Source organism: Eretmochelys imbricata, chromosome 3 (genome assembly GCF_965152235.1).
Source record: "Eretmochelys imbricata isolate rEreImb1 chromosome 3, rEreImb1.hap1, whole genome shotgun sequence".
NCBI classification, from domain to species: Eukaryota; Metazoa; Chordata; order Testudines; family Cheloniidae; genus Eretmochelys; species Eretmochelys imbricata.
This window is the reverse complement of record NC_135574.1, coordinates 106168304-106272217: the sequence shown is the minus strand read 5'-3', so window position 1 is coordinate 106272217 and position 103914 is coordinate 106168304. Positions and strand designations below refer to the sequence as shown.

The 103914-nt window shown below is 43.8% G+C and overlaps 2 protein-coding genes across 3 annotated transcripts; both read right to left on the bottom strand.

The window, feature by feature from the left end:
- Nucleotides 1-20119: 20119 nt before the first annotated feature.
- HECA (hdc homolog, cell cycle regulator) lies at nucleotides 20120-64747 on the bottom strand. Its single transcript, XM_077813139.1, has 4 exons — nucleotides 64252-64747; nucleotides 31838-32878; nucleotides 28599-28753; nucleotides 20120-24418 (listed from the first exon to the last, which is right to left on the bottom strand). Exons 1-4 carry the CDS (start codon nucleotides 64481-64483, stop codon nucleotides 24254-24256), a joined length of 1593 nt encoding a protein of 530 aa, XP_077669265.1. The 5' UTR covers nucleotides 64484-64747; the 3' UTR covers nucleotides 20120-24253.
- A 23681-nt stretch (nucleotides 64748-88428) lies between these two features.
- Nucleotides 88429-103203, bottom strand: ABRACL (ABRA C-terminal like). Of its 2 annotated transcripts, XM_077811775.1 has the most exons (4): nucleotides 102894-103203; nucleotides 99182-99284; nucleotides 94547-94613; nucleotides 88429-88967 (listed from the first exon to the last, which is right to left on the bottom strand). In XM_077811775.1, exons 3-4 carry the CDS (start codon nucleotides 94605-94607, stop codon nucleotides 88783-88785), a joined length of 246 nt encoding a protein of 81 aa, XP_077667901.1. In that variant the 5' UTR covers nucleotides 94608-94613; nucleotides 99182-99284; nucleotides 102894-103203; the 3' UTR covers nucleotides 88429-88782. The 2 variants fall into 2 exon arrangements, with proteins under 2 accessions (XP_077667901.1, XP_077667900.1); XM_077811774.1 differs by lacking the exon at nucleotides 99182-99284.
- Nucleotides 103204-103914: the final 711 nt, after the last annotated feature.

Here is a 103914-nt window from a genome sequence, read left to right as displayed (position 1 = left end):
CCTAAAACGTTATTTTCCTTGGCAATGAGCATGTTTCTTCAGCCACAACACTGAACCAAGTAAAACACAAATCTTTTGACTGGACTGCCCTTTATTTCTTGCTCAAATATTTATAAGTGGCAGTTTATCTGAATTGGTATGAACTGACATAATTATTGATATAGGTCAAAATTGTATTTTCTATTTCAAGTCCAGTGTTTGCTGTGAATTATATATATTGTTATTGGCCCTGTATTGCTTATTCCCTGAGTAAAGTACATTTTTATTTCCCAGTCCGGCATCCTACTCACCACAATCACTCTTGCCGGACACGTCATCATTGTGAATAACAGGTTCAGCAGCCTTTTGGTCAATGTTCTCACACTTCTGACACAAGCCTGGGCAGGAAAGCCCAGCAGCAAAACAGGAACAATGGAATATCACCATGTTTGACATTTTACATGCTTGCAGGCATGAATCACTGCAACATACAATCTGGTGCTGGATTTCTTGCCATCCAGGTCATGACAAGCTCCTTGTTTTCTAAATGCTATCCAGGGCCACCAGGGGAATGAGCATTCATCCTGTCAACAAGAGAGTACCTCATTATAGCAGCCTGGTCATTTGCCTGCTTGCTGCGTTGGTGTAGAGCATTACATGTTGGTGGCACGCTCAGTTCAGGCAGTGAAGATGAAGCTAGGCAGAACACCTTGCATCGGGCATCACTGACATCCTATGGTGAAGCATGGCCATACTGGATGGCACACACATTTCTCAAGCACAAGGAAAGTTGAGTCTTGAAGTGTAAAGTCTTTCCCAAGGTCTGTGAAAGCATCCAGGAACTCTTCACTCTGAGAAGCCACAGCAAATGCCTTTCTCTTTCCTTTTCAATAGAAGGCACTTGCAGAATCACATCCTGTGAACGTGTGGAGTCCAATAAAGGGGATACTTACTTTCGGGCCTAGAGTTGAAGTGACTTTCTCCAAATCAATAGTATGGCTTTGATTGCCATCACAACTGAAGAAATGCGAATTGACTGGCCGTTGTGACTTAAGACTGATGCCTATGACTGTAACATCTGTATCTGGGTTCCTAATGATCACAGTCTGGTAGTCCTTTGCAGCCTGTTTCACGTAGTCACATTCTTCGTGGTCACAACTCAATTCATCAACAGCTGTGACTGTCACTGAACCCTTCTGCACAGCCAGACAGTAACACTCTTCTCCATGAGCTATGTAGAGAATGATGTCCTTTCCTACAGCTTGCAAATCTGCATCCCTTCACATCATGTACAAGAATGTCTGAAGTGCTTCCTTATTGTTGCCATAAGAAAGAATCTTCTTCCACTGACTGGAGGTTTTCTGGTCCTTTCCATAGATTTGTACCACTTGGGAGCCACCTGCTGCTCAGCGTGACTGTTCCACATTTTTGATGTTCACATTGAGTTACTGATCTGTGACAAAGTCCAAAGAAAGTACACTTGTACTTTCTTGCAAGCTTAATTATGTACATTAAAAGGGCATCTGCAAGCTCACCCAATGTTGAAAGAATATCACGTAATGCTTGGATGACAGCCATTCCATCAAAGATTATTGCACTATTCTCTGGAATGTGGTCAGTAAGGCAGTCTCCACCTTTGAATTGAAGATAGAGCAGAGCTGATTTGTTGGTTTTTACCAGAGCATCATCAGCACTAGCAAAAGGGTAGGAAACTGCTGCCAAGGAGTAGGACAAGATTTCCCAGAGACTGAGGCTAGATACATATAACAGTGCAAACCAGTTTTATTAAACTGAATTCTTTGGAATCTTAGATGATTGACAAGGGATTTCCTGGTCTTCGTGACCATCCTTGAGCACGACCATATTGGTTGAATACATGGAACTGGTCAAATTCAAAGCCGCCAAGCTTTACTACTGTCTCTTTTTATGTGGTGCAAGTGGCTCAATACTGGGTTAACTTTCCAACATTTGCACACTGGATGCTAAAAAATGAAGGGGAAAAAAAAACGCAGCATCTAGGAGACAACACAAAGCCACTTTCTGAAAATCTACATGGTTGACAATGTTTATTGCTGTACGTGCAATGTGCCATAAATATTAATTGCTGCTACAAAAATGCAGTGGTGCATTTTACCCTTTGTTGTGTTCCTACACTGTCTTCCTTTTATTTGAAATCAAATGTATCATCATTTGAGACATCAAAATCTCCCCATAAAAGACTGTATGTGCTATTTTTCTATAACACTGCCACTAAGAAAAATATGCTGTTTGCCATGAAAAGACACGTTACTATGAATATTTAGGAAAAAATTAATTTTAAATATCATGCATTTATCATCCAAATTCTTTGCCTGGAGTTAAAATGGAACACATTAATAGCGATACTGAACCATGAGTATTGCTGATGATAAGACAAATTGGGAGCAGGGTAAAGTTTTGCACCACTAATTTTACCAAAATAGAGATATGGCTAATTATTGCACATAATCTGTTTGCATGATAAATGAGAAAAATGTTGGTGTATATTATGCACTAGGCGGACCAGACTTCTGGGCCTTATAAACAATTCCATGCATAATTCAAAGATAAAATACAAACTCTGACCATTTTTTTGAACATTTTGAGCATGTTTTCACCCATGTATCATCTATAAGCTGTATTATGCTTTCACTGATCATTGCAAGACATTTTTGAATATATTTCAATTATTTTGAACATCTTGGGCCAAGATTAGGCAAATATTCAGGAAATTATAGGCAAAAATTCTTTAATCAGCATGGTGTCAAAAACTGTTGCCAGCCAGATAACTTTGGATGTGCCATGACAAAAACTTCAAGGTTTCTTGCAGAGGACTTTTAACATAAAATCTCTCATGTTATTGTCTGAATCAAATTTCACAGACTATATAGTGCCCCTCTTGCTGGAACGGCATGGCACAATAATGGGCCTCACCATATGGCCTACCATAGTTACTCACCTCTCTGTGTTTCAGTCAGTCTGCTTCCTCCTTCTCCTACTCACCTCTCTGTGTTTCAGTCAGTCTGCTTCCTCCTTCTCCTCCACACTGCTTGGGTGCCAGCAGAGAAAGACTGAGAACACAGAAGAGACAGTCTCCCTCTCTTAGTTAAGGCACCCAGCACCACAGTGGCCTGCAGTAAATGGGAGGAGGAGCTGCCATGAAAGTCCTGGCTTAGCCCCTGCAGCTCCAGGATGGAGCATGCTCAGTCACTGTGTGGGGATGGCCACATGCCCAGTCCAGTCTCATGTAGGAACTGTGTGGAGTAGAGCAAGCTCAATGAAGACAAAATCTTCAGCAAATTTAGTTGACAAACTAAGAAGCCTTCCCTGAGCATGTGTAAGCTGAAATTTTTCAGAGGCTTATAACTTGGCCAAATTTGGGCAGATTTTCCACAGGGATGGCAAAAGACACATCCCTGATGCTCACAATATCCCTGCCAAATGTCAAGTCCCTGCTCCCAGAGTTGCTACATCTTCTCAAGGAAACGAGCTGTATGCATTTTTTTAACATTGTCAAGGTTCCTTCCCCACTCTGAACTCTAGGGTACAGATGTGGGGACCTGCATGAAAGACCCCCTAAGCTTATTCTTACCAGCTTAGGTTAAAAACTTCCCCAAGGTACAAACTTTGCCTTGTCCTTGAACCGTATGCTGCCACCACCAAGCATTTTAAACAAAGAAGAGGGAAAGAGCCCCTTGGAGATGTTTTCCCCCAAAATATCCCCCCAATCCCTACATCTCCTTTCCTGGGGAAGTCTTGATAATAATCCTCACCAATTTTTACAGGTGAACACAGACCCAAACCCTTGGATCTTAAGAACAATGAAAAATCAATCAGGTTCTTAAAAGAAGAATTTTAATTAAAGAAAAGGTAAAAGAATCACCTCTGTAAAATCAGGATGGTAAATACCTTACAGGGTAATCAGATTCAAAACATAGAGAATCCCTCTAGGCAAAACCTTAAGTTACAAAAAGACACAAAAACAGGAATATACATTCCATCCAGCAGAGCTTATTTTACCAGCCATTAAACAAAAGGAAATCTAACTCATTTCTAGCTAGATTACTAACTAACTTAACAGGAGTTGGAAGGCTGCATTTCTAATCTGTTCCCGGCAAAAGCATCACACAGACAGATCCTTTGTCCCCCGCATCTCCAGATTTGAAAGTATCTTGTCCCCTCATTTGTCATTTTGGGTCAGGTGCCAGCAAGGTTACCTTAGCTTCTTAACCCTTTACAGGTGAAAGAGTTTTGCCTCTGGCCAGAAGGAATTTTATAGCACTGTATACAGAAAGGTGTTACCCTTCCCTTTATATTTATGACAAACATGGATAAAATAATGTATTTTAGATAAAAACCATTTTATCTGAAACTTCCCACAAAAAGTCAGTCTGAGGCAGACACTCCTCAAGGAAAATTTCAGCTCAAATGTTTAGCCAAACTATAAGCAACTGAAAACAGGATCTTATAACAGCAAGTCTTGGGCAAACTTAACTATTGGTGTCACAACCAGAACTGTCTATAATACTCTCTAGGGTGGCCACCTGTCTAGCTTTTTCCAGGATCTTCCCTCTTCTCTCTCTCTCTCTCTCTCTAAATTCCCCCTCCCCCACTCCCCCCACCTTCTAATAATTACATCAATTTAACTTTAGGCCAGATTCTTCCCTGGGATATGTATACACAGCTCCTGTTATACTGCAATCAGTGAGCACTGCATATGCACCCACGGGACAAAATTCAGTGCTGATTTACCCTTTGAAATGAATGGCATTCACAGGATGGACATCAGTGCTCAATTTGGCCCTTGGTGTTTATTTTAAAAGTTTGTTTAAGAAACTATAGCATCAATCATGGTATTTATACCCTATCTATCCCTCCATAAAGTTGTCCTTTATTTATACTGCAGTGTGTTTGATTCCCAACACTTTAAATAAACTACCTTTACTTAGACATGGAAAAATATTAGATATGATTAGTTTGCTTCCCTTTTTATGTCTCTTTTCCAATTAGCACAAGAGGTGTGAAGTCCTGTACTTTCCTAAACTGCTAGGAGTCCCTTCCCATGATGCACAGCAGGGGAGGTACATCCTGATTTCAGAAAACGACCCTCCAAAACAAAGTACACAAAGAGTTAGGGTTTCCCTCCCTGACCAAAGAAAATTGCCTTCCTGCCAGCAGCACAATGAATACTTTCAGAGGACACTGAAGTTACATAGGCCCCATGCTCCCTGTTTCTACATCCTGAGTGGGAAGGCAAAAGCAGATTCTGGGCTATGTGATGAAGGGGCTGTCCATAAATTATGGAATACATTAAGGGGTGTGGGTGTCCTTAATTTTGCATGTTTGTTTCAGTGTTCCAAGGGGTGGGTAGGTTTTGAAAATCACAAAAAATAAATGTGTAATGTAATTTATGAACAGCTGCAAAGGGGAAAAGGCAACTCTATCGGAGCATGGCTGCCACAGCATCCAGTGCACTCCCTGTTCACATGGATGAGGGGCTGTGCAAGAAAAGAGTCTGAAGAGCCAGCAGGGTACCGAATCAGGAAATAGTTGCTGTACATTGAGTCCCTGACCAAATCTGCATCACATAGATGGCGGGTTAAAGTGAATCCTTCTTGAAACAGCAGTAATGTTCCTTTGATACTCTTCGCCACTATTCAGAGTGGTCACAGAGTGCAGTCATGCCTTACATAGTGACGGAGGTTATGCAGCCAGTTTTGGAGGCCTGTATAGGATGAGGACTTCCTGCATTTGCACAGGGCAGCTGAGCTTTCCCCCCTGCACATGTGCTTTGAGGCTAGTCTCTCTTAATATCCCATTGGAAATATTATCTCCATGCAATAGTCTGTCTGCTAAAAAAGGTAGAATACAAGTCTACACCTGAGTAAGTAATTATTTCTCTGTGATTCACCTGCCACACCTATGATAATGCAAAGGGAATGAAAAGCAACATCAGCAAATGCACCACACTCAGCTAAAAATATTTTGAAATCTGGGCAAAGGCTTCCCACCAGATAGCTGCAGGCATGGGACAAATAAGGGGAGAAAATCATCTCATTCTTACTGAACTTGTTAAAATGTCAGAACTTTGGAGCCAAGTATATAATTTAAGAATTTGTAACATATTCCTTATTTTTTATCACGGATGTTTCTGATGCCCTCCTATTTGCATTTGTTTTACACAGTGCTTTCCATAAATAATAAGGGCTCCATGTCTGTCACGGAGGTCGCGGAAGTCATGGATTTCGGGACTTTCCATGACCTCCGTGACTTCTGCAGCGGCCAGTGCGGCCGACCCCAGGGCCGCCCAAGCAGCTGCTCAGGTGGCCCTGGGGACAGCCACACCAGCTGGTGCTTGGGTGGTCCCAGGCAGCTGGCCCCGGGGACCGCCTGAGTAGTGGTCCCGGGGGTGGCCAGAGCAGCCACTGTTGGTAGCCCCCATCAGCTGGTGCTACTGGCCCCGGGCACCCCCCGAGCAGTGGCACACCCCCCAGCAGTAACCCCCCCCCCCCACAGGAACACCCCCCAGCAGCAGTCCAAGGGGCCAGAGCAGCCGCTGTCGGTGGCCCATGGCAGTGGTCTCCGGGCCGGAGCAGCTGCTGTTAGCAGCCCCACCCCTCTGCAGCGCCCCCCTTCCCAGGGTGCCCCCTCAGCAATGCCCCCCCCCAGATTTAGTCAGGGGTATTTATAGTATAAGTCCTGGGCAGGTCACGGGCCATGAATTTTTGTTTATAGCCTATCCATGACTTTTACTAAAAATACCCATGATTAAATCACAGCCTTATAAATAATATATCACATATAGCATCTTTAATCTCATAGGATCCCAAAATGTTTTACAAGCAATGGATATTCTGAAATCACTTCACCCACTGCTGAAAAACAACCAGCTCTGTGGTGAACTGGAACCATTTTTTCACAGTTCATAGTAAAAATGAATTTAGGACAGTTGGCTTCATTAGATAGATAAGGAATATAAATTCCTCATGCTTCAGAGTATAGTCCAGCTACTAAATAATTGCCTGGGGTTAGGAAGAAGCTTTCCCAATGATCAGATTATTCCCTAATTGCTCATTATGGGGCTCTTTTGCAGCTTCCCCTGAAACATGTAGGTATGACCACAGCCTGAGAAAAAGAGTCAAATTCTCAGCTGGTGTAAATCTACATAATTTCCTTGAAGTTAATAGAGCTACACTGATTTACATCATCTAAGAGTCTGGCCCAACATCCGGAACTGCATAAACCACAGGCAATTCCTTTGTTCCGAGGAAGTGAATATTTTACCCAGCTGAAATGGCAGGGGACATTTAGATGCACAGTTACTCAAAGGAAAATTTGGTCAGGACACTCTGTTAAACATCCCTGTTTGGAGAACAGTGCCAAAAGGGGATCTTTAATGACTGCAAGTGGTCATGACTTTTTACATCTTACCAAAAGACAGTTCCTCCAGCAGCACAATCCCTCTTAACCCCTGCTCCAGGAATAGCGCAGAGAGCAAAGTATCCATTCATGAACCGCTGACCACACTTCCTGCTGCAGCTAAGTTTTTCCTGTAGGTGTCCCTTCCAGTTACTAGCCCTGTTCTGCTTACTGCAGCTCGTTGGGCAAAAACCTTCATAACAAAATGCAAAAACAGAGCAAAACTCACCCAGTTCCAGGTTTCTTTTCAAACACAAGACTTGGGCCAGGCTCATAGAAAGGTTATTCAGTAGACTTGAGCTAAGCTTCAAATATCAAATAGGGACTTATGGAGATACTCGGCAGTTTTTCTTGGTCAAGCACTTATATACCATGGCAATGGGTGCTAGAGAAAAAGCGAAGATAAATAAATTTATTTCAACCAGAAGCTAGTCAACATGTGTCAGTTTTACGTAAATTTATCTTTGAGATTTTTTGGGTCATATTAACGCCAAACTTCAGGCAGTCCCACGTGACCCAAAGGAAACAACAGAAAGATTCACCCAGGTTCTGCATGGCTCTGCTTTGTGCCCGGGGCAGCTAGCCTGCGCTGCTGCTGCCATGACGTGTGCTACACCAGCTACGCTACTATTTTTGGCGTGCTGGTTCAGATAAGAGCTAACAGGAATAGGTCTTCATGAGCTGGGAATCACACCCCTAGCTCCAAGTGTAGACCTATTCTTAAAGATGCAAAACAAGAAAGTAATGCCACAATCACAAATTCCACAAGGTTAGGAGGATGCTACATTACAGCTTGTACTAGTAAACACAAAACTCACGCTTAGAAAGAAAGGTGTAGTGGTTCTCACACTAGCCAGAGAACTGACGGGCTATATCAAGTGTCTGTGGCAAGGTGATCAGTGCATCATTATAGCTTCTCTTTGTAGCTCCAGCAATTCCATTGATTGTTAAAGGGTGAACTTCTTCAGTGAGATGAATGCTTGGATTTATGTTTGTTCTATAGCAAAATCTCTAATTCAATTATTTTGGATTGTTTGTTTCTTGTATTGCTAAATGTCGAAGGCAAAAATATCTGCAGTCCATAGCTTTCCAGCACAAAAAAGATTCAGCGAGAACAATTTCCCCCCCATTTCAGGCTAAAGCCAGATGATGCAGAAATTAGAAAACCTTTTTGAAAAAATAAACAGTGTCGTCAATGGTCAGTTGTACTGAACGCAGCATTTCTGGGGGGAGGTAATGCATTTTCACATCTGGAGATTCGGGGTCACACCTGGATTAGATCAAAAGAAAAGACAACTTTGGTCTCCGTCCTAGACATTTTGAACACATCACAAAACCACCCTCCAGCCTTGCATTATTCAATGCAACTGGAAATGTCTGCTCAAAAAAGGCTAAGGACTTGAATAGTGAGGTTGGTGCAGGTCAGGAAAGAAATGTACCTGCAGATGTGAGAAACAGCTTGCTCTGAAACTTCCTGTACTATGCATGAGTCTACCCATGCTATTTGTCTTTCATTTTCAGGATCATTAAATTCCTCCATAATGTTAAAAAACTAGATTAAAAAACCAATTTACAAATTAAACACAACTGATATTTAAAACAAACCTGCTTATTCATCAACAGGGTTGGAAACATGGTAAGGTGGCTCCACACAAACACTGATCTCGAAGCAGCTTGATCATCTCCATTGTGTTAAAAAAAATCACATCTACATAGTTTGCACTGTGTGTGTGTGCAAAGTAATGACTGCCATGAATTTATGCAAGGCTTCTAAGTGTCCAGTTCATTAATCAGTCTCTGCCACAGAAGTGTTTCTAAATCACTTGATATAACATAGCGTAACAGCTTAATCATAGCAGTGTAGGACTAGCAGGGACCTTGAGAGGTCATCTAGTCCAGTCTCCTGTGCTCAGTAACTAACCATTCCTGACATCCGATGAAGTGAGCTGTAGCTAACGAAAGCTTATGCTCAAATAAATTGGTTAGTCGGTAAGGTGCCACAAGTACTCCTTTTCTTTTTGCAAATACAGACTAACACGGCTGTTACTCTGAAACCTGTCATTCCTGACAGGTGTTTGTCTAACCTGTTCTTAAAAACCTCCAAGGATGGGGATTCCACAACCTCCCGAGGCAATTTGTTCCAGTGTTTAACCACCCTGACAGTTAGGAAGTTTTTCCTAATGTCCAGCCTAAACCTACCTTGCTGCAATTTAAACCCATTGCTTCTTTGTCCTGTCTTCAGAGGTTAAGGAGAACAATTTTTCGCCCTCCTCTTGTAACAACCTTTTATGTACTTGAAAATTGTTATCCTCCCAGCCTTCTTTCCCCAGACTAAACAAACCCAATTTTTTCAATCTTCCCTGATAGCTCATGTTTTCTTTAATAATTTTTTTTGCTCTTCTCTGGACTTTGTCCAATTCTTTTCTCTAATGTGGTGCCCAGAGCGGGACACAATACTCCAGATGAGGCCTTACTTCTCCTGTCATGCTTACAACACTTCTGCTAATACATCTCAGGATATGTCTACTGCCCACATTACAGGGCGGCTGTGGCCACTCTGTGACATGGGCAGTGTAGACACACTTTATCTCTGAGGGAGGGCTCTCCCGGCAATAAAAAAACCCCACCCTGAACGAGCGGTGGTAGTTTTATTGCCTGGAGACCGGCTCCCAGTGATAAAACGCTGTCTATACTGGTGCTTTTTGATGCTAAAACTTTTGTCGCTCAGGTAATGTTTTTTTCACACGCCTCAACAACTAAAATTTTAGCGCTGAAAGTGGCAGTGTAGATACAGCCCAAGAATGTTGTTTGTCTTTTTTGCAACAACATTACACTGTTGATTCATACTTAGTTGGTGATCCACTATGACCCCCAGATCCCTTTCTGCAGTACTCCTTCCTAGGCAGTCATTTCCCATTTTGTATGTGTGCAACTGATTGTTCCTTCCTAAGTGGAGTACTTTGCATTTGTCCTTATTGAATTTCATCCTATTTACTTCAGACCACTTCTCCAGTTTCTCCAGATCATTTGGAATTTTAATCCTGTCCTCCAAAGCTTTTGCAACCCCTCCCAGCTTGGTATCGTCCGCAAACTTTATAAGTGTACTCTCTATACCATTATCTAAATCACTGATGAAGACATTGAACAGAACCAGACCCAGAAATGATCGCATGGGACCCCACTCAATATGCGCTTCCAGCTTGCCTGGGAACTACTAATAACTACTCTCTGGGAACAGTTTTCCAACCAGTTATGCACCCACTTTATAGTAGCTCCATCTAAGCTGTATTTCCCTAATTTGTTTATGAGAAAGCCATGAGAGACTATCAAAGTCTTACTAAAGTCAAGATATACCACATCTACAGCTTCCCCCTATCCACGAGTCTTGTTACCTGTCAAAGAAAGCTATTAGGTTGTTTTGATATGATTTGTTCTTGATAAATCCATGTTGACTGTTACTTATCACCTTATTATTTTCTAGGCGTTTGAAAATTGATTGCTTGATTATTTGCTCCATTATCTTTCTGGGTACTGAGGTTAACCTGAATGGTTATAATTCCCCAGATTGTCCTTATTTCCCCTTTTTATAGATTGGTATTATATTTGCCCTTTTCTGGTTCTCTGGAATCTCTCCTGTCTTCCATGAGTTTTCAAAGATAATAACTAGTGGCTCAGAAATCTCCTTGGTCAGCTCCTCGAGTATTCTAGGATGTGTTCCATCAGGCCCTGCCAACTTGAAGACATCTAACTTGTCTAAGTAATTTTTAACTTGTTCTTTCCCTATTTTAGCCTTCAATCCTACCTCATTTTCACTGGCATTCACTATGTTAGACATCCAATCATTACTAACCTTTTTGTTGAAAATTGAAACAAAAAGTAATTTAGCACTTTGGTCATTTCCACATTTTCTGTTGTCTTTCTCCCCACATTGAGTAACAGACCTACCCTATCCTTGGTCTTCCTCTTGCTTCTAATGAATTTGTAGAATGTTTTCTTGTTACCCTTTCTGTCTCTAAATAGTTTAATCTCATTTTGTACCATGGCCTTTAATTTTGTCCCTACATGCTTTTGTTATTTGTTGATATCGGGGTGGGCAAACTACGGCCCGCGGGCCAGATCCGGCCTGCGAGCCATTTTAAGCCAGTCCGCAAGCCACACCATGGACTCAGCCCCGCGATGGCACTCTGGCCAGGGCCCTGAGTCAGAGCCACACCACGCGAATCTGTCCCACTCCATTGCTCTGGCTGGGGCACTGGGTTGGGGCTGCACCATGCAGCTCAGCCCCGCTCTGGTGCTCTGGCCAGGGCGCTGGGTCAGGGGCCAGACCACATGGCTCCTGGAAGCCACAGCATGGCCCCACTCCAGCTCCTACACACTCCAATGGGAGCTGCAGGGGCGGTGCCTGTGGATGGGGCAGTGTGCAGAGCCGCCTGGCCACACCTCCACATAGGAGCTGGAGAAGGGACATGCCACTGCTTCTGGGCGCTGCTTGAGGTAAGCGCCACTCAGACCTTGCACCTCCCTGAGCCTCTCCCCCCGTCCCAGTCCCCTGCCCCAGCCCTGATCCCCCTCCTGCTCCCCAAACCCCTCGATCCCAGCCCGGAACACCCTCCTGAACTCCAAACCTCTCATCCCCAGCCCCATCCCAGAGCCTGCACTCCCAGCTGGAACCTGCACCCCTTCCCGCACCCCTGCCCCAGCTCTGATCCCCCCGCCCCCGAACCCCTCGGTCCCAACCCAGAGCACCCTCCTACACCCCAAACTCCTCATCCCCAGCCCCACCCCACCCGAAGCCCCAATTTTGTAAGCATTCATGGCCCGCCATACAATTTCTGTTCCCCGATGTGGCCCTTGGGCCAAAAAGTTTGCCCGCCCCCTCCCCCTAGTTTATATTCATCCTTTGTAATTTGACCTAGTTTCCATTTTTGTAGGACTCTTTTTTCAGTTTCAGATCATTGAAGATCTCCTGGTTAAGCCAGGATGGTTTCTTGCCATACTTCCAATCTTTCCTATGCAGTGGGATAGTTTGCTCCTGTGCCCTTAATAATGTCTCTTTGAAAAACTGCCAATTCTTTCCAAATGTTTTGCCCCTTATACTTGCTTCCCATGGGATCTCACTTACCAACTCCCTGAGTTTGCTAAAGTCTACCTTCTTGAAAGCCATTATCTTTATTCTGCTGTTCTCCCTCCTACCATTCCTTAGAATCATGAACTCTATCATTTTATGATCACTTTCACCCAAGCTGCCTTCCACTTTCAAATTCTCAACCAGTTTCTCCCTATTATCAAAATCAAATCTAGAACAGCCTCCACTCTAGTAGCTTTCTCCACCTTCTGAAGTAAAAAATATCTCCAATACATGCCAAGAACTTGTTGGATAACCTGTGGCCTGCTGTGTTATGTTCCCAACAGATACCTGGGTAGTTAAAGTCCCCCGTCACTTTGGATGATTTTGTTAGTTATTTAAAAAAGCCTCATCCACCTCTTCTTCCTGGTTAGGTGGCCTGTAGTAGACCCCTACCATGCCATTGCCATTGTTTTTTACCCCTTTTATCCTTACCTATAGACTTTCAACAAGTCTGTCTCCTATTTTCATCCCAACCTTAGTCCCAGTATATAGATCTTTGATATACAAGGCAACACCTCCTCCCTTTTTTCCCTGCCTGTCCTTTCTGAACAAGCTGCACCCTTCCATACCAATATTCCACTCGTGTATTATCCCACCAAGTCTCTGTGATGCAAACTATGTCATCGTTGTGTTTATTCACTAGCATTTCTAGTTCTTCCTGTTTATTCCCCACACTTCTCACATTAGTATACAGACAGCTAAAATACTGATTTGATTTCCCCCCACGTTTGCTCTTGTCTCTCTCTTATCCCCATTATAATGGCCCATGTTCCCCCCAGATTCCAACCCTTCTTCCAGGTCTCCACGTTTTGACTTATCAATGGGCTTTTGTCTCCTGCCCCCTTCAAGCCTAGTTTGTGAATGTTAATATAGGTCTGACATTATCACTAGTGCACTGTGAAGCCATGTGTAAGTTAGGAAGAGAAGTATGGCATGAGCACTGGACTGGGTATCAGGAGCTCCCAGCTCTTGCAACCCTGGGTGCCTTGAACAAACAAACTGATTTTTCTGCTCAATTTCCCCATGTGGAAAATGGAGTGTTGGGCTTGAGTCCCAGTTATTTTGGTGCAAATCTCTGTGTGACGCTTTTATTAAGAATGGCCTTTTTGTTATAACTTAAATCAGCAAAAAATCTACTGAAATTATGTAAAAATAGAGCATTTTTATTCCATTTTGAAGTGAAACAGATTACTTAGCCAAAAATCACTATTCATTATTAATATTAATTAATTTTATTTAGCAAGTACCTAAAGGGTGTGAGGTGCCTTGTAGCATACACAAAAGGGGGAGGGGGGTTAACTGAGGTCATGTGTAAGTTAGTAACTCATACAGGTTTGTCCACCTTTACACTCAGACTTCATTAGCCTGATTGTGATCTCCTACTCTGGTGTAATTCCAATGACGTGAATGGGGTTACACTAGTGTACGAAGGGATTTAGGCCCCCTGGGGGCTACCTGCAGCTATTTGACAAATTTCTAAAGGACACTCATGATCTGAGGAACTGGAAGTTGCAAGGTAAGCCAGGGTGGGAGCTGCACAATTTTCTGCCTCCTTGCTGTGTAAAGGAGACCAGTTCAGAATCCCTTAGAGATGGTGGCACTTGTAGACAGCTGTACAGGAGCCAAAGCTAGTATAATGTACTCTAATTTATCTGCATTCACTCACAATTTAGCCCTGTGACTCTCCATGAGTGACTCTAGACCGTGTCTTTATGAGAACAGTTGCAGTGGTCTAATTAAATCAGATTTAAATTGGTCTAGTTAAGCAGCTGCAACCTCCTGATATAAATAAAATAAAACCAGTTTAACCCTTGCTGAAATCAATCCATTTTAAAATTGGTTTATTTAAACTAGTACAAATTTTCTCATGTGGACCAGGCTTACAATTTATTAATAAGAAAGTGTAACTCACTCAACATATATCCGTACCTACTTTAGGCTTGCTTTGAATCCCCTCTGAATTTGGCCTATGGCCTCTGCCCCAGTTTACAAAACTAAGTTTAGACATAACAGACAAAAAAGGGGTAAGGTAGAGGGAGAAAAGGATACCATAAAAAAGTACTTTGGTTTGTAAAGTCTTCCATGGTATTACAGTTAGGCAGACTTGGCAGTAGAGACAAGTGAACTGAAATCAATGGATCCGTTGGTGGCAATGTCCCAGAAGGAGTAGGAGCTGGGCTACCCAACACTCACCTCTCCTGCCAAAGCTGGTGATCCCAGTGCATTTTCAGTGGAGAAGTTCAGACTGAGTGTGCCAAAATCCATGCAATTAGCACATTTCAAGTAATACTGTGGCAATACCACCATGCAGGATGTGGAAACTAAATAGAATGCAGTCATGTTCCTTGGCATGAACTGAGTTAAGCACAAGGATTCCACAACCCCTTCAAGATCCCGAGACATACTTTTATCAGGTTGTGCCTAATGCTATCAAGACAAACTCATCCCTGGTCCAAGGCCAATAATTCCAGGAAAGATCCAGGGTTGAATTTGGCACATTATCACTTGCCAGTAGTTTCTCCCAAGATTAATTTGATTTTGTAGGAATACTAAAGTAGCTGATAAAATATCCTGGTATAAATCCCTTCCCTCCCCTGCCTTTTCTGAAATTCTAATCTCTGCTCTTGCTCACTCTGCCAAATGAAAATCAATGCCCCTCCCTTAATTAACTTTCCATTGTGGATTAGTCCACCGAGGGAATTGAGATCTTAATTGTAAAGTCCTCTGTCTTGTTCTGCTGTGTGCCTTCATCCAAATTTCCTTCTGTACTTTACAAATCCGATTTGACTCTTTTCTTGCTGTGGAGGGGATTTATGTGGGTAATTCCTCTTTAGAGTCAGTGAACCCATGCAACATAGAACAGGAATTGGCCCTACTACGTACTCAGCAAAATGTACTGTTTGGCCTGCACCTTGCTAGCGACAATACTAGACTCATAACTGATGGGTGTTGATATCTTCTATTGTTCCCCTTCTGCTGCCTGTCCATCACAGTCTGTATAGCATCAAATATCCATAGTGGAAACATTAACCAATGGTAGAGAGGACTTCTGTGCTGCTCAGAAAAATCTCTAGCCTAAAACTGAAGTGGAATTTAGCCGTTTAATTAGTGCTTGTGTGATAAATGAAGGGGGAAGGGGTAGCTCCTTTTTATGGACATCCAGCCAGCCAGTTAGCTATAAAACCCCTGTTAGTAGCTGTTCTCTACTTGGTTTACCTGTAAAGGGTTAAAAAGTCCATAGGTAAAAGAAAGGGAGTGGGCACCTGACCAAAAGAGCCAATGGGAAGGCTAGAACTTTTTAAAATTGGGAAAAAACTTCCCCTTTGTCTGTCTGTGTTGTTCTCCCGGAGACCAGGGATAGGGCTGGAACTATGCTGTAAAAAGCTTTGGGCCAGGTATGAAAAATCATCACATCATACCTAGAAACTACTCATTTGAAACCCCAGATATGTAAGTAGATCAGGAAATGTCTAGGAAGACATGATTAAGTTTATCTGTTTTATTTCTTTATGGCTTGTGGACTCCTCTGCGCTCACCCCAAATGCTTTTGTTTTGCTTGTAACCTTTAAATTGGACCTCAAGAAAACCTTCTTAATGCTTAATTATTGTATTTGCTCTTTTTAAATCTAGCAATAGCCTAAGTTTTCAGATATATTTTTCTTTCTGTTTTTAATAAAATTTACCTTTTTTAAGAACAGGATTGGAATTTTGTATCCTAAGAGGTTTGTGCACGTTTAATTAGCTGGTGGCAACAGCTGATTTCCTTTGTTTTCTTTTTCAGCTCTTCCCCGGAGCGGGGATGAAAGGGCTTGAGGATACCCCCCCCCGGGAAGGAATTCCGAAGTGCACCTTCCTGGGTTTTCAAAGGGGTTTTTGCACTTGGGTGGTTGCAGTATCTACGCATCCAAGGTCAGAAAAAAGCTGTAACCTTGGGAGTTTAATACAAGCATGGAGTAGCCAATATTAATTTTTAGAATCTTTGCGCCCTACCCCACCCTCCGTCCTCTTCTGCACTCGAAGTGCCAGAGTGGGGAATCAGCCTTGACAGCTTGTATAAAGAAAAAGTCCTGGTTACAGAGCTTGTAATCTTTAAAGGAACATTTTTTTTTTCATTGTCATAAAAGGTATTTGACTTTTGTTACTTTCTTCAACGTCTTAGGCCTCATCTACACTACAACTGCTTTGTACCTATACTGGCAGAGCCCCCAAGCATAGATACAGCATATACAACAGGAGGAGTTTTTCTGTCAGCATAATAACACCATCTCCTCAAATGATGCTGGCAGAAGAATTCTTCTCTCAGTATAGCTGTCATTATACTGGGGGTTTTGCAGGCATAGCTCTGTCAGCTCCGAGGCGGGGTTCACATCCCTGACTGACATAGCTATATTGACAAAACTTTAGAATAGATCTGGCCCATATTTTTCTTCAGTCAGAATTCTGGGTGGCCCAGAAACTTACAGTTCCTATGGGAGATATCAAGAGGCTAGGGTCCCGTGCAGAGACTTGCTGAGTGCCCTCAATTATCCTGTGTGTTTTGAGAAATATGTGACTAATATAGTTCTCCTTTCAAAACATGTGGAAAAGAAAGGACCACAGTGTGAGGATTCTGCTGTTTGCGAACAGTATATACTTTATCTTGCTTTTGACAGCTGAGTGATGTTTCCTGGAGCCAGTCTTAAGCAATTAACTTTAGCCTATGTTTAATCAAATTCCAAACAAGGTGGATAGGTTAGTCTCTAAGCACCTTCAGCCCAACATGTCTAAAAGCTCAGACAGAGAAAGCAAGCAGGACTGAGTTATTTGGCAATTCACTATTACTATTTAAGTCTTCTTGATTTTATGGTTGGATTAACCTGTATCTCCCAGGACTCTGTTCCACAGCTCTGATTCTTGTGTTAGTGCAGTTATATAGAGCAACAGTGTCTTATTATTCAGTAATTCTATCAGGATAACCAGTGAGATGGTGGTTTTTTATTTTGAAAATGTCATATTGGAGCTTTTTATTTTTTAAAAAATGGTTGCTGCGTTGGTACGTAGCAGGCAAAATGTGATGCAGAAGCAGTCGGATGGATCTTACACTTGTGTCTTTTTCAAAACAAAACCAATGCATTGTAGGTGTAACAAAAGGCTGCAGCTTCAGGTTAAATTATGCAAGTGGACCCAGGTAGAAACCCTTGAATACATGCACTCCAGGCCGGACCACTGAAAATCAGAACTCTAGTGAGGATAAGGAGGATGAGTTCCTTCTTGAAAACCTACCTTAGACAGGGAGAAGCTTCTAATGTTACTATGGTTGGCCCAATCTTGCAAGCCTTACTCACATGATCAGTCCCATTGAAGGATTACTCAGATGGGTAACAGCTAAAGCATCAGGCTGTGTCTAGCGAATAATACACTAAAACAGCAAACGTAGTTTGCACTGCATGTCCTATTAAATTGGGACATTGCTGACTGAAAGAATATGCTGCAAAAATCTATGAGTAATACATACTTAAGGCCAAAAGTATTCTAAATTAAATGCAGTAAGTCAAAATGATGAAGTATATTGGCTGCATCTTAAAAAGAAACCAGTTTTTGATGTATATAGCTAGGCTGTACAAGCACTAGAATGAACAGAAGAGGTTTCATAGAACGCTGTCAGAACAGTAATCAAATACCAATATAGCTGTGTGAAATTTGGATCTGTATTTTTAGGTACACACCCCCACACGCATATGCAGCCTCAATAGCTTATTCCTCTCCTCTAATACAATCAGGGATGCCTCCAGCAGGAACATGAGGCCAGGCACATTTCTAACCCAATTTACCTACACCACCCCCACTTAACTACCTACTGTATCAAGCAACAGTAGGATTTTTTTCCCCTGTGACTCTAGCCTACCTCTGTAGTCTCATAACAATTACTCTTTAGGAACATAGGAATTTCTCTACTGGATTAAACCGGAGGTCCATCTAGTTACCATCTTGTCTTTGAAAGTGGCCAGCACCAGGTGACTTAGAGGAAAGGGTAAGAACCCTGCAGTAGGAAGATGTGGAATAATCTGTCTCTACCAGATAAGAGATTGGTTTAAGCCCTGAGCATGAGGTTTAATATCCTCTCTAAAATTTTAAATTATAATTCCAGATTCATTATTGTTGTATTCCTTTTTCTTTTCTTTTTTTCCAAATACTCCATACATTAGTCCAATGTATGGGTACATCTTTCCTTACTCAGGAGCTGGATGATGTACAGGGTTCTTATCATTGTGCCACCTCTGTATCCATCACCTCAGTGCAACATCTGCCTCCAAAATTTAAGACTGGACAATTTTTCTGCTGGCTCACTACCCAATCTCTCGTTTCAGATTCTCATCACATCCATCTGAGCCAATAGGTTATGCTTGCCCCATAGGGGTCATGTGCCTATCTTCCCTTCTGACCTTCCTTGTCCTATCTTCTGTAAGCCCCCAGGGTCTTGTTCTCTCTTGTAGCAACCTGACTCATTCAAGTATCCCACTCAGGTCTTGGAGTTTTTTAGGCATCTCTCCATTCTGAAATTCCTATTTGTTGCATAAAATGGTGGAAAATTCTCATTACAGAAACCTCTGCTAAAATGCGCATGTATAACTTGCCTGCATTTTAGGCCAGGAGGCAACCAACCTGATGTGGGGACCAAGAAGATACCTGGGCTTCCTCCCAACATGATTTCAGAGATAAAGTTCTCAGTCCCAGTGCAGAGAACCCTTTCTGGCTGGCAATGCAGTGCAGGATTTTCCTATTTCCCTGACATGCACCAGAGGGGCAGTTCCATCAACAGATGGAGGAACAAATAAGGCTTTAATAGGCTGCATGCTATTTATTCTCACTTGTAAATGGAATAGTTTATACAGCACATAGGGGCTTTGCTATACTGTAGCATTAGGCTCCAGAGAGCGGACCTAGGAATAGGACTCCCACTTTTCCAATGAGATGTATCCCCTTTTCTCCATGCCCTCCTTTCCCACTTAATAAACCTACCTTTCTAGTCACTATGCAGTGACTGATATTGTCACAAAAAATTAATGTCACTATGTCCTTGAATACTCCAGGGCTTCCCCACCACTACTCATTTCTGAAAAGTGACTAACTTTTTCCCCCCCACTGGATGCATCCGATGAAGTGAGCTGTAGCTCATGAAAGCTTATGCTCAAATAATTTGTTAGTCTCTAAGGTGCCACAAGTCCTCCTTTTCTTTTTGTCCAGTGTTAATACATTTTGAGAAAGCTAGTTTTTAAATTATTCCCTAAATGGACCAAAATGCACACCACAATGATTTAAACCATTAAAAAAACCTCACACAGTTAGTTTTCTGGAATTTATTTCTTTTTTTAATACAGAGAAATTGCAACAAAAAAATCCTGTAACACCACACGCAAACAATACCATAACCAATTATTTTAATATCAACATTAATTTTCTATATACATATTCTTCCCTCTGCAAAAGTGCATTCTAAAAATGTCTCTAAAAGAAACCTTTACTGACAAGTTGTTGTTTTTAAAATGGTTTTAATCGTGACATCACAATGTATTTGTCCATGGTTACCTGATACAGTAAAGTGAGCAGTATAAAACTAAAGAAACTGGGTTAAATGTCTCCCTCTCGTTGGAATACATTTTCTGAAATTGACTTATTCCTCCAATTAAACCACCTTAGAAATTAATTTTTATAGACTAATTACTACTAGACAAAAGCAAATTCTGTATTTTTAGCTCAATAGGGTACAAAGTACTGCATCTTTTAAAATGGCTTTGTAGCAGCAGATAAAACAAGAATTTCACCCAGGTCATGTTGAAAGATATCATACATTTTAGTATGTAAAATTATCTGTTTTGTTAATTACATGTACCAAAATCTGGTTTTAGAAGTCCTATTGATGGAAAAATTAATTTGCATATATGCAACGTAAAATTTATCTGAATGCAAGCATCTCCTTTGGAAAGTTCATTTGGAGACTGTAGATATAAAGAGTACATGTCCTCACTATGCATACGAGTGACATACCTATAGAGTGAGCAGAATGACCCTCCAAAAGTCAATGGACTGTATTATGGCTTACGAATGCAAGTTTCACATGCACCACTTTAAGCAGACCACAGTGGAGGAAAAGGGGGACAGAGAGGAAGACTTGAGCCAGACAGTCCAAGCAACCAGCTTTTTAAAGTAGACAAATTGTTTCCTAGTTGAAACATTTAAAAGCTCAAGACATTTTCCACCCTTCACCAAGATGCAAAGCAAATCAATTTAAGTCTCCAGTTTAAATCTTAATGTATATTTTAAAAGCCACCATTGGATCCCAACCCTATAATTGGATCCTTGCACATGTGCAGAGCCCAGCTGAAGTCTGCATTGGCAAAAAGGTCTGCTTGTACAGATTAGATTGCAAGACTGAGGTCTGAGTTGGCACGTTAAGCAAAATACAACTTTAGGTAACGTAACTTGAGATCCAGTTCTCACTACATCAAGAAGCACAAAAAGCATTTTCTACAAATTAGGGACAATTTACTTTGCAGGGGAGGGTAAGAGGAATATTTTCATAGTTCAGTTGGCTTTCAATAAGGATACTTTTTACCCATGTGATGCTAACATCCACCTGAAAGCTGTATTTTTATAAGAAAATAGGCATTGTTTCAAGCAGTAGCATCGATGCATTCAATAGCAAAATAAAAAGTTTCTCAAGACTTAAATTGTTTTATTTTCTTGGACACAGTTCCACCTACAGTCCTCTGAACACTTTCTTTCAAGATGACCTTAAACATGCTTTATCCCATCACACTGTTTGTTGAGTTCTTGGCACTGCTTTGCAGATACTGTACAGTCTTTCAGAGTAGCAGCCGTATTAGTCTGTATGCATCCAATGAAGTGAGCTGTAGCTCACGAAAGCTTATGCTCAAATAAATTTGTTAGTCTCTAAGATGCCACAAGTCCTCCTTTTCTTGTACAGTCTTTGTCATACCTTTATCCTTTTTTAAAAATGGCCAAAGTCATATTTTGCCTGTACTCATGCTACAGATTGTCATACATAAATTAAGCCATTGAAAGACAGACATATTAACTGGAATATTTAGGAAAGCCCCAAAGAAACCAAGACTCTGATTCTCCACTCCCTTGCATAGTCACTTTGCAAAGTGAGTGAAAAGCAGGTATAGCATGCTACCATTCTCATTTTCTTTGATACCAACTTTGCACTGGTATAAATGACCACACGAGACTCAAGGCAGAGAAGAATCTGGCCCAAATATTGAATGATACAGCAATCTAAGTGCCCTCTGTTCCTCTCCTTATGTTTAAAGCAGTTTCTCATTGCAACATGATTTTAGATCACCAAAATGCAAAGATGGGTGCAGTAGACTACATCTACAACCAAGTCAGTTAAAGAGATTTTAATAATGCTTTCAGGCACACATGCTAGATCATTTGAAATAACTAAATATTTAGTCATTGAGTGCACAGGTGGCGCCTGTGTATTAAAATACGGTCTACATGTCTTGAGGGCTTGTCTTCACTGAGGAGTTAACTTAAATTATAACTCTAGACTCATCTACCCACAAACCCTTAACTCAAATGCTTTTAACTCAAGTTGGCTGGCCTGTCACGGGATTCAGGCTACAGCTTAAGTTAGCATAACGCATCAGCTGCTAACATAACCTTTCTGCAAGTTATATTTTGCAGAGAGGGCTCTCTCACTCGAGTGAGGCTAACTTGAAAGGAGAAAACTCTGCAGTGAAGACAGTGGTCTTGTCTACACTACAGAGCCTTTATCAGTCATAGTCATGCTAGCAAAGAACCCTACTGGAGATGCAGCACATGAGGACAAAAGACGACATCCTGCCAGCGCAGCTATACCATCTTCCTGAAGGCCGCTTCTGTTGGTATAGCGTCTAAACTGGTTGTTTTGCCAGCATAGCTATGTCGGCTAGCTGTGTGTCTGTGTGATTCTCCCCCTCCAGCATTTTCCGAGCCAACATAGCTATGCCAACAAAACTTGATAGTGTTGTTGTCCAAGCCATAGCCTCATGAAAGGAAAAATATGCACTGAGTTTCTTTGTGAATACAAAATCAGTCACTAAATAACCTGGGCACAGAGTTCAAGTACCAGGTGTATGTTTTGTTTTGTAAACAGGTAGAAAAAACAGTCAATACAGTAGGTCACCAGTTTTCTTTTGCTTCTCGCCCACTTTGGTTGTATGTTTTTTGCATTCTTTTATAGGACATGCAGAATATCAAAGCCATTTTAAAGTCATACTTGCAATAAACATTATAATTGGGGGAACCCATATTTTGTTGTATAAACAGTGCCTTACCACTTAAACACTGTTAGTTTTTTTCAATGTGATAACAGACACCATAGTGATGAATGTGCTATGAAGAAGACTCCTCAAGATCAATCTAAGTTAAGTAATAGACTTTTTATTTTTAAATTCTTGCACAGAAGAAAAATAGGGAAACAAAGAAAGAGAACATTGGCAAACTTTATGGAGACGACCCCCTCTGATACCAATTCATTATCTGGTATAGTCTGTTACATGTGGGAATGTAAAGAGGAATTACACTCAACTTTTTTAAAATACACATCGTTTCCAAGTCCTCAGAATCAACTGGACAATATCTGGATTTACATATTTTTGAAAGACTAAGGTGCAATAGCTATTTCAGCAAATGTACTAAACTTCGTTTGAAATAAAGTCATGACGCATTCTCATACTAATATGGCACAAATACCTCACAGTGCTCACAGATCTGACTCAGCCCAGATCATATTTTTCAAGATCCTCTTTACAAGTCAGTCATACCAGCCTCAGGCATGCTGTCTAAAGTTCCAACCCCCACCACACATGTGCACACACACCCCCCTTCATAACTGGTTTGCAATGCACCACATCTTCCTATGTGTTCCTTCTGTGCATCACAACAAAGTTCTAAAAATATTTGCAAAGCAAATAACTTTAAATAAAGTGTATTAAAATCTCAAGCTTGTTTTTGTATAAACAATTGACCTGACTGCTAAAACTACAACACTGGTGGAAACAGTACTATCTCCATACAATCTGTCAGTGAGGGTAACTCATATCAGATATATGCTGCAGGAAGACACCATGCCAAAAAAGGTTTCTAAGGTTACGTTTTCTGGCACAGATTTACATTCACTCGTCACAATATTTTAGTTTACCCAATTCTGGGAATCTGAAAGCAGACCAGCTAGTATAATTTAAGGGTTTTTTAGGTCTAATCCTGCCCCCATTGAAATCAATGGTAAAGCTCCTAAAGAATTCAGTGGTAACAAGATTGGGTCCTTCATGAAGATTTCCCCTCTCACCAAGCCCTAAAGGTGGTGGGCCCACAAAATCTTCCATTTCCAAATGGGTCTCATCCTGTTTTGTAAAACCCTTCCACCCCTTTAAGCTCTTCTGTGATGATACAAAAATTAAAACCAAACCATTTAAGCTGAAATTTCCCCCATTCTTGGCATTAGTTGCCTTGCCTCCACCCTTTGCTGAAATCTTTTCAGGAGGACCAGGTCTTAGTAACACGCATATACATATTAATATTATATGTACATAGACACACAAAGAAGCTGCTCTTTCAGTTAGAAAAGAAATTAATTTTGTCACAGAATGGATCCTATAAAAAGGTGTCTAATAAAGTAGTAATACCCATAAAATAGCTATTACTAAAGCAAAGCTTTCGTCAATAAGCCTCCAGAACTTTAAATGAAGAGAATGGCTTCACAAAGTGGTAGTCTAGATTTCCACAGTGGGGGCACTGCTGGACGTTGCTGTATTCAGAGAAATACTGCATCCCAATCCGTACATCTATTACTGGCTTTCCACAGTGCTTACAGTTCAGTCGAGCCTGTCAAAAAGTAGACAAACACTGTGAAACACTCCAATTTGCTTCCATCCTTGCCATAGACAAAGAGAATACACCTCACACAATCCATTTCTCTTTCCTAAGGACAGGCTTGATTAGGAAAGTATAGCTTATGAGATTTGATGGCAAGGGCCACTACTTAACTGGAATGGCAACTTCCTTCACTGGAATGCCTTCAGGTGATTTGGCAAAAGTACTGAACACCTCAATTCCCAATGAAACCCCTTGCAATATTGAGCGCAAAGTGATAATCAAATAGGTAACTCATCTGCATGCTGATGGTAACCTGGCTCCTTAGATAAGCCTTCAAATGTTGCTTCAATTCCTCCTTCCAAGTACATTTTTTCATCAGGCTGGCATCATCACATGACTTTCCAGATTTTTGGTGGACTAATTTAAGGGTAAAATTAACAAGAATGCCTAAATTCTATTTTCAAAAGTGACTGAGGTGTCTAAATCATTTAGGCACTTTTGAAAATTTTACCCTGTGTGCATTTCAGTTGGGGGTGGAGTGTGCTGGGGAGAACTGCTGAGGCATGATGTGTTTACCTTAACTCTTTAGTAAGTTCAGATAACATAGTATGATTAATTTGGTCAGAGACCATCTAAGCAGGGCATCCCAACTGAGCACAGTCCATGCTAGTAAGTTCTATAGATGGTGGTGGATTTCCCACTTCATACAGTAGCTATAGTTAGGATATATGAGCTAAAGTATAGGAATAAGCAAGTTCTGCTGAGTTTTTGTAAATTAACATTCTAGAAAATCTACAGAAAGTACATTATATGTTTGTACATATTTACCTGTATGAATGTTATTAATGAACTTCTGAATTCACACTTGAGACATTGGGAAAAAACCTCAATTTATCCTATGTGAAAATGAAATATAGTTCTACCTTTGACTCCTAATACTGAGAGGAATTCAGTTCTGACTGGTCAATCAAGCAGAATTTCCAACTGTGTAAATACATATGTTGGTTTTGTGTTTATTAATCCCTAAAATAAAACTCAAACCCTTCACACCATTATCGCTGTTATGTGCTGTTGTTAAATGCTGAAGTAAAAAAGAAAAGGAATTTTTAAGTCTGTGCCATACAATTCTTAATCTACATAGTTAAAAACTATTATTGTGATGCTGTTTAGACTTCCTATATTTAAACATAATCTGACTATCCTGTGTATCAGCATTTTAATCTTTATGAATTAACAGATTTACAGGTTACGGTATTTCAGCATCATGATATGGTATTTTTAAAGTATTGTGCATGATGGAATATATTTAAACATCAACAGTCTATGTAAGAGTTAGATATTACTATAGTACAGCAATATAGTATACAAAGTATTTTACAAATTCCTATTAGACAGGACCTTTCCTTGAGGAGTCAACATTATTTGGATAGATGAGAACCAAACTGTAAATGCAAGGGTGAGAATGGACAGAGCCATCAGCAACAGATGGCTGGGTAAAATATGTGACTCTTAAGGAGAGATTTGGGAGTGCAAAAATGCAGGCCACTTGACAAAAACAGAACAGCAGGCTGTTGCAAGCACAGCAGGGAATGTGCAAAAACAGACTCAAGAGTGGGAGGAGAGAAGATAAGCAGAGAATAGAGTCCATAATGGAGTGTAGGAGGAAACAAGGGCTGATAGGTATGGAGGTGGGGTCTGAGCTGCAAGAGCCTTAACAAGACAGCCTAATGGGTGCTTCTGAACATAAACCACATCTCAAAAGAACAGTAATGATCTTCAATGAGAGATCTTAATTCATTTATGTACAACTCAGGTTGAGAGGACATTAAAAGCCAGTGTCTAATCTGCTTAGAAGCTAAAGATTCCAAAGCATTCTTTGATGGAACATGCGTTTGCAATAATCTCCTTGGCCAAAGTTTCACTTTGTCCATCACTGTTGTGCTCTGAGATTTTTTAGAATAAGGTACCAGATACTACTTTTCAGTTAAAATAATTTAAGGCAATTCAGATTTAGTTTACATAATATATCTTAACTCTGCCCCTTTGCACACATGCTTTACAATAGGGTCTTCTGTTACATGGTCATGCAACACACCTGTAGGTGCAGTAGCAAAGATGAACATATCTAATAATTTAGGTGACTGAAAACTAATTATTTTGTATTCTATTATATTGAATTGCTTACCAAGTACTTTCACACTGCCCACTGATCATATAACTAAGACTCTTGTAATATGCACACATAGGGAACAAGAATTAAGATGAAAGTGTGAAACAATCTGAATTGCCTGATTTTTGCAAGATCAAAATGTCAGCCTTAATATTGCGTTTAAAAAAAAACCTTCCTATTTAAAGAGAGGCTCACAACTTAAGAAGTGCACAAAACTGTGAGGTAGCGCTCTTTACTGTAGCTGCTACTATGGGAGCCAATTAACTACAGAGCTTGATGTTTACTCATCTTCTCCAGCAGCAGCAACAACTCTCTTCTTCTTCTTACCTACCATTGTTTATTTTTAATTTTAAACATATGCATTAGTAATGAGAGCTAATGAACATTAGCGCTCTGACAAGGTTTCTTTGATTGCAAGGTCTCCAGGGCAGGGACAGTCTTCCCCTGGTGTCTTCTACAGAGATAAGCAACTTGTTGGTACTTAGGGCTAGTCTACACTGGCAGCACTTTAACATGTGTGGTCGCAGCGCTGGGAGGCTCTAAAAAAAAAAAAAACAACCAAAAAAAAAACCCACCTCAACAAGGGACGCAGCTCCCAGTGCTTTACAGCGCTGCAACTCGTTGCGCTCGGGGGAGGTGTTTTCTCACACCCCTGAGCAAGAAAGTTGCAACACTGTTAATTGCCAGTGTAGACAAGCCCTTAGTAGTAATAATACAAAGACATTGCCCAGGAAAGAAAGGTAACTGGGTAAACAATGCATGAAGGTTTATCCCCATTTGGGAGGAATTCATCTGAATATAACAGAGCTACTTATTGAACTGACTCAACCTGTTTCTCCTCTCCCCTCCCCGCCCCGCCCCCAGGCCATTTGCTGAACAGACTCCCCTAGCACTTGCTTGGTGTGACTCCTATAATTAATCAATGGAGTATCACTTTGGGCTTGGCTACACTTATATTTTACAGCGCTCTAACTTGCTGGCTCAGGGGGTGTGAAAAATCTGAGCGCAGCAAGTCTGAACGCTTTAAAGCGCTAGTGTAGACAGGCTCCAAGCGCTGAGAGCGAATCCCCTCGTGGAGAGCTCTGCCAGCGCTCGAGTGTGACCACACTCGCGCTTCAGAGCGCTGCTGTGGGAGAGTTCTCGCAGCAGCGCTTTGAAGTTTCCAGCATAGACATACTCTTATACCTCTACTGGATCATCATTTCAGCGTTACACCAGAAATTAACATTTTACGAACTACTGTCCACGGCTGCAAGGTGTTGAGCATCTCCAGTCCATCAAATCACTTCACCACACGTTAATCTGCAGCAACTGCACCTCCACACAGCCAGATTCTGAGCATTCTGTCCCCTCCATGAGATTTTCTCTATCTAAGGTATAAACTGGACTACAGTCAAGTCAAAACCAAGTTTCTTCAAAATTTGAAGATTTGCAGGATAACTTCACTTTACTCATTCTGAAGATAAGAGAGAAAGGGGAATTCTTTGAGCACAGAAAATCTCTAAGCGTTTCCATTACTTTTGCCTTTTCACCTGGACTACCCCTTGATAAAACAGCCGTAGTTCAAAACAACTGACCAGACCTTGAATAAAAGTGCTATTTTAACAGTAATTGCAGTTTTGCTACTACATTGCTATAATCCCAAAATGAATTGTGATGCAAAAGCTTGATTTGCATGAGATATTTTGTTGTGATTATCCAATCTAAGCATCAAGGTTTAATGCATTTTAAATTATTCTTAAATGTATCTTCATTCTAGCCCCTGCACCAATGGTTTACATTAGTTTGTGTCTAATTTTTTTTAGACCTCCTGTTCCTGCAGACCCCTGCACATGAAAATTTCAAAGATTTTAAGACAAGAAGGGGACCATTAGATCATCTAGTCTGGCCTCCGGTATGTGATGCTGGTTTGTGCTCTTAAACTAGGGGATTTCAGGAGGAAGGAGGGAAAATAGACACAAAAACTTTTGCTTTGTTTACCGTCAGTTGGAGCTTCACCTTATTATGCATAATACTAACCTGACAACAGGGAGAGGCTGCCAGAATATCATAGGTATACATGGTTCCCAGTTGATGCCAGCTTCCATCCCATCGGGACTTGCACTTAATGCAGATAATTTTGTGAACCCCTTCTAAGCAGTCGACACAAACAGCATAGAGGTGCATAAGCCTTCCTGTGGACAGGAAACACATTTCTTAAGGAAAGGAGACATTATCCAAAAGTTTTAAGCAGACATTTCCTGTAATGTGCCATTTTGTCATTATACAAATAATATTTTTTTTAAGAAAGAGAATGACAAAGTACAGAATGCTACTTTATAGACATGCCCAAAGTGTTTTCTAAAGGGGCAAAAGGTCCCACTTTGTTTAAAAAAAAAAAAGTGGGATGTCAGATCCTTAATTTTCTCTTTGCTGGAGGACTTTGGCAAAATACTATGAGGACCTGGAAAGTGATGTCACATCAAACTGACTCTCCAACTCCAATAATTCATCCACTGTCAATTCCCACCTCAAGGAAGAAGAGTTGCAGCTCACTTGCCAGTCTGGTTTGACAGTTATATTCAAGTCTGCCAAATGTCTTGCCAAGATTTTCCAGCAAAGAGAAGGAAATAATGACGTGTCATTCCTAATGTGAGAAACCATAAAAAAGCAGAAAAGAGCAAAACTGCAACTCTTGGTTTTGCTTGGCAGTACACTTTAAGGCATGTGTATTGAAGACATGAGCAAATGATGCTTTAATGCATATTACTTTTTCAGATCTCTATACAAACTTCAAAATACCATATAGTATGTTAGACACTTTCAATTCCAGTGTGAAGTGTTAAAATAACTCTCTCTCCATCATATTTAATCAGAGACTTCCTATGCAGGGGTGAATTGTCAAGAGTTGGGTAAATTACACTGAATTCCATCGCTGCAGACAGTTCAGACTTCAAGACTGAATATTTACTTTATAAAAACCATGAACAGACTTATCAGTGGAGACTTACCCCAAGATACAAAATTCAGATGATAATATAAAAAGCTTCACACAACTTTTGGGGATCCAGTATTTTGATCTGGGCTCATCCCCATGTTATTGAACTGAGCACTGGCTATTTGACTATGTACATCATACTGTAATACAAAAATCATCACCTGATATTTTGCATTACTGGTATGCAAGAAAGTTATGATCTAATATTCAACTACAAATATCATCTACAAAAGAGTTGTGTGTTGTGATTTTCAGGAAACAGGCACTTATGAATTAAAGTGTTGAATGTACAATTTCTTAATTAATGAATTCATGACTCTAGCAGCTGCTTTGGAAAAATCTCAAAATACAGAAAATGTCTGGAAGCCAACAAGTACAGTTAGTCTATATCAGAGATTTTAAACAAGTTTTTTGTTTTTTTTTTTAAGCAAACCTTTTAGAGAAATTGAGTGGAGAATAAAGCCTTCCAATAAAGCTTCCAATTATTTTTGCACTTCTGTAACTTTAAACCGGTAAAAAAGAGATCCCAATGTGAGAAAAATTTATGAGTTTTTAAGCAAAATTCTACAATCTTCAAAAAGTAGTTTATTATGGGAGTTTTATTACTCAGACCCTGCCTTACAATACTCCTAGAGTACAAATACATCAAGATCTGTTGCTCAGGTGAATATCTGGAAATGTAATCTTCGACATAATTCCATGCATTAGAAATCTTTTACTGTGTACCAGAATTAATAACTTTTTATAGAAGACAGCTTTAAATGTACTTTACAGTATTCATAGCTTCTGCACACACAGAAATATTTCATCTTCACCACCATTAATTTTGAGATTCCTAGTTAAATGGCTTGATGGCTAAATCACTCACTGAAATAAAGAAATAATTTGTTTAACTCAGGAGGGAAACAGTGTCCTGGAACAGAGATTCACAGTTTAACTTTGTATGTTAAAATGTGCACTAAAAGAAGATTAAATGTAATCTTCTTGTAACAAATCATTCTATTTAAGACAAAGGAAAGTAAACTTCAACAATTTAGACAATCTCCTTGGATCTAGTATCTCACAGGTTTACATAGATCTTCTAAAAGTTAGGAAGTAATGAAATACATGTAAGTAATAGTCATGTTAAGAAGAGTTTCTGATTATTTTTGACAAGTGTTAAATTGACATGTGACATTTTAATTGTTGCAAAAGTATTGATTAAATTTGGCAAAACCATGAGCACATTATGCACATCTCCTCCAAAAAAGGGACAAACACTCTTGCCCCATATCACTACATATTTATCTTAGATCATTTGCTCTTTGTCTGTCACTTTTTTTCCTTTTGCAGTACATTAGGTATTACGGAAACAATACTGTTAGCACGGACAGAGCTTAGTGACTTAGTGCAATGTAATATTTATACCATTGTTTGTTAAATCAAGTAAGCTTATTTAATGGGTACTATGACCATGTATGGGATATAACAAACTTCACGAACAGGAAAAAAAATACATCTTAAAAATACCTGCTTTATGGGGTTGTCTTACTCCCACTTTCTTGCTTTTTCCATTAAATTCTCAAAGTAATCCCTGCTGTGTCAACCAACGTAGTAATAATTCTGTTGACACTTGTCTTGCACAGATTGTTGCCCCCCCTTCTTTGGTCAATTCCCTAGATCATGCGCGCGCGTCTGTGCGCGCAGTTAGAGGTAGCAAGGCATAGCCTTCTTAGTCCTGCATATTATGCTAGCCCATCACCCTCTTTCTCACCACAAAATAACTTACTGGTTGTTGGGCTTTTTATTTATTTTTTTTTAAATTTAAACCAAACTGGCCCCCAGCAAGCTATCCAGCCACAAAGCGGCATGACCGGCTCCTCTGGTAGATGTCTAATTTCAGCCCCTAATCTAGGCTGCAACAGGAAATTTAATTTTGAGACAATGCATGACTTACTGTAAAACTCTCAGCAAATAAGGCAGTGCACGTGCAGTGCAACACAGAGTGGCTGGAAAACCGTTACATGCTGTGCCTGGAACCCCGAAGGAAAGTCCTTTGTTGTAGAACTAATAGCAAGGTATGTCAATGTTTACACCTCCCAGCCTATACAACATATCCCTGTTTCATGAGCATACTTATACCAAACTTTATTACTTCGATTTGACCCAATGATAAACTGGAAATGAATTTAGGCTTTACAAAAGCACTTGCTGCATGGGGATGAAAATCTAAAATGAAATGCACAAAAAGCAGTTCAATCATTTTAAAGAGACCCAACACAACTAACAAGACAACCTGTACCTTGAAGGTGACAGGGAACATCATATTCAATTTCATCGTGTCTCGATGGACTAAGAAACAGGGTTCCATCCACTAGTGGAAACTGTTCAAATACGGGCAGTGCCCTGTGGCACAGCGCACAGTTTACAACATTCCTATGGCTGGCACTAAGTGCTGCAAGAATAAATTTCCGTAGGTCCTCCCCTTGACCCACTTGGGCATCATCTTCCATCCGTACATGGAAAGTATTCAATTTATGCCTCGGTATATGAGTAAGTAGCTCAGATAGGTCAAGCCTTCTCAAAAATTGCACAGGGGCATCAAAATGTCCTGATCTATGCACTTGCAATCCAGATGCCCCGTAATCAAAATGGGCATTCCTGAACATGCCACCACCAGTCATGTTCTTTTTATGAGGTTCTAAGTGAATGGCATTCTTTAAAAATTCTCCTAAGTATCGTGAAGAACGAGGGCCGCTAAAATGTGTGGGGGCAAGAATAGAGTAGCCTGTAGGAGGGGACTGGCCAGGAGAGCCACAGGGAGAACGAAGTGCATAGCTCCCACTAATTATGCCTTTCTCTTGAGAGTTCTGCCTGTCCATCGAATGTCTTCGCTGAATATCATGATTGAAACCTTTTTGTGGCTTGTTGACAGGCCTGCACTTTTTAGCATCTTCCACAGACTCTGCCATGGACCTGCCTGAACTCTTCTCTGACACAGACTTTTTCTTCTTCTCATCCTGCATTCGCTTCACTTGGTACCAGTCCGTGTCTTTCTTTAAGTGACCCTGCCCACATCGGCAGGAGCAAAAGCGAAAAGCGAGATCATATCCCTTTTTTGTCCACATGTTTTGACGACACTGCTTTTCGTTCCAACTCCTTGCTCTGCCAATGCAGTTAAACTGAACAAGAATGCTGCTTTCCCACTCATAAAAACATTGAAGGTGCATCCAGGTGCTGTAGGGACAATGTTCATTGTTGCATACAACCTTCTGGTAGTCATCTTTTTCTAGATCAACAGGCCTTCCAAAGCTACAGATCAGTGGAGTAGCGCAAGGTGCTTCTGTGGGACATAAAACAGAGACATTAGACCTTATGCTGAATGCAATTTATTTGCAATATTTATTTTAGGTTTGCCTGATCAGGTGTATAAGGAATCCACCACAATTACTGATTTATTTACTGTCATGGTTTTACAAACTGAGAGACTTCTGCAACATAAACAAGATTAGAAAAAACTGCCACATTAGGCTCTCATCCGACAGAGACTTAAACACCTGTGTCACTTCAGGTTCATGAATGGTCCCACTCAATGGCACTATTCAGGCATGTAAAAGGACACATGTTAAGCCTTCACAAGACTGGGGCCTTAGTGTATTGCCTACAGACTGGGGCCAGTCCTTGCCTACAGACAGCCCTGCAACCTGAAGCAAATACTCACCAACAACCACATACCACACAACCAGAACCACTAACCCAGGAACTTATCCTTGCAACAAAGCCCATTGCCAATTGTGCCCACATATCTATTCAGGGGACACCATCACAGGGCCTAATAACATCAGCCACACTATCAGAGGCTCGTTCACCTGCACATCCACCAATGTGATATATGCCATCATGTGCCAGCAATGCCCCTCTGCCATGTACATTGGTCAAACTGGACAGTCTCTACGTAAAAGAATAAATGGACACAAATCAGATGTCAAGAATTATAACATTCATAAACCAGTCGGAGAACACTTCAATCTCTCTGGTCACACAATCACAGACATGAAGGTCGCTATCTTAAAACAAAAAAACTTCAAATCCAGACTCCAGCGAGAAACTGCTGAATTGGAATTCATTTGCAAATTGGATACTATTAATTTAGGCTTAAATAGAGACTGGGAGTGGCTAAGTCATTATGCAAGGTAGCCTATTTCCTCTTGTTTTTTCCTACCCCCCCACCCCCAGATGTTCTGGTTTAACTTGGATTTAAACTTGGAGAGTGGTCAGTTTGGATGAGCTATTACCAGCAGGAGAGTGAGTCTGTGTGTGTATGGGGGTGGGTTTTTGGAGGGGAGTGAGAGAACCTGGATTTGTGCAGGAAATGGCCCAACTTGATTATCATGCACATTGTGTAAAGAGTTGTCACTTTGGATGGGCTATCACCAGCAGGAGAGTGAATTTGTGTGGGGGGGGTGGAGGGTGAGAAAACCTGGATTTGTGCTGGAAATGGCCTAACCTGATGATCACTTTAGATAAGCTATTACCAGCAGGACAGTGGGGTGGGAGGAGGTATTGTTTCATATTCTCTGTGTATGTATAAAGTCTGCTGCAGTTTCCACGGTATGCATCCGATGAAGTGAGCTGTAGCTCACGAAAGCTTATGCTCAAATAAATTGGTTAGTCTCTAAGGTGCCACAAGTACTCCTTTTCTTTTTGCGAATACAGACTAACACGGCTGTTACTCTGAAACCAGTGTATTAATAGTTTTTCTTTTGTTGTTTCTAGTGTCGCACTGTGGGTCAAGCCCTAAAGCCTATACATAGCAAGTATATGCGGGGTCCATGCAGGGTGCTCACTGGGAGAAAAAAGTCCTTCTCTAGAAGTCTGTCCATGGCCATGACTACACCCTCAAGCCCAGAGTAGTCTCTGTGGCCGATGCAGCTGCCTCCTCGACAGGGTTTGTCGGCCAGAGCTGCATGTTCACCTTACCCCTTTGGCTATGCTAGAACGCAGGGAGCTCTGGAAGAGCCACCACTCCTGCATGAGCTTCCAGCAGGCAGCCTGCTTCCTTCCCCTTCCCCTCATGCCCCCACTAAATCAGTTCAGCCACACTGAAGGCTTTTGGAAACCACTGAGTCAAGGTATGATTTACCCTTATGTGAATCCCAAACCAGCTTAACTAGCAGCCTTTGCTATGTTCTGGAGCAAGAACAGTCCATTTGAATTTCCCTGTCATATGAAACTATCTGCTTCTGTACCTGTGTTTTCCATTATTATGGTTTATCTATTTTTTCCCTAATCTAAATGTCTGTTGTAATATATGGAGAAACCATTTGGCTGGCTTTTGGACTTGTAACTGAAGATGAGAAGGGCTAGAAGTGGTACCGCTGCCGCTTTCTGGACTGCTGAATATGAAAACCTTTTTTTTTTTGGTGGGGGGGGCAACTTCTAATACATGAAGGATTTTTGCAGTATAGTTAACCTTGGTCAAACCTTAGGAGATTTGACTCTGATAAGCATCAACATTTTCAGGCACTGAACCCAATATTGAGGATATTCTTTCACCTCCCACAACTTTTCTTACCCTGCACTTCCTCCCTCCACCTCACTTCCCAGAAATCATTCAGAATTTTAGCAGATCAGGCAGGTACTATGGCATTCAGATAATACCACCCTTCTTCAGGGCTTCTGTGGTCAAAGGCAGCCCGGAGCCCAATGTGCAAAAAAGAGTGCACAAGTCAGGGAGCAGAAGGCACATCAGGAGAGCTGACAGAACTCCTGGACTCTGCAGAAGAATTATATGGGAAGCAGATAAGCCTAGTGGGGAGGGAATTTCATCCCAAGCTGGGGGACAGCCAACAGCTACAGAGGAGCCCACAGTTCAGGCGGAGACATCCCTCAGGGATCACAGAATCACAGAAGATTAAGGTTGGAAGAGACCTCAGGAGGTCATCTAGTCAAACCCCCTGCTCAAAGCAAAACCCACCCCAACTGACGAATATATTAAAGGGAGACTCAATATCTTACTACAGAGGACAGAAAATAACTTGGTTAAGTAGAAGTAGGAGCTAGTGAGGAACAGTCAAAAGTAAGAGTCCCATTTAGGTATAACACATGAAGTCAAGCCACTGAATCTTGACCAAACGCTTACATACGAATACTAGGAGTCTAAATACTAAAGATGGGTGAACTAGAGTGCCTGGCATTAAATGAGGATATTGAAATAATAGGACTTGTGGAAACTTGATGGGATAAGGAACATCAAGGGGACACCATAATACCAGGGTACCAAATATACAGAAATACACAGTAAGGTCACACTAGTGGAGGAGTGGCACTATATGTGAAAGAAAGCATAGCATCAAATAAAACAAAAATCTTAACCGAATCAAACTATCACAGTATCTCTATGGACAGAAATTCCATGCTTGAACAATAAAAGTATAGCGCTAGGAATATTTTACCGACCACCTGGCCAGGATGGTGACGGAGCATGAAATGCTCAGGGAAATTAGAGAGGATACAAAGGCAGAAAAAACCCAATAATGATGGGGGATTTCATTATATCCTTATATTGACTGGGTATGTGTCACCTCAGGAAGGGATGCAGAGATAAAATTATTAGACCCTTAAATGGCTGCTTTGTGGAACAGCTTGAACACACACACAGGGAGAGGCAAATCTTGATTTAGTCCGAAGTGGAGCACTTGATCTGGTCCAAGAAGAAAATATAGCTGAACCACTCGGTAATAGTTGACCATAACATAACGAAATTTAACATCATTGTAGAGGGGAAAATGCCAAAGAAACCCACCACAGCAGCATTTACCTTCAAAAACAGGAACATTACAAAAATGAGGAATGAAATAAATGAAAATTAAAAGAGTTAGCCATAAGAGTGAAATGCCTGTAAGATGCATGGAAACTATTTAAAACACCATAATAGAGGTTCAAACAAAATGTATATCCCAAATTAAAAAAAAAAAAAAAAAAAACCAACGTAAGAGGACCAAAAAAAAACAAGACACTGTGACTGAACAGCAGAGTAAAAGAGATGGCTAGTGGGAAAAGGGCATCCTTTAAAAACTAGAAGCGAAATCTTAGTGTGCGATGTATAGAACGGAGCATAAACTCTGGCAAATCAAAAGCATAAGGCAGGCAGGCCAAGAAAGAATTTCAAAGCAACTGGGGAAAAACACAAAAACTAAGAGCAAAAACATGTTTAAGTCCATCAGAAACAGGGAGGCTGCCAAACAGTTAGTTGGGTCACTGGACGGATCCAGGTGTTAAAGGAGCAATCTGGGAACATGAGGCCATCTCAGAGAAGATAAATAAATTATCTGCATCAGTCTTCATGGCAGAGGCTGTGGAGGAGAGCCATTCTTCTTAGGTGACAAATCTGAGTAACCATCCCGAATTGAGGTGTCAATAGAGGAGGTATTGGAACAAATTGATACAATGAACAGTAATAAGTCAACAGAACCAGATGGCATTCATCCAAAAGTTCTGAAGAAACTCTAATATGAAATTGCAGAACTAACAACTGTGGTATGTAACCTATCACTTAAATCAGCCTCTGTACCAGATGATTTGGACGGTAGTGAATGTAATGCTGATTTTTTTTTTAAAAAAAAAAAAGGCTCCAGAGGCAAATCCTGGCAATTACAGCCTGGTAAGCCTAACTTCAGTACTGAGCAAACTGGTTGAAACCAGAGAAAAAGAACAAAATGATCAGACACACAGATGAACACAATATGTCAGGGAGCATCAACATGGCTTTCGTAAAGGAAAATCATGCCTCCCCAACTTATTAGAATTCTTTGAGGGGAATCAACAAGCATGTGGACATGAGTGATCCAGTTGATATAGTGTACCGAGACTTTCAGAAAGCCTTTGACAAGGTCCCTCACCAAAGGCTCTTTTGCAAAGTAAGCAGTCATGGGATAACAGGGAAGGTCCTCTCATAGATCAGTAACTGATTAAAAGATAGAAAACAAGGGTAAGAATAAATGGACAGTTTTCACAATAGACAGCAGTAAATAGCAGGGTTCCTTAAGGATCTCTACTGGGACCTGTGCTGTCCAGCATATTCAGAAAGTTTGGAAAAAGCTCTGCTTCAGCTGCTTCTGGCCACCACTAAAAACATTACGCTAATTCGATTTAAAATACGTTACTTTTATTTAACAGCCACCTCCACTTTAAGAAACGTTCCATAATCTTATACAGTGGCCATGCATAGACACATGCAGTTCATTTTAAGACAATCAAATCTTCAACATTCTAGTAGTATTGTTGCCCTTTCCTATAATGTTCTGTTAAAAGGATAATAAAGCCACAGAACCTTTAGCAAATTCATGAAAGGTAAAGAACTGAAAGCTCTGGAAACCTTTTTATCCAAAACATACAGACAGACAGCATGGAAAAAAAACTACCAATGCTGCTCCACCAATGTGCCTCAACTTTCCTCTGAAGAGATCTACCCCTTAGTGTAAGAGGTCAATTGAGTCTCCATAATTATTTATTCGATCATTCTCCTCTCTGTTCCTAATGCCAACAATGGTGTCCACGATAGTGGCAGTTTCTGAGATGTAGATACCTTTTCTCTCAAAGTGTGAAGAGTATGCATTCCATTTCAGAATACATATTCTGTAAACAGATCAGATGCAGAGAGGAAAACACCACAAGTAAACAAGCTGGATGGAGAGCGTCAGGAGACAGCTATGGTATCCCTCTAGCACCATTTAGGAAGCTCATCCAACTAATACCAGGCCTGTTTTCCTACTAGTTATCTAAGCTCACAGAAACTATGGTGGGGTTTTGTTGAGTTTTATATTTCTAGTCTTCATTTATTATTTGTTGTTACTATGGCTATTAAAACTTCTCTTCAAGCTGCTGATGTGTATTACTGGGTATACTAACATTGGCTAAGATAACAAAAAACTGAGTTTCCTAACCCAGCTACTCATCTGATACTGCCCATTTCAATTCAACAGACATCATGCCACATCAAGTAATGCTTGTGCAGGCTTTTTTCCTTTGGCTCTAGCAAGTAGTAATACTTTTATGATACTTAAGATTTGAAAAAGTGTATCTTTGGATTATAGCATATTAGGCAATAATATGCAATGTATCCCAGAAGAGCTAATTAAAATTAAACCATCAAAGGCACATCATAATAAACCCGATGCTGAAAAAGTTTTTTTTAAAAAAAGTACTACTGTGAAAATCTCTCATTTACACATCCTCCAGCATTCGTCTACTTTGTAATGCAGTCTTTCATACCATTTTTGAGGGAAAGAAACCAAAAGTCCAATACCCCCCTAAAAAGTTTAAATATTCTCTAATATTTGTGTGCACAAACACAACTGAGATGGCCTATAATTTAATTATCGTTTTAATTTTATGTCCAGAGTTCTCCAATGTTATGTTTTATTAAAACACCCTTTAGAACAGAGCACAAGCACTAAATCTGTTCCTTGTTATTAACTATTTTAATTGTCCTTATCACCATCAAGGATCTACAACCTATCCTGAAGGATGACCCATCATTCTCATAGATCTTGGGAGACAGGCCAGTCCTTGCTTACAGACAGCCCCCCCAACCTGAAGCAAATACTTACCAGCAACCACACAACAAAAACACTAACCCAGGAACCTATCCTTGCAACAAAGCCCATTGCCAACTGTGTCCACATATCTATTCAGGGGACACCATCATAGGCCTAATCACATCAGCCACACTATTACAGGCTCGTTCACCTGCACATCTACCAATGTGATATATGCCATCATGTGCCAGCAATGCCCCTCTGCCATGTACATTGGCCAAACCAGACAGTCTCTACGTTAAAGAATAAATGGACACAAATCAGACGTCAGGAATTAGAACATTCAATAACCAGTTGGAGAACACTTCAATCTCTCTGGTCACTTGATTACAGACCTAAAAGTGGCATTTCTTCAACAAAAAAAACCTTCAAAAACAGACTCCAATGAGAGACTGCTGAATTGGAATTAATTTCAAAACTGGACACCATTACATTAGGCTTGAATAAAGACTGGGAGTGGATGTGTCATTACACAAAGTAAAACTATTTCCCCAGGTTTATTTCCCCCCCTCTACCATTCCTCACACGTTCTTGTCAACTGCTGGAAATGGCCCACCTTGATTATCACTACAAAAGGTTTTTTTTTTTGTTTGTTTTCTTTCCCTCTCCTGCTGGTAATAGCTCACCTTACCTGATCACTCTCGTTACAGTGTGTATGGTAACACCCATTGTTTCATGTTCTCTGTGTTTATAAAATCTCCACACTGTATTTTCCACTGCATGCATCCGATGAAGTGAGCTATAGCTCATGAAAGCTTATGCTCAAATATATTTGTTAGTCTCTAGGGTGCCACAAGTACTTCTTCTCTTATCATAAGTAAAGCTGATAAAACACTTCCTTTGCCCCTCCCTCGTAACACATACAGTTTGCTAAATGCCAAAAATAAAATATCCATAACCATTTGGACAATACTCGTGCCTCAGCAGCATGCAAACAAAAAATGGGATTCATAAAATAAATGCTAGAAATAAACAAAAAAATAGCCCATGCTTTGCACAGAGGGCATCCATAATCATTTTTTGTTGTTGTTTGTAATCTTCTTTGTTACATCTAATGGATATTTTAACGGCAATTGCAAAGGAGTGGGAGGGATTCCCCCCCCCCTTTTTTTCCTTTTCTTTTGCGCTGTTTCATGATGGATAAAGTGCTTTGAAAGGGGTTTGGTTTTGTTCCCTTCCCCACAGCCTTAGAAATATCAGAACTGTGAAATGTGGTCTTCCTTAGTTTTTCTGAAGAACCTACTGGATGTCTCAGCATTGTACAGTGGGCAGGGCAAGGCTCCTCTCTCTCCTGCACAAAGGTACAATTGCAGAATGGGTGGCTCTGGAGCCTGACCATGTAGTAGTGAGAGACAACAGTGGGGCTCCATATGGACCACAAGGCTTGTCGACACTCAGCTAAATGCAGAATGGGACCTAAGAATCCAACAAGAGTATTATCCAGATGAACATACACGTGGGTATGTCTCTGAATGGCAACATACCAAAATAACTGTTCTGCACTGTAAGACAAAACAATACCTCACATCCCTTCATCACTCTAGTTGCTGTCCCTCTCTTATAATGGATTGGGTGGGGCTTTCCTTTTAAGAAATGTCTTCACTGTGTTCTGTGCAGATATTGGATCTGGTCCACTTCTACGCTAATGTAACTCCATTGAAATCAATGGAATTATACCAGTGTAAAATTGAAGTACTGTGTTGACTCAGGCCCACAGCAGCTGAATGTATGTAAATATCAAAACACATTTGAATACATTATAGAAATTTTTAAAAATACATATTAAGTCCACTTTCTTCTACTCCCAACTGCCTCACATCACTCAAAATATTTAATGACCAATTTGAAAGGAACCCCTTGGTCTGGATGCCTAATGGGTATAGGCCACTGTAAATTCTGAAGTTTGGGCTCCGTATGTGCTTCCGTATACTCCACACCCACTACAGAGTGAAGTGGCTTGGGAGAATGGTCACCAGACCAACTAGGTCCAGAAAGATTTAGATGGAAGGGATGTCTTGCCAGGAAATGCAATACCTCCACACACACACACAAATCATCATCTCATTACTGAGTTATCTGGGACAATCTTCAATTTGAGTGAAGATCTTCTATCACAGAAATCAAATTAGATTACAATTTCAACTAAATCTAAGACAGGATCAAATAAAACTTGATCACCACATAACTAGGGCCTTACCATCCTAAATCATGGTAATCTTATAACTCAACGATTAATCTTAGAATTTTAATACCAGAGGAAGTAACTTAAACTTGGTCCCAAAGAATGATGATATGCATGTGATGGATACATACAGATACTTATAAACTAGAGTGCATAAATATTCCTATTCCCTTGGTTTGCTTACTGATGTGATTTCTTTTCCATTTCCTGCTTTGAGAAATTACACATTATGTTCTTGGTGTGGGTTTTTGTACTGTGTTGTTACTCTTACATATACAGGCTTGTAAGAAGTAAAACAATGTTTAAGCAGGTGGTTCTCAACCAGGGGTCTTCCAGAGGGTACATCAACTCATCTAGATGTTTGCCTAGTTTTACAACAGGATACATAAAAAGCACTAGTGAAGTCAGTACAAACTAAAATTTTGTACCAACAATGACTTTATACTGGTCTATATACTATACACAAATGTAAATACAATATTTATATTCCAATTGTTTTATTTTATAATTGTAAGGTAAAAATGAAAAAGCAAGTAATTTTTCAAGTAATAGTGTGCTATGACACTTTTGTATTTTTATGTCTGATTTTGCAAGCAAGTCATTTTTAAGTGAGGCGAAATTTAGTGTTACGCAAGACAAATAAGACTTCTGAAGGGGATACAGTAGTTTTAAACCAGTTTTAAACCTTTTTCAGATATAAAAGGCAAAAAGCAATTGGTTAAAAGAAAAGGTATATCTGAAGTGAAATTTTCAGGATAGTCCAGTTGAATCAATAGTTCTCTTGAATCAATAGTGAAATGCTTATAGAGGATACTAGGGATCTGTATGCAACCAATGTATGCCAGAAGGATTGTGAATAGACTGTTTTCCTACATATTGTGCCTCCTCAGCCAACAGTCTACGATAAACCAGGAACAGATTAAACTTTTCCATAACTTCTTCCTTGTCCCTCATGTGCTTACTTTATTTTTGTAGGCAGCAGTCTTATGAAGCTGTAGTCTTACTTTACTGTAATGTCTATTCACTATAATACTGTCTCTTTGCAAAAAGAGTAGTTGATACAAAAAATTTTAAATACAAAGACTACATGAGTGAAATTCTAAGGTTTTAGATTGCAACTGCAAAGAAATAAGGAAAAAGTCAAACATACAATTCAAATAGCATCAGGGATTCATCCTACATTATTTATATGTAAAGTCAACATTACTATGTACAGTACAACAAAATATGTGCACATATACTAATGTTTAAGTACATGTAATGATTATTTCATATATACACATGCTAATCAATTATTGATACAGGAACCATATATTTGTGTTTCCTGACTTAAACAATTCAAGTTTCGATTTTAGTGCTCCAAGCTATTTTTAAATAGACAGTTTGCTCAAACATTCATTTAAACAAGTTTCAAATTTACCTTTGAATTACAATCCTCCATCTCAAGGACTGAGATCACTAAAAATCTATTGAAATTAAACCAACTGTAAAACCTAGTTAGTTTAGCATGTGGTAATATGGCTTGTTTTCTTAAACACCAAGCAATTGTTTTAAAGAATATTATAGCCAGTACTACAAAACAGTGACTGAGCTTTTTTCAAAATCTCAATATTTTACGTTTAATGAATAGGAAAACAGAGCAGAGCTTTAACTTGCTGACATTCCCTTGGAGGAACCCTTTCTGAGTGGCAGACTCTCAAGGGGTTCCACACTACCTTAAGGGCAGGCCATGTGGCCTCACTGCCTCTGAGACTGAACCTCTGGGCTCCTGCATCACACCATGAGATCTGCTCACCAAGTTCAGCCGAGATAGACTCTTGATCAGAGACTTGTATGCTGTACAGGAACCATTGCACTGCAGGAAGTATTTGCAATGACACCAGGCAGCTTTTTCAAAACATTAGGATTTATTAGTGAACCAGAACATAGCATCTGGAAGTCGTTAGGTTAGCATAGTGCATTCTCGCCAAGCCAGCCTTCCACCCAGTGAAGCTCCCATGGAATCCCTTCCTGGCTCTAACTCTGTGTCTCACCAAAGGGCAGCCCTTAACCCAGCCACCTGACACCTTTTTCCTTTGTTCTCAGGCTGGGGGCTGTGCTCTGCTTCCCTGATGGAGGTGGGGGAAAATCTCCTTCCCCTGGGTTGTTTGTTGCTATGAATATCCTGCCCATTGGGGTTCCTCTTGTCTTTTCAGATTCTCTATTGATATGATATGGTCAGTTTCAGCCCATCCTTTAAAGATCTATTCATTCTACCCCAGACAGCTATGTAACACAAACACCCCATGTCTCTTACTCTGCTCCAAGAGCAGCTTTAACCCTTTTGCACCCATTGGGTAGCAATGCAAAGCACTGAGGCATGCACATGATTCATAAAAATATTACAGACAAATCCCACTTCATCACACAAGCATCTTCATTTTTTCCCCATTAAACACGATGATAGTTTATTTTCTCCCAATCTGTTTCGCAAATATGAATACTGTACTCAAAAATAAAATATTGTTCCTTTTGCCAGAGGCTTGTTTAGCATTTAAACTCAATCTGCTTCCAGGTAGCTGTCTAACCACTTGCATCCATTTAATGGTTCCACTTTCCAATTTTGGAAGCCAACATGCACTTCAGAACGGGTCCCTTCCAGTTCTGATATTGAGTGGTTGGCAAGACTAATGAATGATTAGCAGATGCCTATGTCATAAAAGTATCCATTTAGTAGAGCTTTTTGCAACATTTAGGCATCTTTGCCAAATGCCAACTTAAGTAGTTCTGCTCTGCCTATCTATAATTCCTCCTATAGTTTTACCTGAAGTTGCTATTCTCTTGTTCTGTAATTCTTTTAAGGAGGGCAAATGAACACGTGGTATTGCTGTAACAGAATGGCTTCTAGGTTTATGCCCAGACATGGCTGCATTTCAGAGACACGAATATCAAGTTCTGATTCACCAAATATATGATCGTTTAAACAAGCCTTGTTTCCATACAAGTGATTTCATGTATTGGTGCAGTAATTGTTTTGTGACAGTTGAACAAATACTTTTATATAGCTTAGCGTCTAATAAACAGATCAGTCCTCCCAGTTGTAAGACACATTTACCTGTTTCTACTGACTGAGAAAAACAGAATGACAAACACATAAGAACTCCCCCCATACACACACACTTGATGATGTAAAGACAATCTGAATTCACTCTTTGAAGCCTTCCCCATGGCCTTTAATTCTTTGAAGCTCTTCAGAAAACTAATCCCTATGTCTCAGGAAGAAGAGCCTAATAATTAATGCAGATTTCCAGTGCTTCCGCCCTAGTAGACTAGCAGTGTGAAATTCCAATTCATGATATGAATAAAGGGGTCACTGCAGTGAGATTACTGAATTCCCCTCTTAAGTACAGTACCCATTCCTAAAGAAAGGAACTGAGGCCTGGTCTATACTACAAAGTTGGTTGATGTAAACCAGTGGCTCTCAAACTTTTTTACTGGTGACCCCTTTCACATAGCAAGCCTTTGAGTGCGATGCCCCCTTATAAATTAAAGACACTTTTTTATATATTTAACACCATTATAAATGCTGGAGGCAAAGCGGAGTTTGGAGCAGAGGTTGACAGCTCGCGACCCCCCATGTAATAACCTCACAACCTGCTGAGGGGTCCGGACCCCCAGTTTGAGAATCCCTGATGTAAACTGTCTTACACTGACCTAACTCTGTAAGTGTTTCCATTAAAATGTAGCTCCCACCGATGTTGCTTGCCCATTATACTTAATAACTCCACCTCCGCGAAAGGCGTCGTGCTTAAGTCTATGTAGTTAGGTTGACACAATCTCAGTGCAGACACTGTGTTGCTTACATTGACTTGCTGCCATTCAGAAACCATCCCACGATGCCCCACACTGGCAGTTAAATCGGTGCAAGCACTCCTGGTGAGGATGTGTACTGCCAACCCAAGGAGCATAGCGTGGACATATAAACCAATTCAATTACTGTGGTGGCTATACATCAATGTAACTTAGGTCTACTTAATTTTGTAGCGTAGACTTGCCCTGAATCTTAGTGTAGCCACTTTAAGTGGATGGGAGAGAGCTCTCTCGTTGGCTTAATTATTCCAGCCCCCATGAGCAGCAGTAGGTATGTCAGCTGGAGAAGCTCTCTCCCCAACATAAGTGCCAGTGTGGACAGCGCTAAGTCAGCATAAGTTATGTAGCTCAGGATGGGTAGCTAATTTACACCCCTGAGCGACATAGCCTAAGTCAACATAAGTTATGGCTACACTACAGCTCTACTTATAGTAGAAACACATCCTCTCTCTCTCTCCCTCCCTTCCTAATGTTACAACTGCAGTTTAGATGTATCCCATCTTCACAGCCTTGCACTCTTCCATGACACTCCAGTGCTGCAGTCACTGGTTTCTTACTCAAAGTTGAGATAGCCTTCTGCATCTGAACTTTCACTTCTGTGAACTAAGCTGTTTCCTCAAAACTTCTGCAATCCTGAATTTCTGTGAAAAGGACTCTAATTAGAAGAAGGGTGAGACTTTTTTTTAAATCATTATTTTGTGTGTTATTGTAATTCAGGTGCCTTTTTAAGGTTCCAAACCATATGGATTTATTTCCTATAATTTAGGCCCAATCTTGCAACATGCTGAGCACCCACAACTCCCAATGTCTGTACCCCTGAAGAGCAATGGGAGCTCAAACACTTGGCATCTCAGTTGATCTAACCTTTAGGCTGAACCTATTAAACTGCGGACACACAATAACTTTTGTCTAATATTCTATAGGCGGAAAAGTAGAGGAGCAAGGATGGGTTCAGGACCACAACTATCAAGCAGACAAAAGTGTGTGTCTGTATGATGATGTAAGGGCGGGTAGAGAAAGAGTTTACAGATCTCTCCCATGCCCAGAAATTGTTTTGTCACTGCTGTTTACAAACAAATGGGAGGGAGGTCTGGAATGAGTGGATGCAAAGAAAACTCCCCTCTTAATTCTTTCAACAGTCTCTCACCAGTTTCAAAGAAGTCTGTTTTTAAAATACCTCCTAAAGCAAAGCCTAGTAATAAATATAGGTCCGTGAGCATGGAATCCAGCCCATGGTTAACCATTTTGAGAGCATATAATTTTTTTAATTTCCTGACATCTGCATGTATATTTGCTTATCTCACACGTATACAGGAACAGTCTTTATTGTATTCATCAATACTACACAATTGCCTCTATCTGCACAGATTTGTAATTTTATGAACTGTTTTGTCCACAAAAGCAAGTATTTGCAGTTTCTAGAATCCTACAAATAGGTATTACAAATACAGCATGAAGGCTCTTTTCAAAAATAAAGTGCACTGGTGTAGACAATAAAACAGTTATGTTCAACTGAGTTTGGAGATAAATAGAATTATGAAGCGCAAGTTATGCTTTAGTATCCTATTATAGGTCATATTTTTATGTCCTTACACTTAGCAGTACTTTAATTCCACAAGTGGTCCCATTTAAATCACTCAACGAGTAGAGAATATTTGATAGAGAATATTTATCAGTGCTTAGCCATAGTGATTTGTATTCCGTAAATATATATTGTGACAAAGTGCCTGCTCTACCTTGGTGGGTCTTGCGCTTATTGGCGGATTTGCTCGCCTTGGAGCTTCGTGGCAGCCCTCAGCTTGGACGTTCTTCTGAATTCACAGTCCAGGTCGACTCCTCCTGTGTCTGACCAGGAGTTGGGAGGATTTGGGGGAAACCCGGGCCCGCCCTCTACTCCGGGTTCCAGCCCAAGACCCTGTGGAATGCAGCTGTCTAGAGTGCCTCCTGGAACAGCTGTGCGACAGCTACACCTCCCTGGGCGACTTCCCCATGGCCTCCTCCCAACACCTTCTTTATCCTCACCACAGGACCTTCCTCCTGGTGTCTGATAATGCTTGTACATCTCAGTCCTCCAACAGTCCACGTTCTCACTCTCAGCTCCTAGTGCCTCTTGCTCCCAGCTCCTCACACGCACACCACAAACTGAAGTGAGCTCCTTTTTAAAACCCAGGTGCCCTGATTAGCCTGCCTTAATTGATTCTAGTAGCTTCTTGATTGGCCTTATTGGGATTGGGCGAAGCCCGCCCACTGCTAAAGAATCCCCCCCAGACTAAGGGGGGGGTCCACAGGACCTGGAAAACCAAATAATTACGGGGGACAACTAATGAACAACAGGGACAGGAGTAAAAAGAAAAAGGAGTACTTGTGGCACCTTAGAGACTAACCAATTTATTTGAGCATGAGCTTTCGTGAGCTACAGCTCACTTCATCGGATGCATACCGTGGAAACTGCAGCAGACTTTATATACACACAGAGAATATGAAACAATACCTCCTCCCACCCCACTGTCCTGCTGGTAATAGCTTATCTAAAGTGATCATCAAGTTGGGCCAGTGCGGTCAAAGGGTCAAACGAAGGAAACCGGACGGGGACACCAAGCAGAGGACCCCAGATAGCGCCCACTGCTCCTCAAAGGCGTCAAGGGAGTCAGTGGATGCCGCCCAGAGGAACTCTGCCCGGAGGCGTGAACGGACAGAGGATCGGAAATAGGTCCCACAGTTGCAGGAGACTCCATTGGCCAACCTCCTCACACTGGTTTTATAGATGGCCACTTTAGCCAGGGCCAGGAGGAGGCTGACCAGGAGGTCCCGCGACTTAGTGGGGCCATGGACAGGGAGTGCATAGATAGGGAGGTGAGGGGAAAAATGCATCCAAAATCTTAAGAGAATATTCATGAGGAGCCAGAATAGGGGCTGCAGCCTGGCGCACTCCAGGTAGACGTCCGCCAGGGTTTCCCTCACGCTGCAAGAGGGGCAGGTGTCCGGGATTGGGGTGAACCGCGCCAAGTACACACCCGTGCTCATGGCCCCATGAAGGAGCTGCCAACTGATATCCCCAGAGGGCCTCGGGACTAAGGTGGAATATAGGCTGGCCCACCAGGGCTCCTCACCCTCTAGAGGTGGCAGGAGGTCCCGCCACTTTGTGTCAGGGCAGGACGCGAGAGTGAGGATGTGAAGGGTGTGGAGCATGAGCGTGTATAGATGTTTCCTTGGCGCGGTCTGAAACCATACCGGCTGCAGCTCGCGTAGCCGGCTCACGGTGAAGGGGCGGGGGGGATCGGGTGAGTCCACGGGGCAGGGGCCCAATGAAAAGGTCCAGAGGGCCTGGGGTGGAGGGTGGGTGGGCGCGCCCTCTCTTAGGATCTGGTCGAGGTAAACCCAAGCAGCGGGCGGCAAAGCGGCCCTCACCTCCTGAAGTACGCGTAGGGGAGTACAAGGTCTGGAGAGCCCCATGCGCTGAGTGAGCGTCAGGGGATCCAGCCAGTCTTCCCGGTCGTAGTCCAGGAGGTCTCCGACTCTGGTAATTTCTGCCAGGACCAACCTCTGGTGCACCGAGGGGGACTCCGCCACCTGCACACGGAGCTGGGGGTTGTGTAGCAGGGGCTCCGCGAGGAGATCTTCCCCCACGGAGGCCGCCACGGACCTGGTCGCTGTGAACAGTTTCCAGGTCCGGAGGAGGTCCTGGTAGAAGACCGGCAGCCTGGAGAGGTCTTGCGGAAGACCCTCGGATAGAGATAAAGGAGCTGCTGGTCATATTGGAGCCCTCGGAAGTGGCGCAGGAAGGCGTGCGCCAGTACGCTCCACGCCGGACTATCTGCACCATAAAGGAGCCTCTGCAGGGCCTGGAGGTGGAAGACATGGACCTGAATGCGGAGACACTTCAGGCCCTGCCCTCCCTCCTCCAGGGGTAGATGGAGAACCCCTGCAGAGACCCAGTGCAGTCCCGACCAGAAGAACTCCAGAATCAACGTCCGCAGGTTGGCCAAGAAATCCGGGGCCGGGACCAGGGTGTTGAGCCGGTACCAGAGCATGGACAGGACTAGCTGATTAAGCACCAGTGCCCGCCCTCGAAGGGAGAGACACCAGAGTAGTCCTGTCCATCTCCGGAGCCGCTCTACCACCCTGCCCTCTAAACCGTGCCAGTTCTCCTGCGGAGACAGATGCGTGGCAGAAAGGTAAACGCCGAGATAGAGCAGCGGACCCGCGCTCCACCGGATGGCCTGAAGCGCGGGTGGGAGGGAGCTCACCCCTACCACCAAGCCAGAGCTCGACCCAGTTGACCCGGGCAGAAGAGGCTGCCGAGTAAACGGCCTGGCAAGCCTCCACCCGCGCCAAGTCGCTCGGGTCCTGGACCACAAGAAGCACATCTTCAGCGTACGCCGACAGGACCAGCCGCAGCTCCGGCTCCCGCAGCGCCAACTCTGTCAACCTCCTGCGGAGGAGACAGAGGAAGGGCTCAATCGCCAGAGCATACAGCTGGCCCGAGAGGGAGCAACCCTGCTGTACGCCTTGCCCGAAGTGGACCGGTTCAGTCAGGGTCCAGTTGAGCCTGACCAGACACTATGCGGAGGCGTACAGCACCTGGAGAAAACCCACAAACTGGGGTTCGAAGCCAAACGCTCGCAGAGTGCTCAGGAGATACCCGTGATCCACCCTGTCGAATGCCTTCTCCTGATCCAGGGACAGGAGGGCGAACGACAGACTGTCCCTTCACCGAGTTCCAAGAGGTCCCGGACCAGATACAGGTTGTCGAAGATGGTGCAGCCCAGAACGCTGTAGGTCTGGTCCGGGTAGATCACGTCCGCCAGCATGGATCCTAACCGCAGCGAGATGGCTTTAGCTACGACCTTGTAGTCCGTGCTGAGGAGCGAGACAGGACGCCAATTTCGTAAATCGCGGAGGTCCCCCTTCTTTGGCAATAAGGCGAGCATGGCTCGCCTGCAGAAAAGAGGGAGGACCCCTCTCTGCAAAGACTCGGCCCAGACGGTGACTAGGTTTGGGCCGCTTCTTGATTGGCTGCAGGTGTTCTAATCAGCCTGTCTTATCTCCAGAAGATTCCTGATTGTTCTGGAACCTTCCCTGTTGGGAAACGGGACGTCCCTCACTTGCTCCTCAGCTATCTGCTTTCTATTCTTTCCTAAAGCCTCCTGGCCTGGATTTTTCTTACTTTTTGATTCTGCCTTAGTCCCCCCGCCACACCGACCGGGCCAGACGCTTTTTTGTTTTATTTTGTTTTTTTGCCGTTTTTCTTTGCTGCCGTTGAGTGCTGGTCGGCTGCCAGCTTGCCGCCAGCACACACCCCCCCCCCACGCCTGCTCTCGGGTGCAGCTATTTGCCTTAGCTGAAACCCCCGGAGGAGGGGGGGGAAGATTGCCGACCCGCTATCCAGAGGGGGGAGTGGAAGCCCCCAGACCCAGCCGTTTTGCTGTCAGCTTATCTCTGCAACATTCCCGGCCTGCCGGAAGCCTTGGTACACAGCCAACACAGCTGGAGAAGAAGACAGACAAATCACCCAGGGAAGCTAGAAATCATCGTGGAGGGGGCCGTAAGACTGAGTAACTTTCTGAATTACACTCTCGTGGGGGGGGAGTTTGACTGTGGTTTAATTGCGTTTGTGGCGGCACAGGGGGTGTGGCACGGAGCTGCCCCCTGATCCATCGGTGCCCCCCCCAACATTATTACAACTGTCACGGCCCCCCCCGCCGTCCGTCCCTGCTGGCAACCTGCCATCTGCCTTCGGATCCAGCTGTTTGCTTTGAACTTTGCCTTTCTGACCGGACATAACAGCCGACCAAACGAGACTCTTTGGACAAACGTGTGTGGCTCCACAACCCCCCCCCCCCCCGGGACGTTTCACCCCACAGCTTGCCCCTATCACCGGACCCCTATTTCTGTTTTTTCCCCCCTTCCAGTCCAACCCATTTGGTACCCCCCCCGCCTGCAGCCCAGCAGGGAGGAGCGGTTAATCTGCTTCCCCCTCCCCGCTCCTCCTTCTGGTGTCTCCCCGTCTCTCCCTGCTCACAATGGTGGGGAATGAGAGGGGCGAGGCCCCTCTAACAATATCAGTTGTCCCTCCCCCACCTGACCAACCCCCAAGCCCCTCCCCCCACCACCACTGTCAAAACACCTGCCACCGCCCCCGCTGGGGCACTGGCAGCAGGAGGCACCGGGGCGACTACTGCCGCTGCTATGTCCACCGCCCCCCCAGATTCTAGGAACCCCCCCCCAGTTGGCCGGAAAGGCCAGGGTGGGAACAAAAGGAAAGGGCCCCGCTAAAACGACTAGGCCCTCCATGGCAGGGGCTGCCCCCACCGCTGTGGCCTCGTCATCGACCATGGCGTCCCTCCCTGCTGTTCCCCCCACCAGCTCTGCGAACGTCCCTCCCTCAGCCCCCAGGGTGTATGCCCGGGCGGTGGCAGGCTCCCCCCGCCTGCCGCCTCGTCATCTCACTCACCCACTGCCTCCGCTACCATCACCAGTGGCCGGGGCCCCTTCCCCACCTTGACCAGGAGGCACGGTGTCCGTTGCCTCCTGGTGCCCGCCTCGCCCCATGTGGAGGCATACGTGCAGGCATTGGCGAAGGTGGTAGGACCCACGGCTATTGTGGCGGCCTCCAAAATGTATGGGAAGGTCATTTTTTTCTTAGCTTCAGAAGCTGCCGCCCAGGAGGCGGTGGAGAGGGGCCTGGCGGTGGGGGGGTGTTTGTCCCCCTAGAGCCGCTAGAAGACCTGGGCGTTTGCCTCGTCCTCACCTCCGTTCCTCCCTTTTTACCCAATGCTGCCCTGTTACCTGCTCTCTCCACCCTGGGGAAACTTGTCTCTGTCATCAGCCCTCTCCCGTTGGGCTGCAAGGACCCCACCCTCCGTCACGTCCTTTCGTTCCGCCGGCAAGCGCAGCTTCTACCGCCGGCGGCAGCGCGTGACGGAGAGGCGCTAGAGTGGTCCTTCCTAGTCCCTTACCAAAGAGCCCGCTATCGGGTCTTTTATTCCACCGGAGAGGCCCGGTACTAACTCTGCCGCTCAGCGGGGCATGTCCGCAGAGACTGCCCTTTGGCCCAGGGGGGAGGGGCACCCGAGACCCCCAAGACCCGGCAGGACATCGGCCCCGTTGTTGCCGACTCCCCTGGCCGCCCGGCACCTGAAACCAACCCTCCTCCTACTCGACCCACCGCTGCTCCCATCCAGGCCCAAGAAACACCTCCCCTACAACGCCCAGGCGAGCAAGGGAGTCCCACCCTTGCTATTACCAATCCGACAGAGCCTATGGAGGAGGGTGTGGCCAAGATATTACCGGGTATAGGAGAGGGTCCGCCCCAAGGAGAACCCCCCGCACCTCATGCTGCCTCACAGTTAGCCCCCCGAACCCCTGAACCATCGCCTCCGCCCCCCGACACGACCCCTGCTAACCAACCCCCAGACGATGCTATGGAGGGCTGGACTCTAGTCCAGAGGAAGCGAGGCAAGCAGAAGGCTCGAGCTCTACTGCACCCATCCGATGTGGAAGCCCCCTGGAAGACCAGGAAGGGAGGCACTGATATTGAGCCTTCTGCTAGGGCCACGAGTGAGATCCATCCGCTGGTGTTGGGAGGGGAAAACAGACTGGCATTGGACTGGCATCCCCCCTCCACAGGAGACCCTCCCCTCCGAGGCCCCTGAGGAAGCTCCTTCTGCCTGGATACCACACGAACCCCCCACGAACCCCGAGGCGACCGTTGAGGCGGGCCCTAGAGGAGAGGCCCCCAGGGTAGCAGGAGTTGGCCTCTCCTCCATGTATGCGGAGATTGAGGCCCTAGATTTGACCCCGGTCACCCAGGGAGAGGATGAGCTACTGCCAGCTGGCCTCGATCTGGGCAACCTCACCCCAGCCCCCCTTTCCCCATGCTCCCTCCCCCTAATTGCCTTCCCGGGCGAGCGCCCCGCAGAAGGCGGTCCACCACCTGATGCCATGGCCGCCAAGACCACCATGGAGCCAGCGCCTAGCGTCACTGGGAGCCCCCTCTCTTACCCCTTAACCCTCGACTCTGCTCAGGAGGCATCTTCTTTTAGCTGCTCGCCTCCTGAAGCCCAGAGCCTTACCTCTGCCCCTGCCCCCACCCCTGTCCCTGCCCAATTCACCTCCTCCTGCAATGCTATTGCCGCCCCTGGGGTTATTTCTTTCCCGCCTTTCCCAGATTCCCCCCAGGGAGCAGTCTTTGCACTTTCTAGTCGCGACCCATTAGGAGTTGCAATTTTTCCCCCGCCATCCCCTTCCACCTCAAGGCGTGAAATAGATTTAATAACCCCAGCCTGTCAGACGCCCCGTCGGTGGTCCGCACCCTGCCTACCCGCCTTAGTGGACCACGAGGCTGCATTAAGAGCCCCACCAGGGAACACCCCGGAAATCGTAACCCCACCCCCCATGAGCTGCGGCATGCACTACGGAAGTTCCTAGAACACACCGTGGCGCCCGCAATAGGGTACAGCTGGCTCTTCAGCTATGGGGGGACTTTGATCAAATTCTTCAGGCCACAAGGGCCCTTATAAAGGAGGGCAGGGGGCAAGGAAAGCGCGGTGCTGCGGCCTACGAGCGGGCCCGTGGCTTCCAAAAAGATTTACTCGTCCAAGGGATGGATCACGGGTAGTTGCGCAACCCGCCGGGGGCCACGAACACCCCCACCAATAAGAACCCCCCCCCCCCCCAGCCCTCCGCATGACGTCTCTCATTATTGCAACCTTGAACACCAGGGGCTGTAGGATGGCTCTCCGCAGGTCCCAGGTGCTCTCTTACCTTCGAGAAGGGGGGTACGCTGTAGCTTTCCTGCAGGAGACCCATACGGACCCGACCGTCGAGGCCAGGTGGCGGCTGGAGTGGGGGGACAGGGTATACTTTAGCCACTTTACGACTTGGCAAGCTGGAGTGGCGACCCTGTTCTCCCCCACCCTACGGCCCAAGGTGCTAGGGGTCACTGAGGCCGTGCCGGGCCACCTGCTGCACCTTCGAGTCCGTATGGAGGAGCTCATGGTCAACCTTGTTAACATTTATGCCCTGCAAACGAGCCCAAAGCGGCCACAATTCTATCAGCGGGTGTCCGACTTTCTCGGCACCCTAGATTCGCACGAGTGCCTGGTCCTGCGAGGGGACTTTAACACCACCCTCGAGGAACGGGACCGCTCAGGGGCTGAGCCGAGTCCAGCCGCCGCGAACGTTGTCCGAGGAATAGTCGAACATCATTCCCTAGTGGACGTCTGGCGTGACCATCACCCAGATGACACTTCCACGTTCACCTTTGTCCGGGTGGAGGCCCATCGGTCACACCACTCTCGGTTGGACCGTATTTACTTATCCCATTTCCATCTTTCACAGGCCCACTCCACCATTCGGCCGGCCCCATTCTCCAACCATCATTTAGCCACCATAACGGTCTCCCTCCATGCAGAGAGACCGGGGCCGGCCTATTGGCAGTTTAACAACAGCCTGTTGGAGGACGAGAGCTTCGTGACGTCCTTCCGGGAGTTTTGGCTGGCCTGGCGAGAGCAGTGGCGTGCCTTTCCCTCAGTGCGGCGATGGTGGGATCTAGGGAAGGTGCGCGCCAAGCTCTTCTGCCGTGACTACACTCGGGGCACCAACCAAAGGAGAAATGCGGCGATAGAGCAGTTGGAACGGGAGGTCTTCGAGATGGAGAGGCGTCTGGCCGCCAACCCCGAGGACCCGTCCCTCTGCGGAGCGTGCCGGGAGAAGCGGGAGGAGCTCCGGGCCCTCGAGGACCACCTGGCCCGAGGTGCCTTCATTTGGTCCCACATCCGCCTCCTTCGGGAGATGGACTGCGGCTCCCGCTTCTTCTATGCCCTGGAGAAAACGAGGGGGGCCAAGAAACACGTCACCTGCCTTCTAGCGGAAGACGGCACCCCCCTCACGAATCCGGAGGAGATGTGTGGGAGGGCCCGTGACTTCTACACAAGCCTTTTCTCCCCAGATCTGACCGATCCTGGCGCTTGCGGGGTGCTCTGGGAGGAACTCCCCACGGTCAGCGTGGGCGACCGAGACCGGCTAGAGCTGCCTCTCACCCTGGCCGAGTTCTCGGAAGCCCTCCATCGCATGCCCACCAATAAATCTCCGGGCATGGACGGGCTGACCGTGGAGTTTTACCGCGCGTTCCGGGACATCCTTGGCCCAGACCTAGTCACTGTCTGGGCTGAGTCCTTGCAGAGCGGGGTCCTCCCTCTGTCGTGCAGACGAGCGGTGCTCGGCTTGTTGCCAAAGAAGGGGGACCTCCGCGATTTACGAAACTGGCGTCCCGTCTCACTCCTTAGTACGGATTACAAAATCGTAGCGAAAGCAATCTTGCTGCGGCTAGGGTCCGTGATGGCGGACGTGATCCACCCAGACCAGACCTATACTGTCCCGGGTTGCAGCATTTTCGACAACCTATTTCTAGTCCGAGATCTTTTGGAACTCGGGCAGAGACATGGTCTGTCGTTCGCCCTCCTGTCTCTTGATCAGGAGAAGGAGTTCGATAGAGTAGACCATGGGTACCTCCTGAGCATTCTCCAGGCGTTTGGATTCGGACCTCAGTTTGTGAGTTTTCTCCGGGTGCTGTATGCCTCCGCGGAGTGTTTGGTTAGGCTCAACTGGACCCTGACCAAACCGGTCAGCTTCGGGCGAGGAGTGCGGCAGGGGTGCCCCTCTCGGGCCAGCTGTATGCTCTGGCGATCGAGCCTTTCCTCTGTCTCCTCCGCAGGAGGATGACAGGGTTGGTGCTACGGGAGCCGGAGCTGCGGCTGGTCCTGTCGGCGTACACCGATGGACGTACTCCTCGTGGTCCAGGACCCGGGCGACTTGGCGCGAGTGGAGGCATGCCAGGCCATCTATTCGGCAGCCTCCTCCGCCTGAGTCAACTGGGTCAAGAGCTCTGGCTTGGCGGTGGGGGACTGGCGGCAGGTAAGCTCCCTCCCACCCGCGCTTCAGACCATCCGGTGGAGTGCGGGTCCACTGCTCTATCTCCGCGTTTACCTTTCCGCCACGCACCCTTCCCCGCCGGAGAACTGGCAAAATTTAGAGGGCGGGGTGAAAGAGCGGATCCGGAAATGGAGGAGGCTACTCCAATGTCTCTCCCTCCGTGGGAGAGCACTGGTGCTTAACCAACTACTCCTGTCCATGCTCTGGTACCGGCTCAACACCCTGGTCCCGGCCCCGAGTTTCCTGACCCACCTCTGGAGATTGATTCTAGAGTTCTTTTGGTTAGGAATGCACTGGGCCCCTGTTGGAGTTCTTCATTTACCCCTGAAGGAAGGAGGGCAGGGCCTGAAGTGTCTGTACACTCAGGTCCGCGTTTTCCGCCTCCAGGCCCTGCAGAGGCTCTTTTATAGTGCAGGTAGTTCGACGTGGAGCATATTGGTGCACGCCTTCCTGCGCCGCTTCCAAGGGCTCCGATACGACCGGCAGCTCTTTTATCTTTGTCCGAGAGGTTTTCTGCGAGACCTCTCCGGGCTGCCGGTCTTCTACCAGGACCTCCTCCGGACCTGGAAACTGTTTCTAATGACCAGGTCCGTGGCGACCACCGTGGGAGCAGATCTCCTCACAGAGCCCCTGCTACACAATCCCCAACTCCGTGTGCAGGTGGCGGAGTCCCGCTCGGTGCACCAGAGGTTGGTCCTGGCGGAAGTCACGAGGGTCGGAGAGCTCCTGGACTACGACCGGAGAGACTGGCTGGATCTCCTGACGCTCGCTCGGCGCATGGGGCTCTCCAGCCCTCGTACCCCCCGGCGCGTACTTCAGGAGGTGAAGGCCGCCTTGACCCCCACTGCTCGGGCTTATGTCAACCAAGCCTTGCGCGAGGGCGTATCCTGCCCATCCTCTACCCCAGGCCCGCCGGACCTTTCCATTGGGCCCCTACCCTGCCGATCCCAACAAACCCCTCACCCTTTCACTGCAAGCCGGCTGCATAAACTGCAGCCGGTCAGTTTTCAAATCGCACCACGGAAATATTTATACACACTCACGCTTCACACCCTTCACGCCCACACCCTGGTGTCCTGCCCCGATACAAAATGGCGGGACCTCCTGCCACCTTTGGAGGGTGAGCAACCTCGGTGGGCCAGCCTGTATTCCACGTTGGTCCCGAGGCCCGTCGGGGACATCAGTTGGCGGCTCCTTCACGGAGCTGTGAGCACGGGCGTGTTTCTGACACGGTTTACCCCCATCCCGGATACTTTCCCTTTTTGTAATGTGAGGGAAACCCTGGCGCACGTATATTTAGAGTGTGCTAGATTGCAGCCCCTTTTCCAGCTCCTCACAAATATTCTATTGAGCTTTTGGCTTCATTTCTCCCCTCACCTTTTTATCTATACACACCCCATCCATGGCCCCACAAAATCGCGAGACCTCCTGGTTAACCTCCTCCTAGCCTTGGCTAAAACAGCCATTCAGCCATTTATAAAACCAGAGAGGGGAGGTTGGCCCATGAAGCGTCCTGCGATTGTAGGGCCTTTTTCCGATCCTCAGTACATTCACGTATCCGGGCGGAGTTCCTCTGGGCGGCATCCACCAACTCCCTTGACGCCTTCGAGGAGCGGTGGGTGCTGTCCGGGGTTCTCTCCTCAGTGACCCTGTCCGGTTCCCTCCATCTGACCCTTTGATTGAGGGGAAGAGCGAGAGACGCCAGCCCCAGCCGTTGCCACTGTGGATACCATCATTACTGTCATCTAGGAGGAGTCCTATAATACATGGGTGTCTACCCCCCCCACCCCTAAACCGCCCACCCCGCAGCCGTGCCCATCTTGCCAGGCATTCTCAGGAGAGGGATAATTGGTGACACTGGGCACGGCACTAGGTAACTCGAGGGGGTGGAAGACCACAAGTGTTGAGGAAGCCCCCCCACTCTAGGCCACCAGGTAACTCAGGAGGGTGGAAGACCATGAGTGTCGAGGAAGCCCCCCCGCTCTGGGCCCAGGCTAGCCTGAACACTTCTCCCTCCTGAAAGCTGCTGTGTTATACCTTCTGTTTGCGTTGTTTTGTTGCATAGTTTGTTTTGTTTCCTTTGGTAATTCTTTGTAAGTGTTACAAATAAAATTCTTTTTTTTTTTAAAAAAAACAGAAAACACCTTCCCTGTTACCTTACCCAGGGAAAAGGGACCTACTTAGCCTGGGGCTAATATATCTGCCTTCTATTCCATCTGGCCTGACTCTGTCACAATATATATATGTTAGAATATTTCATTTTGAAAACTGAACCACTGATATATTCTTACACGAATTCTCTGGTCCTCTTTAAATACCCCAGCCCCATAATGTAATCAGTTTTTAAATTGTAATGGTTGACTCGTCACAGTTTCAGCATATTTTAGTTACTGCTGTGCCTACATTTTTCATTTTCCATTTTAAAATATTAAAATCAGGATATTTTTATATATTTTTTCCAGCCTGACATTTCTAACTGAAAGTAAATAAAGTAGTTCTTAAGAACTTATATAGTCACAGTTAAACACTACAGAAAGGTACAGCGGGACACCTTAAGTTTCTGGGGGAAGGGAGTTGTGGGTTTTTTTTGTTTTTTAAAGAGTCAGTTTTCAATCTGCATGGATAGATTTCACATGTGAATACTCTAATAAATTATGAAGCATCTTTCTTTGACAATTTCCCCCCAAAATTTACAATACTGACATTAGTATTCAGCACATAGTGGTACCCTTCAGAACATTTCAAATTACTGTTTCCTCTATGAAAAAAATAAAAAATGTTACCTGCATTTCAGGTTATTTATTTTAAATTAGCCATTCAGTAATCATGATAAACTTGGAGTGGGCATATTTTAGGACACCAATAAAAAAAAAAAAAGGAGTTGCACACATGTCACTCACCTTGTGCATTACAATACACCACCGGTTTAATTATCAGTTTAACTACATATGAGACATACCTGAAGGCTGTGCAGTCACGTCATATAATGCGGCATTATATTTCTAGCCATACCACCTTGAGCTATGACCCAACTCAGATCTCTCAAATTAAGCAGGGTCAGAGTACGTCAATAGCCATATGGAAGGCCTAACGAACACATAGGTGTTGCAAGAAGTTGTTGTGGTGATTTAGAGAAAATAGTTCCAGCTACAAAGACAGCACTGAAACAATGCCTTAGCAGGTGAAGAGGAAACTGCACTGTTAGGAAATTCATTTGAAAATGAAATCGTATTAAAAAAAAAATAGTCTTGATCATGGAATCACAGACTGTAGCATAATGCATATGCACAAGGGGGACGAATTAAGTTTGGACAGGGAACCTTAATTCTGGCTTTTCCTACCTTTTGAATGCTTGACTCCACAACCCGAATGTACTTTTAACATAATTTGTGTGTAGTAATAGGTATGTTATAATATTATCCAAAATTGAGAGGGAGGGAGGAAAATCAGGTTATGGTACTCTATAGTAGAACTATACTAACTTAGGGAATCTGAAAACATTCCCAAAACTCACTGCAGTACCACATCTCAGGGTTTGAAAAAAATCCTTTTGTAATCAGCTAAGAATAAGTGAAATATCTCAGATTTATGAAGCCTGTTGTCTCAAAGGCCCTGTCTACATTACACCTCAAAGGAGATTCACAGACTTTAAAAACAACAGGGACTTTATTATGAGCCCCCAGATGGCGGACCCACTCGCACAACTGCTACATTTTGTAGTGTAGGCAATACTCTACAGCATGTATTGGGTTCTTCTAAAACCATGGTTTGAACTGATCTAAAGCTTTGGACGTACAACCTAAGACAACTGTGAGCAGGAATTACGATCTGATGGCTGTTTGGTGGCCAATGTAAAACGAGGTTAGCGTCCACATAATAAACACCTTTATTGGTAGTCTCAGTGGGGAAGAAAAAAGCCTGAAAGGAGCCTGAATTAACTTTTCACTTCTACCAGCAGTCCCGTCAGGTTTGGGATGAGGCACATTGGCTGGCAGGGCAGTCTGACTGTACCGGCACTGCTCAGAGCTGCCCCTGTGGATTCCAGTCTCCAGGGGTTGTCAAAAAGACTCTGAAACCTGTCAGAAAGACAATGAATCCTAAGGGAAACAAAATTGAGTTCAAAGGAACTTTTCAGTATGATTTTTCAAAAGGTAGCCTAGACTTCTTGAGAACCTGATCAGAATAGAGCTAAGGTATGCAAAGCACTTGGTACAGTCAGAATTCTTCTTTAAAAAGGGGAAACTGTCCAACTGGAGGGGAACGAACAGTGCTATCAGTATGGTACTCAGAACTCCCATTGTCTTCAAACGGCATCTGTATAAGAAATGACAACACTTGCTACCCACAATGCTTCTGGTATCCCACTGGTTTCATTTGGGTTAGGGAGAAAAAAAATCAGGGGTCTTTTTCCCTCCTTTTGTCACCTTGAAGTGGTCAGTTCATACAGATAATATCTAAACGAAAATCGTGTTTGCAGACCCAATACTTATTCTCTGATTAAATAAAAAAAGTAAAAGGCTCTCGTCACGTAACATGGCAAACAAGGTAAAAAGGTTCCAAATCTTCTCTTACTTCAATTTTTCCTATTCATGCACCTAAACCAAAAAATAGGACCTAATCACTTACTCTACAGAACTATACACAGAGTATTATTATATTCTTATAAAAAACAGTCTGACAGAGCCCTAGTGAGATAAAAAGGTTTGTAATTAACTATATTAATTCCATTAAATATATGCAACAGGAGCTCTCTTCCCCCCCAAAAATGAAGTGATACTCTGGTGGCTGACCTTTGTGACTTTGTCCTCACCCACAACTATTTCACATTTGGGGACAATGTATACCTTCACGTCAGCGGCAGTGCTATGGGTACCCGCATGGCCCCACAGTATGCCAACATTTTTATGGCTGACTTAGAACAACGCTTCCTCAGCTCTCGTCCCCTAACACCCCTACTCTACTTACGCTACATTGATGACATCTTCATCATCTGGACCCGTGGAAAAGAAGCCCTTGAGGAATTCCATCAATTCATTTCAACAATTTCCATCCCACCATCAACCTCAGCCTAGACCAATCCACACAAGCGGTCCATTTCCTGGACACTATTGTGCTGCTAATAAGCGATGGTCACATAAACACCACCCTATACCAGAAACCTACTGACTGCTATACTTACCTACATGCCTCCAGCTTCCATCCAGGACACACCACACGATCCATTGTCTACAGCCAAGCTTAAGATACAACCGCATTTGCTCCAATCCCTCAGGCAGAAACAAACACCTACAAGATCTCTATCAAGCATTCTTAAAACTACAATACCCACCTGCTGAAGTGAAAAAACAGACTGACAGAGCCAGAAGAGTACCCAGAAGTCACCTACTACAGGACAGGTCCAACAAAGAAAATAACAGAACGCCACTAGCCATCACCTACAGCCCCCAAATAAAACCTCTCCAGCACATCATCAAAGATCTACAACCTATCCTGAAAAATGATCCCTCACTCTCACAGATCTTGGGAGACAGACCAGTCCTTGCTTACAGACAGCCCCCCACCCTGAAGCAACCACACACCACACAACAAAAACACTAAGCCAGGAACCTATCCTTCCAACAAAGCCCGATGCCAACTCTGTCCACATATTTATTCAAGTGACACCATCATAGGACCTAATCACATTAGCCACGCCATCAGGGGCTCATTCACCTGCACATCTACCGATGTGATATATGCCATCATGTGCCAGCAATGCCCCTCTGCCGTGTACATTGGCCAAACCGGACAGTCTCTACACAAAAGAATAAATGGACACAAATCTGGTATCAGGAATCATAACGTTCAAAAACCTGTAGGAGAACACTTCAACCTCTCTGGCCACTCAGTAACAGATTTAAAGATGGCAATTTTGCAACAGAAAAGCTTCAAAAATAGACTCCAATGAGAAACTATTGAGCTTGAATTAATATGCAAACTAGATACCATTAACTCGGGTTTGAATTGAGACTGGGAGTGGCTGGGTCATTATTGAATATATTCCCCCACGTTAAGTATTCTCACACCTTCTTGTCAACTGGCTAAATGGGCCATATTGATTATCACTACAAAAGTTTTTTTCTCCTGCTGATAATAGCTCATCTTAATTAATTAGCCTGTTACTCCACTTTTTCATGTTTTCTGTATGTGTGTATATATCTATATCTATATCTATATCTATATCTTCTTACTATATGTTCCATTCTATGCATCCAATGAAGTGGGCTGTAGCCCACAAAAGCTTATGCTCAAATAAATTTGTTAGTCTCTAAGGTGCCACAAGTACTCCTGTTCTTCTTGAAAAATTGTCATTGCTGATTAACAGCAGTGTGCAAAATTGTCATGCCAAAGTACAAATCCAGTTGCATCTACTCTCCTAGCCTTGCCAACTTACTGATAATGGAAAAAGTTAAAGCACCGGTCCTGAATCCTGATTTGAATGGGGCTCTTCACATGGTCCTCAAAGATTTGACTGCAGGACCCAGACCTATTGCTTTATTTGCCTCTCAAAAAAACCCAGAACCCCCTAACTTCACTTGGGTTTGTACAATTCTGAATGCTCCTTTAAAGTAACTAAAGCTTGGTAGTCTACAAAAGAAAAAAAAACTGCAAATGGTAAAATAAGTTTCCACAAGAAAACATCCTAGCAAAATGCTCTGAGCCAAAACTATAGAGCTCAAAAATGGCTTGAGGGAACTCAATTACAAAAGGATGACATAGTGTGCAAATATGATTACATTACACCCATTTATGTTAACTTTAAATTTATTTTTATTTGACATTTTATAATAAACCAGGACTTGACCATTTATTTAATCACAATTAGAAAAAATAAAACACTTCTAACAAGTGTTTTAAATGAAGGAACAATTTCCACCCAGAGCATTGCTTTAAAACAGTTGGCATAATGCAAAACCCCTCATTCATGTTAAAAGAGAATTTCTGCTTAAACACAGATGGTACAAGCCCTGAAAGTTCTATACCAGTGCAATACAATAATCCTACCATGTAATACCTCCAATATTCACTTCAAAGGACAGCAAAACTGTCACAAATCTGACCTTCCTGAAAACCTTTGCCAAAGTAAGGGTCTGGATTAGTGGCAGAGGATGGTGTTTCACTTCGTTTGAATCATGGCCACTGATAGTGAGTAACCTAGGGGTTGCAAACTGACAGTTTGTTACAGTACTGGATGGATGTCTACAGTTCCATTTTAGAAATCTGAAAAATTAAAAATAAATTACCTATGAGTTTAAGTTGTAAGTGCGCCCCAAGGGCTGCGATGGTAACACATTTCTATAAATGCAGCGGTAAGAATAGCCATCTTCATTAGAATGTGCTGAGCACATACATCTATGACCTAATCTTAGTGCCAGCCAACTCTTAGATTGCTATTCCCCCCCCCCCCCCCCCAGTAATATGGTGCCTTTACCGCGTTTGCTTTCAAAGTGTGTAAGCTGTCAGGCCCCAATGCTAGGCAGTCGGCAAAGTGCTCTCCACCTGTTTGACACTAATGCACATACCCCTGCACGCAAAGGGGGAGAGATCACTTGCAGGTTAACCGCAGGCTCCATCACAGCGCTCAGCCTGAGCAGATGACCCCCTCGCCCTTCAACGCCACCCGACACAAAGAAGAGGAGAATTTTTTTCGAGATAACTTTTCCTCTTGGCCCTTTTTCCTCCCTACTCCCCTCCCCACAGCCTGGTGTGGCGCATCACACGCGCTGGGAGCAAACACAGCCCAGAGCAGCACCAGGAAGGAAAATAAAATATGGGGCGGGGAGAAGAGACAGGAAAAGACAAGGAGTCTGGGCAAGTAAAAGCCTCCCGTGGCCTTTGCCAGCCCCCCCAGCCCACCCCAGCGGCTGCACGGCGGGGGAGCACATGGAGCTCACCAGATGACATTTTGTTTCCTATCGGGCAGCGTGGCCCGTAGGGCTGCACCGGGCGTTTGCTTTTTGCCCAGCTTTCTCGCGGCGCAGGGCGGCAGCAGCGGCCGGCCAGACCGCGGGCTGAGCATGAGGATGGGGGCGAGTCCTAAGTTGCCCATCACGCGGCAGCTGCTGCAGAAACCAGGGCAAACCCCCCTCCCCAGCGCCGCCCCCCTCTCACCGCTCCTGCTGTCGCTGGGAGCCGCACCGCCTGCAGCCACCGCTCCGCCGCCGCCTCCGGCCGTCGCCGCCGCCACAGCCGCCGCTCCTCCCGATCCTCCAGCCGCCCCGGCCGCCGCTCCCATCGCTGCGCCCGCCGCCGCCGCCAGGGCCAGGGCTCCATTTTCCTGCTCGTCCCCGCTGCTGTTAGCGCGCTTGTTCTTCTTGCCCTTGCTGCTCTTCTGGTTCGGCATCGCGGAGCTGGAGCTGGAGCAGGAGGCTGAGGCGGCGGCTGGTGAGGAGGCGGCGGCTGCTACCTCCGGCTCATTGCGGCTTCGTTGCAAACAGGGCGCCCAGGAAGGAGAGAGGAGCTGGCTGCGGCTCTCCCAGGCTGAGTGCTCCCTGCCCTCCCGGGCGGGCACCCGCCGCCAGGCCAGCCCAGCTGCGCACACACTTACACACGCAGCCGCCCGGCCCGGGGGAAGCAGCGCCAGGGGAAAAGGCGTGTCCCGCTTGTTTTGATTCTGCTTCCCCTACTATCGCTCTCCTCCCGCCCCTCTCGGCTTCCTCCTTTCACTCGCACTAGCGCTGGCTGGTGACAGAGGGAAGCCGCGCAAGTTAAAAGGGCGGGGGGAGCTACGGGGCTGAGCTCCGCCAGGGCAGCAAAGAAAGCAGGAGGAGCTCGAGTGGGAATGGAAAGCCGCCCCACGCCTTCCACAGCAGGGCCTGGTGGCTGCTAATGCTGTAGACGGAGCCATACAAGGCTCCTCCCTTTGGCCTAGGAGAAGCCTCACGTGCTCATAGCAGAGGGGAGCAGCTTCCTGGAAGATCTGCCTCTTTTCCTAAAGGAACAACCCCAACAAATGCAAGGAGGGAGGCAGCGCAAGCTTGTGTTAAATGTACTTCGCTGGAAATGCCTCTGGTCTTCTCCCTGGAAAATAGCTGGAGCTTTATTGGCAGGATTGTTAACGTATTTCAAAAATAAGGGACTGTTTTCTTAGCACTCCTGCCCTACCCTTCCTGATATTATTATTATTAATAATAACAATTATAGTAATAATAAGTACTCCCCTACATTTGCATAGAGTATTTCTCGCTGCCTTTTGCAGCGCTCAGCAACTCCCGATTTTGTTGCACAGAGATGAAAAAATAAGGGACTGTTGGCAACCCTAGTTATGGACATCAGCAATGGCCCTTGTGTACTCTGTAGCCAAGTATTGTGCAGTAATATGGACCAAAAGTAGCCACACTCAACTTGTTGATGTCCAGCTGAACACTGTTGCTGATGTCCCCCAGGTTGTGCTTGCCAGTTTCTGGACAAGGTTAACCCTTGTCTTCTTGGCAGCTACTTTCTTCATATGGTCATGGAGGTTTAGCATGTGATCCAGCTTCAGTCTGAGATAGGTCGGAGTAGGGTCTGTTGCAGAAGGGTAGGCTGCGTGTTGCTGCAGAAGGTCACTTTCAGGGTGCACTTAGCATTCCTGTTATCAAGATGGAATGCAGTGACTGTTTTTTTGTGAGGATTTGGCTTGAGCCTCCATTTCTGGAAATATTCCTCCATGGTGTTTAGGTCCCCATTCAGGCTGGACTCTGGAGGATGATACGTTCCACGAGTTTGTAGGAGTGATATTGGCCTATAGCTTCCTGGGTTGTTGGTCAGCTTGCCTGGTTTGAGTATGGCAATAACTATCGCCTCCCACCATCCATGCATCTGGATTCCATAATTTTGGTGTACAGTTTTGCCAGCCACTGGACTTCCATGGGGCTTAGTTGATGAAGAAATTCTGGAGGTTTACCATTTCCACTGTCCGCCTTCCCTTTATTCATTGCAGCTAAACCTTCTTTCACTTCATCTATACTGATGGCAATGGGGTCTTGTGGAGGGATTGAGATCATGGTCCTATGTAGTTGATGATGGATCTCCCACTTGGTGTTTTTGTCGCGTGGTCCTTTTGTGCTCTCCACCACTATGGAGACTATGAAGTTGAGCCAGACTTTTGAGGTCATACATTTCCCATCTTGTTACAGTTCCTTAACGTATTCCAAATCATCCTGTACATTTTTCCTGTCCCTTAATGTTCCAGTTAATTGGCTGCCACCTTCAGTATATTACACTCTTACAAAGGCCGATTACAAAAAGTTTAAAAGGGCAAGGACAGTTTCTTTGCCCATAGATATCCACATTTTAGATGTTTTAGCTGTTCTGCAGTTTTCAGGGCAGATGGACTCTTCCACCAGTACCTATTTTTCAATAACTTGTGCTATTATTTGCTATCTGGCACTATCTACCTTAGTCCAGAGCTTTGAAACCTCTGAATTACACTCCTTCCTGCCTCTAAGAATTTCACAAAGAAATCACTAGCAGAGCAGAGAAAGTGTGGCCAACTTGAGGGAATAAGGGGAATACCAGGACAGCTAAATCATGATCCAACTGATATCAAGAGCAAACTTCCACTTACTTTAATGAGACCAGGATTTGGCCCCTATGTCTTTTGAGTGATTTCTCAGAACAGTGAAATGAATCTAGTCTGAAAGAAGAGCAAGGGCTGGGAAAAAATCACTGGTACAGACTATAATACATCAGCAAACCAATGCTGCCTAATAAGAGGTTAAGGGACTGATTTTTTTTTAACCCACAGAAATGATGAAGTTTCAAGTTAAAGATGCCATTCTGACCTCAGAAATCTGTCCCCAGAAGCATGCTACCCATTTTGCTTTAATGATGAACTAAGGAAAGAGTGACATGGTAAAGGGCCACTCTGGACACAACAATATAATGGTTTAAATATCACTTTTGCAAACACCCTGCTTTGCAGGCTCAAATCCTGGCAAGCCTTTCATCCTCCTGAGGTAGAAAATGGAGTGCTATTCAGTTTATAGGGTAAGGCTTTATTGTATCAGATCATAGAAAATGTGTTCCTCACTCCCCTATATGGACACTAAGTAATCCATGGCATTTTTTGTAACCTTAGAGATTTGCCCTGTCATATTGGACAACATTTTCTCTCCCACCACTAGTATGCTGTGTACCAACTGGCTACCCCTCCAGAAATGTCTGCATTTTGGTGGTGTTTGCTAGGATGTAGTTTGTGAAGCACTTCACAAAGACAGGTACTAAATATATGTAAAGCACTATTATTAAGAGTAGATACCCAAGGGATAGGATTAGTTGTTATTTAATGACCTAAGAAGGAATAAATAGTTAAGTAGAAAAATTTGCTGAACATAAAAATTATGTAGGTTAATGAAGAGCAGGGAGGTTGTGAGCACCTCCAGAAGGACTCAACAGAGCGATGTAACTGGCATAATGACATTTGACATAGATGAATGCACTGGCAGGAACACTTGAAAATGTCTCTCTAAACTGATGCATTTTTGAATTAGTGGTAACATCACCAGAAAAAGATCCAAGCATTGTGGTGGACAACTCAGTGAAAAGATCTCAATATTCAAAAAGAAAAAAGAAAAAAAATGCCATAGGTAAATGACCAGCACAAATAATGGCCCCACATTGAGCTAATATGTAAAGACAGTAAACAGGATGACTTGGTAATTATAGGCCTATCAGTGGCCAACATGGGACTTGATTAATAAAAAACTAAAGGAGGGTAATATAATTCATGCCAATCAATATAGGTTTATGGAAATAGATCTTGTCAAACTAACTTAATTTTTTTATGAGATTCAAAGTTTGGTTGATAAAGATAATCATTTTGATGTAATATGGTTAGACATCTGTATGGCATTTGACATGGTACTGCACAAAATTTTGATTATAAATTAAGAATGATATAAAATGAACATGGCACACATTAAATGGATTAAAAGCTGGCTAACTGAGGGGTCTCAAAATATAATTGTAAATGGGGAATCAGATCAAGGGGATGTTTCTGATGAGGTCTTGCCAGGATTGGTTCTTGGCCCTTTGCTATTTAACATTTTTTTTTTATTAATAACCTGGAAGAAAACATAAAATTATCACAGATAAAGTTGCAGATGACACAGAAATTGGGTAATGGTAAATAACAAAGAGGACAGGTCCCTGATATAGAGCATTCTGGATTGCCTGGTAAGCTGGGCACAAGCAAACAATATGCATTTGATCATGGCTAAATATAAGTGTATACATCTAGGAACAAAGATTGTAGGCCATACTTAGGTTGGAGGACTCTATCCTGGGAAAGAGTGACTGAAAAAGATTTGTGGGGAGTGTGGATAATCAGCTGAATGTAGGATGCAGACAAGAGCCCTGAGAATGATTAAAGGGTTAGAAAACATGCCTTTTAGAGAGAGACTCAAGGAGCTCAATCTATCTAGCTTAACAAAGAGAAAGTTAAGGAGTGACTTGATTACAATCTTTAAGTGCACACATGGGATATAATACAATCCAATGGCAAGAAGTTGAAGCTAGACAAATTCAGACTGGAAATAAGGTATACATTTTTAACAGTGAGAGTAATTTAACCATTGGAACAATTTACCAAAGGTTTTGGTGGATTCTCCGTCACTGGCAATTTTAAAATCAATATAGGATGTTTTCTAAAAGATCTCTGCTAGGAATTATTTTGGAGAAGTTCAATAGCCTGTGTTATGTCAGGAGGTCAGACTCACTAGATGATCACAATGGTCCCTTCTGGCCTTGGAATTTATGAATGTATGTATGGAACCCTTGCATATAAGTCTCGGGAGATTTCCTGGTGGCAAGTCACAGCCTTCTATGAAAAGTCAGAGAACTACTGACAAGCTGTCTGTTGATTGGGGAGTAGAAAGCAGGGATTGGTCCCTGTGTTGGGCAGAGAAAAGGTTAATTTGCAGACAAGCCTTAAGCAGGAGAAACGGCTAGCAGCTCAGCTCTCTGTGTCTTTGAAACTGTCAGCTTATTTTGCCTAGTTGTCTTTGCCTACTGCCTTTGCCTAACAGCCTTTAGAGACAGAAACACTAACTTCATAATGCTTTTCTCTTGGTATTGGACACGAAGTGTAACACAGAGACACAGCCAGTAGTTTCATACAAACCTCTACTGTAAGCTGCTCAAGACCACGCTGCCCGTGCGCTGCAACTGGATCCAGCCAGTTTACTTTCTTGCATGTACCACTGCCAAGCCTCTTAAAGACACAGTCACTACATCCATCCTTTTAAATCAATTAACTATACAATAATAAATCAATTACACATGCCTATATAAATTAACTAATAATGCAGGCTGGAGTCAGAGGTGACCAGTGCATGATTCACTGTGGAAAGCGGTCTGGGTCCACAACCCTCTTAAAGCACATACTCCCACTGTCATGATAGCAAACAACAATAGTACCACGGGATGTTGATTGGGTCATCACAGTCTCTGCCTTGAACAGCTCAGTGTCTCCAGTGACCCCTCCCTCAGAGGTTCTTCCTGGGTCCTAGATTCTTGGTCCGATGTGACACTGGATTGGTCCTGCTCAGGTTCTGCAGGTGTCATACTGCAAGCCTTCAAGTGGGGCCTGTTCTGGTGGTGGTGATTTCCTGCATGAGCTGGCCTGTTCACAGATTCTCTCCACAATAGCAAACAACCATCCAGCACTTGTCTTTATCTTGACTGGGTCTCCCTGCCTGAACTCTTTAAGCAGTATGACATGTTCAGTCAGTTACGCCTTCCAGTGTTTCACCAAGACCAAATGTGGGTCTGTCCCTAATTTTCTCTGTCTTCTTGAGCAATGACTTCGCAATCCATCTTGCTCATTTGGCCATTTCACTGGACTGGAGATATCACATTTAAAGCATTCCTGCTTTTGCCCAGCTGCTTTTTGTAACTTTTTGTATTTCTCCTTCTCCTTTTCTTCTGGGCCATTTAGGTGTCCTCACCTCCTCTTCCCACTTAGAGTCCAATTTATTTCTATTGCATTTCTTTGACATCTTTTCGTATGTTTAATCTCCCTATTTGTCTTAAAATGTTTACTTCTAACATTTATTTATTTAGTCTACATAGGGCTCAATCCATATCAGAGAACTCAGTTTTCCGGTTGATTTATTTAATGCTGGGAATTCTGAGGGAGTTGGCTGATGTGATTGCAGAGCCATTGGCCATTATCTTTGAAAGCTCGTGGCGATCGGGGGAGGTCCTGGACGACTGGAAAAAGGCAAATATAGTGACCATCTTTAAAAAAGGGAAGAAGGAGAACCCAGGAAACTACAGACTGGTCAACCTCACCTCGGTCCCTGGAAAAATCATGGAGCAGATCCTCAAGGAAACCATTTTGAAGCACTTGGAGGAGAGGAAGGTGATCAGGAACAGTCAACATGGATTCACCCAGGGAAGTCATGCCTGACCAACCTGATTGCCTTCTATGATGAGAAAACTGGCTCTGTGGATATGGGGAAAGCAGTGGATGTGATATATCTTGACTTTAGCAAAGCTTTTGATATGGTCTCCCACAGTATTCTTGCCAGCAAGTTAAAAAAGTATGGATTGGATGAATGGACTATAAGGTGGATAGAAAGCTGGCTAGATTGTCAGGCTCAACGGGTAGTGATCAACAGCTCAATGTCTAGTTGGCAGCCGGTATCAAGCGGAGTGCCCCAGGGGTCGGTCCTGGAGCCGGTTCTGTTCAACATCTTTATTAATGATCAGGACGATGTGATACATTGCACTCTCCACAATTTCACGGATGACACTAAACTGGGGGGGAGAGGTAGATACGCTGGAGGGTAGGGATCGGGTCCAGAGTGATCTAGATACATTGGAGGATTGGGCCAAAAGAAATTTGATGAGGTTCAACAAGGACAAGTGCAGAGTCCTGCACTTAGGATGAAAGAATCCCATGTACCGCTACAGGCTGGGGACCGACTGGCTAAGCAACAGTTCTGCAGAAAAGGACCTGGGGATTACAGTGGATGAGAAGTTGGAGATGAGTCAGCAATGTGCCCTTGTTGCCAAGAAGGCTAACGGCATATTGGGCTGCATTAGTAGGAGCATTGCCAGCAGATCAAGGGAAGTGATTATTCCCCTCTATTCGGCCCTGCTGAGGCCACATCTGGACTATTGAGTCCAATTTTGGGCCCCCCACTACAGAAAGGCTGTGGACAAATTGGAAAGAGTCCAGCGGAGGGCCATGAAAATGGTCAGGGGGCTAGGGCACATGACTTACGAGGAGAGGCTGAGGGAACTGGGCTTGTTTAGTCTGCAGAAGAGAAGAGAGAGGGGGGGATTTGATAGCAGCCTTCAACTGCCTGAAGGGGGGTTCCAAAGAGGATAGAGCTCGGCTGCTGTCAGTGGTGGCAGATGACAGAACAAGGAGCAATGGTCTCAAGTTGCAGTGGGGAAGGTCTAGGTTGGATATTAGGAAACACTGTTTCACTAGAAGGGTAGTGAAGCACTGGAATGGGTTACCTAGGGTGGTGGTGGAATCGCCATCCTTAGAGATTTTTAAGGCCCAGCTTGACAAAGCCCTGGCTGGGATGATTTAGTTGGTGTTGGTCCTGCTTTGAGCAGGGGGTTGGACTAGATGACCTCCTGAGGTCTCTTTCAACCCTAACCTTCTATGATTCTAATGAGTACAGGATTTTGGCCTTCTGTCTTCAAAATGAAAATTCCAGGGGAAACGTGCCATTTTTCCTTACCTCTAACACATGGATACCTTTCAGCAGCTGCTGCTGCTACATTTGTCATTGAATATGCAGTAAAAGAGGTCATGACTCACAGGGCATTAGTAGGAACTTGCAAGTTTCCATTTTAAAAGGAAAGTACACTTGCGCAATACCACAAATGTCTGCAAAACTCTTGGCAGTTTTCTTTACATGTAAATGTCAATCATGAGCATGGCACCTCCGTCTAAAATAACATTTTCTTTATTCTAAACAATGACTAGTTCATATTAAGTCATTTCTAAAGTTGATTTTAAGAAGCCAAAAATTCTAGTGTACTTCCCCCCCCCCCCCGTACATAACTTAAAACCCCAGCAGCAAACTCATTCTTAAAGATTATAGCTATCACACATCCATATGCAGGGTAGGTAGGAGCATTCTACTCTCAAATGAGCTATTTAAAAGCTGCATAAGGAGTTAAATTATATGCAATATTTTTGAAGAAGTCCGTTGGAAGCCCATCTGCCACAAGATTCTTCCCATTTCTTTATACTTTTTTTGATGAGACAGAATTTTTTTTTTATCAGAACTAGACATGTTTACATTATTGATTTCCTGCTTTGATAATTCAAAGAGGAAGAGGTTGGCAAAACAGTTAATCATATGTAGCTTGATTTATCTATTCCTCTGCTGAAAATGCTGGTAAATCCTGGAAATATTGTCTAAAAAATTGGATTTGACTGTAGCTGATATAGAATTCCTTTTGTTTGCATTTATTTTTTGTTTGTTTGATTGAACAAGTGTTCCCAAACAATTCACTCCTACTCTGAACCTTTGAAACTGCAAGTTTTAGCCTGAAACTTCAGGTGGGTGGTTTAGAAAATAGCTAGCTATACTGACCAAAAACATTGGTATGTGAACATACTTGAAAGAGAGTCAGTAGCCTTTCTCTAGGTCTACTAACAAGATTTTCTAAGAAGATAAGAAATGTAGTTTGTATTTAAAGATATTGACTCAAATTTGTCCCTCATGGTAAATTATGTAGTTTATTTACATAAACATTAAAACAAAAATCCAGCATAGTACCTCACAAAAAATACATCCAGGCAGTCAGATGATACAGAAATTCGGGGCACACAATGCTGCCCCAAAGAACAGAGACTAGAAAATCAAAGCAGGGGTGATGTTCTGAAAACATTCTCTGTTTTCAATAAATTAATTAGAACAATGTTATTTTATTTAGAATCTGTTCGCACAGAAAGCAAGGTATGTCCCACACTAAAAGCAGTACTGCTGCAGAGAGTAAGGGAATGCCAAGGAGAGAGCTTGTGAAGCATTTTAGGATCTTCCTGGTTGAAAAACTTTACAAGAATATAAGGCATTATAACTCGTCAATCTAGGTACTTTTATGGCCCTCTTTATCATAATGTCTGAGCACCATGCTGGCTGAAAGTAGGTTTTTGTAGTAGTGTTTCTTTGAGGTGATTTTGGAAGACAGAGAGAATTCAAGATTATAATAAAGTGTAAAGTACAACCTAAAATGACATTGTAGGAGAAATCCCCCAAACCCTACAATTTTATTGGACCACTTGAAAGGCATGGTCAAAGGCCAAGTTCAAGTTGATAAAATTAAAATGTATATATAAATTAAAATAAAATATTCGTCTTTAAGAGCAAAGAAGATTTAACCTGAATATTCTATTTTATTTAATTCTATTTGCGTCCAGAGCAGCACCGTTACACACAGAGTAGAGTGTAAAATGATAGTCTTGTTCTATAAATGCAAAATATATGCATCTGAGGCATTAGACTAATGAAATTAGCACTAAACCATAGTTACTACTTCTCTCTATCTGTTTTTTATATACTCCCCTCCAGTGTTTCCTCTAATTTTTTACATCCCTGTGTGGAATGAATTTTGTTATGTGCATCAATATAGAGGTGATATGTGACACATCACCTTCATATTGGTGCACATATCAAAATTCATGTGGTGGGGGTGGGGCCAAGGGGTTCAGAGTGTGGGAGGGGGCTCAGGGCTGGGGCAGAGAGTTGGGGTTGGGGAGGATGAGGGCTCTGGCTGAGGGTGTGGGCTCTGGGGTGGGGTTGGGCCTGAGGGGTTTGGGGTGCGGGAGGTGGCCCAGGACTGGGGAAAAGGTTGGGTGCAGGGGGTGAGGGCTCTGGCTAGGGGTGAAAGCTCTGGGCTTGGGCCGGGAATGCAGGGTTTGGGCTCTGGGGTGGGGCTGGTAATGAGGGGCTTGGGGGTGCAGGCTGCCCCAGGGCTGCAGTGGGGAAAGAGGACTCTCCGCAGCCCTCTCTCACCACAGCAGCTTGGGGCAGTGGGAGAGGTGCCTCTCCCTGGCTGTGGCAGCTCTGGCAGCCCTAGGCCGGGCCGAGGAAGGGGCGCTTCTTCCCCAGCCATGGCAAGTCTGGGACAGGTCCGTGTTGGGGCAGTGGGAAGGGCGCCTCTCCCTTAGCCATGGCAGGTCCACTTTGGTCCATTCTATACTGGGGCCGGTAGGGAGAGGCATCTCTCCCCGCTGCAGCCCTGAGCCCCTGCACGGGGCTTAATAGGCAGCTGTGCAGCCATGCAGCTTAGAGGGAATTTAGGGTATTATGTAAGTGCCGTGAGGTGGGAGGGTCTCAGAGCCCAGGCTTCACCCCAAACGCAAACATCTACACTGTAATTAAACAGCATCTTAGCCTGAGCCCTGCAAGCCCTAGACAGTAGAACCCTGCGTGGATATTCGCATCTGATCCGTGATCTGCTGATACCCACATCCGTGGATGCGGATATCTGCGGATATAAAGCAAATATCTGTGGATTTGCAGGGCTCTACTAGTCAGCTCACGGGCCAGCTATGTGTGTTTACTTGTAGTGTAGACATACTGTTAGTAAACAACTCCGTTGCTGACGCACAAGATGGGTTGGGATCAGCTCACTCCCTCTTAGCTGTGTTGGTTCTGCAAGGCTGACGTAATTTCTTCTAAAAGTGATTTACATAATTTCCTTCCAAAAGTCAGGAAAATAAAAGGCATGTTTCCCACAGCATCCTTAACTGTCCCTTATGTGTATATTTTGCAACAGGATGTTCTGGTATATGATACCACAAAACACTATGGACCAGACTGTAGCCTTCCTTCCTGTCCACATATAAGAGTGAGGGGACATAAGGCAATGCCTTTATCCCCTGCACTGGCTACCCGTACCTTGAATAGCCATGCTGAAGGGAGAGCAGCTTCCATGGGTTTGCTAAATGCCTCTCCATCCATGTGGGTAGGAAGGGGCAGGAAATGAGCAGAGTCAAAACTCTGTCCCAGTCAGGAAATGTATAGAACATTGTGCCAGATATAGGGATGGCACAGGGTACGTCATCATCCACCCTCCTTCCCCCACTCCACCCTTTCAAAACAGGGTATGATCCAGAGCACAGATTGCAAATATGAGTCACGATCTGCTTCCTGGTCTACTTCCAGAGCAGCACAATTATACACAGGGTAGACTGCAAAATGGCAATCTTGCTCTCAGTATGCAAAATATGTGTAGCTAAAGTGTTAAATTAGGGCTAATCCATACTATGCCCATTGTTACATGGGTGCACTACAATAACGATATAATTGGCTCTAGATAAACTCCCCTTTTTGTATTCTCTTCCTGGAAATTTCCAAGCCTGGATACACAAATTTTCTCAATACATTTCCTTTTGATAAAACTGTGTGCCAGGAAAGTATCTGGCAATAATTAATGCAATGGTTTATTTCTATAAGTAAGGCCTACTAGATCAGTTTACTGTATTTAGTTGTGTTATGCATTGAATTTGGGATTCCTCCTTATTTTTATGCCTATCAAATTACTTCTGGTACTTCTGGACAGCATTGTTGTCTGTTTTAGAGTAACAGCCGTGTTAGTCTGTATTCGTAGATTTTGTGAAACTTAATAAAAAAAATTAATAGTGGTTAATGGAGTTCAAAATGAAGGTCTGGAGAAGGATACTTTTGTATCAGACAAGAAGTAGTTAGCAATTCTATTATGATTTTCAAATAATAATAAAAAAGAAACTAAATATTTAATCTGTCAGTTGCCACAAATTCTTGAGTCATTTTTCTTTAATATAGACAATTGGTATAGACAATTAGAGAATTTTCAATTAATTATATTTTTGCAAAGGCCCAAAGTGCTATCTTAACAAGTCTGCTCACAGCCTGTAAGAAGATCTTTTCTTTCTTTATCCTACCTCATCCTCAGGGGCATAGGGCATCCACCAGTTTCCACCATTTATTTCAGCCTTGTGCTAGGCTGTTCAGGCTTCTGAGTGTCATGTTGATAGATCTGGCTTCTGTCTCTGTTGTTCCGCATAATGTTTCTCTCGGTCACCCTCCTTTTCTCTGTCCAGGTGGTGTCCATACTATCATTTGCCATGGTAGTTGTGTTGGTGACATCCTTAAAGAGTGTCCTAAATATGTCCATCATCTTCTTACTCTATTTGATGCTTTAGATTGATTTGCTCTTAGAATCTCTGACATTGCAAGAAACTCTTTCCAATGGACTAAAGATTTTCCACAGACAATTACGTAGGAATGAATTGATCTTATCAATTTCTGTGGATGTACAATAATTGTTGCATGTAAAGCAATGAAGTGACCTTCATATTACTTTTGGTGAGTTCACTTTTTAAAACTGGATTTAATTTTAAAAGTTCCGTTGAGAAAGCACACTCTGTCACTGAAATCCACTTTCTATTGCTGAATGATTTGTGTGCAGGGAATTATTCTTCTGTTATAAATAATTATTATATATGAAGCTCTGGTTTGGTATTTGTTTGTTCAAGCTTCCATTTTTTAAATTAATCCCCGAGAGATGCATAGGTTTTGCTAAAAGAAAAGGAGTACTTGTGGCACCTCAGAGACTAACCAATTTATTTGAGCATAAGCTTTCGTGAGCTACAGCGCTGTAACCAATTGCTATTACTAATTTGAACACTAGCATCAGTTTACACATCTATTGTTGGAGAATTGTAAAAAACTACTTAAAGTTTACGTTAACAAAAAAATAAACAGTCCAGCAAAACAATTGTTGTCCATTATTAATGGTGCCCAAATGAGCTTGAGGAGCAATAATCAGATGTATAATTACCCCAATTCACTAAAGTATGGCTTAAATTTCAGCATGTGCATAAATGCTTTGCTGAATCAAGGCCAATCCTCCTCCCAGCCCCCATTGTTACTAAGATGGTAATGATTACAAATTCAGAATCTTGATGATATCTATGATAAACAAAAATGTTTTTGCATAAGATATAGCTGCCACATTACGTAGTAAGGATAGCTTCACTCACCTTCATCATTTGCTGTTCTTCCACCTTCCCTTCTTTTACGAACAGATGAGCCTTATGTGCAAATTAGGCTTCTGTTGCTTTAGCTAGCAAAAGCAACCATCAAAATTACTACTGCTGCAGTATCTACATAGATTAATGAGGATTAATGTCTAGTCCTGTGTGCTGGGATATTGATTTGCATTCTCTCATCTAGCTGTTCCCCACTTTTTGATTTATAAGAGCATCTTTTCCCCTTTCTTTTCATAAGACGAGGACTAAAAAGCTTTTGTTAATTGGGGAAAAAAAAGTTCATCATCTCTCATTATATTCTTTACTAATCCTTTCAATTTATGCATTATATATTTACTATAGTTATTGCTTAATTTATGCCTTTTCAGAAAAAAATTGCCAGTCTTCTCTGTGGTTGCCCTGTTTATAGTCTCAGACTGTGAGACCACTGACCAGCTGCAAGGACAATGGCTGTCTATTAATTTCTCCATACCAGTTGTTACCCTCATCATGCACAAAGTCTGGGTCCTGCTGATGAGAGCCCTGTTATGGCTGCTGCTCTGTTGTGAATTTTATTTTAAGAGCAGTTCATTCTGATAGTAAAGTGTATCCATGGGTCAGCATGTATTATAAAAAATCATAGATCAGGCTTCAAATCCATCACAGAGTAACTCATAAGTCTATTCCTGCAACAGAAACAGGTCCATATTAAAAAAATATAAAAGCTTCCCCATCATTATTATAAACTATTAATCTTATACAACTCTCTGTAGGACTCACTGCTTGTGGGCCCTTGAGACTGCAAGTCTTGAAACAAATAAGCAGGTTTTGTTCAGCTTACACAGAGCTTCCCTTCCATCTTGTAACAAAACAAAGAAAGAAAACGTAAAAAATGAACATCAAACATATAGGAGAAAACAAGATGTTCAGCACTCTGGGGAGATTGCAATTGATTTGCCCTATACTGTATACACATCAGTAGTTCTCTGTGCTGACTTTCAAAAAACCTACTAGGGTCTGCTCATTCTCTCCCAGGGGTTTTCCCTCTATGCGCGGCTAGTGCTGAAGTCTGTCTGGTTTGTGGGTTTTTTTGTGCAGGCGCGGAGATACTTCTATTCGGCAAGGCTAGCTCTTCCAGCAGTTAAGACCATGCTACAGACATCTAGAGCCAAATTTTCCCCTCCTGTGCAGCATGATGGACGTCAGTGCCGTTGCACTGGTGTAACTGGAAGCAGAATGTAGTGCTAGTTTGTAGGGATGATGCAAAGGTTCAGGTTTCTGTGAAGCCTCAGTACGTGTAGCTTGTTGGGCTGATACCGAGGCATAAGTCTCTGTGAACGTTACTAGCTCAGCAGCCATCGTGCGAGATCACTAGGTCGACTGCTTTAGAGTGCTGGACGGAATCCAAAGCAGGGTTCAGAGGCCTTTACAAAGTTACTGGCTAAGCATGAGTGATTAAAGATCAATATGAGAAGGGGGGCTCACCAGTTCTGGTGGTTGTGTGTCTCCATGGGGATTGCTGTCATGTGGTAAAGTGACATTGCATCGGCTTGTGTGATGGGATGGGAGGTAGCAATGGGAAGACCGAGAGAAAGAATTGAATGAATCTGAAGAGTCCATCTCCCCAAGCAGGCCCACTGCTAGTCAAACAAAAGTGTGTGTGAGAAAGTGTTTATGTGCACAGGGTTTGGAGCTCTACAGGGTGGTGGCAGTGGGGGCTTTCAGCTGCCAACTGGGGGAGAGAGAGAATTATTTCCCCTGGGTTTTGGCAAGGGGAGGGGAAACCACTAACAGTCACCCTTTTCTCTTAGGGGAGGAGGCACCAGATCCTACCCTTTTCCGCTTGGAGGGCAAGGGAAGAGATCTTCCTGACTCAAAAAAAAAAAAAAGGAAGAAGAAAGACGGGGAGCTTCCATCTGAAAGAATTCTTCTCTTCCCATCAGGTGCCAATGCTTGTACACCTACTCAAGGTAAGGCTGGCAGCACATCCGCTCCCCACAGAGGTCCTAGCTCCTCCTGTTGCTCTCACTTCAGATTCTCCTGCCTGATACAGCCCCACTTCACCAGTTAGTAAAGAGGCAGGAGGAGGGGGAGCTCTGAGGGACATACTTTAATCCCTGGATGATCATTACTTTTTAATCTACTTCGTATTGCAGCTGGACCTTTTATAAGTGGATACGCTCTTCTGGTTTGGCCCTGTGCGCGGAAGAGGAAAGAAAGGGTAGTGAAGAGCAGAGAGTGTATATAGTATTGGAGGGCATAAAGTAATGGATGTTTTGTCTGTTTTTTAGCCAAAAAAAGACTAAAGTTTGCTAGTGTAGAGAGAGGTAGAACCTCTAACTCAGCAGTACTCACATTGACTCCACCACATTTTTCGTTCCATGACAGTAAAAGCAGCGAGAAATACCTTTGTATCTGAATATACAAAATAATAAAGTATCCTTTCTGTTTTCATCAAACTGGCTTTTACATCCTCTGGATCCAAATGTAAATCTCTGCCAAACAGAGGAGTTTAAGAGTGTTAATCTTATGGCTCATTTTACACAGGGTAGAGTGATTTGAAGTCATTGGGGAGCAATAATATTTTCAGAGAAGAGTCCTCGGTTGAGGCTGAAGTTTGCAGCACTGCTAAAAATATGTAAACCACTTCTACTACAGCAGAAGGTAGTGATTTGAAAAAATCAGATTTAGGAATGGAAAAGACACATTCTTGAAAAATCCAAACCCACTTGACTGTGTTTGGCCCAATCCTGTAGTCCTCACTGAGGCAAAGCTGTTGCCTGTATTCAACAAACATTGATGGCAGTTTTCCCAAGTACAAAGCCCAGGATTGAGCCCTTTGTATTGGAAAACTTCCAACAAAACTAACCCTCTTAGGATCTGCATATATTTGGAAACACCAAGCCTCATTCTCCACTGGCTTGTACCTTACGTAGTCACTTGCACCTGTGCAATCAATCAGGAGCACTGTCACTCTTTACAGAGCATGGGGTATGCACCGATGAGTTCTTTGATAGCTGCTGAGTCCAGTGTGCAAGTGACAGGCCCATCCACAGCAGATTCTTTCTTCCTCTGACTCCAGTCATCTCAAAGCTTGATGCAGTCCACTTCGCTCCATCTACAAGCTGACCACCAACCAGAGCAGCATTCTGCACTCCTTTCCCAATCATCCACAGAGTCCAAAGGATACTAAGGCATCTTTGCAAGCATCCTGAAATCTATGCAGCAATCTGACTCTCCTTCTAGACCCTCCACGAGCTTCAGAGTACAGCACACTCTTTGCTGTGCACCTGTGCAAAGTGGGTGTAAAACATTCTATTTTTGATTTGGTAGCATTGTATATCTTGCATAGGTATAAGTGACTATGTGAAGTGCAAGGCAGTGGAGAGCGAGGGCTGTTTTCTGCAGGGGAAGAGGAGTCTGAAGATCAATTCACTTGCCTCCTTGAGCTTGCCAGCCAACCAGGCTATCTCAAGTACCCAAGGTGGCAGATTGGTTCCCAGGCAGCAGTGGAGTTGGTACAAACTGGAAGTGAGAAAGGAGCCAGCATAGTTGCAGAGGAGTGGTGTGTGTGAGTCTGTGGAGATGTCCTTTTTGAAGAAAATGCCTAGAGAAGCTAGCCTGGATGGTAAAAATGGCCGTCTATCACTTAAATAAAAACCAACCAAAATGAAAAACAAAGAAGCCAGATAGACTTGAACTATCAAAAGATGAAACCTGACTCTGAGGCTGAGTCAACATTGAGTTTTCCTTAACATGTCTCACCCCTGCACTAGCCTCGTGGAGCTCCACCACCAGTAGCAATAGTGGAGCTTTAGGACAGACAAAACATTGGCATCTTCGCCATCCTGACATCTGGTCCTGCTCAGAGCCTGTCTAGACAAGAGAGTAGAAAAATGCTGCATGCACATTAGCTATGCTAAAGTTACCACTGGTAGTAAGCTACTGGCAGGAAAAATTTAGAAAAAGCTCTCTGTAGAGCCCAGGAATTACTTCTTAGCTTGACTGTCACTAGGTATCTCCCTTAAGTCTGGATCAGACTTCTAGCGCTTGGCCATTCCCCTTTGTACCAGAAGCCATTTGCTTCAGTCACAGAAAGAAAAACGTGCATAACCATTTCTGAATAATTTTCCCCATCCTTTCCCATGATCTGGGTAAAGACTAAGGCTTAATTGAAAGAGTAAACTGGAAAGAAATAATATGGGAAGCTGGTGATGACTCCTATATTTAGGTTGCCTAATACTTGCTATCATAAAAGATTCTTGCAAAGTTTTGTATTTAGATTTTACTTATTTATTTTATAGGAATTCCAACACCTCCATTATTTGCAGCAGGTCTTTGAAATTTGGCAGGAGAAAAGCCCTGGCAGAAGAGAAGCCCTTTTCTCTGTCCCATGAAATTCCATTCAGGTTTGGATGAATTGAAAATTTGGTTTGAAAATTGTCATTTCCCTTCTGCTATTTGTATCAGCAGCAAAATTTTGGCAGCCTGCCAAAATAAGTGAACATAAACGTTCTAAGGCGCTAGACCCAGGTCACTGCCAAGGCAGCAGCAGCAGGCACTGTGCAGGGAATCCCAGGATCAGGCAGACTGGAAGGAAGGAAGAGAGAGCTGGCTGGGCATCTTCCCACAATCCCTCACTCTGGATCCAGCATGAAACCCTAGTGGCCCATTCCCCTCCCTCTGGGGGCACTACAGGGATAGGAGTTCACTCCCACTTGCCAGGGTTATCTGCATATATCTCACTTAATCATTTCCCTGTCATTGTGGGGGTCTCAAGCACTGGTGTATCTCAGTCCCTCCTGTTTTCTGCCTGTGACACATAATAGTCTGGTCCTGTGAGCTGTAATACTTTGGTCTCATTTTGTTTGTTGGGTTGGTATGTAGGTGCTGGGTGAGGTTGATGGCCTGTGCTATACAGGAGGTCAGACCAGATGATCTAGTGCTGAGGTAGGCAACCTATGGCATGTGAGCTGATTTTCAGTGGCACTCACACTGCCCGGGTCCTGGCCACCGGACTGGGGGCTCTGCATTTTAATTTAATTTTAAATTAAGCTTCTTAAACATTTTAAAAGCCTTATTTACTTTACATACAACAATAGTTTAGTTTTATATTAAAGACTTATAGAAAGAGACCTTCTAAAAATGTTAAAATGTATTACTGGCACGTGAAACCTTAAATTACAGTGAATAAATGGAGACTCGACACACCACTTCTGAAAGGTTTCCGATCCCTGATCTAGCGGTTCTTCTGGCCTTACATTCTATGATTCTAAATTACATTTATTTCTTCATTTAAAAGGGACATGGTCAGGGTAAAAAATATGTTATCACACTAACTTCCTTACCTACCTTAATAGTAACACCTTAGGTTAGAATAAATCAACAAGAACAAATACAGTCTAATTTACTTTGCACGATTTATACTGTTTCCTTTCAGCCCTTCTTCACTCTGTTTAAAAGAGGTCAGTTTTACTTTCATTTCTAGAGAGTTTTGAGGTCGGTGTCACTCTCTGGATTTCATGCACCACCACAATTTGGCAATGCTAGGTTGCAAGGACTATAACGGAATGTTTAAATCCAAATTAAAAACCTGCTTTTACTGACTTTTAAAAAATGGAATGAAAGCATATTGGGTGAAACCCTGGCCCCATTGAAATCAGTGATATTATGGTATTGAAATCCTTTTTAACAATTTGTTTTCCTCACCTGCATACCATTATAACTTTAAAACTAAATTTAATCAGTGGTCTCAACAAAATCATACACACATGTTTACTGACTATTGTCTAACCAAAGGTAAAAGAACTTTATTAGGGCACACATCTGTTAATGGAGTCTCAACTGTGTTAAAATATTCTTTTTCATGATGATGCAGTGTATTCTCGCAGTGTTTGACTAATAACCAAACACTGTTTTTCTGCAAACTGTTAAATGTGTTTTATATCTATAACAAAACATTTCTGAGAAGTCCAATTACTGTGGTTTCTGATTATTTATCTAGTTAGTACTGTGCAGTTATAAACAAGTGCTGGTTGGCGTTGTTGAAATGGGAGATAGTCCCTATCAATAAACAGCATGGCACTGGCTGGTGGGATTCCGGGGTTCCATTCCCAGCTTTACCATAATACAGGTTGTGCAAGCCCTTTAACATCTCTGTCTCAATTTTCCCATCTCAAATAGGGGAATACTTACCTACCACACAGAGGTTTAGAGACATAATTGTTTTTATAGTGCTTTCTGTCAGTCCAATTATCTATCTTAAGAACACGAAGTACCATAGTAGCTAGGCACTTTGGGTGAGAGCCATGGAGGAACTGAAGCACCTAAGCCCAACTGGCTCCAAATGGCAGGTTCCCGTTCATGGACTGCAAGCAGAGACAGGCACCTCCCTGCAGCCTGGACTTAGGTGCCTACCATCATGAAAGAGATAGTGCTTAGCATATCCCTCTCATCATCATGACCCATTGGCTAACTTAGGCGGCTTCCTGCCTAGCATGCTACGTTTTGTGGATCACATTCTTAGGTGCCTGTCTCTCCCCATTCATTGTATGGGGACCCTAGGCACCTAACTCGGGCTTTGGGGATGGATGGGGTATTCCTGTGAGTTTCCAGGTGCCTAAAAGTTAGGTGCTGTGACACACCGCATTGCAATACCTACGTCCCTTTGTGGATCCCACCCGTTGGACCTAATTCTGCGAGGTGTTGAACTCCTAAGAGGCACTGAATGCCTTCATCTCTCATTGCCTTCAAAACATCGTCTTTTCAGGCCAAACTAACCTTCCAAGACAAAGTTATAGTGGGGTCTAAAATAAACCTTTGCAAAGGAATCTGTTTGCAGCCTTAGCTATGGAGAGTGGCTGGTGCCTCTCCATAATTCAAATGAAAACACTTTTGAATTTATATAGCACCTTTCATCTAAGCATTGCAAAAGGCCCAACCGTGCAAGAAACTGACTGTGCTCCTCCACCCAACTTGCTTTCAAAAGGCCAGTAAATACTTTCTGTTATATGTGCCTGTTTACATGTGTTCATAACTTACTGAACCTTCTTCCTCTGGGAAGATCTCAAATTAGTTTCACCCTGATGGAAAAAGAAACATGCAGGGTAAAAGGATGCCATCACCTGCCAAAAAATGGTAAATCCAATCCAGAATCTTGAAAAAATATGGTGTGTGTGTATATAAATAAAGATACAGGGGAAGAGTCAGTGCTGTGCCTCTCAGGAGGTACAGCACAGATGCATAAACCAGCATGCGAGGGCAAAGCATGGCTTTAAGACTCCTTTGTGCCACCAGAATCTGGGCAGCTCTGGGTACCTGCACAGACCCTTGACCACATGAGATCAGCGCCAGATGGAGCAGGATCATGAACATGAGAGTTCTGTATTGTGAAAATGCTGTACTGGGAAGCATTTAGGTCTAATTTTAAGCCTTTCTCTGAAAGGAAGTTTGATACAGATTTGATCTGACAAGACTTCAAGTGTGTGCTTGTAGATCAAGCTCTCCTCTCTCCCCAGGTATAAGCCTGATATTTAACCTCTCAGGTGCTTTGGCAAAGATAAGTATAATTTGTGGTGACATCTAGGCTACACTGTGAGAGAATACTCCCTAAGGAAATATACAGAAAGTACCTGCCAGAAGACAAGATTCAGTGGCTTAAATATGCATTATACTGTGTTAGGTGACTAAAATGATACTCAAAGTGGTGAAACTAAACAGAACTGCCACCATTGGGAATAATTCATTAGAACAGTTTTCCAAGGGTAGCTTTAAATAACCAGATCTTAAAGTTCATTGGCTTTCTGAAAATGTTGTCTTTGCAATTATTCAAGGCGAAAGCATATCCCGTTTTTAAAACTAATCTTGCAAATATTCACTCCAAGGATCCTTCAAATTCACTGTTGTAATGGCGCTACTTTTTAACTTGCCTTTAGTTTGATTTTAAGGCCATCCATCCTTAAATAAAAATTCTGGAGACTTCTTGCCTTTGAAATAGAAACCTTCAGAAGATCAAGCCTTGGGAGCAGAGGGGCAATTAGGCCTTGACCAGAATCAGAAATGTTGTGCTTTCAACGTTATCCGTGTTAGCAGCATGTTTGACCTCTAGTGGTGGCACTTCTCATTAATTGTTTTGTCTGCCTCCTTTATGCTAGATGTGATGTCTCTGAACAAACGCCCCACCGGACAGCCTAACATAGGTTTAATGGACAAGTTTCTGACTATAGCAAGACTGGCAATGTCAGGCAGCAGGGGAACCAGAGAGTATTCTTGGCACTCAGTGCCTCGCCTCAGCATTTGATATTTAGCGTCACAACCTTGTGGTACTTCCTTTGAACAAAAATGTCTTCTTAACTACTATATTTCAAAGGTATTCAGGCCTTAGAAGCATTTTGTCGGGATCATCAAATTCATATTCTTTGACCCAGGCCACCCACGTACAAGTGTGTTGCATATGGCTGTCAGAGTTCTGATGACACATTTTCCAGTTCTGGATTGTTCTGTTTCAGCTTACTTTGTTCATTTACTTCTTTCTGTTGCTTGACTGTGACTGAGTGCAAAGTGAATATTGTGATAAAGATCTATTGCAGAACCAACATGTTCCAGACTTGCCTTTCCCCCTGCCCAAGAAAGGACATGACACACTATTCTAGACAAGGAAACGTACAGCTTATTTGCAATGTCATGCTTCTTATAGTGCTATTTTCAGCCATGGAGTTTTCACTTCCCAGGTGAGACTGCAGCACAGGTAGATATACCCATTCTAACTTTACGCATGCTAGCCATTTCTCTGACCTGTTTTCCATCGCTATGTCTGACACTGTTGTAGCCAAATCCACTACCCAGTGCATTCATTCACAGATCTGATGATATTTACTTGTGGCAAGAGGATCCACAGAATCGGTCTCGCACTTATTAAATATTCTGCCAATATTTGAACCTTCATTCCATGGATGCAGACGGCTACAGTGGATTCAGCTAAGACTCTACACAAACATTGACTGCTGAGATCTTTAGTTATGTTCTGTGGTATGCACTTAAAGCAATATTTTTTGTTATACAGCATTGTCATACCATAAATTCTAAGCTTTCAGGAACAGAGAGCTAAAACGAATCCTCACTTCCCCATCAGTAGATACACTACATGCTCACAGTACTGTCTCAACTGATTGTTATAGACTTGCTCTTGATTTCTGGAGTGAAGTTTCTCAGTGCCCTTGTGGTTAACTGGAACTTTCAAGGTTATTTCCATGCTTCCCACAGCATTGTCTTCCCTATCCTGAAAATGAGGCAACCCTGCATAATATCATTTGAACTTTCTAGGACACCCATGAGATCCACTGGAACAAGTTTTCTTTGTGTATCCACCATGCACAATACTCCCAGAAGCCTTGGATCCTCTTATCAGCATAGAAAAGGTTGAGTTCCATAATATGTGGAAGTGAAAAGAGCACATATGGTATGTGCAATCTAGCATGTGGAACCATAAAATGAAAACACTGCTTTAATTGTGAATATCTGAGTGAACTTCATTTTGTCCTCTTTGGGAAAGTATGCTCCAAATCTACAGGAAGATATGACATCTATGGAACACAACAAAAAATTTCAGCAATTCCAAAACACTTTGATACTATAAATTGTATTGGTATCACGTGGAATAGAGCCACTGAAGTTTGCATATATTAAGGAGTTAGCAATGGAAATGATACTCATTTAAAGCTTTGTAAAGATTCCCTAATGGCTTGTGAATTTCCTGTGCCTAAAATAAAAATAGCCTCCCACTCTTCAGGCACTTTGTAACCTGGATCAGTTTTCCTTGTATCTGAGTTACTTACCAATCTTTTACAACTCTCTGAAGATCTGGCTGCAGACAAGGAACAGAGTAGTAGACAGTCTTCTGGACTCCCTGTTGCCTGTCCCCCACACCACCACTTCTAGGTATATTAATCCCTTTAAAAATTATTAGTAAGATGGCTGTCTACCTAATAGAAGCTCTCCTTTTTCTCTCCTGCTTGGTCTAAAGTTTACTTTCAGTTACTGATTTGGGACAGGACAAAGGAATAGGAGAAGCTAGTGACTTCTGTGAAAAAGTGTTAGTCACAGACTCAGACTTGGAGTCCTTCCTTTCGTGGATACTCTAATTTTGAACGAAGTGTTTGGGGAACTCAAGTAGATAAGGCTCTTCATCCATTCCCTCCTAGATCTAAAAGTTAAGGTGGGGATGGATGGAGTGAACCTAATGGAACTAAAGGCTTTCTGTAAACAACACATTCATTGAACAAACTATATTTCTTAACACTTTTCAGACAGCCTTAAGAACAGACATACAAATTTCTCTCTTCTCTTGAATTCCACCAGAGAAATCAAGACAAAAGTGCAAGTACCACTAAAGCCAAACCCCAGGAAGCGAGTTTGGAAGTAACTCTGGGCCTGTGGGCCGGATTCATACCTTTGCCAGGACTAACTTGCACAGGGACCTAGGGGAAGCTGAATACCATCCCCCCGTTCTCTGCTGGGGATAAAGATGCAGGCTATGAAAGGTAGCTGGGGATACCTTAAATTGTGCTTCCCACTGTCACAACTCTTATGGGGCTAGAAGCAATGGGGAATTGTTGGGCTGTAGGTCCACTTCAGCCGTGCCTCCTCCTACTCAGAGGATGGTAGTGGGTTACAGAGGTGGTGCAGAAGTGGCAGAGTTGGGGAAGGGGTGGATCTGAACTAGGAGGGTTCAGTGTGGTGGGGGAGATGAACTAGTGTGACTGCAACACGGGGTGAATTATTCCTATGCTGCTGATGGAGTAAGGACCCAGTCCATTCACACAGACCACTCTGAAGCCAGCCTATATACACATCTGACTCTTTAGAACACTTTTATTTCCACTAAAAAAAAACCAAAAAACTAACTTTGCTTTATTTTTACCTTTCTCACCAGCTAAATTTCCTGTTAAATTCATGGTGATCCATGCTGACAAGTTCACTTCTTGTTTTAGTTACACAAAAGGAATCAAATAGCATGAAGATTCCATGAAATTCGTAGACAAGACTGAAGATGAACAAGTTGAACTCCTCTAATGATCAATATTGTTAATCTTTATGATCGGGGAAATCAAGCCCATTTCCTAATTTAAACAAATTCTGCAGTTCGCCTCTCCTGCTCTCGCCTTCTCCCCATGGAATTTGGAAATAAAAGGTGGCATTATAGTGCAAAACTATTTCCATTTCTCTAGCTCACTTTAAGTAACAAGGCTAAATGATTGAACTGAGAGTAATTCTATTTGCTTTCTACAGATGAAAGGAAACAACAACAATTATATAAATTTAGGCATGTTTTATTTTATACTTTCACAGCAGATTTTGGTTTGTAAACACAGATAAGTTACCAGTTCTGTCTCTTCTTTCATGGTGACAATAACTGAGAGATGCATTTTTTAAATGTATTACCTGAGTTAAAAAGAGAGATTTTGTGTCTTTTACCTTACAATCATTTACAGTAATGTTCACAGAAGGAATACAAAAAGAAATATTTTCCAAAATAAGACAGTCTCCTTTTTACTATAAAGTTATAGAAAAATACATCAAAACACGCTAGGATGATTTGCCTTGATCTGAAATGTCTGCATATCATTTACCTGAAACAAATTAACTAATGCACAGGAGAAGTGCAAACTGCATTAGTCCTGCAGTAACAAAATATCGACATTGTCATGAACACCTTGTAAAAGTAACTCTCCTGGGTAAGTAACAATCTTCCTTCGTTTTGCAGCCTTAAGAGTGCCCACTAGGGCCTCAAAGAGGTTGGCACATTTTTCATCAGCAAAGAGCACACCAAACTTCACACTCAGCTTTCCATCAGCATCTAAATCAGAGATAGGAGTGTTACAACACATGCAGATTGTCCTTCAGTTGGAGGAATATTGATATGAAATACAGTGTTACAACACATGCAGATTGTCCTTCAGTTGGAGGTATTGATATGAAATACAGTCAAAACACGACAGGAGACTTGGATTGTATTTCCAGCTCAGTGAATGATCTTTTGTGTGACCTTGGCCAAGCCACTTCACCACTTTGATACTTACCTTTCTTTGTAAAGTGGAGATCTATGGATGAAAAGCACTATAAGACATTATTATTGAAGCTGTAGAAATTGATTTGTTTTAAAATAGTTTCTTATGCTGGTTAACATTTAAAGTCCAAATTGAAAAGCTAATGTGTCCCTCTTTGCCTCACAAAAATAGCGCTCTTGAAGTGGTACAAATTAATTTCAAAACAATCACTCAGTCTACATTCTCTCTAACAAGCAGATAATGTTATGTAACAAACAAAATTTAATTAACAGGTTTTTTTATTAAAATAAATAGAAATAAACAGAGTTACACTTTCATAAAGCTGGAATAACAAATTATTAAACCAGATCCTAGTTCAGAGGTGGGCAAACTTTTTGGACCGAGGGCCACATCGGGGTTGCCAAACTGTATGGAGGGCCAGGTAGGGAAGGCTGTGACTCCCCAAACAGCCTGGCTCCCCTGCCCCCTCCCATTTCCTGCCCCCGGACTGCCCCCCTCAGAATCCCCAACCCATGCAACTCCCCCTGCTCCTTGTCCCCGACCTCTCCCTCCCGGGACTCTCCTCCCTATCCAACCCCCCCACCCCTTGTCCCCTGACCACCCCCTCCCAGGACCCCACCCCCCCATCCAATCCCCCCTTCTCCCTGTCCCCGACTGGCCCACAGGACCTCCTGCCCCTTATCCAACACCCCCCCCATCCCCTTACTGGCCGGAGCCAGCCATGCTGCCCAGCAGGAGCTCGCAGCCACACCGCCCAGAGTGCTGGTGGCGTAGCTACGGGGGAAGGGGGGACAGCAGGGGAGGGGCCTTCCCGGCCGCGAGCTCAAGGGCCGGACAGGACGGTCCCGCGGGCCGGATGTGGCCCGTAGTTTGCCCACCTCTGTCCTAGTTGCACCCATTTCTTATTTTATCATTATAGACACTTTTTTTAAAAGGTAGAGCTCTAAGAATGTTAAATGTGATATATTGTAGTGAAAAGAATAGTCTTTGTTCTAAGCAAGTTCATGGAATTTGGAAATGATTTTCAAAGACGTTGAACAACCACCTACAATAGCACTCTTCCCTTGCACCACAGAATCATAGGACTGGAAGGAACCTTGAGAGGTCATCTAGTCTAGTCCCCTGCATTCGTGGCAGGACTAAGTATTATCTAGACCAGTGGTTCTCAACCAGGAGTCCGGGGCCCCCTAGGGGGCCATGGGCAGGTTTCAAGGGAGCTGCCAAGCAGGGCCAGTGTTAGACTCATTGGGGCCCAGGGCAGAAAGCCAAAGCCCCACCAAATGGGGTGGAAGTCCAAGGCCTGAGCCCCGCCACATAAGAAAGGCCATAATGGGTCAGACCAAAAGTCCATCCAGCCCAGTATCCTGTCTACCGACAGTGGCCAATGCCAGGTGCCCCAGAGGGAGTGAACCTAACAGGCAATGATCAAGTGATCTCTCTCCTGCCTTCCATTTCCACCCTCTGAAAAACAGAGGCTAGGAACACCATTCCTTACCCATCCTGGCTAATAGCCATTAATGGACTTAACCTCCATGAATTTATCCAGTTCTCTTTCAAACCCTGTTATAGTCCTAGCCTTCACAACCTCCTCAGGCAAGGAGTTCCACAGGTTGACTGTGCACTGTGTGAAGAAGAACTTCCTTTTATTTGTTTTAAACCTGCTACCTATTAATTTCATTTGGTGGCCCCTAGTTCTTATATTATGGGAACAAGTAAATAAGTTTTCCTTTTTCACCTTCTCCACACCACTCATGATTTTATATACCTCTATCATATCCCCCCTTCGTCTCCTTTTTTCCAAGCTGAAAAGTCCTAGCCTCTTTAATCTCTCCTCTTATGGGACCCGTTCCAAACCTCGAATCATTTTAGTTGCTCTTCTCTGAACCTTTTCTAATGCCAGTATATCTTTTTTGAGATAAGGAGACCACATCTGTATGCAGTATTCAAGATGTGGGCATACCATGGATTTATATAAGGGCAATAAGATAGTCTCCGTCTTATTCTCTATCCCTTTTTTAATGATTTCAAACATCCTGTTCGCTTTTTTGACTGCTGCTGCACACTGCGTGGACGTCTTCAGAGAACTATCCATGATGACTCCAAGATCTCTTTCCTGATTAGTTGTAGCTAAATTAGCCCCCATCATATTGTATGTATAGTTGGGGTTATTTTTTCCAATGTGCATTACTTTACGTTTATCCACATTAAATTTCATTTGCCATTTTGTTACCCAATCACTTAGTTTTGTGGGATCTTTTTGAAGTTCTTCACAGTCTGATTTGGTCTTAACTATCTTGAGCAGTTTAGGATCATCTGCAAACTTTGCCACCTCACTGTTTACCCCTTTCTCCAGATCATTTATGAATAAGTTGAATAGGACTGGTCCTAGAACTGACCCTTGGGGAACACCACTAGTTACCCCTCTCCATTCTGAAAATTTACCATTTATTCCTACCCTTTGTTCCCTGTCTTTTAACCAGTTCTCAGTCCATGAAAGGATCTTCCCTCTTATCCCATGACACCTTAATTTACATAAGAGCCTTTGATGAGGGACCTTGTAAAAGGCTTTCTGGAAATCTAAATATACTATGTCCACTGGATCCCCCTTGTCTACATGGTTGTTGGCCCCTTCAAAGAACTCTAATAGATTAACGAGACATGATTTCCCTTTACAGAAACCATGTTGCCTTTTGCCCAACAATCTAGGTGTCTGACAATTTTATTCTTTACTATTGTTTCAACTAATTTGCCTGGTACGGACATTAGGCTTACCAGTCTGTAACTGCCGGGATTACCTCTAGAGCCCTTTTTAAATATTGGCTTTACATTACCTATCTTCCAGTCATTGGGTACAGAAGGTGGTACATTGGGTACAGTCATTGGGTACAGGTTACAAACCATAGTTAATAGTTCCGCAATTTGACATTTGAGTTCTTTCAGAACTCTTGAGTGAATGCCATCTGGTCCTGGTGACTTGTTACTGTTAAGTTTCTCCATTAATTCCAAAACCTCCTATAGTGACACTTCAATCTGTGACAATTCCTCAGATTTGTCACCTACAAAGGACGGCTCAGGTTTGGGAATCTCCCTACATCCTCAGCCGTGAAGACTGAAGCAAAGAATTCATTTAGTTTCTCCGCAATTATTTTATCGTCTTTAAGTGCTCCTTTTGTATCTCAATTGTCCAGGGGTCCCACTGGTTGTTTAGCAGGCTTCCTGCTTCTGATGTACTTAAAAATATTTTGTTATTACCTTTTGAGTTTTTGGCTAGCTGTTCTTCAAACTCCTTTTTGGCTTTTCTAATTACATTTTTACACTTAATTTGGCAGTGTTTATGCTCCTTTCTATTTATCTCACTAGAATCTGACTTCCACTTTTTAAAAGGTGCCTTTTTATCTCTCACTGCCAAATTTAGCTTCACAGGGGCCCCTGTGGCATGGGGCCCCCCACAATTGTCCTGCTTGCTACCCACTAATACTGGCCCTGGCTTTTATATGCAGAAAATCAGTTGTTGTGGCACAGGTGGGCTGTGGAGTTTTTATAACATGTTGGTGGGGGCCTCAGAAAGAAAAAGGTTGAGAACCCCTAATCTAGACCACCCCGCTCTTAAAAATCCCCAATGATGGAGATTCCACCACCTCCCTAGGCAATTTATTCCAGTGCTTAACCACCCTCACAGTCAGGAAGTTTTTCCTAATGTCCAACCTAAACCACCGTTGTTGCAATTTAAGGCCATTGCTGCTTGTCCTATCCTCAGAGGTTAATAAGAACAATTTTTCTCCCTTCTCCTTGTGACAACCTTCTATGTGCTTGAAAACTGTTATCATGTCCCCTCTCAGTCTTCTCTTCTCCAGACTAAACAAACCCAATTTTTTCAATCTTTCATCATAGGTCATGTTTTCTAGACCTTTAATCATTTTTGTTGCTCGTCTCTGGATTTTCTCCAGTTTGTCCACATCTCTCCTGAAATGTGGTGCCCAGACCTGGACACAGTCAGGGGTGAAAGTAAGGGGGTACGGGCCGGTACAGCGTACTGGTAAAAGGTAGCCGCCAGTACCGACCCGGACCGCTGACTTTAAAGCGCTAGAGCAGCAGTGCTTTAAGAACTCTGCTTAAGGTGATGCCGCAGCAACGCTTTAACGTCGCTGCCCCTTTTGCATCCCCGATCGGCAGCTCTGCCAGGTCCCTACCAGCAGGGCCGCCAACTCGGGGGGGGGGGGGCCGCAAAAGGGGCAGCGACGACCCGGCAGGGCCACCGATGGGGGGCACAAAAACGGCAGCGATGTTAAAAAAAGGGCCACTGACAGTGGGGGGGCAGGGGGGCAAAAGAAGTAGCTGCCCCAGGGCTGCGATTTGAAAGGGCTCGGAGCCCCGGGCCCTTTAAATCGCCGCTGGAGCCCTGGGCAGCGTGGGCCAGGGAGCGCAAATGGAAGGGCTGGGGGACGCTGACCCCCAGCCCTGCCCCTTCTGCCCGAGGCCATGCCCCTTCTGGGGAGGGAGGGAGGGAGGAGGTAGAGCAGCCCCGTACTGGTAAGATCTGCATTTTACTTTCACCCCTGGACACAGTACTCCAGTTGAAGCCTAATCAGCGTGGAATAGAGTGGAAGAATTACTTCACGTGTCTTGCTTAAAACACTCCTGCTAACACATCCCAGAATGATGTTTGCTTTTTTTGCAAGTGTTTCACTGTTGGCTCATATTTAGCTTGGGATCTATTATGACCTCCAGATCCCTTTCCGCAGTACTCCTTTCTAGGCAGTCATTTCCCATTTTGTATGTGTGCAACTGATTGTTCCTTCCTAAGTGGTGTACTTTGCATTTGTCCTTATTGAATTTCATCCTATTTACTTCAGACCATTTCTCCAGTTTGTCAAGATCATATTGAATTCTAATCCTATCCTCCAAAGCACTTGCAACCCCTCTCATCTCGTTATTGTCTGCAAACTTTATAAGTGTGCTCTCTATGCCATTATCATGCTGAATCATTACTTTATTATTGACTTCAAAGGGAAGAGTGCTACTTCCCATAATACCTGAGCTGAAACTGGAAGACTCCCATCCAGCTAATGACCAAGGGTAAAATCCTGGCCCCACTGAAGTCAATGGGAGTTTTGCCATTGATTTTAATGGAGCCAGGATTTCATTCCAAGGCCCCCAACCTGCATTGACTTATGCATGTACTTAACTTCATGCATAAGAGTAGTCCCTGTTATGCAATGTGGGTAGTGCCATTGAAGTCAAAGTTAAACATATATGTAAGTCTTCGTAGAACTGGGACCCAAGCCTTATTGGTTGATGAGTGATGTGAAGTTCACAAGTTGACATAGTAAGGCTAGACCTGTGTGATCAGTGAGATTACAGTACTTACTTTTGGTCCCCAGCCGCCGAATCTCCTCAACTAAGAGGTTAATTTCATGTTCCACATTCATTGTTGTCTACAAATAGAGTAAATGTATATTTAGATAGATATAAGGTATTAAGACCAATCCCTGCAATTTCTTTTAACTCATCTGATCTGATCCTTGTTTATATATCTCCAGTGTTGTCAACTCTCATACTTTTATCATGACTCTGACAATATTGATGTTTCACTCAAAGCCCCAGATTTTGGAGACGTGATTATGTGACAAGCAGGTTTCAGTTTTTAAAAGGGTAAGTTTCTAGTCCTCATGGTTTCAGAGGAAAGCTTGAAAATGTGACACAAATGCACTCTGTAGGCTAGAAGCAAACAAAAAAGAACCCCAAATGTATTAATTTTTTAAAATCTCATATTTAGGGAGCGAGTCCTGATTTTTGAACACCTGGGCTTGACAATACTAGATAGCTTTGTAAGCTGGTGACTATTTCACCAGCCCAGGAAAGAGCCAGTGCCACACCTGAGTCCATTTCAGGCCCTTGCCTCCAGGCACAATTTATTATTCAAACACCAACCACAAAACAAAGCAATTCATCTGACCAACTTCAGTCCCCAAAAGCTTTGCTGTTGCCTGTCTCAGCCAGCAGCCCTTGAAAGAGGACACATCCTTTCCTTAAATCCCCTGCTAGATCATGTGACAGGCAGGTAGCCCTTAAAATTTTCCTGACTGTTTTTCCCTGTCAGTCTTCCCTGCTTCCTGCCAACCATTCATCTTTCTGCCTGCAATATGGCATCAGTGGGAGTCTCAGCACCTTACTTTGGGCCCACAGTCATGCATTTGTAATCTCTAAGCAGGTATTAGCATGGCATTCTAAAGTGAAATGCATGGCAAAGACTGAATAGCTGTGTCTAAAAGGGGTTCTCCCCCTAAAATTTCCCACGATTACTATAGCTAGTGCAGCTCCACCAGTGGGAGCAACTTTGGGAGCACTCTAGAAAAGGCTCCAGGCAGCCACTGGTGTTTTCAGCACCACAGGCCAGATCCTCAAATGGTATAAATTAGTGTTGTTCCATTGAAGTCAATGGAGCTAAGCCAATTTACTTGAATTGAGGATCTACCCCAAACTAACCTAATCCTGCTCAGAGCAGGTTTACACAACACAAAAAGGGTTAAAAGGCCAGTGATCACTGATACTTTATTTACACTGGTACTCCCACCTTACTATTGCCAGTGAACTGGTTTTAGCAGTGTTGGGAAATTTTAGACAAATGCCCTGTCACAATGATGCCAATATTTACTTTCACTCACCGTGATCCCAAAGAACTATTAAAAGACAAAATTTGCCCCTGAATATGTTTTGTAAGACTCTCTTGGCCCACTAAATGCAACTTCCTTTGCCGTGAAATATGGCAACAGTCAATGCTATACAATAGTTTAGGGCAGGAAGTGAAGGAGAACTTATTTGGTAAAAAGACTGTAATTACCCAAATTGTTATTTGGCCAAAATACCAGGGTTAATAACCCTGTGCTTTTGAAAAATATCATGGGATTTATAATGTGCACAAGTTTTCAGGGTCTCTTGCGCCTCATTTAAAAGGCAGTGGCAATACGACCTTGCACCATGCTGATACATTACTTGATGCTGATGCAGAGGGCAGAGGACCACTTACTAAATTGACATTTCTTGGGGCACCTAGCATTTTCTAGAGGGTTCCCACTGACAAATTAAGCAGGTTTGACCCTGCTTAGTTTGTAAGAGTTGAAAAGATCATAGTGCAGTGTAGTATGATGTACATCAACAAGCAAATACAAAGAAACCTGACTGGGCAAGTGCGATAAGGGTTATTTTGAGATGCAAACTGCACATCTCACTGGAATGTGATGCCTTGAATGGGTCCACTGGACATGGCCAGTTCCTGGAAGATAGATTGGGACCATTGACTCTCTGCCAAGAATGGCATTTATATTCTGAAACCCCAGAACTTCTATGGGAAATGCTTAACCCTTTTGACTGGGTTTTATCAAATAGAGGGCAGTGATGGTCAGAATAGGTTTTATTATTTTATTGTTTAACAGATTTGTTCCATGTGTTTATTAAGAGTAAGATCAGCTCTCTTTTGACCTGACAACAGTAAGTTTTTCCTACAGTACTTTTAAACTCCTGTTAGCCCAGCAAAGCAAATTCCACTATGGAAGCATGGGCTGCGTTCTTCTCTCTCTCTGTCATGCACCAAAAGAATCTTTAACTTAGTCCCATTTTCAGATCTTTTATTACACATGCAAGAGCCAGGGACAAAATGTGACTTTCTGATCCCAGATTCAGTTTGCAAACTTGGCATCTAGAAAAAATAATCTTTGTTCATGTAAAGTGAGCAAGTCTAGCATGGAGTCATTGAGACAATAAACATGGGAGGCACCCCATTATGCTAGTTTTTCAGTGTTATATAATTCCTTCCTCTTGCGTTAAAAGTTTATTAGAAAAGCCAGCTCCACAAACTTTGTGGCTTTATAGGAAAATAGGCTGCTCACATGTGCATGGGTTTAGGGGATTTGGCACACACAACCTCATCCAACCTACATTACCTCCCTAAAGCATGATAACATGATTGATCATGAATATGCAAGTGGATATTAGCAAGTGCTGAACAATATTCCAACAGCAGATGCTGCAGTGCTGCCACCTCTTCAAAACGTGTTTAAAACTAAATGGCAACATGATATCAAAGTTCTAATTATATTAGGTTGATGGAGCAAATGAATTCTTCAAACTTGAAGTTCCATTTTTTTTTAATTTAAAGTGATGGCAAAGTGCTTTGCATTGTACAAGACACAGAAGACAACCCCCAAGTCCCAAGGAGCTTACAGTCTAAGAGCTGATCCTTCAAACACTACCAAGTGTAGTGCTTGCTACTGTAAGTAGTATCATTGACTTATATTTGAAAATGACTGTTTAAAATTAATTTAGAATCCCCCCCCACCACCATCAGTTTAGGAAAGAACATCTTGGAGCCGAAGTCTGAACTACTTCTTTATGCAAAATTCCCATGAAAAGTCAAAGGAGATTGTATAAGGCATGCTTAACTGGAAGAATCGACACAAAGATATTATTTTAAGCAATACTACCCTGGTCTACACTGGGGGAGGGGAGCGGGGGGGTGTCGATCTAAGTTACGCAACTTCAGCTACGTAAATAACGTAGCTGAAGTTGACATACTTAGATCAACTTACCATGGTGTCTTCACCACAGTGAGTCGACTGCTGCTGCTCCCCCGTCAACTCTGCCTGCGCCTCTCGCGGCGGTGGAGTACAGGAGTCGACGGGAGAGCGCTTGGGGGTCGATTTATCACGTCTAGACTAGATGCCATAAATCGACCCCCGCTGGATCGATCACTGCCTGCCAATCCGGCAGGTAGCGTAGACATACCCTTAGATATTATTCACTTTACTTTGGAATAAATCCTTCATGCCAAATGTCAAAGCGAATGTCAACTCTAACATTCATTATACTAATGCTGTTTGTGGCATCCAACATGATTTTCACCAGGTATTAGGAAAACTAAATTTCACTTTTCATCCTGGAAATTTGCCTGGCAGAAGAGTGTAATATTATTTTGCCTGCATACCTGGAAATATGTTGTCAGTGCCTCTCTGTGCCTCAGTTTTCCCATCTGTAAAATGGGGATAATGATACTTACCTCCTTGTATAGTTCTTTGAGATCTACTGATGAAAAACACTGTAGAAAAACTAGGTTTTATTATTGTAATAATTTGTACATCATTTTTATCGCCAAAAATATGTCTAAAGTATCTGATGTTACTAGCTACTCAGTGTAATGCTATGCTAGATTAAAAGCCTGAACCTGTTCCCACTGAAGTGGAAATTTCCACTAAACTTTCCATTAACTTTAGCAGAATCAGGATTGGACCTACATGGTCAGACTTTATGATGTTTGTATTGTACTGAGATATGCTGGTGTAAGGTTTATGACTACTGCTTATCTAGTCCTAAAACTATTACAATTCAATGGCAAAAATGTATGTTAATTCAAAGTTAAGGTTGCTTAGTGGTAGGTCATCCCCTGGCAGAACGCTCAGTTGAGCAAACTCAAATTTCTGAAAACTAGGAAATGCACATTAAGGTTGCCAATGCAACCTTAACCTCTTTCCACACTGTCCCGATATGCCCCGTTAACACCCATACATTTACTCTGGTAACCCCATAGTTGCTGAAATGTTTGCGTTTTGTTTAACTCAACATTGTGCAAGAGGACGACTTACCACCAACTGAAGGACAGCTGTGTTACAGTGGAATGGTGTTCCTGGTCGTGTTTCAGATGGTGGAGTTTGTGGTAGGACACATGAGAGAAATCACAGGCGGGATTTCTGTTCCAAAATACTGACAGTTTTAGGTTTGTGAGAAAGATCCTCTGAACCTTGTCCAACAGATGTACCCCAGAGGTGTCAGAACTTGTATTTTTCATTGCTATACCATACACCTTTTCTGGTCAGCCACAAACCCTCCCATTTCCTATTTAATGTTCTTTCAACACATCTTCCATTATTGTTGCTGTAGCAATTGTTTTCAGAGAAAATTATTACAGCTCCTGGACAGAACTCTTTGATGCAATCCAAATCTGCTCACTTACATTTTATGAGGCGTGCACCAGGAATAAGGCCCAGATCATTTCCACCAGAGTGAATCATCATAATGTCTGGTAGATCACCACCTCTTACATCACTGGTTAGATGCTGCAGAGTGAGCAAAAGATGATGCCAGTTCAGGACACCTCTCTCCATCTAATCTACCTGTAATCAGCAATCTTCATGTCTTGATGTACTCCTTGCTCTCCCACAAACTTTTGCCACCTCATGATCCACCCAGAATCCACATATTGGCAAGCCTGGCAGCACACATGTTTCTATAAATTCTTTTCCCTCAGTAGTCAAGGTACCTGTGGTGTCAGTTCCAAACCTCCACACTATATATCTTTGAAAACACCATATTAATTTGCCCCAAGATCAGGAAGTAGCCACTTGCCCTTGGGGAGTGTCTGTGTGGGGATGGGTAAGTAAAACAGATTTTCTCAAACAACCAGTCCAAAGCTTGTCTACCATCCATCCTCATTTCCTGTCCCCTCCACAGCCACAACCCCGCTCCCTGTGGCTAATCCCTCGTCCCCTCATAGCCCCCCACAAAGTAGTCTAGCTCTTCCCCACCTGATATAATAAAATTTCTGGTTACTGCCTATTCTGCTGTGTTCACAGTAAACTTCCCCATAGAATAAAAGCACATTATAAGAAAGACAACTTGTAGCAAGCGACATGAAGTATTACATCTGATGGTATACATGAGGTGCATACACATATAAAGGATCAGATACTGCCTTGGGTAAAACTCGACAGACTGAAACCATTTTGACCCACATCCCATCAATAATTTGACCTCTAGCTCTAAGCAAAGAGACCCCACCTAGAAACTTTTTGAAAAATGGCTATTTTTTCAGGCCTTATATCTTTGCAACCCAAAGCTCAAATGACCCCTACCCTGCACCCTGCTGAGGCACCAAATGTCAAAGAAATACAGCTAAGCCTGCCACTTTTTAGAGGACTTAGAAAGATCACCTGTTAAACTGAAGTCATGATGCAACCTCAATTAGAGTGGCACTACCGCAGCACTATAATAATGAGAAGTCCCTGCCCCAAAGAGCTTATAGTCAAATGGAATTGGTGGATGTGTAAAGGGTTTGTACATGGGTTGAGGTGCACAGGTCTAACTGTGGGGAGCAGGGCAGGTTGGGATGCATTGGCAGAGCTGTGGAGTGCAAGAAGTTTGGGGTGCACTGGCAGAGCTGTGGGGTGCAGGAAGTTTGGGGTGCACTGGCAGGGGTGCAGGAAGTTTGGGGTGCATTGGCAGAGCTATGGGGTGCAGGGATGGGGTGCGCAGGCAGAGCTGCGGGGGACAAGGACTCCCTCACCTCTCTTCCCTCCTCTACCATGCATCCCCCTAAGCCCACTCCTTTTGCTGCAGCCCCAAACCACTCTCCTCATGTTTTTCCAATCCTCCATCCCCTAATACCACTCCCCTCTCCTCTACTTTTTCCCCCAAAATACTTTTATTATATTCCCTCCACCCCCAAATAAAATTGCCACCCATGACTGACAAATTGCAGCAAACTCCGGCCACTCAGTGCAAAACTCCTTTAGTTTTAGGTAGGGGCTTGTCATTAATTTATGCCTAGTTATATTAATTGAAGGCTGAGTTCACCACTATCAATCTCAATGAGGCATGTCATTCATCCAGTCTTTAGTAGCTCTCAGTTTAACAGTACAAGGCAACAAAGGGAAACTGGGCTTTTGAGGGGGTGTACAGAGGCCTGTAACTAAGGAACCCCTCAGTCAAATGACCCCAAATTTGCATCACTAATGCTACCCAGCACCCCCCTGAGGCACACCAAGTTTCCAAGCAAGCTGATTAACCAATCAAATTTTAGAGCATTACTAAGTGTTGAGCTTTAAAGCATATAAAACAACAGGAATGGAAATTGGTCAAGTAATTTTTCTTATTGGTGTAGGCCTACTGTAAAAAATGTACATGAAATAACATTCTCAATTTAGGTCCCCCAAAGATTTAGTGGGTGCCGTGCACTACCTTGGGTAAAACTTAACAGACTGAGACCATCTTGACCCACATCACATCGGCAGTTTGATCCCTAGCACTGTGCAAAAGACCAAACAAAAAACCCAAACACACCACCTGGAAACTTTTTGAAACATTGCTATTTATTTCAAGACTTATATCTTTGGAACACCATGCTCGAATGACCCTAAATTTGGATCATTAGCCCTACCCTGCACCTTCTTGAGACACCAAATTTCAAAGGAATCTGACTCAGCATGTCAATTATAGAGGACTTAGAAAGATCCATTTTTCAACAGAAATCATGATGCAACCTTAACTATAGTGGCACTGCAGCACCATGATAATGCCCAAGTCCCAATGCTGCTTGAAGATCTGCTAGCATGAACCGTATTTCCTCATTGAAGCCTGCTGAAGTCAATAGAAGTCATGAGTGCAGGGACCTTGCTAAAAGATTCTGTTAAGGATCAGAGTGGAAGATGTCCATTTCAAGACACCAGCCCTCTGAGCAAAAATTTTAAACATAACAATTAAAAAGAAGGCATACCGAGTGAGAATGCAGTAAAAAGACTTCTTTTTCTGACCAACCTGTCTGCTGCCCTTTAAACTCAAGGCTGTGAGATCTGACAACTCGCATGAGGCGGAGATTTCTTTTGAGTGATGTTGTAAATGGTTTATTGAAACAAGCAGAAAAGCTCTTCTCCCAAAGGAGCTGCTTCAAAAACTGCTAGAAACTCTCTCCAAATGAGTAAGACTTGGCAGGGAACTCTCTGATGGTCTTGAAAATTTGTCAATTTAGTTTTGAACAAACCTGCCATTGGTCCCTGTTTGTGTTTAAAGCACATTCCTTTGCATTAGCTTAGTGCTCAGTAAATAATAGGTCTGCAATTGGAGAATGACTAACTTCCTTCCTGATATATACCACACACCCTATTTGGTCATGGTGCCTCGCTTGGAGTAGCATAGGGCTCATCGAGTATGGGCTCTAACCACACTTCATCCCGTGCGCTTTGCCTTCCTGCTGCCTCCAGATCCCGCTCTGTCCTCCTGTGCGTAACTACCAACAACCCGCGTTGCTCTCCCGCCGAGCAAGGCGGCACGTAGCAGAAAGGCGATACGGCAGCCTGTGGGAGGCCCGTGGGTGCGCGGCGTGGAGAGTGTGAACTGCTGGGGCCGCGGCAAGCCCCTGCAGCAGGAGCAGCGCCCCGAAGTGCAGACCCGGAGGGAGGAACTCCCCACCCGGCGCAGGGGACGCGCCGCACATTCCTTTGCCCCCTTCTGGACGGAGCCTCGTGGCCTGTGAGCCCCGACGCTGCGGACTGGGTCTGCCCAACACTGCCCCGCTCCTCCATCCACGGCGCGGCGGAGGACTGTGGCCTCCCCGGAGCTGGGACGCAGCGTGCGGCAGGCACAGCAGGGGGCTCCCACCCCAGCCAGGTGCAGTGCGGTGTCACATAGGTCCCGGTGCGGCAGCGCTGCCCGCAGGGTGCAGCCAGCAGCCCCTTTCCCTGCCGCCGGCTCCCCCGGTCCAACCCCGGGAACAGAGACATCCGCCCCCTCCGCCCCTGCCCCGCGAGCGGACTCCCCGGCTGCGGCTCTGCAGTCATTCCGCGGCCGCGTGCGGGGAAGGCTCGGTGTGCAAAGGCCAGCCCCCTTCCCCTCCTCCCCGGGCACGGTGCCCCCCGCGGCTTGGGGAGCCAGCCGGGGCAGGTTCCACTCACCCGCTTATCTGCCCGCCCGGCGGCTTTTCTTGCAGTAATCAGAAGGGAGCCCCCGTGGAGCGGCCAGAGGTGCCGAGTGCAGGAGGAGGAAGTGGCGGCGGGAGGCAGAGAGAGCTGCAACAAGTATATTTCAAATGCTGGGAGAAAGTGCCGCCCACGGGAATGGGGAAGCCTATGAGAATGGGCGGGGGGGATTCAACACAGAGTCTGCCTTTGTACAGCCCCAGCTCAAGAGGTCATGCAGGGGCTATTGCTCCCCCCAGCAGCCTCTCTCCCTGATCTTTTGTTGTCTGCTGCACCAGATCCCCTCCCCCCCCCACCCCCCCATCTGAAGGTGACTTCCGGGAGGTTTAAGCACAGTGCTGCCTGGAGGCCTGGTCTGGGACTTGTAAGACAAACTAAATCATCCATCCCCATGCCCGTTTAACATCAGACTTTCAAGCAGCAGCTTACAAAACCAAGGGGGGGGGGAATCAGGATACAATGACACAAAAGGGATAGGATGATTTAAATCAATTTTTTTCTTGACCGGCATTTATTCTGTAATATATTTTTCTATGTTGCCTTGGTGCAGGATTGCCTTTACCTCACCACTACACTTGCACCATCACTGGACCCCATAACACACAGTCGTTAGGCTGCCACAGAGCTTTCAGGCAGAGGCTGCTAGGTGAATTAACTCACCCATTGAATGGGACCCCGGAAACATCAACTCTGTGTAGGCAAGTGTAACTGGAGAGTCTCTAAGCTCTCCCATTGTAAAGGGATTTTTTTTTTATGTGGGGATTTTTTATTAACTTGCTATCCACTATTTTTGTGGATGGAGAAGCCATTGTTGACCAGAGCCAGTTAGGAAAATAATGTACTATTTCCTGCACAAACTCAAGGAACTTTGCATTCATCAGCTGACAGATAAGCTCTAACAAAATGAAATATTATTATTTATATAGTACCCAAAAGTGTGCTGTGCTTTACACACATAAGAACCCAAGTCAATGCCCCCAAAGAATTTACAGTCTAC

Coding starts and splice junctions, on each gene's coding strand:
- HECA (XM_077813139.1), bottom strand. CDS start 64,483: ATGCCGAACCAGAAGAGCAGCAAGGGCAAGAAGAACAAGCGCGCTAAC. Junction 32,879..64,251: donor TCCCAGCGACAGCAGGAGCG/GTGAGAGGGGGG, acceptor TATGTCCCACAG/AAGCACCTTGCGCTACTCCA. Junction 28,754..31,837: donor TGTTCCCTGTCACCTTCAAG/GTACAGGTTGTC, acceptor TCCTGTCCACAG/GAAGGCTTATGCACCTCTAT.
- ABRACL (XM_077811775.1), bottom strand. CDS start 94,607: ATGAATGTGGAACATGAAATTAACCTCTTAGTTGAGGAGATTCGGCGG. Junction 88,968..94,546: donor TCGGCGGCTGGGGACCAAAA/GTAAGTACTGTA, acceptor TCTCTGATTTAG/ATGCTGATGGAAAGCTGAGT.